The following is a 144,179-nucleotide window of genomic DNA, read 5'->3' on the forward strand; positions in this document are numbered from 1 at the left end:
CCATATCCACCAGTCAGCCCATATCCACCAGTCAGCCCATATCCACCAGTCAGCCCATATCCACCAGTCAGCCCATATCCACCCAGTCACCCTATATTCACCAAGTCAGCCCATATCCACCCAGTCAGCCTATATTCACCAAGTCAGCCCATATCCACCCAGTCAGCCTATATTCACCAGTCAGCCCATATCCACCAGTCAGCCCATATCCACCAGTCAGCCCATATACACCCAGTCACCCTATATTCACCAAGTCAGCCCATATACACCCAGTCACCCTATATTCACCAAGTCAGCCCATATCCACCCAGTCACCCTATATTCACCAAGTCAGCCCATATCCACCCAGTCAGCCCCTCCCAGTCCCATTCATGTCCATATGAATTGTCCAGGATGATCTTATCTTAGGCTATATGGAATATTTATTAGGTAAGAGCAAAAAAAAAAGCACAGGAAGAAGAGGACAGCAGTGTGACAACAACAGCTACAACAGATGAGGACTCTGACTGTGGGGTGGGTGGGTGGGGGGGGGGGGTATGTTCAGTATACAGTAATAATGATAATTCAAAGAAAAACATAGATGCACGGACTAACTCTCTAACATGACAGGCAGTTTAGTTCAGTTACTTACAGTATTGACTGTCTGGCCTGAGGGATTCCATATACCATGGTCTTTATGTCTCATTTGTAAACCACAATATGTTTCAATCAATATCAACAGGAAGAATATCTTGATCTTTAGTCATAATAACCTCCCTGGGGTTGTTGTGTTCTCCATGTAACCTTTACATTTAGGTTAGATATCATCACCACAGACAGACACAGAGCTCCTCCATGTTAATGTACCACCCCATATCCATTCCCCTATATGCAGCACAGATACATTTATGTCATATAAACCGATTACACCTACTGATAGTACTAGATGGATAATGGATCAATAACGGATCTATAGTAGTTCTCCAATATATGGTGGGATTACGTGTGCATATTAGCACAGGCCCAGTCTCAGCAGGAGTTGTTTCAGGCTAGCAGCCAGTGCAGTTCTTCAGTATCCACTTGTCCAGTTCCTTGTTTCAATAGCTCTTGTTGTTTCAGGTTGTTGCAGGCTGATTCCTCCTCTAATGTGCAGGTGAGTCTTACATGATGATGCCACTATTCTGTCTATGAATCACTCCAGGTTTTCACAGTGGCACAGTCAACGTCAATCAGTTACTACCGTGACAACAATGTCAACTGGGACCAAGAGAACATATCACTTCTACACCCGTGACAGAGTTCGATGCTATTTAGCTTCGACAAGCAAAAAGTAAACAGTGTGTACATACAAACTTACAATATAGTGAAAGTAAAACAGTCAAAAAACAAACAATAAGAAGCTCATAAAGTCACAGTGAAACATTTCTGTCAATAGACAGTTACCTTAACCACACTACATAATGCTGACAACAGTCCAGAACGTCCAAGACAGTTCAAAGTTCTAAAGGTCGTGGATTGGAGGTCCAGGAATCCAAAGTTCAAACGGCGAGTTGATATTGTAATGAGACATCTGGATGGCAAAGCAACACACAGGAACAACCTCAGTTCAGCTGGATCTAAGGAGAGGAAAGGGACTATGGACAACCCTTGCATTGATACATGTACAGTATTCATCTATTTACATTAAATCCATTTTTCTCAAATATACTCCAGAGTAATCTGGATAGAACATAAGGTTGGTTTCCCCTACCCAGAGAAAGTCTAGTCGTGTACTAAAAAGCAAGTGGTTCTTAGTCCGGGCCTAGGCTTAATCTGTGTCCGGGAAGCTGGCATATATGGTTGAAAATATTGACACTATTTCTTTAAATAGTCCTTGGTGACGGCCTCTAAGAAGTTGGGAGCAGACATGAGAATGGTGAAGGTGCCAACGATGGAGAAGAGAGTGAAGGCCACCAGACACAGTCTGTCCACCACGGCAGCAGCAAACTTCCACTCGCTGCAGATCGCCACTTCCTCATCCTGGTCCCTGAAGCGCTGGGCAATATACGACACCTCCTCCAGGATTTGAAGGACCTCCGGAGGAGGAGTAAAGATCAACCCCCTTCCTCCTCCAGCACCTCCCCCTGGGGGCTCAGCCTCCTCGCATGGGGTCCCTTGGGCCCGCCCCCCCAACGCCACGCCTGAATCACTGGAGGGGGGGCAACGGGGGCTCTCCACGGCATGGTAGCTGAAGTAGAGGCTCATGTTGCCGTTGGAGGTGCCGGTGGGGCATGTGGCGCAGGGGGCCTGGGAGAGGGGCGTGGTGAGGCCCGTAATGGTGCCCATGGGTCCCATCTCGATGGAGCTGGCGCTGGAGTGGTGCTGTGGAGTGTGGCGGTACTTGTAGCCTGCCGGTTTACGCTCCTCGCCTGGCTGTTTCATACGCAGGAACCAAGCACACCAGTTCAAAAGCACTATCCTGACCTGGAGAGAGAGAGAGAGGGAGGGAGGGAGGGAGAGGGGGTTGAGACTGCAACACACATATACACACAATGTGTGATGGTTGATGAGTGATGAGAATGACAATGATGCAGACGACAGCGGCAACGACAACAACGACGATGACAACAATGATGAGGATGAAGACGACGATGACAACAATGATGAGGATGAAGACGACGATGACAACAATGATGTGGATGAAGACGACGATGACAACAATGATGAGGATGAAGACGATGATGACAACGATGAGGATGAAGATGACGATGATGACAACAATGATGTGGATGAAGACGACGATGACAACAATGATGATTACGAAGACGACAATAATAAGGACGAAGATGACGATGATGACAACAACGATGTGGATGAAGACGACAATGATGACAACAACGATGATTACGGAGACTACTATAATGAGGACGAAGACAACCATGGTGACAGCAACGATGAGGGTGAAGACGACGATGATGACGACGATGATGAGAACGAATACGACGATGATAACAACAATGATGATTTCGATGATGTCAATAACGATGAGGACGAAGACGACGATGATGACGACGATGTGGACAAAGATGACGATGATACAACAACGAGAATGATGAGGGATATGATGAAGATTGGGAGTGGGACTCACCCATCTGGGCATTTTTCCGCCCTGAGGGTCGTGGTGATGAAACTGCAGGACCAGAACAGTCACCACTACAGACAGACCCACTATCATCATGGTGCTGGCAAAGTACTGAGCTACAAACCACAACCAGATCAAACATTAACAATGTGACATCATACATCACACAGACACTGACCAACAGAAGGGAGAGACGGTGCATCCCAAATGGCACTGGGTAAAGGCAGCAAACTAAAGAGGGAATAGGTTGACATTTAGTACACAGCCAGAGAATCTTGTCTTTGTAGTTGTAGTGTGGTTTCAGTTGAATGAGTCTTTGTATATCTGTGGAAAATCAAGCAGCCCGATAATATAACACTTTGGTAAACATTCACCGAGGGTGGAGGCAAACGCCGCCAAGCTTAAGAGCTGACTCTTTGAGAGCACATCATGGATGTGTTCTCTCAGGGGAGGGACTGAGGGAAGGAAGGGAAGAATGGAGGGAGGGAAGGGAGCTCCACTCCACTCGAGCATTAACTCAACACGGCTCTTTCCCAAATATCTCAGCTTTGTAACTGTCTCACAGACCAGACACACCCCTTCCCTCTCTCTGTTAGCAAACAACCGCTAAATGCTTCAGACATGAACAAACGCTAGCAGGAGGCTAGCAGGGCAAAGGGCACATGACCCACTGTGCGATCAGGGGTACAGATTATCCCTGGTCGGCTTATGAGGAGGAGGATGGGAAGGAGTAGGGAATCATAATTTCCAGAAAATCGACCAAGTTTCAACACTGGGAATAATTCATATTTATCACGGGAATCCTAGGAAATACCGCAAAAATCAGAAGTGGTCATTCAAAGCATTTTTAAAAAATTATATAGTCACTGTGCCAGGGTTCTTCCCAAATAAGAGGGGCGCTGCACCACATTGCCGGCTTGGCTGCACCACTATGTAAAGATTTCAGAGCAAATTAAACTGATATTTAGTAATGATAAAGTAACTATCGCCAATGACATTGTTATGAATTGCGAAACAGGCCGTACATAAATGCAGAGCATTATCATGTTCCTCAATTCATTCAGCACATTTCAGCAATAGGCTCTCAACACAGAGCACGCTGAGGGCACACAGAGCACGCTGAGGGCACACAGAGCACGCTCAGGGCACACAGAGCACGCTGAGGGCACATAGAGCACGCTGAGGGCACATAGAGCACGCTCAGGGCACACAGAGCACGCTGAGGGCACATAGAGCACGCTGAGGGCACATAGAGCACGCTCAGGGCACACAGAGCACGCTGAGGGCACATAGAGCACGCTGAGGGCACATAGAGCACGCTCAGGGCACACAGAGCACGCTGAGGGCACATAGAGCACGCTGAGGGCACATAGAGCACGCTGAGGGCACATAGAGCACGCTGAGGGCACATAGAGCACGCTCAGGGCACACAGAGCACGCTGAGGGCACATAGAGCACGCTGAGGGCACATAGAGCACGCTCAGGGCACACAGAGCACGCTGAGGGCACATAGAGCACGCTGAGGGCACATAGAGCACGCTGAGGGCACATAGAGCACGCTCAGGGCACACAGAGCACGCTGAGGGCACATAGAGCACGCTGAGGGCACATAGAGCACGCTGAGGGCACACAGAGCACGCTGAGGGCACACAGAGCATGCTCAGGGCACACAGAGCACGCTGAGGGCACACAGAGCACGCTGAGGGCACACAGAGCACGCTGAGGGCACACAGAGCACGCTGAGGGCACATAGAGCACGCTCAGGGCATACAGAGCACACAACAAGTATAGCTTTGTCGTATCATACAAACTTTGCAATGGCAGTCAAACAAAAGTCAAAGGACCAAAGTTGCTAAGCTTTCTAGATAGCCTACTTCAACGAAAGAGAAAATATCTCCTATATTTCGCAAAACCTAGTTGATGATTATACAGATCGCAGATCAGCTCATGAATAACAGGGACATGAAAAGTGGAAAGATACTGAGAATATAAAACATTAGGAACACCTGCTCTTTCCATGACATAGACTGACCAGGTGAAAGCTATGATCCCCTATTGATGTCACTTGTTAAATCCACTTCAATCAGTGCAGATGAAGGAGAGGAGACAGGTTAAAGAAGGATTTTAAAAGCCTTGAGATAATTAAGACATAGATTGTGTATGTGTGTCATTCAGAGGGTGAATGAGTACAACAAAAGATTTAAGTGCCTTTGAACAGGGTATGGTAGTAGGTGCCAGGCGCACCGGTTTATGTCAAGAACTGTAATGCTGCTGGGTTTTCATGCTCAACAGTTTCCAGTGTGTCTCAAGAATGGTCCACCACCCAAAGGACACCCAGCGAACTTAACACAACTGTGGGAAGCATTGGAGTCAACATGGGCAAGCATGCCTGTGGAAAGCTTTCGACACCTTGTAGATGCCATGCCTACAAGTAATTGAGGCTATTCTGAGAGCAAAAGGGGAGGGGTGCAACTCAATATTAGGAAGGTGTTCCTAATGATTTGTATACTCTGTGTAGTTTAAATATCAAGGTATCTTAAAGGGGACTATGGGCTCTATGTAAAGCTGAAGCATTACAGATTCCGCGATAGAAATCTTAGTGGTGTGAAGTACTTAAGTAAAAATACTTTAAAGTACTACTTAAGTGTAGTTTTTTTGGGTACCTGTACTTTATTTTACTATATATATTTTTGAAATGTTTTCCTTTACTTCACTACATTCCTAAAGAAAATGCTGTACTTTTTCCTCCATACATTTACCCCGACACCCAAAAGTACTCGTTACATTTTGAATGCTTAGTAGGACAGGACAATGGTCTAATTCACACACTTATCAAGAGAACATCCCTGGTCAACCCTCCTGCCTCTGATCTAGCGGACTCACTAAACCCATGCTTCGTTTGTAAATGATGTCTGAGTGTTGGAACGTGCCCCTGGCTATCCATAAAATAAAATTTAAAAAAATTAAAAAATGGTGTCGATTGGTTTGCTTAATATAAGTAATTTGAAATTATTTAAACTTTTACTTTTACTGTTGATACTTAAGTATATTTAAAACCAAATACTTTTAGACTTTCACTCTTACTTGAGTCATTTTCTATTAAGATATCTTTACTTTTACTCAAGTATGATAATTAGGCCCTTTTTCCACCACTGAGAAATGTAAAAGTAATTTGCGATTGAGCCGACATATGCAGCGCCTAACGTGAACGCAGTCTACGCAAATGCAGTCTCCTCATACTGTTTGCTGATCACACATTCTCTACCGGAGCTCTCATGTGGGCACAAGTACGAGACAGCGCTGTCAGGGATTTCCTCCTCTTCTTCCGAAGAGGAGAGGCGAAAAGGATCGGAGGACCAATATGCGGCGTGGTAAGTGTCCATGGTTCTTTTAATAAGAAATAGTACACATGAACAACTGAATACAAAAAAACAATAAACGTGGAAAACCTAAACAGCCTTATCTGGTGCAAACAAACACAGAGACAGGAACAATCACATACGAAACACTCAAAGAATATGGCTGCCTAAATATGGTTCCCAATCAGAGACAATGATAAACACCTGCCTCTGATTGAGAACCACTCCAGGCAGCCATAGACTATTCTAGACAACCCCACTAACCACAATCCCATGACCTACAAAAAAACCTAAGACAAAACACACCACATAAATAACCCATGTCACACCCTGGCCTGACCAAAATAATAAAGAAAACACAAAATACTAAGACCAGGGCATGACAGAACCCCCCCCACATCCTCCAAGGTGCGGACTCCCGGCTGCACACCTAAACCCATAGGGGAGGGTCCGGGTGGGCGTCTGTCCAAGGTGGCAGCTCCGGCGCGGGACGTGGACCCCACTTCAACAAAGTCTTAGTCCGCTTTATACGCGTCCTTAGATATGCGACCCTCGCCGCCGACCTTGGCCTAGTAACCCTCACCAAGGGCCCCACTGGACTGAGGGGCAGCTCCGGACTTATGGGTAGCTCGGGACTGAGGGGAAGCTCAGGCAGGTTGATGGCTCTGGTAGATCCTGGCTGGCTGGTGGTTCTGGCAGATCCTGGCTGACTGGCGGTTCCGGCAGATCCTGGCTGACTGGCGGTTCCGGCAGATCCTGGCTGACTGGCGGTTCCGGCAGATCCTGGTGGATCCTGGCTGAATGGCGGATCCTGGCTGACTGGCGGATCTGGAAGATCCTGGCTGACTGGCGGATCCTGGCAGACTGGCGGCTCTGGCTGCTCCATGCTGACTGGCGGCTCTGGCTGCTCCATGCTGACTGGCGGCTCTGGCTGCTCCATGCAGACTGGCGGCTCTGGCTGCTCCATGCAGACTGGCGGCTCTGGCTGCTCCATGCAGACTGGCGGCTCTGGCTGCTCCATGCAGACTGGCGGCTCTGGCTGCTCCTGGTGGATCCTGGCTGAATGGCGGATCCTGGCTGACTGGCGGATCTGGAAGATCCTGGCTGACTGGCGGATCCTGGCAGACTGGCGGCTCTGGCTGCTCCATGCTGACTGGCGGCTCTGGCTGCTCCATGCTGACTGGCGGCTCTGGCTGCTCCATGCAGACTGGCGGCTCTGGCTGCTCCATGCAGACTGGCGGCTCTGGCTGCTCCATGCAGACTGGCGGCTCTGGCTGCTCCATGCAGACTGGCGGCTCTGGCTGCTCCATGCTGACTGGCGGCTCTGGCTGCTCCATGCTGACTGGCGGCTCTGGCTGCTCCATGCTGACTGGCGGCTCTGGCTGCTCCATGCAGACTGGCGGCTCTGGCTGCTCCATGCAGACTGGCGGCTCTGGCTGCTCCATGCAGACTGGCGGCTCTGGCTGCTCCATGCAGACTGGTGGCTCTGGCTGCTCCATGCAGACTGGCGGCTCTGGCAGCTCCATGCAGACTGGCGGCTCTGGCAGCTCCATGCAGACTGGCGGCTCTGGCAGCTCCATGCAGACTGGCGGCTCTGGCTGCTCCTTGCAGACTGGCGGCTCTGGCTGCTCCTTGCAGACTGGCGGCTCTGGCTGCTCCTTGCAGACTGGCGGCTCTGGCTGCTCCTTGCAGACTGGCGGCTCTGGCTGCTCCTTGCAGACTGGCGGCTCTGGCTGCTCCTTGCAGACTGGCGGCTCTGGCTGCTCCTTGCAGACTGGCATCTCTGGCTGCTCCTTGCAGACTGACAGCTCTGGCGGCTCCTTGCAGACTAGCAGCTCTGGCAGTGCTGGACAGCCGGGAGACTCCGGCAGCGCTGAACAGGCGAGAGACTCCGTCAGCGCTGTAGAGGAGGAAGGCTCTGACTGCGCTGGACAGGCGGGAGACTCCGGCAGCGCTGGAGAGGAGGAAGGCTCTGGCAGCGCTGGACAGGTGAAGCGTACTATAGGCCTGGTGTGTGGTGCTGGCACTGGAGGTATTGGGTCGAGGACAAGCACAGGAAGCCTGGTGCGGGGAGCTGCCACCGGAGGGCTGGTGCGTGGAGGTGGTACTGGATAGACCGGACCGTGCAGGCGCACTGGAGCTCTTGAGCACCGAGCCTGCCCAACCTTGCCTGGTTGAATACTCCCGGTCGCCCTGCCAGTGCGGCGAGGTGGAATAGCCCGCACTGGGCTATGCAGGCGAACCGGGGACATCGTGCGCAAGGCTGGTGCCATATAAGCCGGCCCAAGGAGACGCACTGGAGACCAGATGCGTAGAGCCGGCTTCATGACACTTGGCTCGATGCTTACTCTAGCCCGGCCGATACGAGGAGCTGGTATGTAGCGCACCGGGCTATGCACCCGCACTGGAGACACTGTGCACTCCACAGCATAACACGGTGCCTGCCCGGTCTCTCTAGCCCCCCGGTAGGCACAGGAAGTTGGCGCAGGTCTCCTACCTGGCTTTGCCATACTCCCTGTGTGCCTCCCCCCAAGACATTTTTGGGGCTGACTCTCGGGCTTCCATCCGCGTCGCCGTGCTGCCTCCTGATACCAGCGCTTCTCCGCCTTCTCCGCCTCCAGCTCTTCTTTGGGGCGGCGATATTCTCCAGGCTGAGCCCAGGGTCCTTTACCATCCAATATCTCCTCCCATGTCCAGATATCTGGATTACGCTGCTCCTGCTGCCGCTGCCTGTCACCACGCCGCTTGGTCCTGTTGTGGTGGGTGATTCTGTTCGGGATTTCCTCCTCTTCTTCCGAAGAACAGAGGCGAAAAGGATCGGCGGACCAATATGCGGCGTGGTAAGTGTCCATGGTTCTTTTAATAAGAAATAGTACACATGAACAACTGAATACAAAAAAAACAATAAACGTGGAAAACCTAAACAGCCTTATCTGGTGCAAACAAACACAGAGACAGGAACAATCACCCACGAAACACTCAAAGAATATGGCTGCCTAAATATGGTTCCCAATCAGAGACAACGATAAACACCTGCCTCTGATTGAGAACCACTCCAGGCAGCCATAGACTATTCTAGACAACCCCACTAACCACAATCCCATGACCTACAATAAAACCACAAGACAAAATACACCACATAAATAACCCATGTCACACCCTGGCCTGACCAAAATAATAAAGAAAACACAAAATTACTAAGACCAGGGCGTGACAAGCGCAGAGTAGCACGGGAAATGTAACAGCGGTATTTTGACATGCATAGGGCGATTCAACCGATGGATTACAGAATACAGTTAGGAATTTTCATGTGAGAAAGGAGTCAGGATTTAGGGTTTCAATGGGACTGGGACTGGATAGGAAAATAGCCCAGGATTTAGGATGTAGTGAACAGTTCATAGGCCTATCTGATCTGAAGAGTCACAGTGACAGCTCAAAGAGGCGCAGGTTATTTTAGGTAAAGGCTTCCATGCGACAACATGTTTGGATAATGTGCTATTTTATTTTTCGTTAATCTGCTGCTGCGCATGTTGTGTATTTTGTGGAATTGCATTAGCGCCACATTCCGGGATCCCTGCTGCCATTCTTAATCCCTAAGAAGGAGTACTGAAGAAGAGGAGGAAATGGAGAAGACAGAGGAAGAGCATGGTGAAGAGGAGGAGCAGGAGGAAGAGGAGGAAAACACTGAACTAGAACAAAAATGAAGACGATAAGTATGAGAAAGAGGAGGTCGAGACAGGAGTGGGATTCTATTAGGAGGAAGAGTTGAATGAAGAAACCAGATAGGAGCCCTGTCAGAGGGTGTAATCCAGCAGAGTGGAGGTGCGAAGTGCAGAGATGGTCCTACATAGTGCTGACTAACACTGCCCTTCACTTATAATTCTACACAGCCCATGCACATCTGAGCCTGTCAGCATCTTCACACATACACACACACACACACACAAACAGAGAGATAGAGCGGGATTGATACATAATAAACACAACTAATGGGGCATTTCTCAGTAAAAGCCGCGCTCTGTTACACTAACTCAACTGAGACACACACATACACACAGTTTATGGTGCTCTGTTCAATAGCGCTAACACACAAGCACACCCACACGCACATTTATATAATTAACAAATGTATCACACGCACACGAAAATGAGATGAAGCAGAGACAGAGAGAGAGACGAGAGAGACAAGAGAGAGAGAGATGAGAGAGATGAGAGAGAGAGATGAGAGAGACGAGAGAGAGAGACAGAGAGAGAGAGATGAGAGAGACGAGAGAGAGAGAGATGAGAGATGAGAGAGACGAGAGCGATGAGAGAGATGAGAAAGATATACGAGAGAGACGAGAGAGAGACGAGAAAAGAGAGAGAGACAAGAGATGAGAGAGAGAGACGATAGAGAGAGAGAGAGAGAGAGAGAGAGACGAGAGAGAGAAATGAGAGAGAGATGAGAGAGACAGATGAGAGATGAGAGAAAGAGACAGATGAGAGATGAGAGAAAGAGATGAGAGAGTGAGATGAGAGACACACACACACACACACTCCTCCCAGGCCTCCACTCCATGAAAGTGATGTGATGGGCTGAACTTGTGAGCACTATCATGAGTGTCTCATCACAGCAGAAGCCTTTAAACTTCTCTCTCTCAGAACGTTACCCACTAAAGGTTACTCATCTCACGCCATCCATCCATTTATTAATGCCGCCTTCTGCTCTGCTCTTCTTCCTCTCCTCACAGGAAGCCTGGCTTGTCACGACCCACTAATAATGTTGCCAGTATCATCCTCATTGTCAGCCTGTTCCAACACCATCCTGCTCAAACATGACATCAGGGCATTGAGACTGACATTAAAGATATGTACAGTGAATTCGGAAAGGTATTCATAGCCCTTGACTTTTTCCACAGTCTCATTTTGAAATGGATTAAATCGTCCCCCGTCCCCCGTCCCCCCATCAATCTACACACTATAACCCATAATGACAATTATTATTATTATTCGACCATGCTGGTCATTTATGAACATTTGAACATCTTGGCCATGTTCTGTTATAATCTCCACCCGGCACAGCCGGAAGAGGACTGGCCACCCCACATATGCTCTCTCTAATTCTCTTTCTTTCTCTCTCTCGGAGGACCTGAGCCCTAGGACCATGCCCCAGGACTACCTGACATGATGACTCCTTGCTGTCCCCAGTCCACCTGGCCGTGCTGCTGCTCCAGTTTCAACTGTTCTGCCTTATTATTATTCGACCATGCTGGTCATTTATGAACATTTGAACATCTTGGCCATGTTCTGTTATAATCTCTACCCGGCACAGCCAGAAGAGGACTGGCCACCCCACATAGCCTGGTTCCTCTCTAGGTTTCTTCCTAGGTTTTGGCCTTTCTAGGGAGTTTTTCCTAACCACCGTGCTTCTACACCTGCATTGCTTGCTGTTTGGGGTTTTAGGCTGGGTTTTTGTACAGCACTTTGAGATATCAGCTGATGTACGAAGGGCTATATAAATAAATTTGATTTGATTTGATGACAAAGCAAAAATCGTTTTTGGAGAAATATTAGCTAATTTATAAAAAATAAAATAAATAAATATTTACATAAATATTCAGACCCTTTACTCAGTGTTGAAGCACCTTCGGCAGCAATTACAGCCTCGAGTCTTCTTGGATATGGATACACGGTTGACACCCCTGTATTTCTCCCATTATTCTCTGCAGATCCTCTCAAGCTCTGTCAGGTTGGATGGGAAGCGTCTCTGCACAGCAATTTTCAGGTCTAGGAGCAGGTTTTCATCAAGGATCTCTCTGTACTTTGCTCCATTCATCTTTCCCTCGATCCTGACTAGTCTCTCAGTCCCTGCCACTGAAAAACATCCCCACAGCATGATGCTGTCACCATCATGCTTCACCGTAAGGATGGTGCCAGTTTTTCTCCAGATGTGATGCTTGGCATTCAGGCAAAAGAGAGTTCATTATTGGTTTCATCAGACTAGAGAATCTTGTTCCTCATGGTCTGAGAGTCCTTTAGGTACCTTTTGGCAAACTCCAAGCGGCTATCATGTGCATTTTACTGAGGCGTGTCTTCCGTCTGGCCACTCTACCATAAAGGCCTGACTGGTGGAGTGCTGCAGAGATGGCTGTCCTTCTGAAAGGTTCTCCCATCTCAAGGGAGGAACTCTGGAGCTCTGTCAGAGTGACCATCAGGTTCTTGGTCACCCTGACCTAGGCCCTTCTCCCCCGATTGCTCAGTTTGGCTGGGCGGCCAGCTTTCGGAAGAGTGTTGATGGTTCCAAACTTCTTCCATTTAAGAATGATGGAGGCCACTGTGTTCTTGGGGACATTTTTTTGGTACCTTTCTCCAAGTCTGTGCCTCGACACACTTCTGTTTCTGAGCTCTACGTACAATTCCTTCGACCTCATGGCTTGGTTTTCGCTCTGACATGCACTGTCAACTGTGGGACCTTACATAGACAGCTGTGTGCCTTTCCAAATCATGTCCAATCAATTTAATTTACCACAGGTGGACTCGAATCATGTTGTAGAAGCATCTCAAGTATGATCAATGGAAACAAGATGCACCTGAGCTCAATTTCGAGTCTCATAGCAAAGGGTCTGAATACTTATGTAAATAAGGTAATTTTTTAAAATATTTTTTTTATACATTTGCAAAAATGTCTAAAAACCTGCCGTCGCTTTGTCATTATGGGGTATTGTATGTAGATTGATGAGGGTAAAAAATAATATCATATATTTTAGAATAAGGCTGTAATATTACAAAATGTGGAAAAAGTCAAGGGGTCTGAATAATTTCCGAATGCACTGTATACAGCTAGTCAAACCAAACCTAGCCATGCCATGAGAGGATAACAGACTGTTCTGACATACACATTAACACACACACACATTAATACCAACACACGCTCTCTCTGGGTTAACATTCACTAACTCACAGCCAATCAAACCAAACCATAAGAGGAAAGAAGATCATGTATAATAAACACGTGCACGTATACATACACACACACACACACAACCCACCGATGAGAGGCACAGAGTCTGAGGTGGCAGGCATGATCTCAGCAACCAGTAGCATAAAGACTGTTAGAGAAAGCAGGACTGTGATACCTGGAGAGAGAGAGAGAGAGAGAGAGAGAGAGAGAGAGAGAGAGAGAGAGAGACACGAGAGAGACAGAGAGACACGAGAGAGAGAGACGAGAGAGAGACAGAGAGAGACATCTGAAATTATTCTTGGAATACGTTACGCTAGGGATCGGTTATAACCTCTTGGCTAAACCAATTTGTTACACTGGTGGTTTCTCTGACATGTTCAAGGCAAGTTCCCAATTGGAAGCACTTACAGTTAACTGCTCCCCCCTTTGATATCTATTAATCAAGCCTAATATCCCTGACAGAATTTCAGGAAGGAGAGGATTCCAGAATGTGTGTTCAGACGTTCCCATCTGAACACAGCAGGAAGATAACCCATCATCCCAAGACATCCATCAATCAACCCAAATAATACACTTGGCAGAAGTTTGGTATGGATAGAATTCCATAACGGACGGAATTCCAAGACGGCTTCCCGGCGTTCCTTCCTTACCCAGGGAGATCTTCTCTCCTGAGTCGGCGGGCAGCAGGAAGACCAGCAGGGCCAGGCCAGAGATTAGGACACAGGGGATGAGAAGGTTGAGACCGTAGTAGAGGGTTCGTCTTCGCATGGTGACCGTGAAGGTGACGTCAGGGTAGGGCTCCTTACAGCAGTCATAGTACAGCTCATTACGCTTGGCCGGGACTCCTAGGAGACACACACACACACACTATGAAACACTGTTAGGGGTAATTCCAAATCAATGCATTTACATTGATTCAATGATGACCTGTTCACATGTTCTTTGACACACACACACACACACACACACACACACACACACACACACACACACACACACACACACACACACACACACACACACACACACACACACACACACACACACACACACACACACACACACACACTTCAAAAGACGGTCTTACACACGCCGGAGATCTACACACTCTCAAACACTTGTTCCTCTCACTGTGTAGAGTTGATCAAGTAACATGCCCCCTCTGGCAGTGTGGAGTGAACATGAAATATACATGCCCCCCCCCCCCCCAGGACAATCCAATGGCCCAGGTGGGTCACTGGGTCATAACTGGCTGGGGTGACACCCCCACAACACCATTCCCACCCACCTCTGTAGAGATAGAGACATGGAGATACATGGCTGATACAGAGACAGAGGGACAAGCAGATAGATTAAAAGAGACAGAGTAGAGAAAGAGACAGAATAGAGACAGAGTGGAGAAAGAGACAGAGAGACGGAGAGACAGAGTAGAGACAGTGGAGAAAGAGACAGAGAGACAGCGAGACAGAGTAGAGAAAGAGACAGAGAGACAGAGTAGAGAAAGAGACAGAGTAGAGAAAGAGACAGAGAGACAGAGTAGAGAAAGAGACAGAGACGGAGAGACAGAGAGAGAGTAGAGAAAGAGACAGAGAGACAGAGACCGAGAGAGACAGAGACCAAGAGACAGAGAGAGACAGAGACCAAGAGACAGAGAGATAGAGAGACAGAAGACAGAGAGATAGAGAGTCAGAAACACAGATAGAGAGACAGAGTAGAGAAAGATACAGAGTAGAGAAAGAGACAGAGTAGAGAAAGAGAGACAGATAGACAGAGTAGAGAAAGAGACAGAGTAGAGAAAGAGACAGAGTAGAGAAAGAGAGACGGAGAGACAGAGTAGAGAAAGAGACAGAGTAGAGAAAGAGACAGAGACGGAGAGACAGAGAGAGAGAGAGAGACAGAGAGACAGAGTAGAGAAAGAGACAGAGAGAAAGAGACAGAGAGACCGGGAGACAGAGAGAGAGACAGAGACCAAGAGACAGAGAGACAGAGACCAAGAGACAGAGAGATAGAGAGACAGAAACACAGATAGAGAGACAGAGTAGAGAAAGATACAGAGAGACACAGAGACACAGAGAGACAGAGTAGAGAAAGAGAGAGAGACAGAGAGATAGAGAGACAGAAACACAGATAGAGAGACAGAGACAGAGTAGAGAAAGAGACAGAGAGACACAGAGAGACAGATAGAGACAGACACAGAGACAGAGAGAGAGTGGAGACAGAGAGATAGAGAGACAGAGTAGAGAAAGAGACAGAGACACAGAGACAGAGAGAGAGTGGAGACAGAGAGATAGAGAGACAGAGTAGAGAAAGAGACAGAGACATAGACACAGAGAGAGAGACAGAGAGATACAGAGACAGAGAGATAGAGAGACAGAGAGACAGAGATATAGAGAGACAGAGAGAAACACAAGCACAAGAAAATGCAGTGCTATCTGTCCCTAAATCGACAGCATACCGTGGCTAACTATTTTACCATGGTTACTGATCAAAACCTTAGAAAGACCTTGACAAAGTACAGGCTCAGTGAGCACAGCCTTGCCATTGAGAAGGGTAGACACATGAAAGCCTGGCTCCCTGTAGAGTAAAGGCTGTGCAACCACTGCACAACAGCAGAACCTGAGACAGAGCTGCATTTCCTGACAAAATGTCAAAAATATAAAACAATTAGAGAGTGTATTTTTCCCAAATTTGAAACCCTTATTCAAGGTTTCAAAGACCTCTCTGATAGGAATAGGCTACCCATCCTGCTGGGGGAGGACGCAGAGAGCTGTGGGTTGGCAGCACACTACTGCCTGCCATAAGATGAGGGACAGTGTCTGACAGACCAATCAACCTGCACATGTCCTCTACTGTATGCTTATTGTTATTGTTCAATGTATGGTTATTTTGACCCTTGGTTATTGTTGTTACTGTTGTCCTGTTGACAATTTTGATTCTTATTATTTTAATATTGTAAATATCCAAGCTTCGGCAATGTGTACATTGTTACGTCATGCCAATAAAGCAAATTGAATTGAGACAGTTGAGAGAGAGAGTTTTTTTTCAGGTTTAAATACTCTTTATTGGGTCTGGGGGCCCACCACACAATAAATACTCATACAAAACCACAGTTACACATCAATTAGTAGGATCCAGGTGTACCAGATGCATCTTGGTGGCTATAGCTCCATGTATTATCCTCCATTGGAGGTCAGCTGTCCTCTTATCAATGGGCAGTTTATATAATGATCGCCAACAGCCTTTTGGAGAGGCACCTGGACCAAGCACATCCGCCCACCTCGTCGATTTTACCACTTCCAGGGAAGAGGCATGGGACACCTTTACACATGTTCTGTACATGGCCTTCTTTCCCACCTCCTTGAACTCCCCCAGCTCCGGGGCATCGAAGGAAAGCAGCATCCCCACGTCCTCTTCAAATGCCCCCATCGCAGCACTAACAATCAGTGCAGGGAACATAATCCAGACCCTCCATCCACCGATCAGAATTGGAAGTGTAAGTCACATACTGCAGATGAAGCTCTGGCAAGGAGTCGCAGACCTCATCGACGACCTTCCTCAGTAGGCGAGATGATCGGATCCCCGCTCTTTTTCCCAGCTCCTCCAACGAGCTGCTCCAGCTCCGCATCAGATGCCCCTTCTTGGTATACCCCACGCCTAACAGGCATGAACGTAGGCTAGCTGAACCCAGAACACGGGACTGGATGGCAGTGTTATGAAAAAGAGGCTCTTCAAAAAGCCACATCCCTGGTGGCGTGCCGGCCTTACGGGACTTGAGAAAGACTCTCCAAGCCTGCATAACAGACTCATAAAATGGAGTCAGGCCAGTCAAATCACCCCCCTCCAGTTTTAAGAGGAAAAGATGCCTGTCTAAGCCCAAACAACCCGCTCTCCTCATCAATGTGTAGGCTGTTTCAACCCAGCTCGAACAGTCTCTGTACAACAATCTCTGGGCTGCTTGGAGCCGGAAAGCCGTGATCCTAGAGGAAATGTCCACCAGGCCTTGCCCACCCTCGTGCAGTGGCAGGTACAGGGCTGCAGCTTTAATCCAGTGTTGTCCAGACCAGAAGAAATTGACAAGGGTCCTCTGAAACTCTTGTATCAGACCCTTTGGTGGCTGTAAAATCATTAGTCTGTGCCACAGGGTAGAAGCAGCAAGATTATTAGCTACCAGGACCCGTCCCCTATAAGACAGCTGGGGCAACATCCATATCCACCTTGACAGTCTGGCACACACTTTCTCCACTACACCCTCCCAGTTCTTTTTCTGAAAGACATCGGAGCCTAGAAAAAAAACAAAGTCTTCATCCCATCTCTGCCCCACTGAAGTCCCCCTGGTAACCTTGGAGTGGACCCCATCTGAAGCTGACCTGCCCACAGCGCTTCACTCTTTCCCCAATTGACTCTAGCTGAGGAGGCCCCCTCATACACCTTTAAAGTGTTTGAGAGAACCTTAACATCCTCACCCCCTGTAATAAAAACTATCACGTCATCTGCATACGCAGACAGTGCTATCGTGGGACCCTTCATTACACCTGGCACAGAGAAACCAGTAAGCTTCGCTCTTAAAAAACAAAGCATTGGTTCAATCGCCAGACTATATAACTGCCCTGAAATTGGGCATCCCTGCCTGATGCCCCTTTGGACAGGGATGGGGCAGCTTAAACCACCACCCACCTTCACCATACACGAGGCTCCAGCATACAGTAAATTCACCCAAGACAGAAAAACATCCCCAAACCCAAAGGCTTTCATTGTTTTAAACAAGTACTGATGGTCCACACGATCAAAAGCCTTCTCCTGATCCAACGAAAATAAACCCACATTTACATCAGACAGTTTACAAATGTCTAAAACATCTCTTATCATAAACAAGTTGTCAACAATAGAGCGATCAGGTACACAGTAGGACTGGTCCTTGTGGATCAACACTCCCAGATACTCTTTCAACCTGTTTGAGAGCATTTAGAAACAATTTTGTATTCTGCGCACAGCAAAGGAACAGGTCTCCAATTTTTTATGAGAGCCAAATCACCTTTTTTTGGCAACAGTGAAAGCACCACACGTTGACAGGATACAGGAAGAGAACCCTCATGAAAAGATTCACACAGCACTTCATAAAAATCCTCCCCAATAGACCCCCAAAAGTGCTTATAAAACTCAGATGGTAAACCATCGATGCCAGGGGCTCGGCCTGTTGAGAGCTGCATCACTGCTGTGGACAGTTCCTGCAGTGTAATGTCAGCGTCCAATGTGACTCTCTGCTCAGGTCCCAATTGGGGAAGACCATGTAACAACTGTTCAGTACACAGAGAGTCACAATCCTCCGCCTTATAAAGGGACAAGTAGAAATCCACGGCATGTTGACGCATTTCAATATCATTCGTGGTCACCTTCCCATCAGGGAGACGAAGGCAGACCATCTGTTTACGTTGAAATGCCGACTGTCCTAGGTTTTTTTAAAGCACTAGGAGCATCCATATCCTTGAGGGAAGCGAAACGAGACCTAATCAAGGCACCCTTCACTCTTTCATGCAGAAACGACCTCAGTTCATGTCTCTTGTCCTGTAAGTTCATGACTAGTCCAGGGTTGTTCTGAGTGAGCAGCTTCAATTCAATAGACTTGATGTCCTGTTCAAGGGCCTTGATAGTCTCTTTAACTTCAATTTGAGACAGAGCAGTATACTGTTGACAAAATACTTGTATTTGGGCCTTCCCAACCTTCCACCATTGTCTCAAGGACTCAAAATTCCCCTTTTATAACCCTCCATTTTTCCCAAAACAACAAAAACCTGTCACAAAACATGACATCATGTAACAATTTAACATTAAAATACCAGTAAGGTGATGACCTTCGTGGACAGGACAAGTGAATATCAACAGTAACAATATGATGATCAGAGAATCCCACAGGAGTAATGGCACACTTTCCAACCCTACTACATTATTGCTCAGATACATACAACCTGTCTAACCTTTCTGCACTGACACAACCTTCATTACTTTTTAGCCATGTGTACTGCCTAACTTTTGCATTCCTTACTCTCCACACATCAGAAAGCTCAAACTCAGTTAATAGGCCAGACAGGCAAGTGGCTGACCGCAGGTGAGGTTCTTCAGCGGTGCGATCAACAGTAAAATCCACTGTACAATTCCAGTCACCCCCTAAAACCATACACCCCTCTTGGTCACACTGTCTTAAGGTTTCCTTTATTTGATCAAAAACGGCAATACGCTCTGTACCCTCATTAGGAGCATAAACATAAAAAAAACATAACATCCACCTTGACCAATAAAACCCGACCCTTGACAATCTCTGTTGTAGATACCACAGTCACCCCTAAGCCTGAGGAAAACAAGATTGTCACCCCAGCACTGAAATTAGTACCATGACTGAGTACATGCTGCCCCTCCCACCACATACCCCAGTCAACCTCATTTTCCTCATCACTATGTGTCTCCTGTAGGAAAACTACATTAAGCCTTTTCTGTTTTATTACTTCTAATACCCAAGCCCTCTTATTCCTGTCCCTTCCCCCATTAAAATTAAGAGAACCTACTCTTAGTACTTCCATATAGAAAAGAAAAGCAGAAGAAACCACAGAGAAACCAACAAGAAAAAAGACACCCTATGAAGCATGATCATCATCATTATTTTTTTTCTTCTCTTAACCTGACTACGTTTCCCACCACCTTTTTCTGCTGCAACAGCAGTAATACATTTCCTCAAGCGAAACTGCTTCTTCTCACTCAATTGGTCTAATCACAGCTGACCTCACAAACTTATCAACATCAAAATAATCGGCCAATTTGACAGATTTCCCAAAAGTCTGATCCAGAAACTCATTTACCTCCTCTAGATTGAGTCATCACCAGCAGCTGTCATATCTAAAGAGATATCCATATCCTTCTCCTGATCCTCAGCTGAGACCACAGACAACTGACTCCCCTCTACCACATCCCTTTCAACACTCCCCACTTGCACCTCATCACTCGTACCAAGCATCTCCTCCACTACCTGGGAGACTAGCCCCAACTGAACATCACTACTCATAGTGGGCATCTCCTCCACTAACTGGGAGCCTAGCTCCACATGAACCCCAGCACTCGTAGTGGGCATCTCCTCCACTACCTGGGTAGCTTAGCTCCACATGAAAACCCTCCTGTACCTCATTACTCGTAGTGGGCATCTCCTCCACTACCTGGGTAGCTTAGCTCCACATGAAAACCCTCCTGTACCTCATTACTCATAGTGGGCATCTCCTCCACTACCTGGGAGCCTAGCTCTACATGAAAACCCTCCTGTACCTCATTACTCATAGTGGGCATCTCCTCCACTACCTGGGAGCCTAGCTCTACATGAAAACCCTCCTGTACCTCATTACTCGTAGTGGGCATCTCCTCCACTACCTGGGTAGCTTAGCTCTACATGAAAACCCTCCTGTACCTCATTACTCGTAGTGGGCATCTCCTCCACTACCTGGGTAGCTTAGCTCCACATGAAAACCCTCCTGTACCTCATTACTCGTAGTGGGCATCTCCTCCACTACCTGGGTAGCTTAGCTCCACATGAAAACCCTCCTGTACCTCATTACTCGTAGTGGGCATCTCCTCCACTACCTGGGAGCCTAGCTCTACATGAAAACCCTCCTGTACCTCATTACTCGTAGTGGGCATCTCCTCCACTACCTGGGTAGCTTAGCTCCACATGAAAACCCTCCTGTACCTCATTACTCATAGTGGGCATCTCCTCCACTCCCTGGGAGTCTAGCTCCACATGAACCCCCTCCTTTACCCCAGCACTCATACTGGGCACCTGCTCACCAGTCTGAGGAACTGGCTCTTCAGATACATCCTTACCTTCTACAACAATACTTTTCTGCAGCATAACATTTCCTTCTAATACAAGTTGCAACCCCGTGCCCTCAACACAGATAACTTGTTCCTAAGCAACAGGTGCTTGTGGCTGCTCTACCGCTGTCGGCTCACCTCTCCCTACATCAGTGGGCCCAGGCGTTACGATGACCACCTGTGCCCCTCCCTCTGCATTCTCCCTTTTCGGGCAAGCATATCGCTTATGACCAACATCCCCACACTCAAAACACCGTTGACTACCCGTACTAGCATAAGCCATATACATTCTATTATCATACTTGATTTTAAACGATAACTCTAAAGTCTGCTCCGGTGAGTCCAAAAACAAACATCTGTCGCCGAAATGACATTACCTGTTTCAACGCCGGGTGGTTGCAACCCAACGGGACAACCTTAATTGAACTGGCAAACTTCCCAAAGCGCAATAACTCGCGCTCCAATAGCTCATTTGGAATAAACGGTGGTACATTTGAAATCGTTACCCTTGTTGACGGGGAAAAAAGCGGCGTAACTTGAATAAACATTCCTTTAAGAAGTACGCCATGCTCAACCATACGATCAACCAGACACTCTTCTTTAAGAAGTACGCCATGCTCAACCATACGATCAACCAGACACTCTTCTTTAAGAAGTACGCCATGCTCAACCATACGATCAACCAGACACTCTTCTTTAAGAAGTACGCCATGCTCAACCATACGATCAACCAGACACTCTTCTTTAAGAAGTACGCCATGCTCAACCATACGATCAACCAGACACTCTTCTTTAAGAAGTACGCCATGCTCAACCATACGATCAACCAGACACTCTTCTTTAAGAAGTACGCCATGCTCAACCATACGATCAACCAGACACTCTTCTTTAAGAAGTACGCCATGCTCAACCATACGATCAACCAGACACTCTTCTTTAAGAAGTACGCCATGCTCAACCATACGATCAACCAGACACTCTTCTTTAAGAAGTACGCCATGCTCAACCATACGATCAACCAGACACTCTTCTTTAAGAAGTACGCCATGCTCAACCATACGATCAACCAGACACTCTTCTTTAAGAAGTACGCCATGCTCAACCATACGATCAACCAGACACTCTTCTTTAAGAAGTACGCCATGCTCAACCATACGATCAACCAGACACTCTTCTTTAAGAAGTACGCCATGCTCAACCATACGATCAACCAGACACTCGTCTTTAAGAAATACCACCACAGCTTTATTCATCCGGGATGCATAAGCACTATTCTCATAGCCTACCTTCTCTCCTATGGCGACCAGAAATTCCTCCACCGTAACAGCAGCTTCAGTAACACACCTAAAGCCGTGCCGAAGTGACAGGGACGGCATCCCCAATCGGGCTGCGATCCCCGCCAAAATCAGGGTAATTTCGATACGAAAAACAAAATACAGAATTCTACCACAACAAAAATAATAACCTTAATCATGCACAGAAGAAAAGCAAATAAATACCACCAAGACATAGCAAACCGAAAGAAAGTTGTGAATATTTAACTCTCCACAACACACGCACTACATCACTCAAACAATTCCCAGCATGCACCAATCACTCCCAGCATGGAGAGAGAGAGAGAGAGAGAGAGAGAGAGAGAGAGAGAGAGAGAGAGAGAGAGAGGAGGGAGAGAGAGACAGAAACAGAGACAGAGACAGTTGAACCAAATCGTACCCACGAGGTCCCACTCCCCGTTGGGTATGTAGGTAGACGTGTCCACGTCCAGCATCTGGAGGTCCAGCAGCCAGCCGTTGTGGGTCCAAGAGCCAAACTTCAGGTCACACTTCTGGACGTCGAAGGGGAACCAGCGCACGTCAATATAGCAGGTACTCTTCAGGATGCCCGGCGGTATGTACTGGCAGTAACCGGACGCATTCACCAGCACGTTAGTGTGGAAGGTAGCATCAAACCTTTCATCAGCACTAAAGGGAGAGGGAGGTAGAGAAAGGTAGAGGTAGAGAGAAAGAGAGATAAACATCTTTAACAACCTATAAGACTTCTCAATACATCCATGTCAATATGTAGACAGACAAATGTATTTATCTGATCCTATTTAGTTCAATGTCAATAATAGGATGGAATTTGGTTAAATGTCAATCTTAGTGGACGTGTTGCTACACTTTACTGACTGTAAAGAGCCAGACAAGCGCAGATGCATTGCAGAAGTGATGCATTAATTATACACATCGGAGAATACAAGGATATATATTGTGTTTAAATGAGAGAGAGAGAGAGAGAGAGAGAGAGAGAGAGAGAGAGAGAGAGAATTTGAAGTCAAATGTCTACTGTTTTCTGATGATCTGGTGCTTCTGTCACCAACCAAGGAGGGCCTACAACAGCGCCTATATCTTCTGCACAGACCTGAGCCTGGACAGTAAATCTCAGGAAGACCAAAATAATGGTGTTCCCAAAAAGGTCCAGTCGCCAGGACCACAAATACAATTTCCATCTAGACACCGTTGCCCTAGAGCACACAAAAAAACTATACATAACTTGGCCTAAACATCAGCGCCACAGGTAACTTCCACAAAGCTGTGAACGATCGGAGAAACAAGGCAAGAAGGGCCTTCTATGCCATCAAAAGGAACATAAAATTTGACAGATCAATTAGAATCTGGATAAAAATACTTGAATCAGTTATAGAACCCATTTCCCTTTAAGGTTGGGTGAGGTCTGGGTCAGCTCACCAACAAAAATTCACAAAATGGGACAACATAAAACACCAAATAATGCATGCAGAGCAGAATTAGGCTGATACACGCTAATTATCAAAATCCAGAAAAGATACGTTAAATTCTGCAACCACCTAAAAGGAAGCGATTCCCAAACCTTCCATAACAAAGCTATCACCTACAGAAAGATCCCTATGCAAACTGGTCCTGGGGCGCTGTTCACAGACACAAACACACCCCACAGAGACCCAGGACAGCAACACACAACCAAATCATGAGAAAACAAAAAGATAATTACTTGACACATAGGAAAGAATTCACAAAAAAAACTGAGCAAATCAGAATGCTATTTGGCCCTAAACAGAGAGTACACAGGGGCAGAATACCTGACCACTGTGACTGACCCAAAATTAAGGAAAGCTTTGACTATGTACAGACTCAGTGAGCATAGCCTAGCGATTGAGAAGGGCTGCTGAAGGCAGACAGGCTCTCAAGAGAAGACAGGCTATGTGCCCACTGCTCACAAAATGAGTTGAAACTGAGCTGCACTTCCTAACCCCCTGCCAAATGTATGACCATATTAGAGACACATATTTCCCTCAGATTAAACAGACCCACAAAGAATTTGAAAACAAACCCAATTTTGATAAACTCCAATATCTACTGAGTGAAATACCACAGTGTTCAATCACAGCAGCAAGATTTGTGACCTATTGCCACAAGAAAAGGGAAACCAGTGAAGAACAAACACCATCGTAAATACAACCCATATGTTTATTAATTTTCTGTTTTGTACTTTAACCATTTGCACATCGTTACAACACTGTATATAGACATACTATGACATTGGAAATGTCTATATTCTTTTGGAACTTCTATGAGTGTAATGTTTACTGTTAATATTGATTGTTTATTATCCAGTTCACTTGCTTTGGCAATGTTAATGTCAATAAAGCCCCTTGAACTGAACTGTGAGCACGTGAGAGAGAGAGAGAGCGTGAGAGAGAGCGTGCGAGAGCGAGAGAGCGTGCGAGAGAGCGAGAGAGCGTGCGAGAGAACGAGAGAGCGAGAGAGCGTGCGAGAGAGCGAGAGAGCATGCGAGAGAGCGAGCGAGAGAGCGAGAGAGCGTGCGAGAGAGCGAGAGAGCGTGCGAGAGAGCGTGCGAGAGAGAGAGACAGAGCGAGAGAGAGAGAGACAGAGCGAGAGAGAGAGAGAGAGAGAGAGAGAGCAAATGGGTCATTTTACCTGTTTATAGATAGCATGATAAAAGACAAGCCGCTCTAGAGCAACGGGTGGTGTGGGGCTGTGTGAGTGTGTGTTTTGCATATCAGATACTGTTTTCTACTGTGTGCGGGTGTGTGCGTGCATCTCTCTGCTGCTTCAGCTCAACCTGTCACAGTAATGTTCAGTGAAGCGCTATGCATGGCGAGCTGTGGACCGACCAGCCAGCACAGGGCCAGACAGGTGATGCCCAGGTGAGCTGATAATGTCATGAGATGTTAGACATGCAGCGACAGACAGGGAATAAACAAACCCCTGTCGTCCTTCATCTCTCAGCTGCTTGCCTGCTGTGCCTGCAAACGTCTGTGACACTGGGGTGCAAACACACATTTCTATGGTAAAACAAATATATACTCTTTGAGGTCAACTAAAGCCTGAGTTAAAGAGTTAAAAACAGTCAGACAACCTGTCCTGTGCTAACACACACAACCACACACACACACACACAACCACACACTCCATCAGATCATGAGATGAAACCTGACCAGCATATGCGGGAGATACCTCGGCAGACATATGCGGGAGATACCTCGGCACCCCTCCCTCCCTCCACCCCTCCTTACCTCCACCCCTCCTTACCTCCACTCCTCCCTCCCTCCAACCCTCCTTACCTCCACTCCTCCCTCCAACCCTCCTTACCTCTACCCCTCCCTACCTCCCTCCCTTTAGGACCAAGAGAACACTCTGGATGATGATAGATAAAGAGATTAAACTGGAGAGGAGAGGGATATGTTCCGGTTAGATGAGGCATTGTGACAATGGAGCTAATAAGGACATGATATGATCTACTGGGTCTAGTGGGTCTACTTGGTCTAGTGGTTCTACTTGGTCTAGTGGGTCTACTTGGTCTAGTGGGTCTACTTGGTCTAGCGGGTCTACTGGTTCTACTTGGTCTAGTGGGTCTACTGGGTCTAGTGGGTCTACTGGATCTAGTGGGTCTACTTGATCTAGTGGGTCTAGAGGGTCTACTGGGTCTAGAGGGTCTACTGGGTCTAGTGGGTCTACTAGGTACTGTGGGTCTAGTGGGTCTACTTGTTCTAGTGGGTCTAAAGGGTCTACTGGATCTAGTGGGTTTACTTGGTCTAGTGGGTCTACTCGGTCTAGAGGGTCTAGTGGATCTAGTGGATCTAGTGGGTCTACTGGGTCTAGTGGGTCTACTGGATCTAGTGGGTCTAGTGGGTCTACTTGGTCTAGTGGGTCTACTAGGTATTGTGGGTCTAGTGGGTCTAAAGGGTCTACTGGATCTAGTGGGTTTACTTGGTCTAGTGGGTCTAGAGGGTCTACTGGATCTAGTGGGTCTACTGGATCTAGTGGGTCTACTGGATCTAGTGGTTCTAGTGGGTCTACTTGATCTAGTGGGTCTAGAATGTCTACTTGTTCTAGTGGGTCTAGAGGGTCTACTGAGTCTACTGGATCTAGTGGGTCTACTAGGTCTAGTGCACATATGTCAGAGTCAAGGCCCGCGGGCCACATCCGGCCCGCGAGAAGGTTTTTTACGGCCCCTGGGATGATCTTGATTTATTATTAGAACCGGCCCGCAGACCGCAGCAAGCCGGCAGCCCGCAGATCTTTTACACGCACCAATACTACATTTCCCACAATGCAACGGTGACGCACCGAGCAGTAGGCTGCTTCATTTCAATATTTATTGGCACAGCAGTCGTCAGCATCACAGTAAAATTAACTTTCAGATACCCATCAAAAATGGCAAAACGGAAGGTGGACACTGAGAACCGGGGTTTCAAACAAGGTGGGAGTCGGAGTATATGTTCACGGAGGTAGCTGGAAAACCTGTGTGTCTTCTGTGTGGAGAAAGTGTGGCGGTACTGAAAGAGTATAATCTGAGACGACATTATGAAACGAAACACGCGGACAAAAACAAGAATATGGACATGGAACAAAGGCTACAAAAGGCAGAGGAATTAAAACGAGGCCTCAAATCTCGACAGGCTCTGTTCAAAAAAGCCAAATCACAAGGCCAGGCTGCTGTCAAGGCCAGTTTTATTTTGGCAGAAGAGATCGCTAAATCAGCCCGGCCATTTACGGAGGGGGATTTCATCAAAAACTGCATGATTAAAGTTTGTGACGAAGTTTGCCCAGAAAAAAGGCAACTCTTTTTAAATGTGAGTCTGAGCAGAAACACCATTGCCGAGAGAGTAGACCAGTTGTCCATCAATCTAAAAGAGCAGCTTGTGAAAAAGGGAAAAGATTTCATTGCATATTCCTTGGCTGTGGATGAGAGCACCGACATTTCTGACATTGCCCAGTTGTCAATTTTCATCCGCGGAGTGGACTCCAGCCTAAGCGTGACAGAGGAGTTTTTGGCTTTACGTCCTATGCATGGCACAACTACGGGGCATGATTTGTATGAAGAGGTGTCAAGATGTGTAAATGAGATGGAGCTGCCTTGGGAAAAACTCGTGGGTTTGACAACCGACGGAGCACCTGCGATGTGTGGACACAGGAGCGGACTGGTGGCGAAGATACGGGAAAAGATGCAAGAGGAAAACGCGACAGGTGAGCTGACAGCTTATCATTGTATCATACACCAGGAAGCGTTGTGCGGTAAAGCCTTGAAAATGGAGCATGTAATGAGCATCATCACGCGCACAGTTAACTTTATCAGAGCCAAAGGTTTGAATCACCGCCAGTTCAAGGCATTTCTGACGGAGTTAGAAACGGAGCATGGTGATTTGCCTTATCACACAGAGGTGCGATGGCTAAGCCAGGGAAAGGTGCTTCAAAGATGTTTCGAGCTTCGTGAGGAGATTTGTCTGTTCTTGGACAGCAAAGGGAAAGACACAACACAACTCCGAGACGAAATGTTTCTGTGTGAAATGGCTTTTCTGTGTGACATTACGAGTCATCTGAATGCAATGAACTTGCAGCTGCAGGGTCGGGATCATGTCATCTCTGATATGTACAGTACAGTGAAGGCATTTAAAACCAAACTGACTCTGTGGGAGACGCAGATGCGGAAAGAAAATTTGAGCCACTTTCCCAGCTGCCAGACCATGAAAGAGAAGCTCTCTACCAGTGCGTTCCCGAGCGCACAGTTGGCTGATAAAATAGGTATGCTTGCCGCTGACTTTCGACGCCGATTTGCTGACTTTGAAGCACAAAAAGCAGGTTGGAACTGCTCGGTAACCCATTTGCTGTTGACGTGGAAAGCTCACCACCAAACCTCCAAATGGAGTTGATTGACCTCCAATGCAATGATGCACTGAGGGCAAAATATGCGGCAGTGGGTGCTGCGGAGTTCGCCCGTTTCCTCCCCGACACAATGCCCCAGCTGCGCATCCAGGCTGCTCAAACGTTGTCTATGTTTGGCAGCACATACCTGTGTGAACAACTTTTTCTTTGATGAACCTGAACAAAACATCACACAGAAGTCGACTTACTGCTGAACACCTCCACTCAATTCTGAGGATTTCCTCAGCTCAGAGCCTTACCCCGAACATTGATGAACTTGTGGAAAAGATGGGACACCACCAAGTATCACCCTCAACCTCAAACAAGTGAACATTACTGTGCAATCACATATTTAGAGTTTTTACTCAGTTCAAGTTTAAAAGTTAAAGTTTAATATTTGTTTTCACTGCATGTTACTTCTCCTTAAACAAAGTGTTGTTTTTGATTAATAGATTTTTGCACTTTATTTTATTGTATTTCAATCCAATTATATTTTAAAAATATTTCAGTTGAGTGGATGATAGAAAATTGCTATTATTGTTTTTTTCTTTGAAGTAAATTTAGCCCACTTTTGCTAAAATAGAAAATATAGGCTACTGATGGTGCCTTGAATACCGGTTTCTTTCATTTAATGTTCATGTTATGGGGATTTTTATATAAAGGAAATTTGTCTTTTGTGTCAGTTGAAAATTAAAGATTACTGACAGAGCCATAAGAAAATATTGCTTTATTTATCTGATCATATTGGAATATATTTGTTAGGTTTTCAGTAGGTTCAATTAGGTTCACTAGACTATATGCGTCATTTAAAAATTTTTCAATGAACATTTGAACAGTCCGGCCCTCGGCTTGTAGCTAAATTTTTTATTTGGCCCTCCGTCCATTTGACTTTGACACCCCTGGTCTAGTGGGTCTAGAATGTCTACTTGTTGTAGTGGGTTTAGAGGGTCTACTGGGTCTAGTGGATCTACTTGGTCTAGAGGGTCTACTGGGTTTCATTGGTCTACTGGATCGAGTGGGTCTAGTGGGTCTACTTGGTCTAGTTGGTCTACTTGGTCTTGTGGGTCTAGAGGGTCTACTGGGTCTACTGGATCTAGTGGGTATACTTGGTCTAGAGGGTCTACTGAGTCTAGTGGGTCTGGAGGGTCTACTGGCTCTAGTGGGTCTACTTTGTCTTGTGGATCTACTGGGTCTAGTGGGTCTACTTGATCTAGAGGGTCTACTGGGTCTAGTGGGTCTACTTGGTCTAGTGGGTCTACTGGGTCTGGAGGGTCTACTGGGTCTACTTTGTCTAGTGGGTCTACTGGGTCTACTTGGTCTAGAGGGTCTACTGGCTCTAGTGGGTCTACTTGGTCTAGTGGGTCTACTTGATCTAGTGGGTCTACTGGGTCTGGAGGGTGTACTGGGTCTAGTGGGTCTAGAGGATCTGTGGGTTGCAGGCTACCTCATGACTCCAACTCACATTGCATATGCTTGTACTGGAAAGGACGATGAGGCTAGTGGTGATGTGGGGGGCTAGGGCTATGGGGATGGTACTAGGGCTTAGTTCCGACTGGGACTGGGGTTGAAGTTATAGTTGGAGCGATTGGGTGAAGAATCTTAACACTGTGACTGATCCAGGATCAGATATAATATTCACGCATGCAAACACATAACCACAATGTAACTAGCACAGGTAGCTCCAAGCAGCACAGTTCCAGGAACAAAACACACACAAACACCCTGCAGGTCCTATCGGGCAGACCATGCCTTCCCCTTTTATCAGTGGTCCATCCCCAACAGTGGAAACCCATTAAGGCACCTGACAGTTTTATTCAGACCCCTATCAACGACCACTTATCCCCCCCGACAACCGCGAGACACCCCAAGCGATAACGTAGCCGCGCCTGGGAACACAATCCCCCGGCTTACACACATTCAGCGGTGACAAAAGAGTGGCCCGAGCCTTAGAGAGGATTTGCTGATTTATCTATTTTCTCCATTTCGTCTTCCTGTTTGACTCAGTGGATCGACTGATCTGCCTTTTCAGAGTTTAGTCGTCATTTATCTCTACTTGCTGTAGGTGTGCGATCTGTGCTGGTCGTGCAGGATGAGATGCGAGCACACGCCTGTGTGTGTCTGTGTGTGCGTGCCTGTACGTGTGTGTGCAATGTGCACATGTGCTTGCAGGATGAGTGTATCTGTGTTGGCTGGGCAAGGGGAGATGTATGCATGGGCAGGGCTTTATTCAGAGCTCTGCGTTCTGTATCAGCTAGTGCGTAGCCAGAGAGTGCATTTACACACACACACACACACACACACACACACACACACACACACACACACACACACACACACACACACACACACACACACACACACACACACACACACACACACACACACACACACACACGCTGAACACAGAGACACATGCAGAGCACACACCGAGCTCAGAACAGGGTGCATCACAAAGCAGAGGAAACTAAATACAAAACGATAGAGAACACACACACAAGTCCATTTTCACTCAAACAATAAAAGCACAGATGCATGAGAGGACAGGTGATAGGTGATATCCCTGGAAGAGGGGACAGAGAGAGGGGGCAGAGTTCAAATCACACGCACATGGTGGAAAGAGTAAAGTCTTAAACATGTGGAGACAGTGAAAGGGGGCAACGCGCTCTGGCGACATACAGAAACCAGACAAACAATAGAGGTGGTGACAGGTTCCTGCACCAGGGGACGTGACACCTTACTGTCTTCTCTACTCACTCAACGCCTCCTGCACCTCCACACACACACACACACACACACACACACACGAAAAAGAGATGAAGCAGTTCAACTGGGTACCCAAACAGGGAGTGAGAAAGAGAGATGAGAGAGAGAGACAAGAGAGAGAGACGAGAGGGAAATGAGAGAGACGAGATGAGAGCAATGAGAGAGATACGAGAGAGATACGAGAGATAGATGAGAGAGATACGATAGAAACAAGAGAGACGAGAGAGAGAGAGACGAGAGAGAGAAAGACGAGAGAGAGGTGATAGAGACGAGAGAGATGAGAGACAGCGAAAGGCGAGAGAGAGAGAGAAATGAGAGAGAGACGAGAGAGAGAGAGAGACAAGAGATAAGAGAGAAAGATATAGGAGAGTGAGACGAGAGAGAGATAAATGAGAGAGATGAGCGATGAGAGAAAGATATAGGAGAGTGAGACGAGAGACAGAGCGATAGAACCCAATGAAAGACAGAGAGAAAGCAAGAGAGAAGTAAAATATATGAAGGAAACATCCAACCAGGTCAGAAGAGACAGTCCGTCCAGTCTACCCTGAGAGGAAGAAAGAAGAAGAGAATGTTCCCTGTGTATCATTCCCCATGTGCCTTCACTGCCCTCAGATCACTAGGATCAGGCATAGACTGTACAGTGAAACCGCCCCAGGGGCCTGATGAGTGGGAGTTGGGACAGAACATATGTCCCTCTCTCTGTCTCTGCATGCCTCTCACACTGAGCATCAGTGTAATGACAACAGACAACGTCTATGTGAGCCTCGTCTCAATTTGTTCCCAGTACAAATACACATATAAACCATTTTCAGTGCAGAGGAGGGAGGAAGAGAGAGAGAGAGTGATGATCTTACTCGTTTTTTAAAACCTAACGTGTCCATTCACAATACTGTCACAGTCACACCGGTCCTAATTGAGAGTCAAGGCTAAAGAAACGCACACACAGGGGCTTGTGCAGTTGATACACTCTATTGACAGACAGACGAGAGTGAACACTTCCCAGTCCGCCAGGGAAACCCTGTGAATGGCTGCCTGTCTGTTTAATATGATATCTGGACAGATGGGAGACGAGTACACACAACCACACCAGATTAGGACGGCAATTTGTCAACACACACCCCTGATATATGATTGTAATAGGCAGCGCTGCTCAATGTCCTGTCGTGTAACTGTGTAATAGTATGTCTGGGCTATACGTACCCTATAGTTGATTGCTAGTGTATTATTCTGATCTGTACTGTGCTATCCTATGTTCTGTCACCCGGATGTCCATGGTCTGATCGGTCAGCACAACAATAAAAACATTGACTTCCTCAAACTAGACGCTAATGTACTTGTCCATTTGCTCAGTTGTGTACCGGGGCCTCTTTCTATTCTGGTTAGAGCCAGTTTGCTCCTCTGTGAAGGGAGTAGTACACAGAATTGTATTTCTTGGCAATTTATTGTATGGAATAGCCTTCATTTCTCAGAACAAGAGTAGACTGACAAGTTTCAGAAGAAAGTTTTTTGTTTCTGGACATTTTGAGCCTGTAATCGAACCCACAAATGCTGATGCTCCAGATACTCAACTAGTCTAAATATGGACAGTTTTATTGCTTCTTTAATAAAAACAACAGTTTTCAGCTTTGCTAACATAATTTCAAACGGGATTTCTAATGATCAATTAGCCTTTTAAAATAATAAACTTGGATTAGCTAACACAACATGCCATTGGAACACAGGAGTGATGGTTGCTGATAATGGGCCACTGTACGCATATGAAGATATTCCATTAAAAATCAGCCGTTTCCAGCTACAACAGTCATTTACAACATTAACAAAGTCTACACTGTATTTCTGATCAATTTGATGTTATTTTAATGGACTACAAATTTGCTTTTCTTTCAAAAACAAGGCCATTTCTAAGTGACCCCAAACCTTTGAAAGGTGGTGTGTATGTGTCATGTTTGAGTTGTTTTTGTATCATACAGTAATGTACAGCATTTCACACCCCCATGCTATTATATTCAGCACATATTCTTTAGGAAACACATGTTGCTATTCAGGATTCATTCACAGCTAACTCAATGCTGCCGACAGTTTACCAATGCAATCAACAATGTTTTATAGTCTAATCCTGCTATGCGTTGAGTCGCAAACAAACAGAAATCAGACGTGTTCAACGTCCCTCGGCGGCTGAATACCAGGCAGTCTGAGATGTGACAGGATCTTTCAGAGGGGGAACGAATGAAATTGAATGCAGAAAAACAATGCATAATCTGTCACATGTTGTTGATCCTTCTTTTGTGTGTACTTATAAAGCATTCAATAATGAAATGGTCTTTTTAGATCAAAACACTAATGATGTATTAAACTGAGTCAATCCCCTCCCATTAAATTACAATAGAATTGAATAAATGAATATTTACGTTCTCTCATCTATGAAGCATACTGATGAGCCTGGGTGCCTCAGCTATATACACTGCTGCCAGACCAGCATGTTATTGGTTGCACATTCATGACGAACGGTTTAATGGTGTGTGTGTCATTAAAGTCTGGTGCTTTGGTGTGTGTGTGTGTGTGTGTGTGTGTGTGTGTGTGTGTGTGTGTGTGTGTGTGTGTGTGTGTGTGTGTGTGTGTGTGTGTGTGTGTGTGTGTGTGTGTGTGTGTGTGCGTGTGCGTGTGTGTGTGCGTGTGTGCGTGCGTGCGTGTGTGTGCATGCCATGTGAGGGTGCAGTGTGTGTGAGTGACAAAGTACTGTGTTTAGCCGTGCGTGTGTGTGTGTCAATGGTGCATATCATTGCAGGAGACTGTAAATGTAAGGTTCCCTTTGGGGCAGCTAAAACTCAGCAGCACTGCTATAAAACTGATTATATTTTGCAGCACCATGATATTAGAAGGTCTACAAGGTTAACCCTGCTCTCATGGTGAAATTCATCAACATCTGTGATGTTTACTTCAAAATGACCCAAACCAATGACCCTAACCATCATTTAACATTTATAGTGTCATAAATGTACGCACACCAAAAATACTAGAAGCATGTTAATTTTATATGAAGAATATGATATGATAGAATAGAACAGGATAGAATAGAACATAATAGAATATAACATATATAATAGAATATAATAGAACAGGATAGAATAGAATAGAACATAATAGAATATAACAAAATATAATATAATATAATAGAACAGGATATAATATAATAGAACATAATAGAATATAACATAATAGAATAGAACAGGATAGAATAGAACGTAATATAATAGAATAGAACAGAACAGGATATAATAGAACATAATAGAATAGAACAGTACAGAATAGAACATAATAGAATAGAACATAATAGAATAGAATGGAACAGAAAAGGATAGAATAGAACATAATAGAATATAACATAATAGAATAGAACAGGATAGAATAGAACGTAATATAATAGAATAGAACAGAACAGGATATAATAGAACATAATAGAATAGAATAGAACAGTACAGAATAGAACATAATAGAATAGAACATAATAGAATAGAACAGAAAAGGATAGAATAGAACATAATAGAATATAACATAATAGAATAGAATAGAACAGAACAGGATATAATAGAATAGGCACCTTTTACATGAATGAGAAGGAAATCTCGTGCACTAGTTACCCTTTTGGACAAAGTGAAGGAGAGGGGGGAAGCAGGTTAGGTAAAGAGAGGGGTGAGAGGTTAGGAGAGGAGTAAATCCCTATTCTAAATGCAGCAGGACTTTTAAAATCAGGATTAAATACTTTTTTTCTCCTTAATCCTGTGATCCTGTGATGCTGTGATGTGTGTGTGGTGATTACATGCATGGAAATTGTAATTATGTGTCTCTACCTCACTCCATGTATTTCTCTTTCTCACTTGTCTAACCAGTGCATTTGCTTGTGTTTTGCCCTACATAGCTAAGTGAAGAGGGATAGATACAATCTCTGTAAATTTGCCACTAACAGGAGGGGGGGGGTGATAAAGGGAGAGATGAGACAAGACGACACAAACCGCACCTGTATCGCATACACTGTGAACGTCTAAAAACCTGCTTACCCAACTGCCTTTCAATGCTAACACGTACACACACACACACCACACACACACACACACACACACACACACACACACACACACACAATCTGAGGGAGTTTTGCACTGAACACGTCTGTAAACATATTTCCTATTCAAACCCTGTCCCTCCAGGCAGGATGATGGCAGATCACATATGCTCCGATGCTGTTGGTTTATAGACAATGTCAGCTCGAAATTCATCCCAAGAAAGGATCAATCATAATGACTGCATCACAAAGTTGTCATATAACATGGGATGGTTGTTCCACCTCTTGTAAAGTGAGAGCTCATCTGTAGAAGGGGAGGATCATGGCAGGAGATCAGGATGATGGGAGGAGAGGGGGGTTGTGGGAGGAGAGAGGAGGATGATGGGGGCAGAGGAGGAATGTGGGAGCTCACCTGTTGTAGAGGAGGATGTCAGGGGTCCAGATCTGGCTGGAGGGGAAACGTAGGTTCTGAACCCCAGGGTATTTCTCTGGGTTCCAGCTCAGGTACACATCAGTCCAGTACTGAGGACAGAACACAGAGAGACACATATTCAGGTCCACCTGTACCTGAATACCTGAGAACCTGAGAATTCGTAATGATCTCACGAGTCTAGGTTGGATCTGATTTGATTGTAACCGGTCTCGTTGTGTATGTGTAATTATAACTGAATTGCCAGTAAGGGCCCGTACAGACCCGAAGGGCCTGCTGCAGTAGAAAGAGAGAATTATATAATTATTCTTCTGCTCAGGCTTTTCACGAGATTGGCACGCTTGTTGTTGTTGTTGTCAGCCAATCACAAACCATCCAAGAGGCACTGCAGTCATCGAGCCGCCGTGTGTAACAAGCATGTTAGGAGATCACTGGAAGATAGAATTAAAATGACGGAATTCAAAGTTAAAGTGAGAAGGATAGGCAACGACCAAGAGCCAACAGGTAGGCTGCCACTGTATTATCCGAATAGAGTCGAGTCGTTATTGGGGAAAGACAGGGAAAAGCGCAGTAGCCTATATGCCTCAATTAGCCTAGCCAGCTAGCTTAGCTAACGAGCTAGCTAGCTTAACATGCTTATTGTCTCGGTTTGATGCAGTTAAGACAGGAACTATATAAACCAGCTAGAAGTTAGTCTATCAGTGCGAGTGATTCGGCTTGGCTGGTGACATTCTCTTTCTCGCTTCCTGCAGCCTGCACCCCAGTCCACTCACACACATGGCACAGGTCCTCCCCTGCCTGCTGGTATAGCGGCTCACTGGCTCTGATTACATGTATGTCTCCCTCCAGATAATAACATAGCAAACAAAATAGGCTTTTCTGCGGCTTCCTTCACTTGGATATGATCTGACTGGGTGTTGACCTTTCCCGGGTCTGAATGGACCGGGTCCGGTTGTCCTCAGGTCCGTTCGGAATGGGTCTCTATATTTAAAAAAGGAATTTATGCATATAGAGTCCAGGTGGGAGAGCCCCGGGTCCATTTCAGAACTGGTCTAACTTATTGGAACTGTGAAGACATCTAGTACTGAGGGCAGGACACAGAGAAACACATTAGAGAAAGTCACACAGATAGGTGGCACATTAAACAAATACTGAGGACAGAACCCAGAAAGATGGTCAAAAATGTCTTCCACCAAGTTTCACAGGGGGGTTCATTGATTCTCTGATGAAAGATCCAGTCTGAGCTTGTGTCTTGGCAGTCTGTCAACTGAAGGGTTGTGGCGACACTCTGAGCCTGAGGGCGTTCTCTGATAACAACCGGCACCGACAGAGATGGCGTTCCTAGGAAACTATGCAGTTTTTTGTTTTTTTACGTGTTATTTCTTACATTAGTACCCCAGGTCATCTTAGGTTTCATTACATACAGACGAGAAGAACTACTGAATATAAGAGCAGCGTCAACTCACCATCAGTACGACCAAGAATATGACTTTCGCGAAGCGGATCCTGTCTTTCACCCAGGACAACAGAATGGATCCCAGCCGGCGACCCAACAAAAACGACTTCGTAAAAGATGGAAACGAAGCGGTTTTCTGGTCAGACTCCGGAGACGGGCACATCGTGCACCACTCCCTAGTATACTTCTCGCCAATGTCCAGTCTCTTGACAACAAGGTTGATGAAATCCGAGCAAGGGTAGCATTCCAGAGGGACATCAGAGACTGTAACGTTCTTTGCTTCACGGAAACATGGCTCACTGGAGAGACGCTATCGGAGTCGGTGCAGCCAGCTGGTATCTCCACGCATCACGCCAACAGAAACAAACATCTTTCTGGTAAGAAGAGTGGCGGGGGCATATGCCTTATGGCTAACGAGACGTGGTGTGGTCACAAAAACATACAGGAACTCAAGTCCTTCTGTTCACCTGATTTAGAATTCCTCACAATCAAATATCGACCGCATTATCTACCAAGGGAATTCTCTTCGATTATAATCACAGCCGTATATATTCCCCCCCAAGCAGACACATCGATGGCTCTGAACGAACTTTATTTGACTCTTTGCAAACTGGAATCCATACATCCTGAGGCTGCATTCATTGTGTCAGCATATCGATTGCGCTACCAGGGCTGGCAAAACCTTGGATCATTGCTATTCTAACTTCCGCGACGCATATAAGGCCCTGCCCCGCCCTCCTTTCGGAAAAGCTGACCACGACTCCATTTTGTTGATCCCTGCCTACAGACAGAAACTAAAACAAGAAGCTCCCACGCTGAGGTCTGTACAACGCTGGTCCAACCAATCTGATTCCACACTCCAAAACTGCTTCCATCACGTGGACTGGGATATGTTTCGTATTGAGTCAGACAACAACATTGACGAATACACTGATTCGGTGTGTGAGTTCATTAGAACATGCATTGAAGATGTCATTCCCATAGCAACGATTAAATCATTCCCAAACCAGAAACCGTGGATTGATGGCAGCATTCGCGTGAAACCACTGCTTTTAATCAGGGCAAGGTGACCGGAAACATGACCGAATACAAACAGTGTAGCTATTCCCTCCGCAAGGCAATCAAACAAGCTAAGCGTCAGTATACAGACAAAGAAGAATCTCAATTCAACGGCTCAGACACAAGAGGTATGTGGCAGTGTCTACAGTCAATCACGGATTACAAAAAGAAAACCAGCCCCGTCACGGACCAGGATGTCTTGCTCCCAGGCAGACTAAATAACTTTTTTTGGCCGCTTTGAGGACAATACAGTGCCACTGACACGGCCTGCAACCAAAACATGCGGCCTCTCCTTCACTGCAGCCGAGGTGAGTAAAACATTTAAACGTGTTAACCCTCGCAAGGCTGCAGGCCCAGACGGCATCCCCAGCCGTGCCCTCAGAGCATGCGCAGACCAGCTGGCTGGTGTGTTTACGGACATATTCAATCAATCCCTATCCCAGTCTGCTGTTCCCACATGCTTCAAGAGGGCCACCATTGTTCCTGTTCCCAAGAAAGCTAAGGTAACTGAGCTAAATGACTACTGCCCCGTAGCACTCACTTCCGTCATCATGAAGTGCTTTGAGAGACTAGTCAAGGACCACATCACCTCCACTCTACCTGACACCCTAGACCCACTCCAATTTGCTTACTGCCCACATAGGTCCACAGACGATGCAATCTCAACCACACTGCACACTGCCCTAACCCATCTGGACAAGAGGAATACCTATGTGAGAATGCTGTTCATCGACGACAGCTCGGCATTTAACACCATAGTACCCTCCAAGCTCGTCATCAAGCTTGAGACCCTGGGTCTCGACCCCGCCCTGTGCAACTGGGTACTGGACTTCTTGACGGGCCGCCCCAGGTTGTAAGGGTAGGCAACAACATCTCCACCCCGCTGATCCTCAACACTGGGGCCCCACAAGGGTGCGTTCTGAGCCCTCTCCTGTACTCCCTGTTCACCCACGACTGCGTGGCCACGCACGCCTCCAACTCAATCATCAAGTTTGCGGACGACACAACAGTGGTAGGCTTGATTACCAACAACGATGAGACGGCCTACAGGGAGGAGGTGAGGGCCCTCGGAGTGTGGTGTCAGGAAAATAACCTCACACTCAACGTCAACAAAACTAAGGAGATGATTGTGGACTTCAGGAAACAGCAGAGGGAACACATCGATGGAACAGTAGTGGAGAGGGTAGTAAGTTTTAAGTTCCTCGGCATACACATCACAGACAAACTGAATTGGTCCACCCACACAGACAGCATCGTGAAGAAGGCGCAGCAGCGCCTCTTCAACCTCAGGAGGCTGAAGAAATTTGGCTTGTCACCAAAAGCACTCACAAACTTCTACAGATGCACAATCGAGAGCATCCTGGTGGGCTGTATCACCGCCTGGTACGGCAACTGCTCCGCCCACACCGTAAGGCTCTCCAGAGGGTAGTGAGGTCTGCACAACGCATCACCGGGGGCAAACTACCTGCCCTCCAGGACACCTACACCACCCGATGTTACAGGAAGGCCATAAAGATCATCAAGGACAACAACGACCCGAGCCACTGCCTCTTCACCCCGCTATCATCAAGAAGGCGAGGTCAGTACAGGTGCATCAAAGCTGGGACTGAGAGACTGAAAAACAGCTTCTATCTCAAGGCCATCAGAACTGTTAAACAGCCACCACTAACATTGAGTGGCTGCTGCCAACACACTGACTCAACTCCAGCCACTTTAATAATGGGAAATGATGTAAAATATATCACTAGACACTTTAAACAATGCTACCTAATATAATGTTTACAAACCATACATTATTCATCTCATATGTATACGTATATACTGTACTCTATATCATCTACTGCATCTTTATGTAATACATGTATCACTAGCCACTTTAACTATGCCACTTTGTTTACATACTCATCTCATATGTATATACTGTACTCGATACCATCTACTGTATCTTGCCTATGCCGCTCTGTACCATCACTCATTCATATATCTTTATGTACATATTCTTTATCCCCTTACACTTGTGTGTATAAGACAGTAGTTTTGGAATTGTTAGTTAAATTACTTGTTGGTTATTACTGCATTGTCGGAACTAGAAGCACAAGCATTTCGCTACACTCGCATTAACATCTGCTAACCATGTGTATGTGACAAATAAAATTTGATTTGATTTGATGATATGAGCTAAAGCCAGTGTCGCATAATCCACACAACATTGACTAGCTGAGTGATTGGCTAGAACATTGAGGCTGGCGTCCTAATTGGACAATAGGAAAATAATGAATAATTGCAAGACTTATACTGTATATAGGGGTAAATGAATAAATAAATAAATACAATTTTACTAAAGTAATGGGGAAACATAAATTGGTCAGAAGTCTGTTTGTAATGATTGTGGAGAGTGGAGAGTGGGGGCATTGCTCTTTCGTGTCACGCCCTGGCTATAGAGAGGCTTTTATTCTCTATTTTGGTTAGGCCAGGGTGTGACTAGGGTGGGCATTCTAGTTTCTGTATTTCTATGCTTTCTATTTCTTTGTTTTTGGCCGAGTGTGGTTCCCAATCAGAGGCAGCTGTCTATCGTTGTCTCTGATTGGGAATCATACTTAGGCAGCCCTTTTCCCACCTATGATTTGTGGGTAGTTGTTTTTCTGTATAGTTTATGCACCTTACAGAACTGTTTCGGTTTTTTCCACTTTGTTATTTTGGTCAAGTGTTTTGGTTAATAAAGAATCATGAACACTTCCCACGCTGTGTTTTGGTCCGATCCTCCTTCAGACGACGATCGCTACATTTAAGTTGTGTCATGTCAATGACAGAGACCAGACTAAATAAGGTGGACTGCATGCCCCTTCCAGAAATCCGACCTCATCAACTCTCTGTAAGCATGTATCATCCAGATTACCAACGGAACATTGGGATAAGCAATCTAAGCTGTCCAATCCAATTTGTTGGATCAAGATCAAAATGGAAAAAATAACTAGCAGGCTTAACTCAACAGAAGCAATATTTTTAAGAGACAATAAGGACAGGCTATTGATATCTCAATATACAACTAATAGGATGTGATCCCACCAGACAACCCCTCTGGCATATCAATCTGAGATGGTGTTACTGTCTCTTCGGTGGGATGGGGGAAATGCTATTTTCCTGCATGAAAAATGAAGAATTCTGTGTTTACGTGACCCCTAAGGTTAACTTGCTAGTTATCAAAGTAAGTTACTGAATTAATAAGGTGACAGGGCATCATATTGTGTCAGCTTTCTGCCATGTTTGAGAAGTCAAAGCCCTTTGGATGCGTTGTCTATACAGCTGCCACTGCTATCTTTTGATTTCCTTGTATTTTCCTTCTCTCTGTTCTTGGCCTGTCTGCTCCTCCCCCATCTTCTCTGAGCAACAGGTAGGCCCGTTGCGCTAGTGACTCAAGACAGACAGTGTGTACACAACATGCTGCTTCAGAGCAGACAAGCATGCATCAAAAAACTTTGTTCATTTCCACAATGTCTCTTGTTCATATTCACCTGCAAATGTCCAAACTCACCAAAAATGACATTTGGTAGCTCCTACCTATACATGAATAACTTTATGAGCTGGATTGCCTGTATTTGGAATGTGTTTATTTTCGTTTGTGCTCGTTAGCATATTTAGCTAGCAACCTCCATAGAAATTCCATATGACTTTTGCTAATTTTGTTAGCATTCTGGTAACAAATGCCCAATAATCTTTTACAATTATTTGGCGCCCCCTTGTGTACTAAACCGGTAATACCGTAAATCCTGGAATGAGAGAAGGACGGTATGACAATATGAACATCTGGAAACCATCCAACCCTAGGCTCTCAATACAGAGGTGGTCCGATGAAGCAGATACTAAGCTACAGGACTGTTTCACTAGCACTGGAATATGTTCCAGGCCTCATCCGATGGCATTGAGGAGTTTACCACATCAGTCCTCAGCTTCATTAATAAGTGCATTGACAACGTCATCCCCACAGTGACCCAACCAGAAGCCATGGATTAAAGGTAACATCCGCCATTTTCAAGGAGGGGGACACACTAATCCAGACGCTCATAAGAAATCACGCTAAATCACGCGAGCCTACCAAAAGAGCTAAATACTTCGAGGCAAGCAACACTGAACAATGCATGAGAGCACCAACTGTTCCCGAATGACTGTGTGATCACCCTCTCCTTAGCCGATGTGAATAAGATCTTTAAACAGGTTAACATTCACAAGGCAGCAGGGCCAGACGGATTATCAGGACGCGTACTCAGAGCATGCGCTGACCAGCTGTCAGGTGTCTTCACTGACATTTTAAACCTCTCCCTGGCCCAGTCTGTAATATCTACATCTTTCAAGTAGACCACCATAGTCCATGTGCCCAAGAACGGCAAAGTAATCGGTCTATATACATAGGCTAGAAATCACTGGACACTTTAATAATGGAACACTAGTCATTTTAATAATGTTAACATATTTTGCATTACTCATCTCATATATATATATACTGTTTTCTATCCTATTCTACTGTGTCTTAGTCTATGCCGCTCTGACACTGCTCGCCCAACTACTATATATTCTTAATTCCATTCCATTCCTTTACTTTAGATTTCTGTGTATTGCTTGTATTGTTGTGAAATTGTTAGATATTACTTGTTAGATATTACTGTACTGTCGGAGCTAGAAACACAAGCATTTCGCTACACCTGCAATAACATACGCTAAACATGTGTATGTGACAAATAAAATAAGATTTTATTTCCTATTTAAGAATGCTGTTCAGTGAATACAGCTCAGCATTCAACACCATAGTGCCCTCCAAGCTCATCACGAAGCTAAGGACCCTGGGACTGAACACCTCCCTCTGCAACTGGATCCTGAACTTCCTGACGGGACACCCCCAGGTGGTGAAGGTAGGCAACAATACATCCATTGACCCTTAACACAGGGGCCCCTCAGGGCTGCGTGCTTAGTCCCCTCCTGTACTCCCTGTTTCACCCACGACTGGATGGCAGAGCATGACTCCAACACCATCGTTAAGTTTGCCGACAACACAACAGTGATAAGTCTGATCACTGACAACGAGTATATAGGGATGAGGTCAGAGACCTGGCAGTGTGGTGCCATGTCAACAACTTCTCACTCAACGTCAGCATGACAAAGGAGCAGATAGTTGACTACGGGAACCAAGCACACCCCCATTCACATTGCCCGAGGTGTCGAGAACTTCAAGTTCCTCAGTATACACATCACTAAGGACCTATCATGGTCCAAACAAATCAACACAGTTGTTAAGAGGGCATAACAACACCTCTCCCCCTCAGGAGAATGAAAAGATTTATCATGGGCCCTCAGATCCTCAAAAAGTTCTACAACTGCACGACTGAGAGAATCTTGACTGGCTGCATCTCCTCTTGGTGCGTACAGCCCAATACATCACTGGGGCTAAGCTCCCTGACATCTATATCAGGCGGTGTCAGCGTTAAGTTTAGATGAAGGCCCTAAAAATTGTCAAAGACTCCTGCCACCAAAGGCATAGACTGTTCTCTCTGCTACCGCACGGCAAGCGGTACTGATGCACCAAGTCTAGAACCTGGACCCTGAACAGCTTCTACCCCCAAGCCATAAGACTGCTAAATAGTTAGTTAAATAGTTACCCAGACTATCTTTTTTGACTTATCACATACACTGCTGCTAGTGTTTACTATCTGTATCTATATTCCTAGTTATATGTATCTACCTCAATTACCTCGTACACCTGCACATCGACTGGTACCGGTGTATATAGCCATGTTAACGTTAGTTATTGTGTACCTATTATTACTTATATTTTACATGTTTTACTTTTCTATTCTTTCTCTCTGCATTGTTGGGAAGGGCCCGTAAGCATTTCACTGTTAGTCCACTCCTGTTGTTTAACAAAGCATGTGAAGAATACAATTGTACAATTTTATGCATGAGAAAATAATAGGTACAGTAATTGTGTGTCATTCAGTTCTCAACCATTTACTCACCAGCTGTAGCCATGCATTGGTCATCAGGACCTGGTTCTTCTCATCCTGATGAAAGACAGAAGGTAAGAACAATTCAATTCAATGGCTACAACAGGAAGTCATTACAGTAAACAGAAAAGGGTAAGGTTTTGATGATTGTCTGCTTTTGGTTTGGCATGGGTACAAAACAACTGGACTGTGAAACCTCGCATTTATGCAACCACAGTGTTTTTATACGCATTGGGTTCAGTGGAGGCACGCAGCATATAGTTGGCGCCTCGTTTCAATCTAAAACAACAAGCCCCATGAACATAAACAACTCAACACACAGCAGAGAGACAGACCTCAGACTGCTTGATCTGAGTAAATAAGTGATTAGACAGATATAAGTTTCCTCCTCTGTTGTTCTCTCTCTCTCTCTCTCTCTACAGGACGTCTCTAATTCGATCTCACTTTTGTCGGTTTCTGCCTCTCTTCCACTCTATCAATCACTAACACTCACTTCTAAAAAGTAGGGCTGAGAGTGGAGGCTATGTGACAATATATTCCATCAAATGACCCCGATGATGAAGACAGTGCCATTCTTTCTAAAGGGAATGTGTACATGTGTGTGTAGCGGCAGCTTGCAGATCCCCCTCTCCTCAATGTGTGTGTTCTGATCCTGCAGTAATTATGACTAGCAGATGGGAGCGGGCTTGGTGGGTGTTGAAGGCTGTTAGGGTCAAATTTATGAAGAGAAAATATCAACCCTCCACCAACTCAAGGTCACCGACTATACAGCCCTGCATCGCTCAGCTGTGAGGGTCACTGGACATCCCTGGTGGCTGGCTGCAACATCACTCCCTTTCTCAGCAGCCTCCTGTGCTGGATATGGCATCTCTTACCATGGGAACCCCCCACCCCCACAAACACACATGCAAACACACGCAAATTCACTGTCTCCCTCATTAGTCCAATAGAAAGTTTCACAAAAAATGGAAGTCACATCTTTGAAATGTCATAAGACCTTGGCATAGGCACTTTAAACAATATTTCCCATCTGAATGTTTGAAGATTGTTGTCATTCTTATCACTTCAAGATGAACTCCTGGATCTTAAGCACAACAAATTTTTAAAGGTAAATTCCACCACTTTTCAACCTCATTTTCATTCATCTCCAGCACCAAACCAGTGTCTACATATGTGAAAACAACGTGTTTCTATGATCTACGGTTAAAAAGATAAGAAAGGTCCTAAAAACATGCTTCTCTGTGACATCACATTGTAGGATTAAAAGAAAAAAAGCTTTATAATGATGTCATCGGGTAGAACATTTTTACTTTTCTTTTTTTACAAAACGTAGAAATGCGCTGTTTTCACATATGTTGACAATGGTATAATGCTGAAGATAATGAAATGTGGTGGAGTTGCCCTTTAATATGTTGCACAAATTGGATTTGTAACATATCACACAAATTGCAAAATGTGTATCCTATCACACGAAATGGATGATGTAATACACAAAAAATGGGAATCAGTTTTAGCTCGTGAGCACCAGTTTCAAACTACTGGCTGAAATTATACAAAAGTTGCAGAGTGTATCTTTAAGTCTAACAATGTGTCTGGGCTGGTGTTTGATGCTTGTCTAATTGCTGTCTATGGGGAGCCAGAAGCCAATCAAAACTAACTGGCTCCCCAACACAAGCAGGAAATAGATACCCATGGATTGGAATTTAATTTGCAATATAATTAGCTTGCACAATGTAGAAAACTATTAACAAGACTTTGTGGAATGTGAAAAGTAATTCTCTCTCCCGCTCTCTCTCATTTCTCTCTCTCCGACAAACAAACATAAACACCACAGCCCATCAAATGCAGCATTATCTTAAGTGCCAAAGTATAAATAGTATAAAAGAGTGTTGCCCCCCCCCTCTTACTGCCCTATACACTCCCTGTAATCATACTCACAAGAAATGACTTGCAGCAACATCTTAATATGTGATGTATTCAGTGCGTGTGAGTGTGTGTGAGTGAGTGTGTCAGGGGGGAATGGGGACCTGACCTAAAATGTTGTTTTCGCAAAGGTAGTAAATAAACGATTAACTCCACAGTTAGCAAATCACCAATTTACAGTATCCTGGCTCATATCCACTGTGCTATGCTAACAGAAGCAGGCTCTGAGAGCATTTGGACTATGTTAAGCTAATACTGTATCTGCTATGTTAATACAAGGTGTGTGGCTAACAATTGAAGCCATGCTTGTTGGTTTGCAGTGGCATGGCCTAACCAATGACTATCGTGTCAGAAAGGCTAAATTGACTATGCTAATCAGCTACTGTAATACCAGTTTATGACTGTTGATCTAGAGACATTACTGCCAGTGATTAAACCATTACACTTAATCAAGCAGTCCTGTTATTGTCTCAAAGCTGTATACATTGAACCATGTGTAGAGCTGTGCTGTAGTTATGGCGACAGGTAGGCTACTATGAAAGGTAAAATATGACGTGTTGACACCAGGGAGATTTCATGCTTAAAGTAGCTATTCCTCTGAAATATCCCCAAAATCATGTGGCGCATTCTCATCTACTCATTGTTTTTATGCATCAAAATCAAATCATCATCCAGAAGGTCAAAGTTGGGCCATATTCAGTGTTCAACATGACTAAAAAACTAACTACAGACGGCTCTGCATGATGCACGACCCCCCCCCACACACGCACACACACACACAAACACCCATGCCCAGTGGAGCGTTGGCAGCTGTGCTCGTCCCGTTAGCCAGTCGCGTTAAATCATGCATTTCCCAGACAGGACCCATGGGCCCCCCTCACCATCTGAGTCTCACTGCCCTGCCCTGAGTCACAACACTGGACCTGACCTCAACGAGACTAGACCCCAGGACTGGACCTGACCTCAACGAGACCTGACCAACAGACTGGACCTGACCTCAACTAGACTAGACCCCAGGACTGGACCAGACCTGAACTAGACTAGACCCCAGGAATGGACCTGACCTCAACGAGACCTGACCAACAGACTGGACCTGACCTCAACTAGACTAGACCCCATGACCGGACCAGACCTGAACTAGACTAGACTCCGGGACTGGACCAGACCTCAACTAGACTAAACCCCAGGACTGGACCTGACCAACAGACTGGACCTGACCTCAACTAGACGAGACCCGAACTAGACTAGACCCCAGGACTGGACTTGACCTCAATGAGACCTGACCAACAGACTGGACCTGACCTCAACTAGACTAGACCCCAGGACTGGACCTGACCTCAACTAGACTAGACCCCAGGACTGGACCTGACCTCAACTAGACCTGACCAACAGACTGGACCAGACCTTAACTAGACCTGACCAACAGACTGGACCAGACCTCAACTAGACCTGACCAACAGACTGGACCAGACCTCAACTAGACCTGACCAACAGACTGGACCAGACCCCAACTAGACCTGACCAACAGACTGGACCAGACCTCAACTAGACTAGACCCCAGGACTAGACCTGACCTCAACTAGACTCTACCCCAGGACTGGACCAGACCTCAACTGGACTTGGCCAACTAAACTTGACCCCAGGACTGGACCAGACCTCAATGAGACCAGACCAACAGACTGGACCAGACCTCAACTAGACTAGACCCCAGGACTGGACGAGACCTAAACTAGACTCGACCCCAGGGCTGGACCAGACCTCAACTAGACTAGACCCCAGGACTGGACCAGACCTCAACTAGACTTGGCCAACAGACTGTACCAGATCTCAACTAGACAAGACCCCAGGACTGGACCAGACCTCAACTAGACTTGGCCAACAGACTGGACCAGACCTCAACTAGACCTGATCAACAGACTGGACCAAGACAAAGGACCACACCAGCATACACACCACAGTTCCGGGCCTGAGCCTGAACTAGATCACACCAAAGGAACCATAGCACACTATTTGGCCTTCCGAGTGGCGCAGCGGTCTAAGGCACCGAGAGCTTCTGGTCAGCGGGGTGGTGGCACCGGGATCCTCATCTCTCCCAAGTGGTCATTCTCTCTCTCTCCCCTTACCCATCTGTCTATCGCCTCCTTTGAATTCCATGCTGTCACAGTTACCAGCCCTTTCAAGCTTAACATCCTTATCATTTATCGCCCTCCAGGTTCCCTCGGAGAGTTCATCAATGAGCTTGATGCCTTGATAAGCTCCTTTCCTGAGGACGGCTCACCTCTCACAGTCCTGGGCGACTTTAACCTCCCCACGTCTACCTTTGACTCATTCCTCTCTGCCTCCTTCTTTCCACTCCTCTCCTCTTTTGACCTCACCCTCTCACCTTCCCCCCTACTCACAAGGCAGGCAATACGCTCGACCTCATCTTTACTAGATGCTGTTCTTCCACTAACCTCATTGCAACTCCCCTCCAAGTCTCCGACCACTACCTTGTATCCTTTTCCCTCTCGCTCTCATCCAACACTTCACACACTGCCCCTACTCGGATGGTATCGCGCCGTCCCAACCTTCGCTCTCTCTCCCCCGCTACTCTCTCCTCTTCCCTCCTATCATCTCTTCCCTCTGCTCATACCTTCTCCAACCTATCTCCTGATTCTGCCTCCTCAACCCTCCTCTCTTCCCTTTCTGCATCCTTTGACTCTCTATGTCCCCTATCCTCCAGGCCGGCTCGGTCCTCCCCTCCCGCTCCGTGGCTCGACGACTCATTGCGAGCTCACAGAACAGTGCTCCGGGCAGCCGAGCGGAAATGGAGGAAAACTCGCCTCCCTGCGGACCTGGCATCCTTTCACTCCCTCCTCTCTACATTTTCCTCCTCTGTCTCTGCTGCTAAAGCCACTTTCTTCCACTCTAAATTCCAAGCATCTGCCTCTAACCCTAGGAAGCTCTTTGCCACCTTCTCCTCCCTTCTGAATCCTCCTCCCCCTCCCCCCCCTCCTCCCTCTCTGCAGATGACTTTGTCAACCATTTTGAAAAGAAGGTCGACGACATCCGATCCTCGTTTGCTAAGTCAAACGACACCGCTGGTTCTGCTCACACTGCCCTACCCTGTGCTCTGACCTCTTTCTCCCCTCTCTCTCCAGATGAAATCTCGCTTCTTGTGACGGCCGGCCGCCCAACAACCTGCCCGCTTGACCCTATCCCCTCCTCTCTTCTCCAGACCATTTCCGGAGACCTTCTCCCTTACCTCACCTCGCTCATCAACTCATCCCTGACCGCTGGCTACGTCCCTTCCGTCTTCAAGAGAGCGAGAGTTGCACCCCTTCTGAAAAAACCTACACTCGATCCCTCCGATGTCAACAACTACAGACCAGTATCCCTTCTTTCTTTTCTCTCCAAAACTCTTGAACGTGCCGTCCTTGGCCAGCTCTCCCGCTATCTCTCTCAGAATGACCTTCTTGATCCAAATCAGTCAGGTTTCAAGACTAGTCATTCAACTGAGACTGCTCTTCTCTGTATCACGGAGGCGCTCCGCACTGCTAAAGCTAACTCTCTCTCCTCTGCTCTCATCCTTCTAGACCTATCGGCTGCCTTCGACACTGTGAACCATCAGATCCTCCTCTCCACCCTCTCCGAGTTGGGCATCTCCGGTGCGGCCCACGCTTGGATTGCGTCCTACCTGACAGGTCGCTCCTACCAGGTGGCGTGGCGAGAATCTGTCTCCTCGCCACGCGCTCTCACCACTGGTGTCCCCCAGGGCTCTGTTCTAGGCCCTCTCCTATTCTCGCTATACACCAAGTCACTTGGCTCTGTCATAACCTCACATGGTCTCTCCTATCATTGCTATGCAGACGACACACAATTAATCTTCTCCTTTCCCCCTTCTGATGACCAGGTGGCGAATCGCATCTCTGCATGTCTGGCAGACATATCAGTGTGGATGACGGATCACCACCTCAAGCTGAACCTCGGCAAGACGGAGCTGCTCTTCCTCCCGGGGAAGGACTGCCCGTTCCATGATCTCGCCATCACGGTTGACAACTCCATTGTTTCCTCCTCCCAGAGCGCTAAGAACCTTGGCGTGATCCTGGACAACACCCTGTCGTTCTCAACTAACATCAAGGCGGTGGCCCGTTCCTGTAGGTTCATGCTCTACAACATCCGCAGAGTACGCCCCTGCCTCACACAGGAAGCGGCGCAGGTCCTAATCCAGGCACTTGTCATCTCCCGTCTGGATTACTGCAACTCGCTGTTGGCTGGGCTCCCTGCCTGTGCCATTAAACCCCTACAACTCATCCAGAACGCCGCAGCCCGTCTGGTGTTCAACCTTCCCAAGTTCTCTCACGTCACCCCGCTCCTCCGCTCTCTCCACTGGCTTCCAGTTGAAGCTCGCATCCGCTACAAGACCATGGTGCTTGCCTACAGAGCTGTGAGGGGAACGGCACCGCAGTACCTCCAGGCTCTGATCAGGCCCTACACCCAAACAAGGGCACTGCGTTCATCCACCTCTGGCCTGCTCGCCTCCCTACCACTGAGGAAGTACAGTTCCCGCTCAGCCCAGTCAAAACTGTTTGCTGCTCTGGCCCCCCAATGGTGGAACAAACTCCCTCACGACGCCAGGACAGCGGAGTCAATCACCACCTTCCGGAGACACCTGAAACCCCACCTCTTCAAGGAATACCTAGGATAGGATAAAGCAATCCTTCTCACCCCCCCCCCTAAATGATTTAGATGCACTATTGTAAAGTGGCTGTTCCACTGATGTCAGAAGGTGAATTCACCAATTTGTAAGTCGCTCTGGATAAGAGCGTCTGCTAAATGACTTAAATGTAATGTAATGTAATGCACTGCATCTCAGTGCAAGAGGCATCACTACAGTTCAAATCCAAGCTGTATCATATCTGGCTGTGATTGGGAGTCCCATAGGGCGGTGCACAATTGGCCCAGTGTAGTTTGGGTTTGGCCGGGCTAGACTGTCATTGTAAATAAGAATTTGTTCTTAACTGACTCGCCTAGTTAATTAAATAAAGGTTACATTATTTACATTTTTTAAAGCTACAACCAGACCACAGAGCCAAAGCCAATACACACAACAACAAACATTTCAGAGCAAATATAAAATCTACCTTAGCCCTGAGGGGAACTGTGCATGCCCTCCTGAGCTATGCCCTTTCTGTTTCCTCTTCCTCTTTTCTCAGAGTCTAGTTGACGAATGGGATCAGAGATCTGGCTTTTGTAAAAGCCATATTTAAAACACAAACAGTTTTGTTCTCTCTGTGTGTTTTACAGACTCTGGTTTCTACAGCTCTGAACGACTGACTGGCAGCCAAGGTGAAAAACATGACTGCCCCAGGGCCCGGGACAGAGAACAGAATATGGAGAAGCGAGAACACAAACACACTCCTAATACTGCTAACACACCCTACCCACTTTTAAGACTATATTTTGTACAGTAACATGCTAAACACTTTTAATACTCCTTACACACTCCTAACACTCAGGTTGACTGAGAGAGATGATGGGGATGGAGCAGGTTGACTGAGAGAGCTGATGGGATGGAGCAGGTGGACTGAGAGAGATGATGGGGATGGAGCAGGTTGACTGAGAGAGCTGATGGAATGGAGCAGGTTGACTGAGAGAGATGATGGGGATGGAGCAGGTTGACTGAGAGAGCTGATGGGATGGAGCAGGTTGACTGAGAGAGCTGATGGGATGGAGCAGGTTGACTGAGAGAGCTGATGGGATGGAGCAGGTTTACTGAGAGAGCTGATGGGATGGAGCAGATTGACTGAGAGAGCTGATGGGATGGAGCAGGTTGACTGAGACAGAAGGAGAGAGAGAGAGAGAGGAGTGGCTGTGTCCTGTTTAAATTAGAGAAACCCTCTCTGCATCATTAAGCAGCATGATAGAACAGAGGATCTGGCTACTGACCTTCTCCTAGAGATGTACTGTAACAAATATGCCTGGTGATTAAATGGACATTGTAAAAATATGATTATATACCCTTCACAGGTCAATGTATTCTCTCTCACACTTTCCGCTTTGCTGTGTGTGTGTGTGTGTGTGTGTGTGTGTGTGTGTGTGTGTGTGTGTGTGTGTGTGTGTGTGTGTGTGTGTGTGTGTGTGTGTGTGTGTGTGTGTGTGTGTAAACGTCTATCTGTCTATCTGGATAGAAATGATAGGGATATTGAGGACCTAATGACCAGAAAATAGGGATTAGACAGCCTACTATAGGACGGTGATGTGTCCATGTGTCTCAGCATGGGTCTGTTCTGAGTGTGAGAGGATGGAATGATGGTGCAATATTCCATCAGTGTTTCTCTGCACAGTGCACACAGTGCACACACACCGGTAATAGCCGGCTTTCGACCAATACCAAAAATTAAAAGCCGATAAATAAAAGTGTCACCGGCCTATTGTAAAAAAAAATAAAATAATGTTTAAAGCCTATTCACTGATGGAAATACATTTGACCGGTTGTGCTTATCGGCCTGTCTGTTAAATTGCATAATTTAGTGGAATTAAATTGGCGCGTGTATAATTGTTTTGGATTGTACTTATCACACGAGCACAGCATACAGAGGCTTTGAGCGGAAAATCAGCGCTTTTATAAGCATAATCATTGCACTACATTTCTAAATGCAATTGTGAGTTAAAAAAAACGTTTTTGGTCCATGATTAAAAATAGCTACTATTTTTATTTCTCAACTGGTAATTGAAGTGCACTTCCCATTCACCATTTAAATGCATAGGCAACGGAAGGCAGGCTTCATCAACGCATGACAAAACTATTTGAAATGAGCTGGAGGCAGTATGCACTTTGAAAATATGTCGTGGCCAAAGGTTTTGAGAATGACACAAATATAAATTTTCACAAAGTCTGCTGCCTCAGTTTGTATGATGGCAATTTGCATATACTCCAGAATGTTATGAAGAGTGATCGGATGAATTGCAATTAATTGCAAAGTCCCTCTTTGCCATGCAAATGAACTGAATCCCCAAAAAACATTTCCACTGCATTTCAGCCCTGCCACAAAAGGACCAGCTGACATCATCATTTAAGTCATTTAGCAGACGCTCTTATCCAGAGCGACTTACAAATTGGTGAATTCACCTTCTGACATCCAGTGGAACAGCCACTTTACAATAGTGCATCTAAATCATTAAGGGGGGGTGAGAAGGATTACTTATCCTATCCTAGGTATTCCTTGAAGAGGTGGGGTTTCAGGTGTCTCCGGAAGGTGGTGATTGACTCCGCTGTCCTGGCATCGTGAGGGAGTTTGTTCCACCATTGGGGGGCCAGAGCAGCGAACAGTTTTGACTGGGCTGAGCGGGGGAACTGTACTTCCTCAATGGTAGGGAGGCGAGCAGGCCAGAGGTGGATGAACGCAGTGCCCTTGCTTGGGTGTAGGGCCTGATCAGAGCCTGGAGGTACTGCGGTGCCGTTCCCCTCACAGCTCCGTAGGCAAGCACCATGGTCTTGTAGCGGATGCGAGCTTCAACTGGAAGCCAGTGGAGAGAGCGGAGGAGCGGGGTGACGTGAGAGAACTTGGGAAGGTTGAACACCAGACGGGCTGCGGCGTTCTGGATGAGTTGTAGGGGTTTAATGGCACAGGCAGGGAGCCCAGCCAACAGCGAGTTGCAGTAATCCAGACGGGAGATGACAAGTGCCTGGATTAGGACCTGCGCCGCTTCCTGTGTGAGGCAGGGTCGTACTCTGCGGATGTTGTAGAGCATGAACCTACAGGAACGGGCCACCGCCATGATGTTGGTTGAGAACGACAGGGTGTTGTCCACGATCATGTCAGTGATTCTCTCGTTAACATAGGTGTGAGTGGGCAGGTGTGAGTGGGCCTCCCGGGTTGTGCAGTGGTCTAAGTCTAAGGCACTGCATGTGCCACCAGAGATTCTGGGTTCGAGCCCAGGATCTGTCGCAGCCGGCCGCGACCGGGAGGTCCATGTGGTGATGCACAATTAGCCCAGCATCGTCCGAGTTAGGGAGGGTTTGGGATATCCTTGTGTCATTGCGCACAAGCGACTCCTGCGGCGGGCCGGGTGCAGTGCACGCTGACCAGGTCGCCAGGTGTACGGTGTTTCTTCCGACACATTGGTGCGGCTGGCTTCCGGGTTGGATGTGCATTGTGTCAAGAAGCAGTGAGGCTAGGTTGGGTTGTGCTTCAGAGGACACATGGCTCTCTCCTGAGTCCATACGGGAGTTGCAGTGATGAGACAAGACTGTAACTACTACCAATTGGATACCATGAAAATGGGGAGAAAAGAAAAAAATTTAAACACAGGTGTGAGTGTTGACAAGGCTGGAGATAACTTTGTCATGCTGATTGAGTTTGAATAATAACAGACTGGAAGCTTCAAAAGGAGGGTGGTGCTTGGAATCATTGTCCTTCCTCTGTCAACCATGGTTACCTGCAAGGTAACACGTGCAGTCATTGTTTTGCACAAAAAGGGCTTCAGAGGCAAGGATATTGCTGCCAGTAAGATTGCACCTAAATCAACCATTTATCAAATCATCAAGAGTTTCAAGGAGAGCGGTTCAATTGTTGTGAAGAAGGCTTCAGGGCACCCAAGAAAATCCAGCAAGCGCCAGGACTGTCTCCTAAAGTTGTTTCAGCTGCAGGACCGGGGCACCACCAGTACAGAGCTTGCTCAGGAATGGCAGCAGGCAGGTGTGAGTGGATCTGCACGCACAGTGAGGAGAAGACTTTTGGAGGATGGCCTGGTGTCAAGAAGGGCAGCAAAGAAGCCACTTCTCTCCAGGAAAACATCAAGGATAGACTGATATTCTGCAAAAGGTACAGGGATTGGACTGCTGGGGACTGGGGTAAAGTCATTCTCTCTGATGAATCCCCTTTCCGATTGTTTGGGGCATCCGGAAAAAAGCTTGTCCGGAGAAGACAAGGTGAGCATTACCATCAGTCCTGTGTCATGCCAACAGTAAAGCATCCTGAGACCATTCATGTGTGGGATTGCTTCACAGCCAAGGGAGTGGACTCACTCACAATTTTGCCTAAGAACACAGCCATGAATAAAGAATGGTACCAACACATCCACCATGAGCAACTTCTCCCAATCATCCAGGAACAGTTTGGTGACGAATAATGCCTTTTCCAGCATGACGGAGCACCTTGCCATGAAGCAAAAGAGATAACTAAGTGGCTCGGGGAACAAAACATCAATATTTTGGGTCCATGGCCAGGAAACTCCCCAGACCTTAATCCCATTGAGAACTTGTGGTCAATCCTCAAGGGGCGGGTGGACAAACAAAAACCCACAAATTCTGACAAACTCCAAGCATTGATTATGCAAGAATGGGCTGCCATCAGTCAGGATGTGGCCCAGAAGTTAATTGACAGCATACCAGGGCGGATTGCAGAGGTCTTGAAAAAGAAGGGTCAACACTGCAAATATTGACTCTTTGCATTAATTAACTTAATGTAATTGTCAATAAAAGCCCTTTGACACTTATGATTGTAATGCTTGTAATCATACTTCAGTATTCCATAGTAACACCTGACAAAAATATCTAAAGACACGGAAGCAGCAAACTTTGTGAAAATTAATATTTCTGTCATTCTCAAAACTTTTGGCCACAACTGTATACTTAAGTGTTTGTACATATTATGAGGCATGTTTAACCTTGCTCCAAAGTAGCCTAGGCAAAATCCCACCATATCCGTGGAGGCAATAACTTCATAAAGACTCCCATATGTCATTGAAACCAGTAGCCTATTTCTCTCATGTTCTACTGGTTTTCAACTTTCTTTCATTGTCCAGTAGCTAAATGTACTTTTGACGGTCTCCTACTGCCTTGAACGCATTTTTGTGCTAATAATGTTAATAAATAATAGTTTATCTACATTTTAACTAAACGTTGTGATTTGTTGCATCAAACTCATTACTTTGTAACATGTTTTTTTTCATGTAGCCTAGGACAGAGGACAGACACACTACCGAGGAAGAGCTACACACTTCAGCATACGGCGGTCCCGTTCTGTGAGCTTGTGTGGCCTACCACTTCATGGTTGAGCCGTTGTTGCTCTGAGATGCTTCCACTTCACAATAACAGCAGTTACAGTTGACTGGGGCAGCTCTAGCAAGACAGAAATTTGACAAACTGACTTGTTGGAAAGGTGGTATCCTATGACAGTACCACGTTGAAAATTACTGAGGTCTTCAGTGCCAATGTTTGTCCATGGAGAATGCATGGCTGTGTGCAAAATTTGATATACCTGTCAGCAACGGGTATGGCTGAAATAGCTGACGCCACTAATTTGAAGGGGTGTCCACATACGTTTGTATATACAGTACAGTGTACTTCCCCTCATTTTTTCAACTGGTACTGGGGGACCTTCAGATGAGTCTTGTGAGGCCTGTTGGCAAAACAACCAACATGTACGTGTTCGTGAGAGTCTCACCTTTCCACAGAGGGGTCATATTAGTATGAGTCCTAAGACACTTGTGGGGGCCGGAGATGCCATTCGGACTCTACAGACAATTTTGTGAGAAAATACATTTTCCAGATGTCTCATGGTCTGACAAACACCGCTCTAGCTCTGTCAACTTTCAATGCATAAGCGGAAGTGCAACATCCCCGGATGCGGTGGACTGAGACGCATCCAAGGCAAAAAAACATATTTCTAGCTTAAATGTACCGATTTTTATAGGATTTTTGTATTATGCTAATTGAATTTCCTTAATTCTCAACTTAATTGAGCGAACAACAGTAGGCCTGTAGTTTATTGGCACCAGCGGAGTGCATCTGCCACATTCCCGATGAGTGTGCACTGAGCATAGTCACTCTTTATCATTGTTGGCTCAGTGCACCTTAAAAGTTTGTTTCGGGACAATCATTTCCTCCTCCAGTGGACGTTGTTTTCTATTTGTGTCTCCCCTTCTCGTAGACCTATAATATGGACAGCATCGTTTTCATATGTCTGTCTGTCAGTGTCAGCAGAGTAGGCTACCCTGTCATTTCTCACATTAAAAAATATTCTGCTAACATCTCCAGTAATATAAAGTGTAGTAGAATTGAATTAAATGTGTTTATAAAAGGCCACATTTTTCCTCTTGCAAAGAAAGAAGAAATGTATCTGATATAGCCTATAGCCTAGGCCTCTTCGGCTATACTGGTTCAGCCATGCACTGAGCAGTCTTTTTAGCAAACAGTGATTGAGTTACAGTATATTACTAGCCTAAATTATGACTATCCAATCTACTCATCACATTACAAATAGTAGGCTATCTTACAGTAGTCTGCAAATGGCTGGAAATGCGACGATGCATGGAATGCTTCATTATAAAGGGCTGTTTTCATGGTGAAAATTAGCTTCCCCAAACTTCAATTAGAGTTGTTAGCATAATAACAGTCATTTTTATATAATGCAACACTATTTGACCATATTGTTATTGTTATTGTCTTCATCATTTATAGTAATAGTAGTTTGTAATGTTGGTGGTAGCTAGGCAGTCACAGTAAAAATGTCATTTCTGTTTGTCAATGGCACACTTGCTATGAGTTTTAACTGCAGCCTGTTGTAATGTCGCTAAGATGTCAACAGTTTCCCTTTCCTATCAGACGCTACTGAGCGGTGCTGTTGCTATCTTTAGCACCATTCTATTTTCAGAGCAGGCAGAGAGGCGGCAATACAACTCTACACACTCCGAGCACAACTTGAAATATCATCAAGCCTGGGAAAACCTTGTCAGTCCTAGCCTGTGTCACTTTGCCATAGTCTATTGTCACTAGGAACAAGTTTGAGGTAGAGGAACCTCAGAATGAGATGGAGGCCTCCAGAAGCCAGGGACTCGAAAGAGCTGCCGAAGCCCAAAGTGAGAGCCCCAAGCTGGGGGAGGGAGCACAGCAGGCAGGCTCTCTGAGGGTAAGGTTGGAAGGGAGCGTTTTAACTGTGGACCGGGCTTTGCTGGAGCAGTGCAGCGAGTACTTCCGTGCCCTCTTCCGGTCTGGCATGAGGGAGAGCCAGGAGGAAGAGCTGCATCTGAAAGGAGGAGTGCATGCACGGGGTTTCCTGATTGCTTTGGCAGTGTGCAGGGGCGAGAAACTTTCTCTACAGGACCCAGAAGAACTAATAGAGGCCGTAGAATGTGCTGCATTTCTCCAGGTGGCGTCACTGTCCCAGCATCTCTGCGATATCATTGACTCTGACAACTGCCTCCTGCTCTACCACGCAGCGGCCATCTTTGGTCTACCCAACCTGTTCCACTGTGCTGCCCTGTTCCTCTGCGACGCCTATAGTGACCTAAAGGGGGAGGCAAGCACTCTACCTGAGGAGTTGGTACTGTATGCAGAGTCTTTGTCGCCAGCATCTTTCGTCGCTTTGGGAACCCACTCACCCTCTATGGAGCTGCTGAAGGACTCCTTTAGGACTGTGTGTTACCTGGACGAGGTGGAGGGAGAGTGGAGGCACCTAACAGACCTCCCCACCCACGCCAGCACCTCCATGGCGGGCATCGCCGTCCTGGACAACCGGCTGTATGTGGTGGGGGGTATTTACGGCTATGGCAAAGGCACGGTGGACGGCGGCTTCTGCTACGACCCAGGGACGAGTACGTGGAGCGTGCTTCCTGGACCCCAACAGCCCCGTGCCGACTTCACCCTTCTGGGGCACGAGGGGAAGTTGTACGCCATCGGCGGTGAACACCAGAAAAGAACCATGTCCTCCGCCGAGGCTTATGATGTAGCCAGAGGAGAATGGGCGTTTGTGCAGTCCGCACCACGGCCTGTGGCAGCAGTGGCATGCGCCATCGCACGAAGGCGGATGTTTGTGTGTTTCTGGAGGCCACCAGACACCACGGATATCTACGAGTACATCCCGGCGAAGGACAAGTGGATGTTAGCCACCACGATGATAAGGCCACAGAGCTACGGACACTGTATGGTGGCCCACAGGGACAATTTGTATGTGATGCGCAATGGGCCCTCGGACGACTTCCTACGCTGCCTCATGGACCGTTACAACATCTCCACGAGACAGTGGACCGCTATACCAGGAAGTTACATCAACACTAAGGGAGCACTGTTTACCGCCATGGTCAGGGGTGACTCTGTGTTCACGGTCAAACACATGCTAACTCTGGAGTATACCATTGCTGAGGACACATGGAAACCCCGTAGGGAGACGAAGAAAGGCTTTCCCAAGAGTGGCTCACTATGGACATGCTTACTGAGGCTTCCCAAGGCTGGCCTGTAATGATGTACACTGATAGAGCTGTACTACGGTGCTTGGGGTCCTTCTTTTTTAATGAGAGAAAACAAGCATAGAATATTGTACTAGAAAACAAGTATAGAATATTGTACTAGAAAACAAGTATAGAATGGTGTACTAGAAAACAAGTATGGAATGGTGTACTAGAAAACAAGTATAGAATATTGTACTAGAAAACAAGTATAGAATGTTGTGCTCAAAAGTATGCATATTAAAGAGAAAATTAATAGAATTCATTCAGTCTAGTCAAATTACAAATCAGAACCACAGGTGCTGCATCTGTATGAATATGCAGTATATTACAGCAATATTCCATTAGTGTTTCTCTGCACAGTACACACACACACACACACACACACACACACACACACACACACACACACACACACACACACACACACACACACACACACACACACACTCCATGGAAGCTATCCATCCACCAAAACAGCTCCTAAATCACAGCAGCAGCAACTGTTGCTAATCAGAAACCGTGTTCTGTCTGTCTGTCTGTCTGTCTGTCTGTCTGTCTGTCTGTCTGTCTGTCTGTCTGTCTGTCTGTCTGTCTGTCTGTGAGTCTTATATAACAGGAGCCAAACAGCAGGAGTGTATTACCACTACACGTCAACAGACACGTCACATAACCTCAGACAGACATACCTGCAACTGTACATGTCCCCTCTACACACACACACACACACAGAACTCTCAACAGACAATGTTCAAAGCTTCAAAATCTCCCTTATAAAGCGTGGTTATCAGTCGTGGTTTCATCAACATACACCTCCACACCAGTGGAGGCTCCTCAGAGGAGGAAGAGGAGGACCATCCTCCTCAGAGATTTTCAGAAAAAGAAAAATAGAAAAACACATCCTTTAAACTATCTACTATACTAAATATATTCACATATTGATTAAAACACACTGTTTTGCAATGCAGGTGTCACGCCCTGACCTTAGAGAGACGTTTTATTTCTCTATTTGGTTAGGTCAGGGTGTGATTTGGGTGGCCGAGTTTTTTGGCCGAGTGTGGTTCCCAATCAGAGGCAGCTGTCTGTCGTTGTCTCTGATTGGGAATCATACTTAGGCAGCCTTTTTCCCACCTAATGTTGTGGGTAAATATGTATTTTCTGTGTGTGTTTGTGCGCCACGGTTGCGCCACGTTCGGTTTCTGTTTACCGTTTTTTTTTTTTGTGAAAGTTTCACTTTATTAAAATATGTGGAATTATATGCACGCTGCGCCTTGGCTTATCTTGGACAGGGAGTTTGAAGACAGTGATCGTGACCACAGGTCTACAGTAGCCTCAGCAGCACTCTGTAGTGTAGTCCTCCTCTGGGTAGAATAACTTCAACACAAAACCTAGGAGGCTTATGATTCTCATCCCCTTCCATAGACTTACACAGTAATTATGACAACTTCCGGAGGACAACCTTGAATCTATCAGAGCTCTTGAAGCATGAACTGACATATTGTGCACCAATCAACGGATCAGAGAATTAATCTAGTACTGAAAGTATAAGCTACAGCTAGCTAGCACTGCAGTGCATAAAATGTGGTAGGTAGTTGATTCAAAGAGAGAGAGAGAAAGACAATAGTTGAACTGGTGTAACTGCTAAACTGATTGCTGCTGACTACAGCATGATTGTAGCGGGTTTAATAACATGTTAATTCTAGTAGCTATGTTGACTATGACATGACAAGTCTGTAGGCCTTGTGTAACGGTTAGCAGTCATGATATGAAGGTTTGGCTTGGAAAGGTTTTCTCGCCTGATGTGTTGTGCACCGAAGTCCACAAGCAAAGGGAAAAGGTGAGAGGAGAGAACATAGATAGATGTGAGAAGGAAATATATATACAACGAGCAGTTTGTGCAGTATGTGTCTGGTATGAAAGTGAACTCTTGTTTGCGTGTGATCAGGGATGTATTTATTGCTCTGATTCTGTGGAAAAACATTTCTTAAATGGAAGAAAACGGAACGGTGATAAACATACCTGAATTTGTCCAATAGAAACTCTCTGTTGGACTAATGATTACACTCTTGATCGGCTAGATGCAGGAAAGAATGTGCAAGGCGGTATTGAATGTGTCACTGTCTGTCACCTTGATTACTCAAAATTCTCCCGACCTTGTAGCAACCTCATGATGGGTATAGGGCTAATTCTAGCATGTAGTATCCTAAACCTATCCATGTTACATTGAGCTGGGTGAATGGAATATGAATGGAAGTCATCCAATATGCTGTAATAGAAATAAGGCCATGCTCATTCAAAAAATGATCATCCTACATCCTACCTCATCTTAAACGGCAACGACCGCCATTGCTCCACACACATAAACAAGTAGCTAACACAGTGATGCCCCCCGCCCCCCTCACACACACACACTCCCTCCCTCACCACATCTATGATCTGCAGCAGAGTCATTCCCAGCTCCACCAGAAGAGGAGAGGAGTCGTTGATCACTGGTCTCTCCAGACGATTGTAGTTGGCCATCAGCTCCTTGTACAGTCTGCGCTGGTGCTCCCCCTGTAGGGACCCTGGGGTACAGCAAGGAAACAAGTCAGCGTGCATGTTAGGGAGAGAAAATGTCTCTTCTGTAGCTATTATTCCCTCAGTCAGTTAGCTGGGAGGGAGGGGGTCAGTGGTGATTAAGATAATGTGTTTGCTGGCCCAGCTCTCATCCTCTTATCTCTTATCTCTTCTCTCTTCTCTCATGCTTTCCTCCCTCTCTCCCACTGATCCTATTAAGATCCAGCATTAAAGCTGAGGCCAGGGGAGAGAAGCTACACCACTGGTCAGTTAAGGACGAGGGACATTAAACACACAGGAATCACAGTTGTGTTAGTCTAGGGCCAACTGGCACCAGAACAGACTGTTCCTTAATTGATCCTAAAAGTGGGTTTGTTCAGAGCTACGACTAAACAGATGCATGACCTAAATGTGTTCTCTTCATATGCAAGGAAGAAAAGAATACATAAATGTTCACACAGTGGTTACAAGAAAATATTCAGTCCAGTCCTAAAAAGGGTTCCAAAAGGGTTATTCGGCTGTCCCCATAGGAGAACACTTTTTGGCCCCAGGTAGAACCATTTTTGGTTCCAGGTAGAACCCTTTTGGGTTAAATGTGGAACCCTTTTGGGTTAGATGTAGAACCCTCTTTGGAAAGGGTTTTACATAAAACCCAAAAGGGTTCTACCTGCAACAAAAAAGGGTTCTTCAAAGGGTTCTCTTTTGGGGACAACTGAAGAACCCTTTTAGGTTCTAGATAGCACTATTTTTCTAAGTATATAGCCACTGTTATGGGTTGGTTCATAGAGGACTGTGTAGAATACAGATAGAGACAAGCAGACGTAGTCTACAGTACATGTTGGTTTGGGATTCAAACATCTCGCCCCATTGCACAGCCAACCCCAGACGGAGCGAACTGTGGAAGACAAGCACCGCTGTTCACATCATTCACAGGAATACACACAGACACAGACACACACACAGACACAGACACACACACCCACACACACACACACACACAAAGACGCACACACACTCAGTCATATACATACACACCACTGACAGTCTCATATGCATATAAAAGAGAAACAGAGAAAACAAGCAGGGTTAGCAAGGGAATGCAGGGAGAAAGGTACAGTGCATGGAAAAGTGCAAGAATAGAGAAAGAAAGAAGATGGAGACGTATCTCTGTAACAGCGTGTTGCTGATGAGGTCCATTAGGGCCATAATGTGGTGAGTTATAGCAGGACAGGACTCTACTGGAGGTCAGAAAGAGAGAGAGAGAAAGAATGAGAAAGGAAGAGAGAAAGGGAGAGATGTATCTCTGTAACAGCGTGTTGCTGACGAGGTCCATTAGGGCCATAATGAGGTGAGTTATAGCTGGTCATGACTCTACTGGAGGTCAGAGAAAGAGAGAGAGGAGAGAGGAGAAGGAGAGAGAGAGAGGAGAAGAAGAGAGAGCGAGAGGATAAACCTGAATGCTGCAGCACTTAGCCACTTATTAATCTATAGACATTAATCTATACAACACACGTGTACTGTATTAAAACATATATAGTACTGTCACGGATCCCTCCGGAACTTTCATTACGCACACCTGTCCCTTATTCCCACTGATTGTATTTGTATATATATGCCCTTTGGTTTCCATTGGGCGGCCGATTATTGTATGTCCGTTGGTGCGTGTAAGTACCTGTGCTGTGTGTTTTGGCTTTCGTGCTCTTGTGGATCGTGCAGATGATTACGGGTTTCGTCCCATGTGTTAATCATTGTGTGCGTGTGTTATTTATTCAAGGTACTCCTCGCTCTTTTGTTTGGGTTTCAATCCTGTGTTTTTGTATAGTGCTTGTTTGGTCTTCGACCCGAGGCCTTACGCCAGAATCTCTTCATACCAATGTGACAAGTACATACATACAATGCATTCGGAAAGTATTCAGACCACTTCTCTTTTTACACTTTTTGTTACGTTGCAGCCCTATTCTAAAATAAATCCTTACCCTTCAAAGCTAAAACAGGTTAAGACATTTTTGCAAATTTATGAAAAATAATAACAAACATAACAACCTTATTTACATAAGTATTTAGACTTTCTGCTATGAGACTGGACATTGAGTTCAGGTGCATCCTGTTTCCATTGATCATCCTTGAGATGTTTCTACAACTTGATTGGAGTCCACCTGTGGTAAAAAAAACTTATTTTTTTATTTTACCTTTATTTTACCAGGCAAGTCAGTTAAGAAAAAATTCTTATTTTCAATGACGGCCTAGGAACAGTGGGTTAACTGCCTGTTCAGGGGCAGAACGACAGATTTGTGCCTTGTCAGCTCGGGGATTCGAACTTGCAACCTTTCGATTACTAGTCCAACGCTCTAACCACTAGGCTACCCTGCCGTAAATTAAATTGATTGGACATTATTTGGGAAGGCACACACCTGTCTATATAAGGTCCCACAGTTTACAGTGCATGTCAGAGCAAAAACCAAGCCATGAGGTCGAAGGAATTGTCCGTAGAGCTCAGAGACAGGATTGTGTCGAGGCACAGATCTGGGGAAGGGTAGCGAAATATTTCTGCAGCATTGAAGGTCCCCAAGAACACAGTGGACTCCATCATTCTTAAATGGAAGAAGTGTGGTACCATCAAGACTCTTCCTAGAGCTGGCTGCCAGGCCAAACTGAGCAATCGGGGGAGAAGGGCCTTGGTCAGGGAGGTGACCAAGAACCCGATGGTCACTCTGACAAAGCTCTAGAGTGCCTCTGTGGAGATGGGAGAACCTTCCAGAAGGACAACCATCTCTGCAGTACTCCACCAAGCAGGCCTTTATGGTAGAGTGGCCAGACGGAAGCCACTACTCAGTAAAAGGCACATGATAGCCTGCTTGGAGTTTGCCAAAAGGCACCTAAGGACTCTCATACCATAAGAAACAAGATTCTCTGGTCTGATGAAACCAAGATTGAACACTTTGGCCTGAGTGCCAAGCATCACGTCTGGGGGAAAACTGGCACCATCCTTACGGTGAAGCATGGTGGTGGCAGCATGCTGTGGGGATGTTTTTTAGGAGCAGGGACTGGGAGACGAGTCAATATTGAGGGAAAGATGAATGGAGCAAAGTACAGAGGGATCCTTGATGAAAACCTGCTCCAGAGCATTCAGGACTTCAGACTCGGGCGAAGCTTCACCTTCCAACTGGACAACGACCCTAAGCACACAACCAAGACAACACAGGAGTGACTTCTGGACAAGTCTCTGAATGTCCATTAATAGCCCAGCCAGAGCCCGGACTTGAACCCAATTTAACATCTCTGGAGAGACCTAGAAATAGCTCTGCTATAGCTGGGCTATCCATATTCACATCAATGCATACAACGTGTGTACTTATATACAGTAACTATCAACAATACAGCACCCAATGTATAACACATAGGCCTATGGGTTCTGAAAAGGTGTTGAGATGTCATCTACATACTGTACATCCACATTTGTCCTCAATAGACATCAATGTATCTGCATGTCACCTGCACGCTCTGCAGCCTTGCAGAAACTAGAGCCTTCACTTTGCCTCTTTCATGTTTTACTCCTCTCTGATATACAAAGTGGGGAATGTATACACTAGAGGTGTATCGGCATGGCCGATTAATTAGGGCCGATTTCAAGTTTTCATAACAATTGGTAATCAGCCTTTTTGGATGCTGATTATGGCCGATTATGTTGCATTCCTTGAGGAGACTGCATGGCAGGCTGACCACCTGTTACATAAGTGCAGCAAGGAACCAAGGTAAGTTGCTAGCTAGTATTAAACTTATCTTATAAAAAACAATCAATCTTAACATAATCACTAGTTAACTACACATGGTTGACGATATTACTAGTTTAACTAGCTTGTCCTGTGTTGCAAATAATCAATGCGGTGCCTGTTAATTTATCATCAAATCACATACCTTCTGTGCTATGCAATCTGGTTTCAGAGCTGGTAATGGGTGCACCTCAGCCACGCTCAAGGTCCTAAACGATATCATAACCACCATCGATAAGAGAGATTACTGTGAAGCCGTATTCATCAACCTGGCTAAGGCTTTTGACTCTGTCAATCACATTCTTATTGGCAGACTTAACAGCCTTGGTTTCTCAAATGATTGCCTGGCTTGGTTCACCAACTACTTCTCTGATAGAGTTCAGTGTGTCAAATCGGAGGGCCTGTTGTTCGGATATCTGGCAGTCTCTATGGGTGTGCCACAGGGTTCAATTCTCGGGACGACTCTTTTCTCTGTATACATCAATGATGTCGCTCTTGCTGCTGGTGATTCTTTGATCCACCTCTACGCAGGCGACACCATTCTATATACCTCTGGCCCTTCTTTGGACATTGTGTTAACTAACCTCCAGACGAGCTTCAATGCCATACAACTCTTCTCACCACTGCGACCTGTACGCTATCGTTGGCTGGCCCTCGCTTCATACTCTTCGCCAAACCCACTGGCTCCAGGTCATCTACAAATCCCTGCTAGGTAAAGCCCCGCCTTATCTCAGCTCACTGGTCACCATAGCAGCACCCACCCGTAGCACGCGCTCCAGCAGGTATATCTCACTGGTCACCCCCAAAGCCAATTCTTCCTTTGGCTGCCTCTCCTTCCTGCTGCCAATGACTGGAACGAACTGCAAAAATCACTGATGCTGGAGACTCTTACCCCCTCACTAGCTTTAAGCACCAGCTGTCAGAGCAGCTCTGCACCTGTACATAGCTCATCTAATCTACCTCATGCCCATACTATAGTTATTTATTTATCTTGCTCCTTTGCACCCAGGTATCTCTACTTGCACAGTCATCTTCTGCACATTCTACCATTCCAGTGTTTAATTGCTATATTGTAATTCCTTCACCACCATGGCCTATTTATTGCCTTACCTCTCTTATCCTACTTCATTTGAAAATGCTGTATATAAACTTTTCTACTGTATTATTGATTGTATGTTTGTTTATTCCATGTGTAACTCTGTGTTGTTGTATGTGTCGAAATGCTTCGCTTTATCTTGGCCAGGTCGCAGTTGTAAATGAGAACTTGTTCTCAACTAGTCTACCATGTTAAATAAAGGTGGAATAAAAAAAATAAAAAATAAAAAACTTTGCCAAAAGGGTGATGATTTAACAAAAGCGCAATAACAAACAAAAAAACAATTGTTGCACGAATGTACCTAACCATAAACATCAATGCCTTTCTTAAAATCAATACACAGAAGTATATTTTTTTAAACCTGCATATTTAGTGAAAATAAATTTATGTTAGCAGGCAATATTAAACTAGGGAAATTGTGTCACTTCTCTTGCATTCATTGCACGCAGAGTCAGGGTATATGCAACAGTTTGGGCCGCCTGGCTCGTTGCAAACTAATTTGACAAAATGTTACATAATTATGACATAACAATGAAGGTTGTGCAATGTAACAGCAATATTTAGACGTAGGGTTGCCACCCGTTCGATAAAATACGGAACGGTTCCGTATTTCACTGAAAGAATAAACATTTTGTTTTTTAAATTATAGTTTCCATATTTGACCATATTAATGACCAAAGGCTTGTATTTCTGTGTTTATTATATTATAATTAAGTCTATGATTTGATATTTGATTGAGTGGTGGTAGGCAGCAGCAGGCTCTTGAGCATTCATTCAAACTTTACTGCATTTGCCAGCCACTCTTAGCAATGCTTGATTCACAGCACCTATCAACACCTGAGTTTAGGCTGGCAAAACTAAATGTGCCTATTAGAATATCCAATAGTCAAAGGTATATGAAATGCAAATGGTATAGAGAGAAATAGTCGATGCGTCATAATTCCTATAATAACTACAACCTAAAACTTCTTAACTGGGAATATTGAAGAACTGGGAATATTGAACAACCAGCTTTCACACTGTGTTTTTGCATTATTTAAACCAAATTGAGCATGTTTCATTATTTATTTGAGACCTAATAGATTTGATTTATGTATTAATTCAAATAAAAGTGTTCATTGTTCATTCAGTATTGTTGTAATTGTCATTATTACAAAGATATATATATAAATAAATAAATAAATAGGCCGATTAATCGTTATCGGCTTTTTTTGGCCCTCCAATAACCGGTATCGGCGTTGAAAAATCATAATCGGTCAACCTCTAATATACACACACCTAAATTTATAAGGTGAATGATGACAGATTAAAAACACACTCTGTCTGCGTCCAAAATGGCTGTAACGGCGTTCTTCGTTTGTTGAATGAGAGTCGGACCGAAATGCAGCGTGTTGGTTACTCATGTTTTTTAATGAAGAAAAAACGGAACTATACATGAAATAACTAATAAATACAAAACAACAAAACGGAACGTGAAACCTAATTTCAGCCTATCTGGTGAAACTACACAGAGACAGGAACAATCACCCACGAAATACACAGTGAAACCCAGGCTACCTAAATACGGTTCCCCATCAGAGACAACAAGAATCACCTGACTCTGATTGAGAACCGCCTCAGGCAGCCAAACCTAAACTAAACACATCCCTAATCAACCACAATCCCAATGCCTACAAAAACCCCAATACGACAACACAATAACATAAACCCATGTCACACCCTGGCCTGACCAACTAATTATCTAAAACACAAAATACTAAGACCAAGGCATGACAATGGCACCCTAGCTATTCCTTATATAATGCGCTACTTTTGATCAGAGCCCTTTGTTTGTTTATGGAGTCACCATGGGCCCTGGTAAAAAAAACAGTGCACTATATAGGGAATAGGGCACCATTTGAGACGCAAGCTCTCGCACTCCAAGCTCTCACAGAGGAAAGCCTTGTGAAGATGTGGTTAAATGACTTACAGGCTGGGATGTGGTATCTAATGAAACATGTTACACAAACTTGAACTCCCAAACAAAATATCAGCATGGTGTAACACAGCTTACAACAGGACTTGGTAAGACTACTCTATAAGCTTGTTTTCTTTAAAGAGCCATGAGAAGCAGAGAGGCTGAGGCTTCATCTAGCAGACGCTGCATGGTACTCAATCAAACACAGAGATGAAAGGAAGAAACACAGAAAGTCATGTCTCAGATAACATCTGTGAGGATCTCTCTCTGCATCTTCTCCATCTCTCCATTGTTTACCTCACCCCCGCTCTCTCACCATCTCCCTCTTTCTCTTCATCTCTCCCTCTCCATCCCCCAATAAAACAGTGTGATAACATAAGCTACTCATTAAAGCTCTTCTGTTACATGACTGCCGGGAGGATTGTAGCGCCTCCTTGACAGACAAAGAGAAAGTCATCTCTGATTGGTTCTGGTTGGTTTTTAAGTGAGTTTGTGTGTTTATGGAGTCACAAACGACATACAACACACACTCACAGAACACATACACTCTCCTGATATGCATCATCTCTTCATTCCATTAGAAAAACGGCATCTCTGTGGTCTCAGTGTCTGTCACACACGCTCACACACACACTCACACACGGGAGGAGATTTAAATGGCAAGACCTTTCCTGTTATTAACCAGGTATTCGATAGACCTCCCTTAAACCGCTCTTGTGCCTACCGAAGGAGAGGTGGGGAGGAGTGATTTAATGGATAGAGTATCTCTCCGTCTCTTCCTATCAGTCTCTGTTTGTGAGACCACCTGCAACTAACCGTGAGACAAACTTCTGTGTTTAACAATTAAAACACTCAATTTAAGCTACAGAGTCTAAAAATACCTACTTTGTTTTCCCTCGTAATTGTAGAGAATTTATTCATGTTGTGACTGGTAAACAGGGAGTGCAGTGTTTAAACTGTGTTGTGGTCCATGCGAACCGATTTGATTATCCCGGGATGGATAATTGGTAACATTGGAATGTGTAACTTAAGGCATGGTTTAGCACCTTGATTGAGATGTTTATGTCCTGAAAATGTGTGTTGTGTCATTCATGCCTTTATGATGTTAATTAAGTGAAGTGCATTATGGGTAAAACCAGACACGTGCACAGATAGAGCACTAAAAGAAGCAGAGAAAGATGGTGGACGCGGATGTTCTGCTTGAAACTGATGGCATGTCGGGTAGAGATGAGAACACAGAGAGTGAGATTAAAAGTGGGATACAGCGGTGAAAAAGAAAGGAAACGAGAAGTAAAGATGTGGTGGAAACTAGGAAACCCAAGCCTAGTCTAGACTCGTTTTTAGTCGGACTGAGGGACCAATGTTATCTGGGACATCCATTTGACATCTTGAGTAAAATATGGGATGGGTTGGAGGATCATGTCAGTCAGAGTCACAAATGGTCTTATTTAGATTTTTTGTGTGTCCGTGGCGCAGAAGACGAGATGCGCCTCAAAAAGATAGAGTGGAATGTTTTGTGTTCAGCTCTTCGAAGCAGAGCACCTATCAAGGGGGTTATCTTTGGGGTAGTGCGTGCGTGTTTGGTGAACGTCGACTGATCCGTATGGTGGATGGAATGATTTCTTCACTCCATACTTTTGTCCTTTGATGAAGAGTCTATTCCGTCTCATGTCTGCATCATTGTGAGTGCAGATGTACTTTTTTGGGGACTCAGTGATTTTATCGATGAAGCCTTGCAAGGAATTCTGTCGAAGAATGTTCCACCCTCACAGGCCCCTGGGGCTTCATTTATAGACCGTGCTTATGTACAAAATACCTCCAAAAACATGCATGTGCAAGCTTTCACACAAAAGTTGGCATTTATAAAAACTGACTATGGTGGTGAGAATGTGCTCAGAGTCTGACTGGAGTCTCTGACAGGAGACTTACTGGAGTCTCTGACAATTTTATGAGCTTTCCTCTGACACCGCCGATTGAATAGGTCCTGGATGGCAGGAAGCTTGTCCCCAGTGATGTACTGGGCCCTTTGCACTACTCTCTGTAGCGCCTTACAGTCAGATGCCCAAGCAGCTGCCATACCAGGCTGTGATGCAACTTGTCAGGATGCTCTCGATGGTGCAGCTGTAGAAACTTTTGAGGTTCTGGGGACCCATGCCAAACCTTTTCAGTCTCCTGAGAGGGAAAATGTTTTGTCGCGCCCTCTTCACAACTTTATTGGTATGTTTGGACCATGATAGTACGTTGGTGATGTGGACACCAAGGAACTTGAAACTCTCGACCCACTCCACTACAGCCCTGTCGATGTTAATGGGGGCCTGTTCGGCCCGCCTTTTCCTGTAGTCTACAATCAGTTATTTTGTCTTACTCACATTAAGGGAGAGGCTGTTGTCCTGGCACCACACCGACAGTTCTCTGATCTCCTTCCTAAAGGCCATTTCATCGTGTTTTGCTGATCAGGCCTACCACTGTTGTGTCGTCAGCAAACTTAATGATGGTGTTGGAGTCGTGTATGGCCACGCAATCGTGGGTGAACAGGGAATACAGGAGGGGACTAAGTACATACCCCAGTGTTAAGGATCAGCGTGGCAGACATGTTGTTGCCTACTCTTACAGCCCATCATCAACAGCCATCATTGATACAGCCAGGTTCTAATGTCCAGATATTGGTGCCATAAGAGAGGTGAAAGGTCAGTCATGGCCAGTGTTGATCGATCAGTAGTGATCACTTCTGATGTGACCTCATTCATAAGGCTTTGTTAGGGTGATGATGACAATAGCCCATTGAATTGCATTATACTAGCGATAGCATCCCAAAAACATTTTAGAAATGTCTATTAATATATAATGAGCAAAAGTCACACCTACAGTATTTTCTAGAATATCAAAGTATCACAAATGTCAATATCAAATACTACAGGAAATGTGTTATACAAACACTTATCAGACCTGATGCATACTCTATCAATTAATTACAAGTGGATTGATTTTTGAATTACAGATTTATGGGTATCTAGTATAGAAATGAGATGGATATATTCCATCCTTGGCTCTGATTGAACAGATTGTGAAAAGGGCCCTGTGAAAGACAGATTTAGAGATGAGTGTCAAGGTTTTCTGTAGGTGAAAGAGAGTCAGACCAAAATGCGGCGTGGCTATTACGATCCATGTTTAATGAAACAGAAGAAAACACAAATCAAATATGAAAAAACAATACACGAAAATTAAAACAGCCTAATACTGGCGCAAACTAGCACACGACAGACATAAGGACAGGAAAAGGAACAATCACCCACAAAACCCAACACCAAACAGGCTACCTAAATATGGTTCCCAATCAGAGACAATGACTAACACCTGCCTCTGATTGAGTCCAAACACAGAAACAGACACACAACATAGAATGCCCACTCAGATCACACCCTGACCAAACAAAACATATAAACATACAAAGCAAACTATGGTCAGGGTGTGACAATGAGGGAGTGTGAAAGAAAGAGAAACACTTCTCTGAAGTGGTGATGCTCAATGTTTACATTTGAACCTATCAAGGGGATGAACAGAGGAAGGCAGAGAAATTGAGAGAAGAAGCTATATGGAAAGGAAGTGAGTGTCAAGTAAAGCAGTGTCTCCTAATCCTGCTCTAACTCACCCTGACACTTTTTATGACCCTCTCTCTCTCTCATTCTCAATTCAATTCAACTCAAGGGCCTTTATTGGCATGAGAAACATATGAAATGGATAAACAAAATTGGATAAAAAAAACTATGAGCAGTAAATATTACACTCACACAAGTTCCAAAATAATAGAGACATATCAAATTGTAACAATGTGCAAAATAGTTAAAGTACAAAAGGGAAAATTAATAAACATAATTAATAAACAGTTGTATTTACAATGGTGTTTGTTCATCACTGGTTGCCCTTTTCTTGTGGCAACAGGTCACAACTCTTGCTGCTGTGATGACACACTGTGGTATTTCACCAAGTAGATATGGGAGTTTATCAAAATTGGATTTGCTTTCAAATTCTTTGTGGGTCTTTGTAATCTGAGGGAAATATGTGTCTCTAAAATGGTCATACATTTGGCAGGAGGTTAGAAAGTGCAGCTCAGATTCCCCCTCATTTTGTGGGCAGTGTGCACATCATCTGCCTTCTCTTGAGAGCCAGTTCTGCCTACGGCGACTTTTCTCAATAGCAAGGCTATACTCACTGAGACTGTACAGTCAAATATTTCCTTAATTTTGGGTCAGTCACAGTGGTCAGGTGTTCTCTCTCTCTCTCTCTCTCTCTCTCTCTCTCTCTCTCTCTCTCTCTCTCTCTCTCTCTCTCTCTCTCTCTCTCTCTCTCTCTCTCTCTCTCTCTCTCTCTCTCTCTCTCTCTCTCTCTCTCTCTCTCTCTCTCTCTCTCTCTCTCTCTCTCTCTCTCTCTCTCTCTCTCTCTCTCTCTCAGGCCCCCATTAACATCGACAGGGCTGTAGTGGAGCGAGTCGAGAGTATCAAGTTCCTTTGTGTCCATATCACCAACGTACTCTCATGGTCCAAACATACCAAGAAAGTCTCTCTCTCTCTCTCTTTCTCTCCTGCTGTTTTCTCTGCTTGAGCTGTGAGCTATGTGCCTGAATCACCAGCAACTCAATCACAGCACACCTCAGGCATCTACACACACACACTAATACATCTCTTTTGATCCCAGATTATTGTCCAGACAGGGCATAAAAACCCCAAAGTAATTTCCAGACACATACACGCATACATGTTCTAGCAAAAACACACATTTTATATTAATATGGATATTAACCTTATAACTTACTTGAGCTTAGTAAAATACATAAAATCCTAATGGTGTGAATAATCTATTTCTTAGTAGGGCCAGGAATCATGAATCTCAGCCATGTCTACAATGTCCTAAAGAGGAATTCCTTGTTACTTTGTTACAAATACAGTCATTCCTAGTCTGGAGAGGTGAGAGGAATGTCTCACTGTTCACTGACAGCAGGTTTCTCTCTGAGGTATTAGAGTTCTCACAGTCACAGGACAGAGTGAAAGAACTGAAGAGAACAGAGGAAGGGAACGAGAGAGAATGGCAGGCAAGTTTGTGGGTGTTAGAGTGGCGAGAGTGGGAGGGGATATGAGGGGAGAGGGGGGGGGTAGGTAAAGTGGTACACTTAAGAGTCAGTCATAACTCCACAGTTAGACTTGGAGCTGCACAGCCCACACACTAACACGTAATTCATTTACACCCTCAGCAAGAATGACAGACAGTAAACAACCATCTCTCTCCATCTGTCATTCTCCATATCCCCTTCCCCTCTCCCACCTCTCTCTCTCTGTCTATCTGTCACTTCCTTGATCTCTCTTTCCTCTCCCTCTCTCAATCTAGGCATTAATATTAGAGCTCTTTTTGGTTCAGCTGTCCTGTCACCCAAACCTTACTGATTCACAGAGTCTCTGTTTAACCGCCCTAATAGTGAGTAACATTTGTTCACCATAGCATGCAGAAAATACTACATGCAGTTCTGTGTTGCTATTTTTAAACAGCTCCAAATTGGACATGCTTACTGGCATGGAGCGTGTGCAAGTGAAGTGTTCAGGATTCTTAAAAAAAAAAATGTTTGCTGTATTTTACCCCCTTTTTCTCCCAATTTCAATTATGACCTTGTCTCATCGTTGCAACTTCCCAACAGGCTCGGGAGAGGCAAAGGTTGAGTCATGTGTCATCCGAAACATGACCCGTGCTCCTTAACACCTGCCCGCTTAACCCGGAAGCCAGCCACACCAATGTATCAGAGGAAGCACTGTTCAACTGACGACCAAAGTCACCCTGCAGGCATCCGGACCACCACAAGGAGTGCGATGAGCCAGGTAAAGCCCCCCCGGCCAAACCCTCCCCTAACAAGGACGACGCTGGGCCAATTGTGTGCCGCCCTATTGTCACACCCTTATTGTTTATTGTTTTGTATTATGTTCATGTTTAGTTTTCTTATTAAAAAACATGAACTTCAACCACGTTGCATTTTGGTCCGCCTCTCCTTTCCAGGAAGAATCCCGTTACACCTATGGGATTCCCAGTCATGGCTGGTTGTGACACAGCCTGGGATCAAAAGGATTAGCTTTAAAAGAGATCTGAGCTGGTATAGTCTTGAAAATCAGACCCTAGGCAACAGTGACGAGGGTCTGGTTTCAATGACGGACTCTTTAGGTATAGAGGAACTACTTTTAAATTAGTGCATTTCGCAAGGGGCTAGTTTGCATTAACTACCTTCACCAAAACCACTGCAAAGGTTTTGCTTGCAAACTTTGGTTTCAAATCGCAACGTTTTGGTATGTCTGCCTCGTGATATGTTGGGGAGTTGTCTGTCTGAAGAAGAGCCTCCCCAGATTTTTTTTTCTTTATCGAAGTTGCCAAAATAGTCCGTCATTGAAAACCGACCTTAGTCACTACTGCCTAGGGTCAGGTTTTCGAGACTATAACTGGTAGGCTGAGAAAGCCTGAAGAAGAAGTGTCCTAATAGATTATCTAGTGATGATGGTTCCCTGCCTTGTAGACGTATAAAGAGCGTTGTCTGTGTGCTGATGTGTTCTTCCTTGCGGGCTGATTTACCCTGAACACATGAATCAGGAAATAAGCCTCTGTTCTGGGTAGCATCTGCAAACAGAAGCTGAGACAAGACAACCTCCCTCCCCCATCACACACACACACACACACACACACACACACACACACACACACACACACACACACACACACACACACACACACACACAAACAAGACTGGCTGACACTCTCACACCCCTCCTTCCTTCCATCGCTCCATTCCTCCCTTCTTCCATTCCTCCATCCCTCCCTACTCAGTGATCATGCCCCATCTGAGACTCTTTACTGGGTCAGTACACTCAGATGTGCATCCCACATTCAGCTCCAGACACAAGGCACAGGCTGAAGCCTAGAATTAAGAGATCCTCCTACTGCACCAAGACAGACAGACAGAGGGTGTATTTCTTGGGCAGACTGGTCCATATAGGCAGAACTGAACTACTATTGATGACTAGGCTAAATATACCAATTCATAATCACTTAACTACTGTGTCACTGTAGCTAAAACAAGGGTGCATAACAAGGGTCCATCCCTAAGAAGACTTGGCCATGCTAGGCACACAGAACAAGGGTCCCTACGGAGAGTCCCTAGAGTCAGATTAGACCCAATGGACATGGAGTCGGGAGACCAGTATATGTAGGTTAGTAGTTAGAGCTCGATCCAATATTTAGATATTATTTAGATAATATTTATTTTTTGGGTCCGATACCGAATCCGATTTTCGGGGGGATAGAAATTACTGCCGATATACGGTTTAACAGCAGGGGAATTAAAAAGTGTAATTGTCAATACTGAATTCTCATAAATTGCCATTGAAAAGTGCAATTTTATTTTTTATTTAACCTTTATTTAATCAGGGAATCATACTAAAACCAAGGTCTCTTTTACAGATGAGCCCTAAATTACAGAAGTAACAGAAAATACACAAATCAGAATATTAATACAAACTGCAAGCAGAAAGAAAAACACGGTGATAAAAAACAAACTCATTCATCAGTAATAAGGTCCTGAATCAGCTGTCCGAATGGCCCTAGAGGCACCAGAACGTCACATTCATCATTAATAAGTTCCTGAATCAGCTGTCCGAATGGCCCTAGAGGGACCAGAACGTCACATTCATCAGTAATATGGTCCTGAATCAGCTGTCTGAATGGCCCTAGAGGCACCAGAACGTCACATTCATCAGTATTAAGGTCCTGAATCAGCTGTCTGAATGGCCCTAGAGGCACCAGAACATCACATTTATCAGTAATAAGGTCCTGAATCAATTGTCTGAATGGCCCTAGAGGCACCAGAACATCACATTCATCAGTAATAAGGTCCTGAATCAGCTGTCTGAATGGCCCTAGAGGCACCAAAACATCACATTCATCAGTAATAAGGTCCTCAATCAGCTGTCTGAATGGCCCTAGAGGCACCAGAACGTCAAATTCATCAGTAATAAGGTCCTGAATCAGCTGTCTGAATGGCCCTAGAGGCACCAGAACGTCACATTCATCAGTAATAAGGTCCTGAATCAGCTGTCTGAATGGCCCTAGAGGCACAAGAACGTCACATTCATCAGTAATAAGTTCCTGAATCAGCTGTCTGAATGGCCCTAGAGGCACCAGAACGTCACATTCATCAGTAATAAGGTCCTGAATCAGCTGTCCGAATGGCCCTAGAGGCAACAGAACATCACATTCATCAGTAATAAGGTCCTGAATCAGCTGTCCGAATGGCCCTAGAGGCACCAGAACGTCACATTCATCAGCAATAAGGTCCTGAATCAGCTGTCCGAATGGCCATAGAGGCACCAGAACGTCACATTGATCAGTAATAAGGTCCTGAATCAGCTGTCCGAATGGCCCTAGAGGCACCAGAATGTCACATTCATCCGTAATAAGGTCCTGAATCAGCTGTCCGAATGGCCCTAGAGGCACAAGAACGTCACATTCATCAGTAATAAGTTCCTGAATCAGCTGTCTGAATGGCCCTAGAGGCACCAGAACGTCACATTCATCAGTAATAAGGTCCTGAATCAGCTGTCTGAATGGCCCTAGAGGCAACAGAACATCACATTCATCAGTAATAAGGTCCTGAATCAGCTGTCCGAATGGCCCTAGAGGCACCAGAACGTCACATTCATCAGCAATAAGGTCCTGAATCAGCTGTCCGAATGGCCCTAGAGGCACCAGAACGTCACATTGATCAGTAATAAGGTCCTGAATCAGCTGTCCGAATGGCCCTAGAGGCACCAGAATGTCACATTCATCCGTAATAAGGTCCTGAATCAGCTGTCCGAATGGCCCTAGAGGCACCAGAACGTCACATTCATCAGCAATAAGGTCCTGAATCAGCTGTCCGAATGGCCCTAGAGGCACCAGAACGTCACATTCATCAGTAATAAGGTCCTGAATCAGCTGTCCGAATGGCCCTAGAGGCACCAGAACGTCACATTCATCCGTAATAAGGTCCTGAATCAGCTGTCCGAATGGCCCTAGAGGCACCAGAACATCACATTCATCAGTAATAAGGTCCTGAATCAGCTGTCCGAATGGCCCTAGAGGCACCAGAACGTCACATTCATCAGTAATAAGGTCCTGAATCAGCTGTCCGAATGGCCCTAGAGGCACAAGAACGTCACATTCATCAATAATAAGGTCCTGAATCAGCTGTCCGAATGGCCCTAGAGGCAACAGAACGTCACATTCATCAGTAATAAGGTCCTGAATTAGCTGTCCGAATGGCCCTAGAGGCACCAGAACGTCACATTCATCAGTAATAAGGTCCTGAATCAGCTGTCCGAATGGCCCGAGAGGCACCAGAACGTCACATTCATCAGAAATAAGTTCCTGAATCAGCTGCACCGAATGGCCCTAGAGGCACCAGAACGTCACATTCATCAGTAATAAGTTCCTGAATCAGCTGTCCGAATGGCCCTAGAGGGACCAGAACGTCACATTCATCAGTAATATGGTCCTGAATCAGCTGTCTGAATGGCCCTAGAGGCACCAGAACGTCACATTCATCAGTAATAAGGTCCTGAATCAGCTGTCCGAATGGCCCTAGAGGCAACAGAACATCACATTCATCAGTAATAAGGTCCTGAATCAGCTGTCCGAATGGCCCTAGAGGCACCAGAACGTCACATTCATCAGCAATAAGGTCCTGAATCAGCTGTCCGAATGGCCATAGAGGCACCAGAACGTCACATTGATCAGTAATAAGGTCCTGAATCAGCTGTCCGAATGGCCCTAGAGGCACCAGAATGTCACATTCATCCGTAATAAGGTACTGAATCAGCTGTCCGAATGGCCCTAGAGGCACAAGAACGTCACATTCATCAGTAATAAGTTCCTGAATCAGCTGTCTGAATGGCCCTAGAGGCACCAGAACGTCACATTCATCAGTAATAAGGTCCTGAATCAGCTGTCTGAATGGCCCTAGAGGCAACAGAACATCACATTCATCAGTAATAAGGTCCTGAATCAGCTGTCCGAATGGCCCTAGAGGCACCAGAACGTCACATTCATCAGCAATAAGGTCCTGAATCAGCTGTCCGAATGGCCCTAGAGGCACCAGAACGTCACATTGATCAGTAATAAGGTCCTGAATCAGCTGTCCGAATGGCCCTAGAGGCACCAGAATGTCACATTCATCCGTAATAAGGTCCTGAATCAGCTGTCCGAATGGCCCTAGAGGCACCAGAACGTCACATTCATCAGCAATAAGGTCCTGAATCAGCTGTCCGAATGGCCCTAGAGGCACCAGAACGTCACATTCATCAGTAATAAGGTCCTGAATCAGCTGTCCGAATGGCCCTAGAGGCACCAGAACGTCACATTCATCCGTAATAAGGTCCTGAATCAGCTGTCCGAATGGCCCTAGAGGCACCAGAACATCACATTCATCAGTAATAAGGTCCTGAATCAGCTGTCCGAATGGCCCTAGAGGCACCAGAACGTCACATTCATCAGTAATAAGGTCCTGAATCAGCTGTCCGAATGGCCCTAGAGGCACAAGAACGTCACATTCATCAATAATAAGGTCCTGAATCAGCTGTCCGAATGGCCCTAGAGGCAACAGAACGTCACATTCATCAGTAATAAGGTCCTGAATTAGCTGTCCGAATGGCCCTAGAGGCACCAGAACGTCACATTCATCAGTAATAAGGTCCTGAATCAGCTGTCCGAATGGCCCGAGAGGCACCAGAACGTCACATTCATCAGAAATAAGTTCCTGAATCAGCTGCACCGAATGGCCCTAGAGGCACCAGAACGTCACATTCATCAGTAATAAGGTCCTGAATCAGCTGTCTGAATGGCCCTAGAGGCACCAGAACGTCACATTCATCAGTAATAAGGTCCTGAATCAGCTGTATGAATGGCCCTAGAGGCACCAGAACGTCACATTCATCAGTAATAAGTTCCTGAATCAGCTGTATGAATGGCCCTAGAGGCACCAGAACGTCACATTCATCAGTAATAAGTTCCTGAATCAGCTGTCCGAATGGCCCTAGAGGCACCAGAACGTCACATTCATCAGTAATAAGTTCCTGAATCAGCTGTCCGAATGGCCCTAGAGGCACCAGAACGTCACATTCATCAGCAATAAGGTCCTGAATCAGCTGTCCGAATGGCCCTAGAGGCACCAGAACGTCACATTGATCAGTAATAAGGTCCTGAATCAGCTGTCCGAATGGCCCTAGAGGCACCAGAATGTCACATTCATCCGTAATAAGGTCCTGAATCAGCTGTCCGAATGGCCCTAGAGGCACCAGAACGTCACATTCATCAGCAATAAGGTCCTCAATCAGCTGTCCGAATGGCCCTAGAGGCACCAGAACGTCACATTCATCAGTAATAAGGTCCTGAATCAGCTGTCCGAATGGCCCTAGAGGCACCAGAACGTCACATTCATCCGTAATAAGGTCCTGAATCAGCTGTCCGAATGGCCCTAGAGGCACCAGAACATCACATTCATCAGTAATAAGGTCCTGAATCAGCTGTCCGAATGGCCCTAGAGGCACCAGAACATCACATTCATCAGTAATAAGGTCCTGAATCAGCTGTCCGAATGGCCCTAGAGGCACAAGAACGTCACATTCATCAATAATAAGGTCCTGAATCAGCTGTCCGAATGGCCCTAGAGGCAACAGAACGTCACATTCATCAGTAATAAGGTCCTGAATTAGCTGTCTGAATGGCCCTAGAGGCACCAGAACGTCACATTCATCAGTAATAAGGTCCTGAATCAGCTGTCCGAATGGCCCGAGAGGCACCAGAACGTCACATTCATCAGAAATAAGTTCCTGAATCAGCTGCACCGAATGGCCCTAGAGGCACCAGAACGTCACATTCATCAGTAATAAGGTCCTGAATCAGCTGTCTGAATGGCCCTAGAGGCACCAGAACGTCACATTCATCAGTAATAAGGTCCTGAATCAGCTGTATGAATGGCCCTAGAGGCACCAGAACGTCACATTCATCAGTAATAAGTTCCTGAATCAGCTGTATGAATGGCCCTAGAGGCACCAGAACGTCACATTCATCAGTAATAAGTTCCTGAATCAGCTGTCCGAATGGCCCTAGAGGCACCAGAACGTCACATTCATCAGTAATAAGTTCCTGAATCAGCTGTCCGAATAGCCCTAGAGGCACCAGAACGTCACATTCATCAGTAATAAGGTCCTGAATCAGCTGTCCGAATAGCCCTAGAGGCACCAGAACGTCACATTCATCAGTAATAAGTGTCAGGATTTGGCCAGGGTTGTTCCGGGTTTTGGTCACTAGATGCCCCCATTGTGCTTTTTGACCTTATGTTTTTTCCCTTGTTCCACATTATTATTTGCACCTGTGCCTCGTTTTACCTGATTGTATTTAAACCCTTAGTTTCCCTCAGTTCTGTGCTCTGTGTTTGTATGTTAGCACCCAGCCCTAGTGTTCTGTGTTTTCTTGTCGATTCCGGTGGATGCTCTTGTGGAATTCTGTTTTTGTTTTTGAGTATCTCTTGAGGCTTTTTTGTGCTATTCCTACCACCTTTTGGATTTGCCATTTTTGTATTGAAGGACTTCTCCTTTTTACTTTATTAAATACACCATCTTAAGTACTGCTGTGTCTGCCTCATCTTCTGGGTTCTGCTGACTATTCGTGGCTCAGTTGGTTAAGTGACTGTTTCTCACTCCGGAGACCCAGGTGCGTAACCGGGTCCTGACAGAAACACAGAGCCAAAAATGAACCCAGAGGCAGCCAGTTCCCAGGACCTTTTTGCCATGCTGTCCCACCACCAGGAGACTGTCCAACGCCACGAAGCCGCCCTGGTTCAGCAAGAGGCCTTAATGGCTAGACATTCTCATCTTCTGTCGGAGATGCTGACTTCCATTAAGCAAATATCTGATCGTCTTACCCCGGCAAAAGTTCCCGTCCCAGTACCTCAGATTCACGTACCCATGGCAGTTAACCCCCTGGCTGAACCTCGTCTTCCACCTCCCCAACGGTTCTCAGGTGATCCAAGTGCTTGTAAAGGGTTTCTCACCCAATGTTCTCTCTCCTTTGAGCTACAACCCTCGTCGTTTCCCACCGACCGGTCTAAGATCGCTTATATCATCACCCTGCTGTCGGAAAAAGCCCTGGCCTGGGCTACTGCTGTGTGGGATGCCCATACTTCCTGCTGTGCCAGCTACTCTGCCTTTGCTGAGGAATTCAAACGAGTGTTTCAAGGCCCAAGCAGTGGTTCTGACTCAGCCAAACAGCTCCTGACTCTCCACCAAGGTTGGCGCAGCGTGACGGACTATGCCATCCAGTTCCGCACGGTGGCAGCAACAAGTGGCTGGAACAACGAGGCGCTCACGGTGTGCTTTCTGAAAGGCCTTTCCGACACTAACCAAGATGAACTGGCCACTCGGGAACCACCGCATTGACCAGCGTCTGAGAGAGAGAGAACTCAACCGTAGACCTCTAGCCCCTATCAGTCCCAGCTCCGAGTCCCCACCTTTATCCTCGCTGGCTCCATCGGAACCCATGCAGATTGGACGCATCTCCCAGGCTGAGAGAGACCGCCGGATGAGGGAGCGACGCTGTCTATATTGCGGCAAACCGGGCCATTTCCGTTCCACGTGTCCCGGGCTCCAGGGAAACGCTCTGTCCCGTACAGACCGGGGGAACTGTAACGGGAAACATAACCTCCTCCCATCCGTCCAACTCCCGTCTGCTCATTCCAGTCACCCTCTCCTGGGACAACCACAAGCTTCACCTTCAAGCCTTGGTAGACTCTGGAGCCGCAGGTAACTTCATGGATGGTGTCTGGGCGAAGGAGAATGGCGTTCCCTCTGAACCTCTAAGTGAACCCATGAGGGTCACTACATTGGATGGAAGCCCTTTGGGATCTGGACTTGTCACTCATGTCACTACCTCCTTGCGACTTTCAGTTTCACAACACCAGGAATTGATGAACTTTCATTTGATCTCCTGTTCCGAGTTCCCTCTCGTCCTTGGATACCCCTGGCTGCACAGCCATAACCCTCACATCGACTGGTCTGTGGGCACTATCAAGCAGTGGGGTCCTACGTGCCAAGCTACTTGTATTTTCCAGAATTCCCCGAGTTCTACTCCCGAGTCTTTAGAATCCATCGACCTGACCCGAGTTCCCGAGTGTTACCATGACCTCAAACTGGTGTTTAGCAAACAGAGGGCCACCATGCTACCACCCCATAGACCTTACGATTGCCCCATCGACCTGTTTCCGGGCACTTGCCCCCCTAGGGGTCGGATCTTTTCTCTATCTCCACCCGAACGAGCTGCTATGGATACCTACATCAAGGACGCTCTGGAAGCAGGCCTCATGCATCCATCCACCTCCCCGGCGGGAGCAGGGTTTTTCTTTGTGGCCAAGAAAGACGGTGGATTACGTCCTTGCATCGACTACCGGGGACTCAATGCCATAACCGTCCGTAACCGTTACCCGCTACGCCTTATGGCCACAGCCTTCGAGCTGCTCCAGGAAGCAGTTGTTTTCACTAAGCTTGACCTGCGGAACGCATACCATCTTGTGCGGATCAGACCTGGTGACGAGTGGAAGACCGCTTTCAACACGCCTACTGGTCACTATGAATACTTGGTGATGCCCTTCGGCCTGACCAACGCCCCAGCGGTGTTCCAAGCGCTCATAAACGATGTGCTTAGGGATATGCTTAACATATTTGTGTTCGTTTACTTGGATGACATCCTCATCTTTTCGAGCTCCCTTCAAGAACACACTAAGCATGTCAGACAAGTACTCAAACGCCTCCTGGACAGCCATCTGTACGTTAAGCCGGAAAAATGTGAATTCCATTCATCCCGAGTACAATTCCTGGGATTTGTAGTGGAACCCGGTCGAGTCCAAATGGACCCCAGGAAGGTAGGGGCGGTAGCGGATTGGCCCACCCCCAAATCCGTTAAGGAAGTTCAGCGTTTCCTGGGCTTCACAAACTTTTACCGCAAGTTCATCAAGAACTTCAGCTTGGTGGCAGCCCCTCTCTCAACTTTAACCAAGGGTGGCAATGCAAGGTTTTTGTGGGGAAGAGAAGCTGAGACGGCCTTCCAAGGACTCAAGCAGCGCGTTCTCTCTGCTCCCATCCTGATACTACCGACTACGGATGAACCATTTGTGGTGGAGGTAGACGCATCAGAGGTTGGTGTTGGAGCTGTCCTGTCTCAGAGGGGTGAAGACAAGAAGCTTCATCCGTGCGCTTTCTTCTCACACCGGCTTACCCCGACTGAGAGGAACTACGATGTGGGGGATCGTGAACTCCTAGCGGTTAAGATGGCATTGAAGGAATGGAGACACTGGCTCGAGGGGGCTTCTCACCTGTTTCAAGTGCTTACGGACTACAAAAATCTGGAGTATATCCAGCAGGCGAAGCGGTTGAACTCTAGACAAGCTAGATGGTCTCTTTTCTTCAATCGATTCCAGTTTATCCTCACCTATCGGCCCGGGTCAAAGAATCTCAAACCGGATGCCCTGTCCCGAGTCTACGCTCCTGCCATTCGAGATGACACGGACATGCCTGTCCTTCCTGCTGCTAAGATTGTGGCTCCGATCTCGTGGCAAGTTGAGGATACCGTGAGACGTGCTCAAGCTAGCGAACCGGACCCGAAAGGAGGTCCTGCCAATCGGTTGTTTGTCCCCAAGGCAGTGAGGACTCAGGTCCTTCTGTGGGGGCACTCCTCTCGCCTCACCTGTCATCCGGGCGTAGGTCGCACCTTGGAGTTCATCCAGCGTAAGTTCTGGTGGCCTACCATAAGAGAAGACGTTGCCACTTTCGTCAATGCCTGCCCCGTGTGCTGCCAGGGCAAATCTTCTCACCTCCGCCCTCAAGGACTCCTTCACCCTTTACCTGTTCCCCACAGACCCTGGTCCCATATCTCATTGGACTTTATTACTGGACTTCCTCCATCCCATGGCAATACTACTATCCTAGTCATAATCGACAGGTTTTCAAAGGCGGCCAGGTTCGTCCCTCTGACTAAGTTACCTTCTGCCAAGGAAACGGCTGAGTTGGTAATTAATCATGTGTTCCGAGTCTTCGGCATTCCTCAAGATGTGGTTTCTGACAGAGGTCCCCAGTTCGCCTCAAGGTTTTGGAAGGCCTTCTGCCAACTCATGGGGGCTTCTGCCAGTCTATCTTCAGGGTACCATCCGGAGTCCAACGGCCAAACAGAGAGGATGAATCAAGAGCTGGAAACCACCCTCCGATGTATGACTCGTGACAACCCGTCCACATGGTCATCCTTTATTGTTTGGGCCGAATACGCGCACAACACCTTGCGCTCCTCCTCCACTGGTATGTCCCCGCACGAGTGTCAGTTTGGCTATGCTCCTCCATTGTTCCCGGACCAGGAGGCAGAAGTCAGAGTGCCTTCAGCCTTGAAGTTCGTCAGACGCTGTCGGCTTATGTGGAGGAAGACCCGTCTTAATCTTATGCGTTCCTCACAGAGGTACCAACAACAAGCCAACAGACGTCGTCGTCCCGGGCCTACCCTGCGCCCCGGCCAGAGAGTCTGGCTCTCCACAAGAGACTTACCTCTACGGGTGGAGTCTCGCAAGCTGTCCCAAAATACATCGGTCCCTTCAAGGTTGCCAGGAGAGTTAACCCAGTTTCTTATCGCCTACACTTACCCAGATCCCTTAAGATTAATCCCACATTTCACATTTCATTGTTAAAACCTGTTGTTTTTTCTCCCCTTGTCCCGGCAGACAGACCTCCCCCTCCGCCTCGTGTCATTGGAGGCCAGCCGGCTTATACCGTCCATCGGATACTGGATTCCCGCCGGGTGCAGCGGTCCTGGCAGTATCTGGTGGACTGGGAAGGCTACGGTCCCGAGGAGCGCTCCTGGGTTCCTGCCAAAGACATCCTGGATCCTGACCTCATTCGTCAGTTCAGGGCCCTCCACCCCGAGAGAGCTGGTAGGAACGTCAGGAGCCGTTCCTAGGGGGGGGATTCTGTCAGGATTTGGCCAGGGTTGTTCCGGGTTTTGGTCACTAGATGCCCCCATTGTGCTTTTTGACCTTATGTTTTTTCCCTTGTTCCCCATTATTATTTGCACCTGTGCCTCGTTTTCCCCTGATTGTATTTAAACCCTTAGTTTCCCTCAGTTCTGTGCTCTGTGTTTGTATGTTAGCACCCAGCCCTAGTGTTCTGTGTTTTCTTGTCGATTCCGGTGGATGCTCTTGTGGAATTCTGTTTTTGTTTTTGAGTATCTCTTGAGGCTTTTTTGTGCTATTCCTACCACCTTTTGGATTTGCCATTTTTGTATTGAAGGACTTCTCCTTTTTACTTTATTAAATACACCATCTTAAGTACTGCTGTGTCTGCCTCATCTTCTGGGTTCTGCTGACTATTCGTGGCTCAGTTGGTTAAGTGACTGTTTCTCACTCCGGAGACCCAGGTTCGTAACCGGGTCCTGACAATAAGGTCCTGAATCAGCTGTCCGAATTGCCCTAGAGGCACCAGAACGTCACATTCATCAGTAATAAGGTCCTGAATCAGCTGTCCGAATTAACCTAGAGGCACCAGAACATCACATTCATCAGTAATAAGTTCCTGAATCAGCTGTCTGAATGGCCCTAGAGGCACCAGAACATCACATTCATCAGTAATAAGGTCCTGAATCAGCTGTCCGAATAGCCCTAGAGGCACCAGAACGTCACATTCATCAGTAATAAGGTCCTGAATCAGCTGTCCGAATAGCCCTAGAGGCACCAGAACGTCACATTCATCAGTAATAAGGTCCTGAATCAACTGTCCGAATGGCCCTAGAGGCACCAGAACATCACATTCATCAGTAATAAGGTCCTGAATCAGCTGTCCGAATGGCCCTAGAAGCACCAGAACATCACATTCATCAGTAATAAGGTCCTGAATCAGCTGTCCGGATGGCCCTAGAGGCACCAGAACGTCACATTCATCAGTAATAAGGTCCTGAATCAGCTGTCTGAATGGCCCTAGAGGCAGCAGAACGTCACATTCATCAGTAATAAGTTCCTGAATCAGCTGTCCGAATTGCCCTAGAGGCACTAGAACGTCACATTCATCAGTAATAAGGTCCTGAATCAGCTGTCCGAATTGCCCTAGAGGCACCTGAAGGTCACATTTAACAACATTTTGAAGGCTGTTCCACAAATAAAGTGCAAGAACTAAAAGTTGATTTACCTAACTCAGAATTTCCAGAGTTAGCCATCCCTGAGACCGGGTGTGGTAACTCGTATGTCCAAAATTTTGTAAAGATGTTAGGAAGAGTGTAGAGATTAATCGGAATGGCATGCATCTACAACCTAAAACTTCTTAACTGGGAATATTGAAGACTCATGTTAAAAGGAACCACCAGCTTTCATATATTCTCATGTTCTGAGCAAGGAACTTAAACGTTAGCTTTTTTACATGGCACATATTGCACTTTTACTTTCTTCTCCAACACTTGGTGTTTGCATTATTTAAACCAAATTGAACATGTTTCATTATTTATTTGAGACTAAATTGATTTTATTGATGTATTATATTAAGTTAAAATAAAAGTGTTCATTGTTCATTCAGCATTGTTGTAATTGTCATTATTACAAATATATACAAATCGTCCGATTAATTGGTATCGGCTTTTTTTGGTCCTCCAATAATCAGTATCGGTATGGGCGTTGAAATATCATAATCGGTCGACCTCTAGTACAGTGATTTATTTAGTAATTGTCCAATAACTATGCTTCAAATGTGAATTTCCACACAGTTTGTGCCGCCTGGCTCGTTGCGAACTAATTTGCCAGAATAGTACGTAATTATGACATAGCATTGAAGGTTGTGCAAAGTAACAGCAATATTAAGACTTATGGATGCCACCCAAACGGTTCCTTATTTCAGTGAAAGAATAAACGTTTTGTTTTTTCGAAATGGCACAAATAAGCATTAGAATCACTTTTTTCATCCTATACATTGAATATTGATTACAGATGGAGGGGTAAAAGGCCAATATCGGCCAATAATGTCAGTGAACTGAAGTATCGGTTGGGCTCTATTAGTAGTTCCCTATAGGTCCGTGGTCATCAGGCCAGAAGCCAACAAACACATAGGGACAGACCACAGGGATATAAAAAAAATCACAATACATAACTTTATAGTATGGAACATTAGATTGTATGGAACACAAGATCTAAGAACACAAGAACAGAGTATCGGAATTGAGAACACATGAGCTCAGAGCATCATGTATGGAACAAAACATATTGCCTGCAAAGCTAATGTACATTCTACTCATTCTTAGTCTATGCATCAGAGGGGCAGTTAGAAACACAAGGTCTCAAAAAGACCTTTAGAATATAGAACAGCAGGGGCCATAAGCCTATGTTGTAAACTTTCATTCATCAGTTGTAGCAACATCATGATGGGTACAGGGAAAATTTGTAGTAGCCTAAACCTATAGCTGTTACATTGAACTGGGTGTATGAAATATGCATGACAGTCCTCCAATTTGATGTAATAGAAATAAGGCCATGCTCGTGAACAAAAATAATCGGCCTCCCTCATCTTAAACGGCACCGACCGCCATTGAAACAGACATAAATAAAATAATTAAAAATCCTAAATATAAAACAGGTTGTTGCGTTGTGGCCATAGACATTTAATCCATAGAAGGGTTTTGGAAACTCTAACCATGGCAAACTCCTGGGTACATTATGGCTGCCAGTACTGACTTGAATGGGAACTGCTATCTATGGATTATATTTCTATGGTTGGTTGCGGCTCTCAAGTTTGCCTTTCGTAAATTTCCAAAATACAAATCGCAAGAAAACTGTAGAGTTTGGAAAGCAAATGCCTACTCCTGAAAAGAGAAGACTAATCTGTCATTTGAATGTATTAAAAAAGATTCTGCTAATGTCAGCTAGCATGTAAAGAACATGGAATTGCATGAAATGTGTTTCTAAATGGCCCCCAAAAATCCACAGACCCTGCTAAAAAAAAAAATCCCCATGTGTGGTAAACCTAACAACACATATGCTCAACTGTATGCCACTACGAAAATGTGATTATAGATGCATGCAATGATTTATTTGAAAAATGGTATTGCTCCCCAACTCAAAACATCTACCCGCAGCTATGCAAACATTCACACACACACACACACAAACAAACACACACACACACAGTAACCCCTGTGGGAGGTGAAGAGAAGCAGACAGACAGATATCTCATTGTTAGAGCTGGGACGATAATCCCAAAATGATTGACACCGACCATACTGATGGCTGGGGCGGCAGTGTAGCCTAGTGGTTAGAGCATTGGACTAGTAACCGAAAGGTTGCAAGTTCAAATCCCGAGCTGACAAGGTACAAAATCTGTCGTTCTGCCCCTGAACAGGCAGTTAACCCACTGTTCCTAGGCCGTCATTTAAAATAAGAATTTGTTCTTAACTGACTTGCCTAGTAAAATAAAAAAATAAACGACCATCTATCGCAGGGTTTTTAGCTGATATCATTCATTACGATAAGTAGCTGTATACTAGAGAGATGTGAAGTTGATGGTTACAAGCATCAAACTAACAGTCGTACTTTAAATCATTTTTAAAAACTCTGGTGCACATTAATGTTATAAAGTTAGTGTTCTATGTATCATTTTCGCATCAATTCAGGCAATTTATCGCAATATGTATTTTGGTCCATACAGTGCCTTCGGAAAGTATTCAAACCCATTGACTTTTTCCACATTTTGTTACATTACGGACAGAATCAAAAATTGATTAAATAAAAAAAATTGTCAGCAATCGACACACAATATACCATAATGACAAAGCAAAAACAGGGTTCTACACATTTTTGCACATTTATTAAAAGTAAAGAACAGAAATACCTTATTTTACATAAGTATTCTGACCCTTTGCTATGAGACTCCAAATTGAGCTCAGGTGCATCCTGTTTCCATTGATTATCCTTGAGATGTTTCTACAACTTTCTACGATGTTTCTACAACAGGCACACACCTGTCTATATAAGGTCCCACAGTTGACAGTGAGTGTCAGAGAAAAAACCAAGTCATGAGGTCGAAGGAATTGTCCGTAGAGCACCGAGGCAGGATTGTGTCGAGGCACAGATCTGGGGAAGGGTACCAAAACATTTTTGCAGCATTGAAGGTCCCCAAGAAAACGGTGACCTCTTTCATTCTTAAATGGAAAAAGTTTGTAACCACCAAGACTCTTCCTAGAGCTGGCTGCCCGGCCAAACTGAGCAATCGGGAGAGAATGGCCTTGGTCAAGGAGGGGACCAAGAACCCAATGGTCACTCTGACAAAGCTCTAGAGTGCCTCTGTGGAGATGGGAGAACCTTCCAGAAGGACAACCATCTCTGCAGCACTCCACCAATCAGGCCTTTATGGTAGAGTGGCCAGAAGGAAGCCACTCCTCAGTAAAAGGCACATGACTGTCCGCTTGGAGTTTGCCAAAAGGCACCGAAGGACTCTCAGACCATGAGAAACAGCATTCTCTGGTCGGATGAAACCAAGATTGAACTCCTTGGCCTGAATGTCAAGCGTCATGTCTGGAGGATACCTAGTACCATCCCTACAGTGAAGCATGGTGGTGGCAGCATCATGCAGTGGGGATGTTCTTCAGCGGCAGGGACTGGGAGACTAGTCAGGATCGAGGCAAAGATGAACGGAGCAAAGTACAGAGAGATCCTTGATGAAAACCAGCTCAGGACCTCAGACTGGATGAAAACCAGCTCAGGACCTCAGACTGGGGTGAAGGTTCACCTTCCAACTATACAATGACCCTAAGCACACAGCCAAGACAACACAGGAGTGGCTTCGGGACAAGTCTCTGAATGCCCTTGAGTGGCCCAGCCAGAGCCTGGACTTGAACCCGATCGAACATCTCTGGAGAGACCTGAAAATAGCTGTGCAGCAACGCTCCCCTTCCAACCTGACAGAGCTTGAGAGGATCTGCAGAGAAGAATGGGAGAAACTCCCCAAATACACATGTGCCAAGCTTGTAGCGTCATACCCAAGAAGACTCGAGGCTGTAATCGATGACAAAGGTGCTTCAACAAAGTACTGAGTAAAGGGTCTGAATACTTATGCTGATATGATATTTCAGTTTTTTTAAATTATACATTTGCAAAAAAATCTGAAATTCTGTTTTTGCTTTGCCATTATGGGGTATTGTGTGTAGATTGATTAGGGGGGAAATTATTAGGAAAATTAAATTTAGGAAAGGCTGTAACCTAATAAAATGTGGAAAAATAAAGGGCTCTGAATAATTTCCAAAGGCACTGTATCTACTAATTGTGCCCATCTATCTATTTTAAAGTTTTGGACTCAGACTTTCACGGGTGTCCTTTTAACTGCCTGTCAGAAAGCCATTCCAAGGTGAAGAAATAAAGGATAGATTTGTTTTAAACAGCTTTATGTAATACATGTATGTTGTTCAGTAACTCTAAAGAAGTGATGTGTTCTTTAGAAGTGTTTTAGAATCCAGAGGGAATACCCCAAAACCCATTGTGAAGACAGAGAATGCATCCCAAGAGGCACCCTATCCTCTATATAGTGCACTACTTTTGAGCAGAGCCCTATGGGCACTATAAAGGCAGTAAGGTGCCATTTGTGACACAGATATAACTCATTTTACCACAAGAAGGTGGTTTCACCATTTCAAGCACATTTTTCTATATTGTGCTCAAAGCCAGTTTAATCTAGAGTTATCCTATAGTGTTTTTACTAGAAAAATTATATCCAGTTGTGTAGTGGAGGATCCAGACAGCTGTTTTGTCTTCACACATCAAAGTAAAGGTGTGCATATTCACTGACCTATTTCAGCCTGCAGCCCAAGAGAGGAGGGAGGGAGGGAGAGGGGTAAATCAGAGCTAGTGAGTGGGAGAGAGGGGGTAGTGGAGAAAGACAGTAGAGAGTTCCAACATAAAAACAATGCCGCAAGAAATTATACATTTTACATGAGGGAGTTCAAATGTGACAGTGATTTTCTAAGGCTGACTAGATTAGAGTCAAGTCAGTGTGTGTGTGAACACAGTGTGAATGTCCCCCATCTATTGTGACTGTACTCCTTGCACACGCATTTGCCTGCACGCTGAAGTTAAACCAGCTGACAATGCCAGGCTTTCGCCTTTTATTAACGCACCAGCTCTCCACCATCATGTGACTGGGGTTGTAACCTTTTCTCCCACCCTGCATCACTGGGCTCACAGAGTGGGTGGGGTTGGAGTAGGGTAATGTAGAATGGTAATGGCAGTATAGGGTCTGGGGTGAGATGATGTGAGTGGTTGAAAATCTACAGTCGTGGTCATTGAGAATGACACAAACATTTATTTTCACAAAGTCAGCTGCATCGGTTTGCATGATTGCAATTGACATATACTTCAGAATGTTATGAAGAATGATCAGATGAATTGCAATTAATTGCAAAGTCCCTTTTTGCCATGCAAATTAACTGAATCCCCAAAAAACATTTCCACTGCATTTCAGCCCTGCCACAAAAGGACCAGCTGACATCATGTCAGTGATTCTCTCGTTAACACAGGTGTGAGTGTTGATGAGGACAAGGCTGGAGATCACTCTGTCATGCTGATTGAGTTTGAATAACAGACTGGAAGCTTCAAAAGGAGGGTGGTGCTTAGAATCATTGTTCTTCTTCTGTCAACCATGGTTACCTGCAAGGAAACATGTGCCGTCATCATTGCTTTGCACAAAAAGGGATTCACAGGTAAGGATATTGCTGCCAGTAAGATTTCACCGAAATCAACCATTTATCGGATCATCAAGAACTTCAAGGAGAGTGGTTCAATTGTTGTGAAGAAGACTTCAGGGTGCCCAAGAAAGTCCAGCAAGCTCCAGGACCATCTCCTAAAGTTGATTCAGCTGCGGGACCGGGGCACCACCAGTACAGAGCTTGCTCAGGAATGGCAGCAGGCAGGTGTGAGTGCATCTGCACGCACAGTGAGGCGAAGACTTTTGGAGGATGGCCTGGTGTCAAGAAGGGCAGCAAAGAAGCCACTTCTCTCCAGGAAAAAAAATCAAGGACTGATATTCTGTAATAGGTACAGGGATTGGACTGCTGAGGATTGGGGTAAAGTCATTCTCTCTGATGAATCCCCTTTCCGATTGTTTGGGGCATCCGGAAAAAAGCTTGTCCGGAGAAGACAAGGTGAGCGCTACCATCAGTCCTGTGTCATGCCAACAGTAAAGCATCCTGAGACCATTCATGTGTGGGGTTGCTTTTCAGCCAAGGGAGTGGGCTCACTCACAATTTTGCCTAAGAACACAGCCATGAATAAAGAATGGTACCAACACATCCTCCGAGAGCAACTTCTCCCAACCATCCAGGAACAGTTTGGTGACGAACAATGTCTTTTCCACCATGATGGAGCACCTTGCCATAGGGCAAAAGTGATAACTAAGTGGCTCGGGGAACAAAACATCGATATTTTGGGTCCATGGCCAGAAAACTCTCCAGACCTTAATCCCACTGAGAACTTGTGGTCAATCCTCAAGAGGCGGGTAGACAAACAAAATCCACAAATTCTGACAAACTCCAAGCATTGATTATGCAAGAATGGGCTGCCATTAGTCAGGATGTGGCCCAGAAGTTAATTGACAGCATGCCAGAGCAGATTGCAGAGGTCTTGAAAAAAGAAGGGTCAACACTACAAATATTGACTCTTCGCATCAACTTCATGTAATTGTCAATAAAAGCCTTTGACACTTATGAAATGCTTGTAATCATACTTCATTATTCCATAGTAACATCTGACAAGAATATCTAAACACACGGAAACAGCAAACTTTGTGAGAATTAATATTTGTGTCATTCTCAAAATTTTTGGCCACGACTGTACACTCCTGTGGTCAGAACACCAGGAAACTAATTTACTTCCAAATGGTCTTCAGTACATCTCCCACAGCCACACTCCCTTGAGAAAAATAATGTTCCTTTATGTCCTGACAAATGTTGTCGCTCCTGAACACCAACAGCTGAGTACAACATTAACGATAATGACATAGGGTCTAATCTCAGGGCTCTAGTTATAATCCTAATCTAATCCAATGTCACGCCACAATGGAATACTCTATACAAAAGTAATTTTACTGCTGCTACACATGAATGTGTATTCATATATATTATGATTTACACAGATGTTAGTAAGATTGATTATGTAAATCCATATCTTCATAAGTGTCTTTTGGCTCAAAGGAAACAGAAATATACACTGAGTGAGATAAACCTGCTCTTTCAATGACAGACTGACCAGGTGAATCCAGGTGAAAGCCATGATCCCTTATTTATATCACTTCAATCAGTGTAAATTAAGGGGAGGAGACAGGTTAAAGAAGGATTTTTAAGCCTTGAGACAATTGAGACATGGATTGTGTATGTGTGCCATTCAGAGGGTGAATGGGTAAGACAAAATATTTAAGTGCCTTTGAACGGGGTATGGTAGTAGGTGCCAGGCGCACCGGTTTGTGTCAAGAACAGCAAAACTGCTGGGTTTTTCACACTCAACAGTTTCCCGTGTGTATCAAGAATGGTCCACCACCAGTGGAGGCTGCTGAGGGGAGGATGGCTCATCATAATGGCTAGAATGGAGTCAATGGAATGATAACAAACACATAAAACACATGGTTTCCATGTGGTTGGTACCATACCATTGACTCCTTTCCAGCCAGTATCATGATCTGCCGTCCCCTCAGCAGCCTCCACTGTCCACCACCCAAAGGACATCCAGATTATTTGACACAACGGTGGGAAGCATTGGAGTCAACTTGTGCCAGCATCCCTGTGGAACACTTTCTACACCTTCTACAGCCCATGCCCCGACGAATTGAAGCTGTTCTGAGGGGGAAAGTGAGGATATAACTCAATATTTGTAAGGTGTTCTTAGTGTTTTGTACACTCAGTGTATGTTCTCCTTCATAGAGTTATAGAGTAGTGCACATACAGTACCTTATGTACATGGATGTATACCATGCCATGGAAAGGTAACTGCTGCCATGCTGCTACTGGACGGAACTGTATGGCTTCCTGCTATAGATGCCCGTCACACATGTATAAGCATCATTTAGTTGAAGCCACAAAAATTCCCAAATCAATAATGCACAGGATGAAGCAGGAGAGTTTGAATTGGAAAGGTAACTGCTGCCATGCTGCTACTGGACGGAACTGTATGGCTTCCTGCTATAGATGCCCGTCACACATGTATAAGCATCATTTAGTTGAAGCCACAAAAATTCCCAAATCAATAATGCACAGGATGAAGCAGGAGAGTTTGAATTGGAAAGGTAACTGCTGCCATGCTGCTACTGGACGGAACTGTATGGCTTCCTGCTATAGATGCCCGTCACACATGTATAAGCATCATTTAGTTGAAGCCACAAAAATACCCAAATCAATAATGCACAGGATGAAGCAGGAGAGTTTGAATTGGCATAAACTAGAGATTAAAGAAAGTGGGAGGACTAGAAAGTTTCTCAGGAGTTATTGCTGACCATGGGGGGAAGAGAGGGGGAAGAGAGGGGGAAGGGTGAGGTGCTGCATAGGGATCAGAGAGATCTCATTTATGGACAGATGCCATGCAACTCTTCATACCGTATCGAGAGAGGTCCTGGAACAAAGGTTAGAGGGAAACAATAAAAACAGAATTTCAATGGAAAAAGTTAAGATGTCTTTATTGCACCACAGTTACTCTTACTCTTCAGATGCATCTCATAGAATTTTTTTTAAAGTATTGTAAACTAAGATTGATTGAAAGTAGATCCGTGGTGCTGAAAGACATTATTGAATGTTGATGTGTAAATGATTTGATCACCAACACTTGCCCGTATGCGTTGCATGGCCTCATGCACAAGAGTGCTAGTCTGGAAAGGCTCCATGATGTTGTAGGCAAGATGCGCAGATAATGAAGGAGGCTGTGCTTTTTTACCAATTGGTTCACCTCTGTGTCTTTCTCACTCAAACACTCACATGGACAGCCACACACACAGCCCCAGAGTGCCACCCCCTTCCAACACAAGTGTAGGGTTTTCAAACGAGAAATCTAAAAAAAAAACATTTGAGAGAACCAAGCTCAAGCCAACTTCTGTGTAAATACTGCACTTACAACAGGCTCCTGTCCAGACCAATTTGTCACAGCTCTCCACCTGAGCCACGTTAGTCAGGCTACAACAGTGCCCCATCAGACCGGGAATAAGGAGTTGAAATGTCTAGAAAAAGATAGTCTGCTTCAACTATCAATCAAATGGTTATGAAGACCAGTCTGTCTGTCAGACATTGGCAATCGTAGGACAAGTCTGCCTGAGACCAAAGCTCTGTCTGACCAAAGCCCTGTCTCTCCCTCCATCCATCCCTGGCCAGTGATGTGAGTGGAGTAGGTAGTTGAGGACAGGGAAGGAGTCTGTGTGCTGGACACACACAAAGAGACAGAGAAACAATGCACAGAGACAGTAACACGCAACACATTGGAGAGATGACCCTATGCCAATAAACCTCTGGAAACCCTGTGCTGTGCTGCGTCACAGTATATATATAAAGTAGTCCCAGATGTCAGGGATGATTGGGGGGGGGCCTTTAAGAACAAATGCATTAACCCTATGAATTAGCACAACACACAGTGCACATACACGTTTAACTATTTTAAACGTACCGCAACAGCATCTGACCTGCATATGCATTAGGTTATATGGTATATTATGCCTACTGTATAGAATTGATGACATAATCCTACTGTGGATTGTCACAGAACATGAATGAATCCGACTGCACTGTGACATGAAAGGAAAAGACACTTTAAACCTAGGCTATTTAGAATAATCCATCAAAATACAAATCGGCCTACTCTATTCCCAAAACCCATCACTATGTTGGATCACAACTGTATTTGTGTTCCAATCCAATCTTACAGGTAACGTTAACTGTTATTTTGAGATTGAAAAAAAAATCACTTTCCTCTGTCCTTTGTGCTTTTATTTCAAACGTCAAAATCGTGCCCAGAATTACCTGGAAACCGGAAACCTACTTTGTTGTGTATACCCAAAACTCAAATTAGAGTATGTAGCCTATCACTGAGGGTTAGCATTCACACCACATTCCCTCTAAACAGACATGAAACACAGTTCAACAGAGAGAAGTGGACTCGGAGCCAGCCATACCTTTGAAAAGGACCGCCATCCATAGATAGATCCCAACCGAACCTTGTCCAAAAGACTTGCGGCACCGCATCCTTTCGTTCACAGGAATCCGACGACCCTCGAGCCTTCACTGGCGGCTAGAGAGTAAGCGCTTGTTCAGCTAGGGTGTGAGCATTGGGCTGAGGAGAGGTGGAGAGTGATGGGCTGAGGAGAGGTAGAGAGTAATGGGCTGGGCAGAGGTGGAGAGTGATTGGCTGGGGAGAGGTGGAGAGTGAATGAGTGAGATAGAGATAGTGAACAACATTTGCGCTTGTACGATTGTTAAAAGAACATTCTCATACACCCGGGCACATTCTCGGAGCATAGGCTACTGTAAGAAAATAACTTTTACGCATAACAAAATACTACTCGCGGTCGAATACTCGCTCGGACTTTGTATATCTTACACGGATAAACTTGTGGCTGTGGTCGCGCTGTCTCTCTTCGCGCGCTCACCCGTTTCCCGCCTGCCTCGTCTGCTCCTTTGGTCTGCTCGAGCGCATTCCTCGTGCCACTTTTTTTTAAATCGACGAGTGGCGGGGATGACGTCAGGCGCCCCGCTGAGAGCTCCCAGAGAGGTCTGAGCCTCTGTGTCTAGGTCAGTCCGAGAAAAAACATCAACATTTGTAAAAAATAAATAAATAAAAAATAAATAAACACGCAGACACAAAAGTTCACTATGAACTGTGTTAACAGTTAAAACTTTACATTGATCATAAATGTTGTTCTGAAATGTGTATTACAATGTGATGATATTTTACACAAACCCCAAATAGGCATAAATATTTTACAAAATAAAATAAACTTGAGACCGACTCCAATAACTGTATACATTATGTGCAATTGCGCGAGTCGGCTATATTCAAAATTCTCAAATATTTAATCTAAAATTAAATCTAAACATGTATTACATTTGATTGTTTTCCTGCAGGTGTATACAACCTACTCCATATAGAACATGTTCCCAATTTAGAAAAAAAACAAGATGTCTTCATTGCACACTGTGTATCTTCACACCCCAGAGTTAATATGATATGATATACTTTATTGTCCCGAGGGGAAATTTGACTTGGACAATAGAAAGTGCTGCTGCGTGTACATACTGTAAATACATAAATACATAGAATTATCATACACTCCCCTCCCCACCCACACAAAAGTTTAATAAATTAATGTCAGGTGGCAGGTAACCTATAAGAGCATTGGGACAGTAACTGAAAGGTTGATGGTTTGAATCCTAGAGTTGACTAGGTGAGAAATCTGATGATGTGCCCTTGAGCAAGGCACTTACCCCTAATTGATCTGGATAAGAGCACCTGACAAATAACTAAAATGTCAATGTAAAAAATGTCTAGGTGGCAGTTCCACATGATGAAAGCCAGGCTCTAGTCTGTCATTGCGTCTGCCTCCCCTGCTGTAAAGCAGTTTTATTGACAGGGGGATAAACAAATGTTTATATCTGTTCAGCCAGCTTATAACACCTCCTTGATGGCATCAGCAGGAACTCTAAGTTCAGTGCATGTGTGGGATCCGACATGACCTTTCTGGCCTGTCTGATGATGGTCTCCTGGAAAATGTCCTGGAAAGAGGAAGGAAGTGTCATGCCTATAATCTTCCCTGCTGTCATGTTCAGTCTCAAGATTTGGGCTTTGAGCTGCACGGCCAGGTTACCAAAACATGTAACAATGCCTTGGCACACGTGTCAAACTCATTCCACAGAGGGCTGAGTGTCTGCGGGTTTTCGCTCCTCCCTTGTACTTGACTATTGTCACAAATTAGTAAATAACTCCACTCACCTGGTTATCTAGGACTTAATTGAAAGGAAAATATGTGACAAGCATTGAACATTGTTCATCAATAATTCCCAAACAAATTTATTGAACATGAGTAATTTTGACATGGATAATTTGCCCTAAGAGTTGTGCAAGGTTAGTAGAATCTTATTCAAAATTATTCACAGCTATAATGGCTGCCAAAGGTGCTTCCACCAAGTATTAACTCTGGGATGTGAAGGCAGAATGCAATCAATACATTTTCATTTATAATTTTTTCATAAATTTGTCAAATTTTTTCAAAAATATTTCTTTCACTTTGAGAAAGATGAGTACGTTCCATTTTTATATGTAGTTTTAATTAAGGCAGCAAAATGTAAAGACTGCAAGGGGTTTGCAATCCCGTCTCCATTACGGTCATTATCATATCATTTTTTATTTAAAAAATGCAATAATCAATTATAATGATCGATATCAATGATTTATATATTTAATAGGCTATAAAAAAACATCACATTTTTGATATCGATAATTAAAATGTTGATATAAAAAATTGAATTATTTATAGGAAACATTTAATTGTTGATATAAAATAATATACATTGATGTAAAAAAAATATATATGAATATATGTTAAAACAGCTTTCTCTACACTGTAGGCTTCACATCTGCTTGCATTTATATTTTGTATGTTTATTTTCTGTAAAATATGTAATTCAGTGCTCATCAATAAAAGAGACCTTGGTCTTAGTATGACTCCCTGATAAAGTTTAAATAAAATAAATACAAATATAATTGAAGGTTGACATGTTATTTCGGAATGCAGGGAGTACCCTACCTCTTTTCCACTGATTAAAAACAGTTTACACACACTTGACTTCATCATACAAATAGCATGCCTTCAACAAAGCCTATTTCTAACTAGTGATGAAGTATCCACTAATAATATTATATTGACTAGTTATTTCATAGAAGTGTGTTTGAAAACATGCAGTTCAATGTTGATGCACACAATAGCCTATGGTTTTTGAATTGTGGTCTCAGGTTGGGTGAGGGAGCGCATGTGTACATCTTTCGTGATTTCTCACAAAAATATAATCTAAGAATGGTCTCAATTTAAAGGGGGGTTATTAGCCTCTAACCCTGGCGATTTGACTGGTAAACTCATGGGTAGGCCTACGCTCGCTATAGCTGACCTGGTATTGTGCAATCATGTTTATGTTCATTTAGAATGTTCTATCAACTGATGCTGGATTGCCATGCACTGTAAACCCCAAGCCATTTTAACTCAAATACCTCTACTTAGTTGAATTAAAAGTAAATGAAAAAGCATTATTACCTAAAATGTTTATGTGGTACTGACTCAAAACTAAATGAGAAGTCACATCATGTCACGTCTAATCAAGGTGGGTGGAATCAGGCGCAGAGAGCAGATAGCGATATGAAAGTTTATTCTCCTGTGAACAAGAAACACGGTCAACCCAATACACACAGGGTAAACAATCCAACACAGGATAAAAGACGAACCGGAGAATATGAACACAAGATACACCGACTGACATGAATGACAAATAGGCCCCCCACCCGGCGTCTCAAATCCAGAATGCCTCGAACTGTGTACGCCGGGGACCCTTCGATGTCCATAGGAGGCGGAGGGACCTCAGGCACCTCACCTTCTTGCAGGGGACCAGCCACCACCGGCCTGAGGAGAGACACATGAAACGAGGGGTTAATACGGTAATACCTAGGAAGTTGTAACCTGTAACACACCTTGTTTATTCTCCTCAGGACTTTGAACGGCCCCACACACTGCGGCCCCAGCTTCCGACAGGGCAGGCGGAGGGACAGGTTTCGGGTCGAGAGCCAGACCCTGTCCCCCAGTGCAAACACGGGGATCTCACTGCGGTGCTGGTCAGCGCTCCTCTTCTGCCATTCTCCCGCTAACCGTAATGAGTCCTGAACGTCTTTCCAGGTGTACTTGGAGCGCTGTACCCATTCCTCCACCGCAGGAGCCTCGGTCTGACTCTGATGCCATGGAGCCAGGACCGGCTGGTAACCTAACACTCATTCAAAAGGAGACAAGTTAGTAGAGGAGTGGCGTAAGGAGTTCTGGGCTAGTTCGGCCCATGGAACATACCTTGCCCACTCACCAGGCCGGTCCCGACAATAGGACCGCAGAAACCTGCCCACATCCTGGTTTACGCGCTCCACCTGCCCATTATTCTCGGGGTGTAAACCTGAGGTTAAGCTAACCGAGACCCCCAGTCTCTCCATAAACGCCCTCCACACTCTGGACGTGAATTGGGGACCCCGATCAGAGACGATGTCCTCAGGCACCCCATAGTGCTGGAAGACATGGGTCAACAAAGCCTCAGCAGTCTGCAGGGCCGTAGGGAGACCGGGCAACGGAATGAGACGACAGGACTTAGAAAACCGATCCACAACGACCTGGATCGTAGTACTTCCCTGGAACGGGGGAAGGTCGGTAATAAAGTCCACCGATAAGTGTGTCCACGGCCGTTGTGGAACGGGGAGGGGTTGTAACTTCCCTCTAGGCAGGTGCCGAGGAGCCTTGCTCTGAGCACACACTGAGCAGGGGGAGACATAAAATCTCACGTCTTTAGCCAGTGTGGGCCACCAGTATCTCCCTCTCAGACTCTGCACTATCGTCTTGATACCAGGATGACCCGAGGAGGGAAGAGTATGAGCCCACCGAATCAGCTTGTCCCGGACCACCCTCAGCACGTACTTGGTCCATACTGGACAGTGAGGAGGAGCCGGCTCTGACCGTGAGGCCCTCTCTATCTCAGCGTCCACCTCCCATACCACCGGTGCCACGAGACATGACGGTGGAATGATGGGAGTTGGCTCAACTGACCGTTCCTCGGTATCATAGAGGCGAGATAGTGCGTCAGCTTTGGTGTTTTGGGAGCCTGGCCGATATGTGAGGGTAAACTGGAACCTGGTAAAAAACATGGCCCATCTAGCCTGACGTGGATTTAGTCTCTTAGCTGCCCGGATGTACGCGAGATTACGATGGTCAGTCCAGATGAGAAAAGGGTATTTAGCCCCCTCAAGCCAATGTTTCCACACCTTCAGAGCCTTGACTACAGCTAACAACTCCCGGTCCCCCACATCATAGTTTCGCTCCGCTGGGCTGAGCTTGCTCGAAAAGAAAGCACACGGGCGGAGCTTGGAAGGCACGCCCGAGCGTTGGGACAGCACGGCTCCAACCCCAGCCTCGGACGCATCCACCTCCACTATGAACGCTAAAGAGGCGTACGGATGCGCCAACACGGGTGCATTGGTAAACAGCTCCTTCAGACGACTGAAAGCTCTGCCCACCTCTGCTGACCAGCGCAAGCGCACCGGTCCTCCCTTCAGCAGTGAGGTGATGGGAGCAGCCACCTGACCAAAACCCCGGATAAACCTCCGGTAGTAATTGGCAAACCCTAAAAACCGCTGCACTTCTTTCACCGTGGTCGGAGTCGGCCAATTACGCACGGCTGTAACGCGATCATCCTCCATCACCACCCCGGAGGTGGAAATACGATACCCCAGGAAGGAAACGGACTGTTTGAAAAACTCACATTTCTCCGCCTTGCAATACAGGTCATGCTCCAGTAGTCGCCCAAGTACCTTACGCACCAGAGACACATGCTCCGCGCGTGTGGCAGAATAGATCAAGATGTCATCAATGTACACTACCACTCCCTGCCCGAGCAGGTCTCGGAGAATCTCATCTACGAAGGATTGGAAAACGTCTGGAGCATTCTTCAACCCGTATGGCATGACGCAGTACTCATAATGACCAGAAGTAGTAATAAATGCGGTTTTCCACTCATCTCCTCCCCGGATACGTACCAGATTATACGCGCTCCTCAGGTCCAGTTTTGTGAAGAAGCGGCGCACCCCGTGAACTGATTCCATTGCCATAGCGATGAGAGGTAGTGGGTAACTAAACCCCACTGTGATGGAATTTAGACCTCTATAATCAATAGACGGACGCAGACCTCCATCCTTTTTGTTCACAAAAAAGAAGCTCGAGGAGATGGGTGATACGGAGGGCTGAATGTACCCCTGTCTCAGCGATTCAGAAACATATGTTTCCATCGCAACTGTCTCCTCCTGGGACAATGGATACACGTGACTCCTAGGAAGTGCAGCATTTTCCAGAAGGTTTATCGCGCAGTCCTCTCGACGATGAGGTGGTAATTGGGTCGCCTTCCCTTTACTGAAGGCGATAGCCAAATCGGCATATTCAGAGGGAATGCGCACGGTGGAAACTTGGTCTGGACTTTCCACCATAGTCGCACCAACGGCAACTCCTATACTCTTACCTGAACACTCCTCTGACCACCCCTTAAGAGCCCCCTGTCGCCAGGAAATCACCGGGTTGTGTTGAGCTAACCAGGGAACCCCCAACACCACTGGACACGCAGGTGAATCTATAAGGAACAGGCTAATCTGCTCCTTATGATCACCCTGCGTTACCATGTCCAGCGGCACCGTAGCCTCCCTAATTATTCCTGACCCTAATGGTCGGCTATCTAAGGAGTGCACGGGGAAAGGTTGATCTAACGACACCAGGGGAATCCCTAGCCTTAACGCAAGCCCACGATCCATAAAATTCCCAGCTGCGCTTGAATCGACTAGCGCCTTATGCTGTAGAGAGGGGGAAAACCCAGGGAAAGAAATCAATACAAACACATGACCGACAGGAAGCTCTGAATGAGTTTGGTGCTTACTCACCTGGGGTGATCGAGCAGTGTTCCCCTGTCCTCCCGACTCCTAGATGAGTCGGACGTGTGCCCTCGTCGACCACAACTGATGCAGGAGGACACTCCTCCTCCGGTCCCCCTCGAAGCCGTACCTCCTAATTCCATAGGGATAGGGACAGGGGGGCTGGGGATTGGAAACGACAGGACCTGATCCGAACGCCTGCGAGCAGCCAGCAGGTTGTCGAGACGGATAGCCAGATCGATAAGTCCATCCAGTGTGAATGTGGTGTCCCGACATGCCAGCTCCCTGCGGACGTCCTCCCTGAGACTACATCTGTTCTGAATTTACAAACGACCCAGAGCGCACTCTGACACACTGGAGGCAATTTACGAACGCACCCAGTGTGGTAATGTAGAATATTCATCCATATTATGCTAACTGGTGTGGCTCACGGAATGGAATGTATTTTTGTAATGTCAGTTGAGTTGACTCACTTCCTGCTTTTACTTCCTGGCATAGTTAAACCCAACATGGCTGCCAGTCCACCCATTATGCCATCATTGACTTGAATGGGGACGGACATTCTATTCATTCTATTTCTGTGGTTGTGGTACTTGGCTTCAACTCTTTATAGAGCATGGGACTGAAGGCCTTAAGGGTCAACTGCAGATCTCTGAAGACCTCAAAGACATATATGCAGAATTGGACAAATGTGGACAGGTGCTGCCCAAGCCCGTCCAGAGACTTCAGACATCGCCTACCAAGCCCATCCAGACTGAACAACCACCCTTCAGCATGCCTACCACTATCACGGGAGTCTCCTTGCAAAACACTACAGACACTGTGGATCCATGAACTTTACATAAACCTTTCAAGAAAGCCAGGAGTAGTGCCCAAAAGTGTATGGAAGTGGATAATCAAGGCATGCAGAGCTGATTTGATGCCAAATAAAGGTCATTCCCCCATTCACTTCTTCTCTTGGGCAGACTCTTTTCTCTGTATACATCAATAATGTCACTCTTCCTGCGAGTGATTCTTTGATCCACCTCTACGCAGACGACACCATTCTGTATACATCTGGCCCTTCTTCGGACACTGTGTAACAAACCTCCAAACGAGCTTCAACGCCATACAACACTCCTTCCGTGGCCGCCAACTGCTCTTAAATGCAAGTAAAGCAAAAAGCACACTCTTCAACCGATCGCTGCCCGCACCCGCACGCCCGACTAGCATCACTACCCTGGACAGTTCTGACTATGTGGACAACTATAAATACCTAGGTGTCTAGACTGTAAACTCTCCTTCCAGACACACATTAAGCATCTCCAATCCTCCAATCTAGAATTGGCTTCCTATTTCACAACAAAGCCTCCCTCACTCATGCTGCCAAACATACCCTCGTAAAACCGACTATCCTAACAATCCTTTACTTCGGCGATGTCATTTACAAAATAGCCTCCAACACTCTACTCAGCAAATTGGATGCAGTCTATCACAGTGCCATCCGTTTGGTCACCAAAGCCCCATATTCTACCCACCACTGCGACCTGTATGCTCTCATTGGCTGGTCTTGCTACATATTCGTCGCAAAACCCACTGGCTCCAGGTCATCTATAAGTCTTTGCTAGGTAAAGCTCTGCCTTATTTCAGCTCACTGGTCACCATAGCAACACCCACCCATAGCACGCACTCCAGCAGGTACAGTGCCTTGCGAAAGTATTCGACCCCCTTGAACTTTGCGACCTTTTGCCACATTTCAGGCTTCAAACATAAAGATATAAAACTGTATTTTTTTGTGACGAATCAACAACAAGTGGGACACAATCATGAAGTGGAACGACATTTATTGGATATTTCAAACTTTTTTAACAAATAAAAAACTGAAAAATTGGGCGTGCAAAATTATTCAGCCCCCTTAAGTTAATACTTTGTATCGCCACCTTTTGCTGCGATTACAGCTGTAAGTCGCTTGGGGTATGTCTCTATCAGTTTTGCACATTGAGAGACTGACATTTTTTCCCATTCCTCCTTGCAAAACAGCTTGAGCTCAGTGAGGTTGGATGGAGAGCATTTGTGAACAGCAGTTTTCAGTTCTTTCCACAGATTCTCGATTGGATTCAGGTCTGGACTTTGACTTGGCCATTCTAACACCTGGATATGTTTATTTTTGAACCATTCCATTGTAGATTTTGCTTTATGTTTTGGATCATTGTCTTGTTGGAAGACAAATCTCCGTCCCAGTCTCAGGTCTTTTGCAGACCTCATCAGGTTTTCTTCCAGAATGGTCCTGTATTTGGCTCCATCCATCTTCCCATCAATTTTAACCATCTTCCCTGTCCCTGCTGAAGAAAAGCAGGCCCAAACCATGATGCTGCCACCACCATGTTTGACAGTGGGGATGTTGTGGTCAGGGTGATGAGCTGTGTTGCTTTTACGCCAAACATAACGTTTTGCATTGTTTCCAAAAAGTTCAATTTTGGTTTCATCTGACCAGAGCACCTTCTTCCACATGTTTGGTGTGTCTCCCAGGTGGCTTGTGGCGAACTTTAAACAACACTTTTTATGGATATCTTTAAGAAATGGCTTTCTTCTTGCCACTCTTCCATAAAGGCCAGATTTGTGCAATATACGACTGATTGTTGTCCTATGGACAGAGTCTCCCACCTCAGCTGTAGATCTCTGCAGTTCATCCAGAGTGATCATGGGCCTCTTGGCTGCATCTCTGATCAGTCTTCTCCTTGTATGAGCTGAAAGTTTAGAGGGACGGCCAGGTCTTGGTAGATTTGCAGTGGTCTGATACTCCTTCCATTTCAATATTATCGCTTGCACAGTGCTCCTTGGGATGTTTAAAGCTTGGGAAATCTTTTTGTATCCAAATCCGGCTTTAAACTTCTTCACAACAGTATCTCGGACCTGCCTGGTGTGTTCCTTGTTCTTCATGATGCTCTCTGCGCTTTTAACGGACCTCTGAGACTATCACAGTGCAGGTGCATTTATACGGAGACTTGATTACACACAGGTGGATTGTATTTATCATCATTAGTCATTTAAGTCAACATTGGATCATTCAGAGATCCTCACTGAACTTCTGGAGAGAGTTTGCTGCACTGAAAGTAAAGGGGCTGAATAATTTTGCACTCCCAATTTTTCAGTTTTTGATTTGTTAAAAAAGTTTGAAATATCTAATAAATGTCGTTCCACTTCATGATTGTGTCCCACTTGTTGTTGATTCTTCACAAAAAAATACAGTTTTATATCTTTATGTTTGAAGCCTGAAATGTGGCAAAAGGTCGCAAAGTTCATGGGGGCCGAATACTTTCGCAAGGCACTGTATATTCCACTGGTCATCCCCAAATCCAACACCTGCTTTCGCCGCCTTTCCTTCCAGTTCTCTGCTGCCAATGACTGGAACAAATTGCAAAAATCACTGAAGTTGGAGACTATATCTCCCTCACTAACTTTAAGCGTCAGCTGTCAGAGCAGCTTACCAATCACTGCACCTGTGCACAGCCCATCTGTAAATAGCCCATCCAACCAACTACCTACTGCATCCCCATATTTGTTTTTTGTTTCTGCTCTTTTGCACACCAGTATTTCTACTTGCACATCCTCATCTGCACATATCACTCCAGTGTAAATTGCTAAATTGTAATTACTTCGCCACTATTGGCCTTACCTCTTTACTTCATTTGCACACACTGTATACAGATTTTTCTATTGTTATTGACTGTACGTTTGTTTATCCCATGTGTAACTCTGTGTTGTTGTTTTTGTCGCACTGCTTTGCTTTATCTTGGCCAGGTCACAGTTGTAAATGCGAACTTGTTCTCAACTAGCCTACCTGGTTAAATAAAGGTGAAATTTAAAAAAAATGTTAAAAGCCGCCTTTGCCATAGAGAACAGAGAAAAAGCTGCAGAAGCACAATTTAGCTGTCTGTTTTTAACTTTGACGCCAGCCATCAAAGAACAAACGTATGTCCAGCTATCTTTCGGGTCCATTATACATGGCTGGTCAGCAGGACTGATTTAGGACACTTTGGCCAAAGGAGACATCTCTGAGACCTTCATTCCTCCTGCTGGATTCTACCGCATTGGTCTGAATAGTCTGGGACAAGTTTTTATCAATGGGGAACACATCAGGATCCTTGAGTACAAAAAAGTCACTGATATTCAAGTCTATACCCATCTAGTACATAACATTCTGAAAGCCATATGTTTCTTAGAGCTTGGTGAGAGCGTGATTGTCCTATTTTGCATACAGCTTTCCCACAACAGTCTGGGAATGGTGCAGAATACCCAGCTAGCACATACCATTCTGCGAGCCATATGATTCTTAGGTGGGAATTTCAGTACTTCAGCATAACATTTCCTACATATGGTTCTATATAAACTAATGTTCTAAAGAATGTTAAGGAACACAATTCTTCTGTGGGAATTTCAGTACTTCAGCATAACATTTCCTACAGATGGTTCTATATAAACTAATGTTCTAAAGAATGTTAAGGAACACAATTCTTCTGTGGGAATTTCAGTACTTCAGCATAACATTTCCTACAGATGGTTCTATATAAACTAATGTTCTAAAGAATGTTAAGGAACACAATTCTTCTGTGGAAATTTCAGTACTTCAGCATAGTGTTTTTACAGGTTTCATCATTTTTTATTTATTTATTTATTTATTATTTCACCTTTATTTAACCAGGTAGGCAAGTTGAGAACAAGTTCTCATTTACAATTGCGACCTGGCCAGGATAAAGCAAAGCAGTTCGACACATACAACGACACAGAGTTACACATGGAGTAAAACAAACATACAGTCAATAATACAGTATAAACAAGTCTATATACGATGTGAGCAAATGAGGTGAGATAAGGGAGGTAAAGGCAAAAAAGGCCATGGTGGCAAAGTAAATACAATATAGCAAGTAAAACACTGGAATGGTAGATTTGCAATGTAAGAATGTGCAAAGTAGAAATAAAAATAATGGGGTGCAAAGGAGCAAAATTAATTAATTAATTAAATACAGTAGGGAAAGAGGTAGTTGTTTGGGCTAAATTATAGGCGGGCTATGTACAGGTGCAGTAATCTGTGAGCTGCTCTGACAGTTGGTGCTTAAAGCTAGTGTGGGAGATAAGTGTTTCCAGTTTCAGAGATTTTTGTAGTTCGTTCCAGTCATTGGCAGCAGAGAACTGGAAGGAGAGGCGGCCAAAGAAAGAATTGGTTTTGGGGGTGACTAGAGAGATATACCTGCTGGAGCGTGTGCTACAGGTGGGAGATGCTATGGTGACCAGCGAGCTGAGATAAGGGGGGACTTTACCTAGCAGGGTCTTGTAGATGACATGGAGCCAGTGGGTTTGGCGACGAGTATGAAGCGAGGACCAGCCTACGAGAGCGTACAGGTCGCAATGGTGGGTAGTATATGGGGCTTTGGTGACAAAACGGATTGCACTGTGATAGACTGCATCCAATTTGAGTAGGGTATTGGAGGCTATATGGTAAATGACATCGCCAAAGTCGAGGATTGGTAGGATGGTCAGTTTTACAAGGGTATGTTTGGCAGCATGAGTGAAGGATGCTTTGTTGCGAAATAGGAAGCCAATTCTAGATTTAACTTTGGATTGGAGATGTTTGATATGGGTCTGGAAGGGGAGTTTACAGTCTAACCAGACACCTAAGTATTTGTAGTTGTCCACGTATTCTAAGTCAGAGCCATCCAGAGTAGTGATGTTGGACAGGCGGGTAGGTGCGGGTAGCGATCGGTTGAAGAGCATGCATGTAGTTTTACTTGTATTTAAGAGCAATTGGAGGCCACGGAAGGAGAGTTGTATGGCATTGAAGCTTGCCTGGAGGGTTGTTAACACAGTGTCCAAAGAAGGGCCAGAGGTATACAGAATGGTGTCGTCTGCGTAGAGGTGGATCAGAGACTCACCAGAAGCAAGAGCGACCTCATTGATGTATACAGAGAAGAGAGTCGGTCCAAGAATTGAACCCTGTGGCACCCCCATAGAGACTGCCAGAGGTCCGGACAGCAGACCCTGGTCAGCAGATCATGGTTCTATAGTCATGTACTCCAAACGTTCAGAGAACGTTAAGAAACAACGTTCATCTGTTTGAATTTCAGCACCTCAGTATAATGTTTTCTGCAGGTTTCCTCATGGTTCTATCAGTCATGTTCTCAGAACATTAAGAAAACTTTCCATGAAAACCCCAAGAAAACATTAGTAACATTCAAAGAAAGTTCTAAAAATGTTATTTAAAACATATGCATTCCATTCTCAACGTCAACAAAACTCTCTGTATCCTCTATTTATAAGAGTGTTGTTTCCTGTTAAATGGGGTCTGTTTGAATAGACTAAACTGCTTTGCATTAGTTTAAAAAAAACATGGCATGCTAGCTCTATCCTAGTGGCACAGTGGACTAATTCCATTGATAGAGAACAGAAGATCATAGATGAATGCCTAAGCAAATTAATTTCCATTTGTCCCATCTGTGCTTGACGTTCAGAAACAATGAACCCAAACCAAGCTAGCAGTGTTATTAAAAGTCTTATCGAAACATTCAGTGAACGTTTTAAAGAAGTTATTAAAAAACCTCCAAATAACCTATAATTTCCATTCTCAGAACGTTTATAAAATCTCCCAGGAAAACTTTCATAGCAAAATGTTCTCAGAACCTCCCTGCAACCTAAAAATATGGTTCCCAGAAAAGGCAGAATTTACACCTCCATGCTCAAAACATTTAAAAAAACGTTCAATTTTACATATTAGGAGACTTATGGCTTCATTCCCAAAATCAATAGGAAACCAACCATGTATGTTCCAAGGAACCAAATGTGCTAGCTGGGTGTGGACCCTCCCCATCATGGTCAGATGTCTTTCCATGATCTCATTGTTTGAAACTTCTTGTTGATTAAACAGTTGATTGCATAGGAGTCATTTTGACATTTTTTTTACAAGAAAGGTTTCAAGGTCTTCTACTTCACTAAAATCAAATCAAATCAAATCAAATTTATTTATATAGCCCTTCGTACATCAGCTGATATCTCAAAGTGCTGTACAGAAATCCAGCCTAAAACCCCAAACAGCAAGCAATGCAGGTGTAGAAGCACGGTGGTTAGGAAAAACTCCCTAGAAAGGCCAAAACCTAGGAAGAAACCTAGAGAGGAACCAGGCTATGTGGGGTGGCCAGTCCTCTTCTGGCTGTGCCGGGTAGAGATTATAACAGAACATGGCCAAGATGTTCAAATGTTCATAAATGACCAGCATGGTCGAATAATAATAAGGCAGAACAGTTGAAACTGGAGCCGCAGCACGGCCAGGTGGACTGGGGACAGCAAGGAGTCATCATGTCAGGTAGTCCTGGGGCATGGTCCTAGGGCTCAGGTCCTCCGAGAGAGAGAAAGAAAGAGAATTAGAGAGAGCATATGTGGGGTGGCCAGTCCTCTTCCGGCTGTGCCGGGTAAAGATTATAACAGAACATGGCCAAGATGTTCAAATGTTCATAAATGACCAGCATGGTCAAATAATAATAAGGTAGAACAGTTGAAACTGGAGCAGCAGCACGGCCAGGTGGACTGGGGACAGCAAGGAGTCATCATGTCAGGTAGTCCTGGGGCATGGTCCTAGGGCTCAGGTCCTCCGAGAGAGAGAAGGAGAGAATTAGAGAACGCACACTTAGATTAACACAGGACACCGAATTGGACAGGAGAAGTACTCCAGATATAACAAACTGACCCCAGCCCCCCGACACATAAACTACTGCAGCATAAATACTGGAGGCTGAGACAGGAGGGGTCAGGAGACACTGTGGCCCCATCCGAGGACACCCCCGGACAGGGCCAAACAGGAAGGATATAACCCCACCCACTTTGCCAAAGCACAGCCCCCACACCACTAGAGGGATATCTTCAACCACCAACTTACCATCCTGAGACAAAGCTGAGTATAGCCCGCAAAGATCTCCGCCATGGCACAACCCAAGGGGGGGGTGCCAACCCAGACAGGATGACCACATCAGTGAATCAACCCACTCAGGTGACGCACCCCTTCCAGGAACTGCATGAGAGAGCCCCAGTAAAGCCAGTGACTCAGCCCTTGTAATAGGGTTAGAGGCAGAGAATCCCAGTGGGAAGAGGGGAACCGGCCAGGCAGAGACAGCAAGGGTGGTTCGTTGCTCCAGAGCCTTTCCGTTCACCTTCCCACTCCTGGGCCAGACTACACTCAATCATATGACCCACTGAAGAGATGAGTCTTCAGTAAAGACTTAAAGGTTGAGACCAAGTTTGCGTCTCTGACATGAGTAGGCAGACCGTTCCATAAAAATGGAGCTCTATAGGAGAAAGCCCTGCCTCCAGCTGTTTGCTTAGAAATTCTAGGGACAATAAGGAGGCCTGCGTCTTGTGACCGTAGCGTACGTGTAGGTATGTACAGCAGGACCAAATCAGAGAGATAGGTAGGAGCAAGCCCATGTAATGCTTTGTAGGTTAGCAGTAAAACCTTGAAATCAGCCCTTGCTTTGACAGGAAGCCAGTGTAGGGAGGCTAGCACTGGAGTAATATGATCACATTGTTTGGTTCTAGTCAGGATTCTAGCAGCCGTATTTAGCACTAACTGAAGTTTATTTAGTGCTTTATCCGGGTAGCCGGAAAGTAGAGCATTGCAGTAGTCTAACCTAGAAGTGACAAAAGCATGGATTAATTTTTCTGCATCATTTTTGGACAGAAAGTTTCTGATTTTTGCAATGTTACGTAGATGGAAAAAAGCTGTCCTTGAAATGGTCTTGATATGTTCTTCAAAAGAGAGATCAGGGTCCAGAGTAAAGCCGAGGTCCTTCACAGTTTTATTTGAGACGACTGTACAACCATTAAGATTAATTGTTAGATTCAACAGAAGATCTCTTTGTTTTTTGGGAACAAGCATCTCTGTTTTGTCCGAGTTTAAAAGTAGAAAGTTTGCAGCCATCCACTTCCTTATGTCTGAAACACATGCTTCTAGCAAGGGCAATTTTGGGGCTTCACCATGTTTCAATGAGATGTACAGCTGTGTGTCATCCGCATAGCAGGGAAAGTTAACATTATGTTTTCGAATAACATCCCCAAGAGGTAAAATATATAGTGAAAACAATAGTGGTCCTAAAACGGAACCTTGAGGAACACCGAAATTTACAGTTGATTTGTCAGAGGACAAACCATTCACAGAGACAAACTGATATCTTTCCGACAGATAAGATCTAAACCAGGCCAGAACTTGTCTGTGTAGACCAATTTGGGTTTCCAATCTCTCCAAAAGAATGTGGTGATCGATGGTATCGAAAGCAGCACTAAGGTCTAGGAGCACGAGGACAGATGCAGAGCCTCGGTCCGATGCCATTAAAATGTCATTTACCACCTTCACAAGTGCCGTCTCAGTGCTATGATGGGGTCTAAAACCAGACTGAAGCATTTCGTATACATTGTTTGTCTTCAGGAAGGCAGTGAGTTGCTGCGCAACAGCCTTTTCTAAGATTTTTGAGAGGAATGGAAGATTCGATATAGGCCGATAGTTTTTTATATTTTCTGGGTCAAGGTTTGGCTTTTTCAAGAGAGGCTTTATTACTGCCACTTTTAGTGAGTTTGGTACACATCCGGTGGATAGAGAGCCGTTTATTATGTTCAACATAGGAGAGCCAAGCACAGGAAGCAGCTCTTTCAGTAGTTTAGTTGGAATAGGGTCCAGTATGCAGCTTGAAGGTTTAGAGGCCATGATTATTTTCATCATTGTGTCAAGAGATATAGTACTAAAACACTTGAGCGTCTCTCTTGATCCTAGGTCCAGGCAGAGTTGTGCAGACTCAGGACAACTGAGCTTTGAAGGAATACGCAGATTTAAAGAGGAGTCTGTAATTTGCTTTCTAATAATAATAATTTTTTCCTCAAAGAAGTTCATGAATTTATCACTGCTAAAGTGAAAGTCATCCTCTCTTGGGGAATGCTGCTTTTTAGTTAGCTTTGCGACAGTATCAAAAAGGAATTTCGGATTGTTCTTATTTTCCTCAATTAATTAACCATACATCATGTGGGTCTTTCTATAAATTAGGGTGCCAGTGATGATTTGTTGTAGTGGACAACTGTTTAGAGCTGTTACAAAGTCATTAGGATATAAAGGGGGAACCTGGGTAGGCCTAATATTTTCACAGCTGAAGAAATTTGTAGCCTAACAAACTTTTGTCGCCTAGGCTAATGAAAAACTGAGGAATGGAGTAAATAGTCTGGAACACCTAGGCCTATAGGTTTTTTTGTAATACTACCAAGCTTTGGCCAATGTAGCATGTTATGGCAACGTGTATCAAAGTGATTTTTTTTGCCATCCTGGTATTAATCAACTTAATTTAGGTCTGTTTATCATACTTTTGCCTCAGCAGGGCTTATACAGTAATCAACTGACCTATTTATGCTGTTCCATAAATAATTTCATCAGGAATAGAATCCGATAAGCGGTGAGAGGGAAACACTGCGCAATATACCAAATGTGCTCTCTCTCTTTCTTTATCTCAGGCTGGAGTTGCCCTGTGTACTTTATTTTGTGTAATCATAGATCTTCTAGAGAAAAACTAAAGTGACATGTTTCTTCTTGCCATTTTCCAGTTTGGTTGTCTTGATACCAGCAGGATGGCTTGTTTTTGTGTGCACACTGACAGACAAGCACCATGATGCCCGGTGCACACAGACAGTAGTAGTCTAACAATTGGGGGGAGTAGGAGCCAGATGGAGTAGGAGCCAGATGTGACGAGAGCGCTGCGCAACTGACTGGTGCAACGAAGTCTGGAGTTGATAGATGATGAGTTCTCTCTTTGTCTCTGTCTGCGTCTTGTCTGTCCTGTCTGAATCTAGACCTCTTTTGTAGGTCTAAATTGCTCTGTCTTGTCACCACTTGGGATGTGGCAAAGTGTGTGTGTGTGTGTGTGCCTGTTTCCTCTTCTAGTGTCACTAACGCACCAAACACCAGGAGAATTCGTCCCAATTTGCTCCCTCCTCCGCCCACGCATTATCCCCTTGTGTGTGTGTGTGTGTGGGAGAGAGAGAGAGGGGGGGGATCGGGTGCTTTATAGAGGTGTAGAGAAAGAGGGGGAAAACATGAGAGATTAAAAGTCAGATAAGTGAGAGAATGAGTAAGGTGGAAGAACAGAGGAGAGAATGGAGGTAGGGAAGAGAGAATGAGCAAGGTGGAGGGAGGGAAGAGCCTAGTGTGTGGTCCACTTTCCATTAGATTAGTGTGTTGTCCACTCTCCAGTAGCCTAGTGTGTAGTCCACTCTCCAGTATCCTAGTGTGTAGTCCACTCTCCAGTAGCCTAGTGTGTAGTCCACTCTCCAGTATCCTTGTGTGTTGTCCACTCTCCAGTATCCTAGTGTGTAGTCTACTCTCCTGTAGACTAGTGTGTAGTCTATTCTCCAGTAGACTAGTGTGTTGTCTACTCTCCAGTATCCTAGTGTGTAGTACACTCTCCTGTAGACTAGTGTGTAGTCTATTCTCCAGTAGACTCGTGTGTTGTCTACTCTCCAGTATCCTAGTGTGTAGTCTACTCTCCAGTATCCTAGTGTGTAGTACACTCTCCTGTAGACTAGTGTGTAGTCTATTCTCCAGTAGACTAGTGTGTTGTCTACTCTCCAGTATCCTAGTGTGTAGTACACTCTCCTGTAGACTAGTGTGTAGTCTACTCTCCAGTATCCTTGTGTGTAGTCCACTCTCCAGTATCCTAGTGTGTAGTCTACTCTCCAGTATCCTAGTGTGTAGTACACTCTCCTGTAGACTAGTGTGTAGTCTATTCTCCATTAGACTAATGTGTAGTCCACTCTCCAGTATCCTAGTGTGTAGTTTACTCTCCAGTATCCCACTCTCCAGTATCGTTGTGTGTAGTCTACTCTCCAGTACCCTCGTGTGTTGTCCACTCTCCAGTATATTAGTGTGTAGTCCACTCTCCATTATCCTAGTGTGTAGTCTACTCTTCAGTATCCTAGTGTGTAGTCTACTCTCCAGTATCCTAGTGTGTAGTTTACTCTCCAGTATCCTAGTGTGTAGTCTACTATTCAGTATCCTAGTGTGTAGTCTACTCTTCAGTATCCTAGTGTGTAGTCTACTCTTCAGTATCCTAGTGTGTAGTCTACTATTCAGTATCCTAGTGTGTAGTCTACTCTTCAGTATCCTAGTGTGTAGTCTACTCTTCAGTATCCTAGTGTGTAGTCCACTCTCCAGTATCCTAGTGTGTAGTCTACTCTCCAGTAGAGTAGTGTGTAGTTTACTCTCCAGTATCCTAGTGTGTAGTCTACTCTCCAGTATCCTTGTGTGTAGTCCACTCTCCAGTAGACTAGTGTGTAGTCCACTCTCCAGTATCCTAGTGTGTTGTCCACTCTCCAGTAGCCTAGTGTTTGCCTTTCTCCACTATCCCCTGCCTACATGAGATGTTTACTTACTTTTAACAGACTGACTAGGACAGTCACACAGATAATGTTCACACACACACACACACACACACACACACACACACACACACACACACACACGGAGAGAGAGAGCAAGGGCGATACCCCTGGACATGGACAACCAGGCAGGATATAATGCCATCCACTTTGCCAAAGCACATCACCCACACCACCAGAGGGATATCAACAGACCACCAACCTACTACCCTGAGACAAGGTTTAGTATCGCCCTCGAAGATCTCCACTGCATGAGCCCGAGTAGGCGACAAACACACACACGGACACACACATATACACACGGACCGACATTATGTACATACAGACAGCACACACACATACATGCAAACTAAGCTGCACCTGATCTATGTCCACACGCAAACATACAGACACGTAAAACAGCCCTGGCTTTAACATGGCCTGGGCACATCCCTCATAACCTTGGGATGTGATGGAATGGGGTCAGGTTAGTTTTGATGTGTGTGTCTGAGGCTCTGTGACTGATGCTTGGGACTGGGGGTTTCACTGGTCCCAGGGGTGAATGTATCAAGCCTGTCAGAGTAGGAGTGCTTATCTAGGGTCAGGTCTCCTGTGTCCATGTCATCTTATTCATTGTGATCTAAAAGGCACAGTTGATCCCAAATCAGCACTCAGTGAAAAAACGGATGAAATACACCCACACATGGTTCTGAAACAAGCACATGTTGATCTGCACTGACTGCCATGACATAAGCAGGCCAAGGAGTATGGAACTCTGTTTGAGTCTTCGCGTGTCAAAAAAATACATTTCACACGTCAGGACATGAATCAGGACATGAATGTAATTGCACGTCACATAATATTTGAACACGTTCATTAATTGTTTATGCAGTTATTACACATTGATTACACTATCACTAGTATTTCATACATCATCGCGATTCACTGATACTTATGCAATGATGCCCGGGAATGTTGTCTCGCACATCTGCCGCACGTGGCAGACACACACTTCCCCAAGCTCTGGGACAGTACTGATCAAGCACACACTTCCCCAAGCTCTGGGACAGTTCTGGTCAAACACGCACTCCAGACCTGAATCCAATCGAGAATCTGTGGAAAGAACTGAAAACTGCTGTTCACAAATGCTCTCCATCCAACCTCTCTGAGCTCAAGCTATTTTGCAAGGAGGAATGGGAAAAAATGTCAGTCTCTCGATGTGCAAAACTGATAGAGACATACCCCAAGCAACTTACAGCTGTAATCGCAGCAAAAGGTGGCGCTACAAAGTATTAACTTAAGGGGGCCGAATACTTTCGCAAGGCACTGTATGTCAAACAGTTCAAACTGACCGTTGTCTGTGGTGGTACAGTGGCATCGTGCCACATTGTGCTTGATCAGGTGTAATATCAAAGAAGACTCCTTTCTTAGAAGAGTTAGTTAATATGACTTCTCAGTGATCACTACTGTCTCTTGCTTCTTCTCTTGAGGTCATGTGGTAGCCTGTGTTACTTTGTGATTGGCTGGAAGGGAGTTAGATGTATATATTTTTTGTAATCATTGTTCCTCTAATTTTCCTGGCTGGCAAAGTACCAGATGTTGTTGAGAGCAGTTTTGAATCCCAATTTAGAAACTGAAACTGTGCATAGGTTGCATTCACAAGATAATAGTCTGTAAACCTAGGCCTGTGATGCTACTTGAAGTGTGAATAAAACACCATGCCATTCGGTTACACACAGCTGGCCTAGCTGTTAGAATAAGATACTATGCAAGGTGTTGGCATATGCAGGAGATTGAGGATAACATTATATATAGCGAAGGGCAGCCTGACAAGGACTGATAAGCAACTCCATGTCTTTTCACAGTAAGTGATAGTAGGCTACCAAGACTGTCATCGGTGTCCTGACAACGCACCATGGCTGTTAGAATGCTAGCCTGTATAGCATTGCTTCGGGGATACCGTGTGTGTGTGTGTGTGTTTGTGTGTGTGTGTGTGTGTTTGCATGTGTGCGTGTGTGTGTGTGTGTGTGTGTGTGTGTGTGTGTGTGTGTGTGTGTGTGTGTGTGTGTTCGCTTGTGTGTGTGTGTGTGTTGGTGTGTTGGTGTGTGTGTGTGTGTGTGTGTGTGTGTGTGTGTGTGCGTGCGTGCGTGCGTGCGTGCGTGCATACGTGCATACGTGCATACGTGTGTGTGTGTATGACTTCACCTCCTAGAGGACCACATTAACTTAGCTTACCACTTTACAGTGTATAGTATTGGCAACACTAATCTCCCCTGCACCGAAGAGGTAGTGTCCCCTTGGACCACAGACTTTTAGAAATCCCCGTTTTCCCAGCCACACTAATATTTTTACTTACATTTTTTAGATTAGAAAATAAGTAGATTAGAAAATTGGAAAACAATATCAAAATACAAATTTTACACGGTAGAAAAAATATATATTGAATAATGTACACCTATTTTCTATTAGGCCTATTCAATTTGAACACGTGTTTCAGAAAATGTTTAAATGTAAACATTTAAACCAAACTAGATGGTAATTTTCCATGAAGAAGAATTGTGTAACTTGCTTCATCTCTTTGAAAGTATTTTGGAGCAGTGGATAGGATAGCCTAAAAGTTGGTTTGGTGTCTCTAGCTTGAACAGTTCAAGGGTTACTGTTGGTGGGTTATTTTAGGCAAATTTATGCTCATTTATATAGTTATAGTTTATAAAAGTTTTAAAGAATTTGAAGTTGGGAAATGGTCAAAGTAGCTGATTTCTGTCAAAAGTCACATTGTTTACAGTGAATAGAATAGAATGCTGGAAATGATGATCCCATGAAAGTGGATGGTGGACAAAAAAGGTATAAAAGTTAGCAAATTATTAGCACACTATTCCTGACCATTCTACATGATTTAAAGTGTGAGCGGCTCTGCTTGCTTAAACAGTGTAAGAGGATTAGCATTGTATCTAATAATGATAATAACTATAGGTCAGCAATATCTATTGGACAAAACATAATCCGAAAACACAACCAAAACAAGCTGTAAATGCACCCAACAAGTTTATAGTGTCACACGCTTGATGAAGTCAGTGTGTAAGTGTGGGACCAAATACTAAACATTTGAGTACTTAAATACATTCATGATGTTGCCCTGTTGGGTGAGGTTTATGACCCCCATAAATACCTTTCTCCCGTTTCTCTCCACTCTACAGAATGGACTCTTGGAAAGCCCTTTGTTAACATTTTTTTTATTTTTTTTTATTTCACCTTTATTTAACCAGGTAGGCTAGTTGAGAACAAGTTCTCATTTACAACTGCGACCTGGCCAAGATAAAGCATAGCAGTGTGAACAGACAACACAGAGTTACACATGAAGTAAACAATTAACAAGTCAATAACACAGTAGAAAAAAAAGGGGAGTCTATATACAATGTGTGCAAAAGGCATGAGGAGGTAGGCGAAAAATTACAATATTGCAGATTAACACTGGATTGATAAATGATCATGTACAGGTAGAGATATTGGTGTGCAAAAGAGCAGAAAAGTAAATAAATAAAAACTGTGGGGATGAGGTAGGTGAAAATGGGTGGGCTATAACATAGGGAGAGTATGGTAACACAAAAGGTTGGGGAATGGAACAATATTTCCCTTTCTCAACCAGTTGAAAGTGTCCGTTGGTATTTAAATAATATGATGTCAGAACAGTTGGTGTCTGGGACAGATCCGATGATAGGATGACATAAATTGTATTTTGGAAAGTCTACACATTCTAGTTATCAGATTCACATGGAATTGTTGTGCAATTTAATGTTTAAATATGAAACTATTTGTGAAAATATTAAATGTAATTTTAGCTTCTAAATGAGAGAATTGTTTTCATAAGTAAACTTATGCTCATTCTCTGGCCACGTCCAAGTGAACAGACATTGGTTGAGAACTATGAAACATGCCCTTCTCTTTTTCAACGTGGAGGTGATGATCACCACGCTGGAATGGTGAATTTCAACTCGATCAGCCAGAATGCAGCACAAGTTGATTATGGCAACTTGGTATGAACTTTGAATGATTATTCACTAAAGGAGTGATACATCCTAGACATAGAAATATCTGCTGCAGCTGTAAATGTACATGGCCTAGGACAGGACAGACCATCTCCGAAAATCGACAGGGTACTTTAACGTATCCGTTCTACAACCCTACGACCAGAAAGATTCTTCAAAGGACAAAGGTGATCTCTGCTGGGTAAACCAGTCTTCCATCTTCGACCCATCTATTGAAGCGCAGCTCAGAGTAAATATAAATATCTTGCATTTTCCTTTTCTGAATGGGCGGTTATTAGAATGCATAAGATTCTGTATTTACGGTAGCATAGCTTCTCAAGGTCCAATAGAGACCCAATTCCTGTGTGCCTCAGTCTTCCCGCTCTTTCATTCAAACCCAACCCCTTTCCTTTATGTAACCAGTCGTCGTATCGGGTTAGCCCACTAGTGGCTTTTCATGACATGATTAGTAATCGATGTGTGATCTATTCTGGGTATATATTTGTAATTCTTCGTGATTATTTAGGTATTTAGTAAATACATAATTAAGCCAATTTGTGTATTGCTGATTCAACTTAATAGCTAGGGTTCGTGCAGATAACCAAGTACTTATGACAATCAGAATGAGACCGATCGAGGTGACGATTAAACGGTTAAAGACCTGGAGAATAAACCACCCTCCCCCCAGCTGTCAATGTCCCTTAATGTAATGATGTGGTTGATACTGACAAGAAGCACATGGCTGAGCTCTTTAATCACCATGTCATTAAGTCAGGATTCCTATTTGACTCAGCCATGCCTCCATGCCTGTCCAACATTTCCTCACCCCTTCCTCACCCTGTCTAATGCGACTATCCCCGATGCTTCTCCCTATTTTTCCCCTACCCCGCTACAAAGTTTCTCCCTGCAGGTAGTCACTGAGTCCGAGGTGCTAAAGGAGCTCCTTAATCTTGACCCCAAAAAATCATCTTGGTTATGGTTTAGACACTTTCTTTTTTAAGGTTGCTGCCCCTATCATCACCAAGCCTATCTCCAACCTTTTTAACCTGTTCCTGTCTGGAGAGGTTCCCATTACTTGGAAGGCAGCCACAGTTCACCCTTTATTTGAAGGAGGACATCAAGCTGATCCTAGCTGTTATAGGCCTATTTCTATTTTGCCCTGTTTATCAAAAGTGGAAAAACTTGAAAAACTTGTCAATAATCAACTGACTGGCTTTCTTGATGTCTATAGTCTTCTCTCAGGTATGTCATCTGGTTTCCACTCAGGTTATGGATGTGTCACTGCAACCTTAAAGATGCTCAACGATGTCACCATTGCCCTTGATTGCTGCTATTTTAATTGACTTGGCCAAAGCTGTTGATACGGTAGACCATTCCATTCTTGTGGGCCGGCTAAGGAGTATTGGTGTCTCTGAAGGTTCTTTGGGCTGGTTTGCTAACTACATCTCTTAAAGAGTGCAGTGTATAAAGTCAGAAAATCTGCTGTCTCAGCCACTGCCTGTCACCAATGGAGTACCTCAAGGCACAATCCTAAGCCCCATGCTCTTCTCAATTTACATCAACAACATAGCTCAGGCAGTAGGAAGCTCGCTCATCCCTTTATTTCCAGATGAAACAGTCTTATACTCAGCTGGCCCCTCCCCAGATTTTGTGTTAAATGCTCTACAACAAAGCTTACTTAGTGTCCAACAAGCTTTCTCTATCCTTAACCTCATTCTGAACACCTCCAAAACAAAGGTCATGTGGTTTGGTAAGAAGAATGCCCCTCTTCCCACAGGTGTTATTACTACCTTTGGGGGTTTAGAGCTTGAGGTAGTCACCTCATACAAGTACTTGGGAGTATTGCTAGATGGTGCACTGTCCTTCTCTCAGCACATATCAAAGCTGCAGCCTAAAGTTAAATCTAGACTTGGTTTCCTCTATCGTAATTGCTCCTCTTTTACCCCAGCTGCCAAACTAAACCTGATTCAGATGACCATCCAACCCATGCCAGACTACGGAGATAGAATTTATAGATCAGCAGGTAAGGGTGCTCTTGAGCGGCTAGAAGCAAAACTGTTTTTTAGAAATGTATGCAAATGTTCTATTAAAAATCTAAAACTGAAATAACTAATTTACATAAGTATTCAGACACTTTTCTATGAGATTAGAAATCGAGTTCATGTTTCCATTGATCATCCTTGAGACATTTCTACAACTTGATTGGAGTCCACCTGTGGTAAATTCAATTGATTGGACATGATTTGGAAGAGCACACACGCGTCTATATAAGGTCCCACAGTTGACAGTATTTGTCAGAGCAAAAACCAAGCCATGAGCCTGAAGGAATTGTCTGTAGAGATCCGAGACAGGATTGTGTTAAGGCACATATTTGGGGAAGTTTCTCAAACATTTTTGCAGCATTTGAAGGTCCCCAAGAACACAGTTTGTACATCATTTTTAAATGTAAGATGTTTAGAACCACCAAGACTTTTCCTAGAGCTGGCCTCCCGGCTCCCTCAGGGAGGTGACCAAGAACCCAATGGTCACTCTGATAGAGCTCCAGAGTTCCTCTGTGGAGATGGGAGAACCTTCCAGAAGGACAACCATCTCTGCAGCCCTCCACCAATCAGACATTTATGGTAGAGTGGCAAGACGGAGTTTGCCAAAAGGAATCTAAAGACTCTCAGACCATAAGAAACTAGATTCTCTGGTCTGATGAAACCGAGATTGAACTCTTTGGCCTGAATGTCAAGCGTCACGTCTGGAGGAAACCTGGCATCATCCCTATGGTGAAGTATGGTGGTGGCAGCATCATGCTGTGTTTTTCAACATCACTGGGACTGGGAGACCAGTAAGGATTGAGGTAAAGATGATTGGACCAAAGTACAGCGAGAACCTTGATGAAAACCTGCTCCAGAGCGCTCAGGACCTCAGACTGAGGTGAAGTTTCACCTTCCAACAGGACAATGACCCGAAGCACACAGCCAAGACAACACAGGAGTGGCTTCAGGACAAGTCTCTGAATGTCCTTGAGTGGACCAGCCAGAGCCCGGACTTGAACCCGATCGAACATCTCTGGAAGAGACCTGAAAATAGCTGTGCAGCAATGCTCCCCATGCAACCTGACAGAATTTGAGAGGGTCTGCAGAGAAGAATGGTGTGCCAGGCTTGTAGTGTCAGTTGAGTAAACTCTTACTGACAGTTGTGGCTGCTTTGCGTGATGTATTGTTCTCACCCTTCTTGCCCTTTGTGCTGTTGTCTGTGCCCAATAATGTTTGTAACCTGTGCTGCTGTCATGTTGTGTTGCTACCATTCTATGTTGTTGTCTTAGGTCTTTCTTTGTATTGTGTTGTCTCTCTTGTCGTGATGTATGCTTTGCCTTATATTTTTTATTTATTTAAATTTTTAATCCCAGCCCCCGCAGAAGGCCTTTTGCCTTTTGGTAGGCTGTCATTATAAATAATAATTTGTTCTTAACTGACTTGCCTAGTTCAATAAAGGTTAAATAAAGGTTTAGTAAAAGGTTTAGTAAATAAAATAGTGTCATATCCAAGAAGATTCAAGGCTATTCAACGCTGCCAACGGTGCTTCAACAAAGTACTGAGTAAAGGGTCTGAATACTTACGTAAATGTGATATTTCATTTTTTATTTAAAAAAATAATAATTACAAAAAATGTCTAAACCTGTTTTTGCTTTGTCATTATGGGGTATTGTGTGTAGATCGATGAGGGAATTTTAGAATAAGGCTTCAACCTAACAAAATGTCGAAAAAGTCAAGATGTCTGAATACTTTCCGAAGGCACATTCATGGAAGCCGCAATTTGCAATATTAAAGCTGATCTACCCCCTAAAATAAAGTCAATACAAATCAACTGGGATGCCACAGATCTCACCAAAGGGACAGGAATTATACCCAAATAGTGGCCTGTACCTGTCCACATATCGCTTGGTAGTGATTCACCAGGCCTCCAAACACAGCTGCCTTCGCCAGTTTCAAATCCTTTCTCGACCACTTCTGAGGAAGAATGCACCAATGTGGTGGCATTTGGGAAGAAAGGAGGGAATATCTCAGAGGGGGAAAAATATTGTACTAGGCAAACAGTCTGACATCACAATTTAAGTTTGAAATGTAATGGTATGATAAACATAGCATTGGCTCAAACGGTTTTGAACTAAAAGTTTAAACAATTAATTCAGGATTTTATAATATTTTATCAGTTGGTTCTTTACCTTGAAATGAGTATACAAGCCCAGGAGAAACTGACTTATGGCTAATGATAAAACATGTTTTGTCACCTGATATGTGCAGTGAAATGTGTTGTTTTACAGGGTCAGCCATAGTAGTACAGCGCCCCTGGAGATAATGTGGGTTAAGCGCCGTGCACCTCCACCGATTCTTCACATTGTCGCTCGGGTATTTCGAACCAGCGACCTTTCAGTTACTGGCTCAGTGCTTTTCTCACTAGACTACTTGCAACGTAATCGTAGTTGTGACTGTTGGCATTTTATTTCATAGAATGATTCCTTATTGAGCAACACATTTTTTCCTATTGGGTATGTGTGTGTTTGTGTGCATGACATGCAAAAGTGTGTAAGAGTATCAGTGTGTGAGAGATAACATGTATTACATGTTGTGAAGATTCAGGACCAAAGGATTGATATACAAAATAAATAGCTCCCATATTTAGGCCAACAGCAAAAACTTTGCTGTGTAGGAGACACCTGATAATCATTGTCATACCAAGGTTGCCACCTAGTGGAATACAATAATGCTACATTTAAAACTATCACGTCTGTAACATCCACATCACTCTATGAGCGTTCTAAACAGTTCCAAGCGAATCCAAATGAAGTGATTTAGACATTCAATACTGCATGATGAAATACAAACTGGCGGTATTTAAAATATCTTTATTCTGATTTGACATCCGGAACAATTGAGTTGATTCACTGTGTTGCTCTCATTCTCGAAACAGTAATCACATACCTGACCTCAGTTGGGGGGGGGGGGGTTGTCTATACATTGTACTTGAATAATAGCTTGTTATCATTGACTAGTTGATGAAGTGCTAGTATGAAATAAAAGTCGAAGGACACAAAACCCAAATCAATCAAACAAACAAAAATACAGAACCCAAACAATCCCTTGCTAATGAGGTCCCTCGCCGAACACAAATAGAACAGTGAGCTTCCAATCAGAGTGGCCTGGATGCCGACGCCATTCTACTCACAGACGAACTAAGTTACTAACTAAGACCACAATAGTTGGGTCACAAGGTGATAATGGTTTTGAGGAGTCTATTGAGAAGAAGTCAGGCAGAAATAAGTCAAATGTTCTTCGTATATACAGTAACTACAGAGAATATATGGTAAATATTACACTAATTCAAAGTATTTCAGTCAAAGTTTGTGCTTAAGAACAAGCTAATATTTGTAATTTGTTTTCTGTGCATTGAGTGAACTATGTCAGTGTAATATGTAAATGTGAGTAAAGGCTCTATAGCAAGATGTGCCATTGACTCAAGGTGTGGGAGGGGAAGGCAGGGCATAGCTCAACAGTATGGGGTTGAGTCTAACCATAGCAATTTGGCTGAAAGGTTCAGCAGAAACTTGAGACGGAGGGGCTATAGATCCAGCCTGGAGTTCAGGGTTAAATTGTTGGTAGGGTGTCCTGGCCTCAGTTTGGGGAATTAACATCAGAGGGTGAATCGGCAGGGGGTGCTGAGTGGGGGGGTCCTGGGTCCGGACTGGTGAGGGAAGTTAGAGTGGTGTGCTGGTTTCCCAACAAGGGAGGTGTGATGAGTTAAAGTGGGGTGCTGGGCCAGGACTGGGGAGGGTGCCAAGTTCGAGGGCAGTGCTAGGACCGGACTGGGGAGAAGTACTAAGGAATATATGCAGGGCAAAAATGAGGATGGTCCCCAGGGCCGACACGGTGAGGAAGGCCCACAGAAATATCCTGTCCAGAACCTGAGCAACAAACTTCCAGTCCTGCACAACCTGGAATGAGGGTCTACCAGCTCCCCCACTGACACCCTCTCCAGCCCCCAGACCAGGGCTTCAGCTCTGGGCTCTCCGGTGCCAGCTCTGGATAGTGGTACCGGTCAGTGTGGCCCTGCATGCACAGCATCCTGGCTGGCCTCTGAAGGAAGAGGGAGCAAACCAAGGGGGACATGGGGTGTTAGGAGTTTGAGGAGCGGTGGTGCATGTTGAATGCAAACACCGTGACGATGACAGAGAGTGACGAAGATCATAATGAAGAGGAGATATTCCCAGATGAGAGGGATGACCTTGGAGGAAGTTGGGATGATCTCTATGTCAAGGAGGAAGACAGACAGACAGACAGACAGACAGACAGACAGACAGACAGACAGACAGACAGACAGACAGACAGACAGACAGACAGACAGACAGACAGACAGAGCTTCTCCCCTTCATCCGACAGATGATAGAACACCAGGAACGACAGACCGAAACACGGAATAATTAAGAAAGTGTCTAGAACAGCGAGAGACGTTTCAGAATGAAAGAGTATGTTATAAAGGGGAAGGAATACATCCCCGTCCCGCCGGTTTCCTCTGGCCCCCGTGGCGTTCAGGATCTCCCTCTCTCAGTTGTCGAAGAAGTCCGTCCTGTCTACATAATCACCGAACAGGATCATGTCCACCATGTTACCATCATATGTCCAGGATCCAAACTTCATGGAGCAGTTTTTGTCTGTCGAAGGGGAAAGTGACGTCCGCAGTGCAGGCTGACTTGTAGCTGGCCGGAGGGGTCCACGTGATCCTACGGTTAGACTTAGCAATGGCTTTGGTCATCAGGGAGCCCTCAAACCGCCCATCAGCACTGGGGGAGGATAGTAATAAGAGTCAGGGTTATTGTGCATATAAAACATACATTTTAGGAAGAAAAATCAAACAAAACGGTCCATTAATGTGAACTATTAGTGGGAAACTAGGTGGATGTAACACTGTCTTGTCTGAAGACATTATGCTCAATGGTGCTCATCATAATATGTGACATATCAGAGCTTACTTCTCATAGAGCACGATGTCGGGCAGCCGGATTGCCTCAGATGGAACTCCGATCGATGTGATCCCACTGTAGTCCTCAGGGTCCCATCGTAGATTATCATCTAGCCACTCCTGTTGAGGGAAAGACACATATTACAATATATCTATCCTCATCTATGGAAAACAGGCTACAACCTCTTTTCCTCCTCACCTGCCACAGCCACACATTAGTAGTCATCAGCTGGTTCTTCTCATCCTGTGAGACAGACAGAGACCAAGATATCATGTAGAGTAGACATCCAAGTCAGAATCATGTCTATTTGAGGATAAATTGCTTCAATTCCTTGTTCATTATCCCATCTCATTTGAATGGAGCACTCGCACACCAATAGTGTTCACAAAATCATGGTATTGTAAAATTAAATGTAAGAAAATGACCACACTGGTAAGCAAGACTAACAGAAGGAGAGAAAATGAGGGAGCGTGGAAGAAAAGTGTGTAAGTAGCGGGGATCAGCTGTCTGATTGAGTTTGAGGTTGTGGGGATCACATAGTCCAGAGATGAACTGTAACCTAATACAGGACAGACATCTAGCAACACTCATCAGCCTGGAGCAGAGAACTTCTCACTTGCTCACCATACCTCCTCCTGTTTCACCTCTTGCTCTTTCCCCATCCTCCTTGTTCTATTAATTTTCCAACCTCATCTCTCCTCCTTTCATTCTCTTTGGTATGATAACATCAGTTCGTATTCACAACAACCCTTTTTGATAATTACATACCACAGGCCTCTACCCCTATACCCTCAGAGAGACAGATGAATACATAGACTGCTGTGTATGTGTAGGCGAGGAAAATATTTAACACCCTGACCGGGAGTGTTCCATTAGCTGCTTGTGTCCTCTGACAGAACAGCTATACCATCTCAGCCTATCACATCTGGCCCTGACAAAATGTAACATCTTGAAAACGAGCGTGTTCTGTGAGTTCTACGGAGGCCAACAGCTTTACGTCAGGACCTTGGACAGCTCAGCAAAATCGGGCTGTTTCACTGTGGCAGTGGTTGTTTTGTTTCAGCAACATGGAGAGGGACAGAATTACAATTCTGGCTTAAAAAGTGCATGGCTCAAGCCATTCAGACAAGATATTTAGAATCTTTTGTGTCTTTCATTGTTTGTTTGTACGGTAAGGTCTTTTGTCACTGTGTGAGTGTGTTTCGCTTCAATTCCTTGTTTGTGTGTGTGCATCCTCACCACGTCCACCAGTTGTGAGATCTTGAGTCAGAAGCGTACTGTGACCCTGTCGTTGGCGTGCTGGATGGGCCGGACCCAGCGCTGGTACCCCTGGAACAGGTTCCTCAACAGGAGGTCCTCCATCTCAGCCAGAGACCCAAACTCACCTGGGGATGGGAGTGAAGGGGGAAAGAGATGGAGTTTAATGGAGTGAGAGAAGAGAGGAAGAGGTGGCGTAGAATAGCGACTTTAAGTTATGTATAAGAGTTTAATAAGAAACAATCATTTTATCACCAGCTGTCAATTAAACAATTATTGACAATATAAATTCTTAAGCACCACAGACTAATGGTCTCTAATTTTAATTTAGAATGTAGATAGTGTTTACTATGGTTGCATAAGAAGGGGTTGTGGAATATGAATCTGATTACAAACAGTTGAACAATGGGGGTGGGGGGAGACAGAGACAGGCTAGAGAGCTGGCTTCTCAACTGAAACGACTCCAGAGGAGATGTGTATAGCTGAAAGTATGTGTCTTTTGGTGGTCTGTCTGTCTCTCCCACACTTTATATATATATTATGTGTGTGTGTGTGTGTGTGTGTGTGTGTGTGTGTGTGTGTGTGTGTGTGTGTGTGTGTGTGTGTGTGTGTGTGTGTGTGTGTGTGTGTGTGTGTGTGTGTGTGTGTGTGTGTGTGTGTGTGTGTGTGAGAGACCCTTAACCTGCAGCTAGAGTTGATTCACCCTCTGGCACCCCATCTGTCAGCCCTAACATCTAACATCGTTTTGATTCCATCCAGGAATCAAAACGATGCATACATATTTATGTATAGAACTGTAGTACGTTTACTTAACGTTAGAAATTAAATGCAACTCTTTACTAAGATTTTGCCATCTTCAACATAACTTTCACAGAACGGCTAATCGTTCACAAATAGCCTTGAGATTTTACTGCCAAATGGCATTTGCACTTCAGCATTTCACCAGATATGATGACCATTATTTTCAGAGATAACATTGGGTTCAGAGACAGTCACCCGACACCGCGTCTGTCTCCGTGTCCATCGACCGGTCCTGTTGGTGAGCAGAAACAAAACCAGACATGAAGAAGAACGGAGCGTGTTTGCGCCGGAGATTTATCCCGTGCCAAAAGAAATAGGCGCGCCACAGGGTGGCCGAGTGCAGTTAATGCTCCCAGTTTGTCAGATGGCATGATTATGAGAAATTGGAATCGTGTGGAATGTCACATTGTGCATTTACGTAAGCCCAGATGTGTTAAGTTTTTTTTCCCGTTGTGACTTGGATAGGTGAAAATGTGTCATACACTTCTCAGTTCCACAGGCGATCCCTCGCAAGCACCACACGTTTAGAACTCATTTAATGGGCTACTTATTGTTCAAGACATGCAGCGGTTCACATTCCTGTACTTACCCAGAATGGTGCCGAGACAAAAAGAGGACAGGTGTCCGCAACTTCATGATGATTCCCAATGGCTCGGAGGCTTCTGTAAACTCATATCATGCATTAGGCTAAAGACAACGATTTGAGAACCACCTGAGCAATAAACAAGTCTCATAATTCCAATAGGAATGTTGTTAATGACAAAAAACTATAATATTAAGGAGGAATTTGCAATAGTTCAGAAAACAGCATGATATAACGTTAGCATATATAGGTTACTCAACAGTCATGCGTATAGTGAACATGAACTTTCTCACCAAGAAAATACATTTTTGACGCTTGGCAGCTGCTGGGGTGAGATGTATTTTCTCTGAAGTTCGTTTGTCTGCTTCTCTCGCCGTGGTTCTCCACATGCAGGTCACAGACCGTCCACTAGGGCTCGCTAAAAGCAGTGAAGTCTGGCTGGATGTCATTTTCTGTAGCTTTCATTTGATAAAATACATGACACACGTCTACCAGTTCTTCCTCCTAAGGGAAGCCGATAAAAGGTTAAGGGTCAGCCTGTCCTCCAAGAGAAGAGTGAGTGGTGCTAGAGCCTTATCTCTTTCTTTATTGATTGACAGCTGCGTGTAGCCTACTTGGAGAGGAAGTTATTTACTATGGACAAGGGGGCTTCAGGGGGAAGAGGGAAGGATGGCTGACTGTGCTTAGGAATCTCACAGCTGACTGACCTTAAACCTCTTCTGACCTTTTTCTGACACGGTAGAGAGAGGGAATATTATTATTGTTGCCTTATTTCTGTTGGTCCCACCTTTCTTTGTTATATGTATACTTTGACAATGTAATTCATTGAACTTGCCATGTCAATAAAGTCTACTGAATTGAATTGAGAGAGAGAGAGAGTTTGTGCATGCTTGCGTGGGTGCGTGCCTGCGTGGGTGCGTGCCTGCGTGGGTGCGTGCCTGCGTGTGGTAGGGTGTGTTTTTTCTGTTTAATCTTTACCCCCTCCCTCCTCTCACCATCCATCCATCTCTCTCTCCTCTGTCTCCCTCTCTCTCTGTCTGTCTAAGACTGATCTTCTATGTTTATGTTCACCCTGTCACGTTCCATCAGTTAGTCAACCTCAGTGTTCTGACTCTATTATGTGTCACTACACACAGACTTTGAGAGCCCCTGACAGGGCCTGCCTGACATGTCCCACCCAAACACACTGCTGACCCAGCAGCTCAGCAGTCCCCCATGGGCTTTACTCTAACCCCACACCACACTCTGGGAAACACATACAGTATCTCCATCTCTGAGTATGTGCTCTCTCTCTCTCTATGTGCCCATGGTCAATCAGACGTCAGCCTCTCACTCACTTCTCTAATGTACCGTGGCCAGTGAGTGTGAGCGGCACACCACCATGACTGACATGGTCTCACAGTGTGAGAGAACAACCAACAGAGACAGAGTGACCACCAGGTGGGAGAACTGGGAACTGTCTCAATTGTGTGTGTGTTTGCATGGGCGTGTGTGTGTGTGCACCCACTCATGCATACGTGTAGCAGGTGAGAGAACCGGGCACAGCATCAGGATTAGTGTGGCATAATTGGGTGTGCAGCAGAGCAGAGAGCTCCTACTTGTGACACCCCAAGGGGCACAGCGAGGTCCCAATCTCCTCAGAGAGCGATAGGGAGTATTATTATTTAGTATTTTATTGGGATCCCCTTCCTGGGGTCCAAACAGGAAACAATAAATACACTACAGAACACTACATCACATTACATAATACTACAGAACACTATATAATACTACATAATCTCCTGCCTCTGCCTCACGCTTTAGAAACAGGAGATGGCGCTTTCCCTATTAGCCATTCTGTCTCGAACAAGCCAAGGCTCGGGCAAGCCCACTACCCTATATAATACAATACATAATATAGTGCAAATTACAATACCGAATATATAAACATGACTGTCTCTTCACAGTCCCCATTGTGCCGTAATGTGTTCTTTCATCTGTTTTTTTAATTTAGTTTTATTGCTAGCTAGCAGAGAGTTCCATGTAGTCATGGCTCTATTTAATACTGTGCGTTTCCCAGGCTGTGTTCTGGACCTGGGAACTGTGAAGAGACTTCTGGTTGCACGTCTTGTGTTGTACCGATGACTGTCTGAACTGTGTGCCAACTGCTTGAAGAGACAGTTTGGTACCTTTTAACACATCAACACCCCGGACAAAGACCAATAGTGATGCAGTCAATCTCTCCTCAGCTTTGAGCCAGGAGAACATCTAAGTGCAATACGTGGAATTGAACTACAGTACCAGTCAAAAGTTTGGACACACCTACTCGTTCAAGGTTTTTTCTTTATTTATACTATTTTCGACATTGTAGAATAATAGTGAAGACATCGAAATTATAAAATAGCACATGTGGAAACGTGTACTAACCAAAAAAGTGTTCAACAAATCAAAATATATTTTAGATTATAGATTCTTCAAAGTAGCCACCCTTTGCCTTGACGACAGCTTTGCACACTCTTGGCATTGTCTCAACCAGCTTCATGAGGTTGTCACCTGGAATGCATTTCAATTAAAAGATGTGCCTTGTTAAAAGTTAATATGTGGAATTTCTTTCTTTCTTAATGCATTTGAGCCAATCAGTTGTGTTGTGAAAAGGTAGGGGTGGTATACAGAAGATAGTCCATATCAAATCAAATCAAAGTTTATTTGTCACGTGCGCCGAATACAACAGGTGAAATGTTTACTTACAGGCTCTAATCATGGCAAGAACAGCTCAAATGAGCAAAGAGAAACGTCAGTCCGCCATTACTTTAAGTTTCTTCAAGTGCAGTCGCAAAAACCATCAAGCGCTATGATGGCTCTCATGAAGACCGCCACAGGAAAGGAAGACCCAGATTTACCTCTGCTGCCGAGTGCTACCATAGTTTTGATGTCTTCACTGTTATTCTACTTTGTAGAAAAACCCTTGAATGAGTTGGTGTGTCCAAACTGTTGACTGGTACTTTATGTCCCTCTTTGCCACACATGACCATACACCAGGCCAGTAGTCTAGCTGAGACAAACTATGACCTGTAGGTTGACTAAGATGTCAAGAAAGCAGAGCAGTGCCTTATCATGGACAGACTTCTTCCCATTTAGGCAACCATTGAGTCTACATGTTTTGACCATAACAGCTTGTTATCTAGGGTTACACCCAGCAGTCTCGTCTCCTCAACTTGCTCAGCCGCCATGTTATTCAATAATAGATCTAAATGAGGTTTAGTGTTGAGTGAGTGATTTGTCTCAAAAACAATGCTTTTAGTTTGAGATATTTAGCACCAGCCTATTGCTAGTTACCCATTCTAAAACTGACTGGAAATCTATGTTAAGGGTGTCAGTTATTTATATTGTATACTGTTCAGCGTACATAGACACACAGGCTTTATTCAAGCAGAAAACAGAAAACTATAATGCCCCCTAGCCGACTGACCTGCGGTACTCCACACTCAACTGCATTAGCATTAGAGAGGCTTTCATTAAAAAAACTCTGTGTTCTATTAGATAGGTAACTCTCAATCCATTATAAGGCAGAGGATGCAAATCCATAAGACCTACGTTTTGTTTAGCAATCGGGTATAATCAATGATATCAAAAGCTGCACTGAAGTCTAACAAAACAGCTCCCACAAACTTTTTACTCTCAATTTCTTTCAGCCAATCATCAGTCATTTGTGTCAGTGCAAGCATGTTGAGTGCCTATAAGCATGCTGAAAGTCTGTTGTTTAATTCATTTTCTGCAAAATAACTTTGTATTTGGTAAAAAATAAAATTTACACTGGTAACAGGCTGATTGGTTGGCTGTTGGAACCATTAAAGGGTGCTCTGCTATTCTTGGGCAGTGGAATAACCTTTGCCTTCCTCCAGAACTGTTTCGTTTTCTCTTCGTTATTATTTTGTGTAGTGTTCAGTTTGTTCAATTAAAACATGACGAACACTTACCACGCTGCATTTTGGTGCTCTTCTCCTTCACCAGACGAGAATCGTTACAGAAACACCCACCAACCAAGGACCAAGCAGCGTGGTATCGAGCAGCAGCGTTCTCTGGACTCATGGACTTGGGAGGAGATTTTGGATGGCAAGGGACCCTGGGCACAGGCTGGGGAATATCGCCTCCCCAAGGAAGAACAGGTGGCAGCGAAAGCTGAGCGGCAGCTATATGAAGAGGCAGCACAGCAGCGCGACAGGCACGAGAGGCAGCCCCTCCAAAAGAATTTGGAGGAGGTACACATGAAGTGTGGCAGAGTCAGGTTGGAGATCTGAGCCCACTCCTCGTGCTTACCGAAAGCAGCATTGTACTGGTCAGGCACCGTGTTATGCGGTTAAGCGCACGGTGTCGCCAGTACGCGCTCATAGCCCGGTGCACTATAGGCCAGCCCCCTCCGCAAGTGCCATGCGAGAGTGGGCATCCAACCAGGGCGTATTGTGCCGGCTCAGCGTGTTTGGTCTCCGGTACGCCGTTTCGGCCCAGGGTATCCTGTGCCGGCTCTGCATGCTGTGTCTCCGGGGTGCTGGGAGGTTGCAATTCGTTCTATGCCTGCGCTCCGCCCATGCCGGGCGAATGTGGGTATTGAGCCTAAGGGAGAGGTGCGAGTGGTATGCACCAGATCTGCAGTGCTCACCCACAGACCGGTTCAACCTGTGCCTATACTCCGGAAGGTCCGGGCTAAAGTGGTCATCCAGCCTGGAGGAGTGGTGCCAAGGCTGCGCACCAGAGCTCCAGTGCTCCCCCACAGCCCGGTCCATCTGGTGCCTCCTCCACGCACCAGGCCTCCTGTAGGTCTCCCCAGCCTGGTGGGTCCTGTGGCAGCCCCACGCACCAGGCTGTCTCTCCGTCTCCTCCCTCCAGGTTGTCTCTCCAGGCCAGATCCGCCCATCTGTCCTGAGCTGTCAGAGCCGCCCGTCTGTCCTGAGCTGCCAGAGACGCCCATCTGTCCTGAGCTGCCAGAGCCGCCCGTCTGTCCTGAGCTGCCGGAGCCGCCCTTCACTACGGTGAGGCCGGAGCTGCCCTTCACTACGGCGCTGCCGGAGCCGCCCTTCACTACGGCGCTGCCGGAGCCGCCCTTCACTACGGCGCTGCCTGGGGTCTCCCGCCTGTCCGGCGCAGCCGGAGTCTCCCGTCTATTCGGGGCTCGCTGCAAGGGTCCCTAGTACGAGGTCGGCGGCGATGGTCGCCGCTCCAAAGGCACCACTTAAGCTGGCAAAGACTATGGTGGAGTGGAGTCCAAGTCCCGCGCCAAAGCCGCCACCGCGGACAGACACCCACCCAGACCCTCCCCTATAGGTTCAGGTTTTGCAGCCGGAGTCCGCAACTTTGGGGGGGGGGGGTACTGTCACGTTCTGACCTTAGTTCCTTTTTTATGTCTTTGTGTTAGGTTGGTCAGGGCGTGAGTTGGGGTGGGTAGTCTATGTTCTTTTTTCTAGGTTATATTTCTATGTTTTTGGCCTAGTATGGTTCTCAATCAGAGGCAGGTGTCGTTCGTTGTCTCTGATTGAGAATCATACCTAGGTAGCCTGTTTTCCCCATTTTGGTTGTGGGTGTTTAATTTCTGTTTAGTGTCTGTTCACCTGGCAGAATTGTTTCGTTTTCTCTTCGTTATTATTTTGTGTAGTGTTCAGTTTGTTCAATTAAAACATGACGAACACTTACCACGCTGCATTTTGGTCCTCTTCTCCTTCACCAGACGAGAATCTTTACAGGAGTACTCTTTTATGTCATCTTAGTTATTTTAGTTTCGTGATTTCTCAATTTACTGTGTTTGCCAGTCTGCTGTGTTGTCAGAATTATTGTGGGTATATTATTATCACTACACACGATGGGTGTGGATATTGCTTTAGAGCAGATTTTTGCAGCATTAGTGAAGATGTGATCAATACGCATGGATGATTTACTTCCTGTTCTTTTTGTAAGTACCCTGGTAGGTTGACTGATAACCTGAACCAGGTTGCAGGCATCGGTTACAGTTTGACGCTTTTTTTGGACTGGACAGCTTGATGACAACTACTCAGTATTTAGGTCACCCAGAAAATATACCTCTCTGTTGATATCACAATGCATTAACGAGCATTTCACACATACAGTATAGTCCAAATACTGACTTTTAGCACTTGGTGGTCAATAGCAACTTCCTACGAGAATAAGCTTCAGGTGAGGCAGATGAATCTGTAGCCATGTTACTTCTACGTCATCTGACATGAGGTCCTCTCTCAGCCTACCAGGAATATGACTCTGGACATGCATACAAACGCCTCCTCCATTTGCATTTCTGTCTTCCCTATATATTCTATAGCCATGTATAGATCCTACTGAATCATCTAATGAATTATCTAAGTGTGTTTCAGAGATGGCCAGAATATGAATGTTTTCTGACGTTAGTAAGTTGTTAATTTAATCAACCTTGTTTCTCAGACCCCTAAAAAAAATGTTTTCTCAGGCTACATATGTTAATATGGGCTATTTGTTGTCATTTCCTGGTTGCTTGTTTGTTTTTAGTGCTCTTCTGAGAGGCTGATCTGAGTACATGTCAGCGACATTTACATTTTAGCCAATGGTACTGAGTGGGCTGACCACAGTGGGCTACTTCCCAAGGCAGATAGTTTCAGTGCATACAGTGAAATTCAATTCTATGGGCATATGATTATTGCAGTCAATACCCTCAGAGGTAACAGTTAAATGAACATAGATTAGGTTACTTACATTGACTTCACTTGTATTCTCCTGTTGCTTATGATGACAGGGAGGACTGGAGGGCTACCAAACCCAAACCGTCAGTCTCTTAAGTGGTTTGTTGTGTTGATGGACATATTCCTGGATCCCCTGTGGTCAGGGTGAATCCCGTTTCTTTTAAAGAGGTTGGCTGCTCCCACAGCAAGTCAAAATTGTCACAAAAGGAGACATTTCTGACAGACATAGAGACACAGAGAGAGTGAGAGACAGAGGAAGAATAAAAGAAAAGGGAAAGGAAAGAGAATCAGAAGAGTACGTACTTAGTTACGTACGTAGTTAATCTGATAATGGATTATGACATTTACTCTTAGCTAGAGCAACCACACATGCTTCATGGGTGACAGACACAGTTACTGTTAAGAATGTATGTGTATGTGTTAAATTATAGAGTCACACAGAGAGGAAGAGCTACTGTGGGAAACCAGGCCTTAAGTGCACATTCTTTCTTTTGTATTTTTATTCCCTTCTTCTCCGCTCTTCGTGGCGTGGAAGTGGTCGGGAAAGGAGAGGCTGATTATCACAATGAAATTATATGGATTTTCCGCTCCACTTGGTGCCATTGGCCAGACAGCTGCTGCCTCTGAGAGGCTCCCGTTCACTCTAATGACTTGGAAAAGGGAAGTCTCGCGGGCTAAAAAACCTGCACGCCGGTTCCCTTGTGTGTGTGTGCGTGCGTGCGTGCATGCGTGTGTGTGTGTGTTTGTGCTTACCCTATTTGCTTCTCTTGTTCTCTGGTTGTTTGCTGCTGCTATTGTTGATGTTGCTGTTGTTCTTGTTTGGCCCATAATTAGTATATGCAGAATTTGACTCAGTAAAGGAGTATAAATAAGTAAAATAGTCTTCTTCCCCTCTCTCCCCTGCGGGTTAATCTTAATCTGTTTGTTATTTGAATGATTATGACACGAGAGGCTAACGAGGGCCATCGAAGCTCAAATCACCCAGCTTCAAAGGAAATGCACAGAATATTGTCTCACTCAAAGTTGTACTCTGACAGTAGCTGTTATAGGCTATAGGTCCACTAATTAATACAGCAAGGCTACGCTAATGGTACAGTGTTACTACAACACTGTGATATGTGGTTGTCTCACCTAGTTAACTTAAGATGAATGCATTAACTTTCAGTCGCACTGTATAAGAGTGTCTGCTAAATGACTCAAATGTAAGAAATAATCATGAATAGATAAATAATTCCCCTGTTCTGGTGTTTGAAGACGTCTTTGTATGGTGCCTTATTGCTCTGATGAACTGAGATCTCTCAATCAGCAACTATGAAAGGCTACACTCATCAGAGATACGATGTGATTGACAACCTTCAAACTGGGTTAGTGCTGGGCTTCAATGGTTAATGGTTAACTGGGTTTTACTGGCTACAGTACTTAGCTAGAGGCCCACATCCTGATCAGAGAAAACTGTCTCAGTGACTCAAAGCTGATCAAAGCAGGTGTATCAGAGGGAGAAAAAATAATGAGAGAAGAGGATTATGGGAAAATGGCCACTCAGTGTCGACATGGTGCATTCTGGGATGGAGGACTTGAGGGGTCATAGGTTAACTGACTGAGTTGAGAAGAAAGTCGTGACAGAAAAATAATAGAAATTCCTCATCTGACCCCAATCTCAAACATGCTCGCTCTCTCTCTCTCTCTCTCTCTCTCTCTCTCTCTCTCTCTCTCTCTCTCTCTCTCTCTCTCTCTCTCTCTCTCTCTCTCTCTCTCTCTCTCTCTCTGTCTCTCTCTCTCTCTCTCTCTCTCTCTCTCATACACAGAAGATATGTCCACATTCATGGCATGTCTGTCAAAATGATCTAGAAGAGGATGGCATATTCCCCTTAACATAGTCAGTGACCTGCATTTGCTTCACGCAGCCTATAGAATCCAGCCAACGATTGACACGTGATGTCACAGCCCATAGAACACGATTGACAAATGATGTCATCGCATCTGGGCGATGACAGCTGATATTAGGAGAAAAAGAGTTGACATTGGATGGACTAAAACGCTAGCATGCAAACCACCACTACAACATCTCATACCTTCGTCCTTATCAGAGTGATGGGCTGTTCAAAAAGTTTGTGACTATGGTGTTTCTTCCCCCAAATAGGTCTGATTAGTTATTAATGAACCACTTCACCACCAAAGCAATACAGAGATAGATACTGTAGAGAAGTGTGGCAGGCTGCCATAATTGACATCCACGTCTTCGGCATCCAGGGAACAGTGGGTTAACTGCCTTGCTCAGGGACAGAACGACAGAGTTTTACCTTGCCAGCTCGGGGATTCAATCCAGCAACCTTTTGGTTACCAGACCAACGCTCTAACCACTAGGCTACCTGTCCCCACTAGGCTACCAATACCCCTATAATGACAAAGAAAAACAGGTTTCTATAATTTTTTGCAAATGTATAAAAAATGAAATATTACATGTACATAATATTAAGACTCTTTATTCAGGACGTTGTTGAAGCACCTTTGGCAGTTATTACAGCCTTGAGTCTTATAGAATATGACGCTACAAGCTTGGTAAACCTGTATTTGGGAAGTTTCTCCCATTCTTCTCTGCAGATCCTCTCAAGCTCTGTCAAGTTGGATGGGGAGTGTTGCTGCACAGCTATTTTCAGGTCTCTCCAGAGATGTTTGACATGGTTCAAGTCCAGGCTCTAGCTGGGCCACTCAAGGATATTCAGAGACTTGTCCCGAAGCCACTCCTGCATTGTTTGGTTGTGTGCTTAGGGTTGTTGTCCTGTTGGAAGGTGAACCTTTGCCTCAGTCTGAGGTCCTGAGTGCTCTGGAGCAGGTTTCCATCAAGGATCTCTCTGTACATTGCTCTTTCCCTTGATCCTGACTAGTCTCCCAGTCCCTGCTGCTGAAAAACATCCCCACCACCATGCTTCACCGTAGGGATGGTGCCAGGTTTCCTCCAGACGTGACACTTTCTCATGGTTTGAGAGTCCTTTAGGTGCCTTTTGGCAAACTCCAAGTGGGCTGTCATTGTCACGTCCTGACCTTAGTTATCTTTGTTTTCTTTATTATTTTGGTTAGGTCAGGGTGTCAGGGTGTTTGGTTAGATCAGGGTGTGACGAGGGTGGTATATGTGTTTTTTGTCTAGGGGTTTTTCTATATCTATGGGTTTTTTGTATGTCTAGGTATTTGTAGGTCTATGGTGGCCTGAATTGGTTCCCAATCAGAGACAGCTGTTTATAGTTGTCTTTGAATGGGGATCCTATTTAGGTTGCTATTTTCCATTTTGGTTTTGTGGGTTATTGTCTATGTGTAGTTGCATGTCAGCACTAGTTGTTTAAAGCTTCACATTAGTTTTGTTGTTTTGTTAGTTTGTTTAAGTGTTCTTCGTTTTAATAAAAGAAGAATGTATTCCAATCACGCTGCGCCTTGGTCTCCTCGTTATGACGGACGTGACAGAATAAAAAAAACAGGACCAAGCAGCGTGAAAAGGAGGAACAGCGCTTAACTTCTTCGAGATAGGGGGCGCTCTTAATTATTGGATAAAAAAACGTTCCCGTTTTAAACAAGATATTTTGTCACGAAAAGATGCTCAACTATGCACATAATTGACAGCTTTGGAAAGAAAACACTCTGACGTTTCCAAAACTGCAAAGATATTATCTGTGAGTGCCACAGAACTGATGCTACAGGCGAAACCAAGATGAAATTTCAAACAGGAAATGGCCCAGATTCTGAAGGCGCTGTGTTCCAATGTCTCCTTATATGGCTGTGAATGCGCCAGGAATGAGCCTACACTTTCTGTCGTTTCCCCAAGGTGTCTGCAGCATTGTGACGTATTTGTAGGCATATCATTGGAAGATTGACCATAAGAAACTTCATTTACCAGGTGCCCGCTTGGTTGAAATTATTGCGTAATCTCCAGCTGCGTGCATGTTTCCATTTTCTTCAGAGGAGAAACACAACTGCCACGAATGATTTATCATCGAATAGAAATGTGAAAAACACCTTGAGTATTGATTCTAAACAACGTTTGCCATGTTTCTGTCGATATTATGGAGTTCATTTGGATAAAAGTTTGGCGTTGTAATGACTGAATTTTCGGGGGGTTTTCTTAGCCAAACGCGATGAACAAAACAGAGCGATTTCTCCTACACAAATAATCTTTTTGGAAAAACTGAACATTTGCTATCTAACTGAGAGTATCCTCATTGAAAACATCTGAAGTTCTTCAAAGGTAAATGATTTTATTTGAATGCTTTTTTTATTTGAATGTTTTTGTGAAAATGTTGCCTGCTGAATGATAGGCTAATGCTATGCTAGCTTAAAAATAGCTCTTACACAAATGCTTATGTAGCGATGGTTGAAAAGCATATTTTGAAAATCCGAGATGACAGTGTTGTTAACAAAAGGCTAAGCTTGTGAGTGAATATATTTCTTTCATTTCATTTGCGATTTTCATGAATAGTTAACGTTGCGTTATGCTAATGAGCTTGAGGCTATGATTACGCTCCTGGATATGGGATTGCTCGACGCTAGAGGTTAATGGGGAAATGGACCTGGGAGGAGATATTAGATGGAGCAGGACCCTGGACACAGCCGGGGGAGTATCGCCGTCCTGAGGAGGAGTCAGAGGCAGCGAAAGCGGAACGGCGATACTACGAGGAAAAATACCGGAGAATAGAGGAACGGCGACGATATGAAGGTACACGGCGAGCACGGAAGCCCGAGAGGCAGCCCCAATAATTTTTTGGGGGGTGGGGGGGACACGAGGAGATTGCATGAGTCAGATAGGAGACCTGATCCAACTCCTTGGGCTTACCGTGGGGAGCGTGTAACTGGTCAGGCACCGTGTTATGCAGAGATGCGCACAGTGTCTCCAGTGCGCTATTCTAGCCCTGTGCGCTCTATTCCAGCTCCTCGCATTTGCCGGGCTAGAATGGGCATCCAGACAGGACGTATTGAGCCAGCTCTATGTTCTGGATCTGCGTCTCCACGGTCCAGTGTATCCTGTGCCTCCTCTCCGCACTCGCCCTAAGGTGCGTGTCACCAGCCCAATACCACCAGTGCCAGCACCAGGCTTCCTTGCGCCTCCAGAGGCCAGTACGCCCTGTTCCTCTTCCCCGCACTCGCCCTGAGGTGCGTGTCTCCAGCCCGGTACCACCAGTTCCGGCACCACGCACCAGGCCTCCAGTGCACCTCCAGGGTCCAGTACGTCCTGTTCCTGCTCCTCGCACTTGCCCAGAGGTGCGTGTCCCCAGCCCAGTACCACCAGTGCCGGAAACACGCACCAGGCATATAGTGCGCCTTCGGCAGTCCAGTACGGCCTATTCCTGCTCCTCTCACTCGCCCTGAGGTGCATGTCCCCAGCCCGGGGTCTCCAGCAATGGTCCTCAGCCCGGGGTCTCCAGCGATGGTCCCCAGTCCGGAGTCTCTAGCGACGGTCCCCAGTCCAGAACATCCGGCAATGATCCACGCAGCGAGGGTCCCCAGCCCGGGGCCTACGGCGAGGATCCGCCATCCAGAGCCTCCGACGTTGATCCACGGGTCAGTGCTACAAGAGCGGACTCGGTATAAAGAAGGGGGCGGCGTCCAGAACCAGAGCCACCACTGAGGTTAGATGGCCACCCAGACCCTCCCATATAGGTTTAGGTTTGCGGCCGGGAGTCCGCACCTTTGGGGGGGGATACTGTCACACCCTGTCCTTAGTTATCTTGTTTTCTTTATTATTTTGCTTAGGTCAGGGTGTGACAAGGGTGTATGTGTGTTTTTTTTTGTCTTGTCTGGGTTTCTTTCTATAGCTATGGGTTTTTCGTATGTTTAGGTATTTGTAGGTCTATGGTGGCCTGAATTGGTTCCCAATCAGAGACAGGTGTTTATCGTTGTCCATTTTGGTTTTGTGGGTTATTGTCTATGTGTAGTTGCATGTCAGCACTAGTTGTTTATAGCTTCACATTATTTTTGCTTTGTTAGTTGGTTTAAGTGTTCTTTGTTTTAATAAAAGAAGAATGTATTCCAATCACGCTGCGCCTTGGTCTCCTCATTACGACGAACGTGACAGTCATATGCCTTTAACTGTGGAGTGGCTTCCATCTGGTTGTCCTTCCAGATGGTTGTCCTTCTGGAAGGTTCTCCCATCTTCACAGACAAACTCTGGAACTCTGTCAGAGTGACCATCAGGTTCTTGGTCATCTCCCTGACCATGGCCCTTCTCCCCCGATTGCTCAGTTTGGCTGGACGGCCAGCTCTTAGAGGAGTCTTGGTGGTTCCAAACTTCTTCCTTTTCAGAATGACGGAGGCCACTGTGTTCTTGGGGACCTTCAAGGCTGCAGACATTTTTTGGTACCCTTCCCCAGATCTGTGCCTCAACACAATCCTGTCTCGGAGCTGTACGGACAATTCCTTCGACCTCATGGCTTGGTTTTTGCTCTGACATGCACTGTCAACTGTGGGACCTTATACAGACAGGCGTGAGCCTTTCCAAATCACATCCAATCAATTGAATTTACCACAGGTGGACTCCAATCAAGTTGTAGAAACATCTCAATGATGATCAATGGAATCAGGATGCACCTGAGCTCAATTTCTGGTCTCATAGCAAAGGCTCTGAATTCTTGTGTAAATAAGGTATTACTGTTTTCACTTTGTCATTATGGGGTATTGTGTGTAGATAGTTGTGGAAATTAATTAATTCAATACATTTGAGATTAAGGCTGTAACGTAACAAAATGTAGAAAATGTCAAGGGGTCTGAAGACTTTCAAATGCACTCTAAGTAGGAGGGTAGGAGATTTGGGTTGTGCCACAGGGCATATGTGTTGAGTTGATCACGTTCTAGGTAAATGGTTGAACTAATTCCTGTCTCCCTTCTCATCATTATTGAATTGGACGTGGTTACGAAACCCACGAGACATAACACTCAGTGTGCTTAGTATCACAAACCAAATCATTCCATCTTCAACATAGTGCAGTTATGAAACTGTTTCATCCCTTAACTGATGCTATCATCAACAGCCTCGAACCACACACACACACACACACACACACACACACACACACACACACACACACACACACACACACACACACACACACACACACACACACACACACACACACACACAGTTGGGCTTGCCCTGTCTTCTCCATCTCTCTTCTCTCACTTCTCTTCAGTGATTTGTCCCAGCAGATTTTGCTGTGGTTCCCCCCCTTCCGCTCCCCTCTCCTTCACAGGCACCCCTATAAGTACTACTGTGGTTTTCACCCTGACATTGGAGAGGGGTTTCCCTGTCAAACACACACACATTCCTATCAGTCCCTGTGTCAGTGGATGTCAATAATATTTCAGAGGTGAAATAAAGTCACTGGGCTGCCATACCTATTAGAGAATGGGGGTTTGGGGGTCACAAAGCGAAATTGATTCATACATGATAATACATTTGTATTTCTACATGATATTACTATTAACATGGACCATCAATGTATTTGACACTCTGATTCTCTATTTTTGGACACCTGGGGTTATCAGAAACAAATGTGTGAAATAGTTTGATGAATCTGACCTCATGAATCTGACCTCATTGCCGTTATCTCAACAAGTTGTAGCACAAGGTATGTCAAATCAGATAATGGGAAATGTCAGTCTGTAGTGGGAAGTATGCTTAGGAGTGATTGAAATACAGTGCCTTGCGAAAGTATTCGGCCCCCTTGAACTTTGCGACCTTTTGCCACATTTCAGGCTTCAAACATAAAGATATAAAACTGTATTTTTTGTGAAGAATCAACAACAAATGGGACACAATCATGAAGTGGAACAACATTTATTGGATATTTCAAACTTTTTTAACAAATCAAAAACTGAAAATTGGGCGTGCAAAATTATTCAGCCCCCTTAAGTTAATACTTTGTAGCGCCAC

The 144,179-nt window shown here is 45.1% G+C and overlaps 2 protein-coding genes and 1 pseudogene across 2 annotated transcripts; 1 reads left to right on the forward strand and 2 right to left on the reverse strand.

The window, feature by feature from the left end:
* Positions 1-414: 414 nt before the first annotated feature.
* On the reverse strand, positions 415-97,023 carry LOC135526393 (neuronal acetylcholine receptor subunit alpha-7-like). Its single transcript, XM_064954737.1, has 9 exons — positions 96,954-97,023; positions 61,749-61,888; positions 44,205-44,249; positions 35,667-35,776; positions 22,961-23,208; positions 14,050-14,244; positions 13,488-13,574; positions 3,107-3,216; positions 415-2,442 (listed from the first exon to the last, which is right to left on the reverse strand). The coding sequence occupies exons 1-9, from the start codon at positions 97,021-97,023 to the stop codon at positions 1,834-1,836; spliced, it is 1,614 nt and encodes a 537-aa protein (XP_064810809.1). The 3' UTR covers positions 415-1,833.
* LOC135526859 (kelch repeat and BTB domain-containing protein 13) lies at positions 57,911-59,338 on the forward strand. Its single transcript, XM_064955530.1, has one exon. It carries the CDS (start codon positions 57,911-57,913, stop codon positions 59,336-59,338), a length of 1,428 nt encoding a protein of 475 aa, XP_064811602.1.
* A 28,631-nt stretch (positions 97,024-125,654) lies between the features above and the next one.
* LOC135526395 (neuronal acetylcholine receptor subunit non-alpha-3-like) lies at positions 125,655-127,168 on the reverse strand (annotated as a pseudogene).
* Positions 127,169-144,179: the final 17,011 nt, after the last annotated feature.

This window comes from Oncorhynchus masou, chromosome 32 (assembly GCF_036934945.1).
Source record: "Oncorhynchus masou masou isolate Uvic2021 chromosome 32, UVic_Omas_1.1, whole genome shotgun sequence".
Classification (NCBI taxonomy): Eukaryota; Metazoa; Chordata; class Actinopteri; order Salmoniformes; family Salmonidae; genus Oncorhynchus; species Oncorhynchus masou.

Coding starts and splice junctions, on each gene's coding strand:
- LOC135526859 (XM_064955530.1), top strand. CDS start 57,911: ATGGAGGCCTCCAGAAGCCAGGGACTCGAAAGAGCTGCCGAAGCCCAA.
- LOC135526393 (XM_064954737.1), bottom strand. CDS start 97,023: ATGCGGTGCCGCAAGTCTTTTGGACAAGGTTCGGTTGGGATCTATCTA. Junction 14,245..22,960: donor CGGGGAGTGGGACCTCGTGG/GTACGATTTGGT, acceptor TGTGTCTCCTAG/GAGTCCCGGCCAAGCGTAAT. Junction 2,443..3,106: donor GCGGAAAAATGCCCAGATGG/GTGAGTCCCACT, acceptor CTCTCTCTCCAG/GTCAGGATAGTGCTTTTGAA.